Source organism: Platichthys flesus, chromosome 3, assembly GCF_949316205.1.
Source record: "Platichthys flesus chromosome 3, fPlaFle2.1, whole genome shotgun sequence".
NCBI classification, from domain to species: domain Eukaryota; kingdom Metazoa; phylum Chordata; class Actinopteri; order Pleuronectiformes; family Pleuronectidae; genus Platichthys; species Platichthys flesus.
The window spans coordinates 16,352,631-16,496,809 of NC_084947.1; the positions used below are offsets into that span (position 1 = coordinate 16,352,631).

General features: G+C 42.5%; 7 protein-coding genes and 1 long non-coding RNA gene across 8 annotated transcripts in view; 4 read left to right on the top strand and 4 right to left on the bottom strand.

The window, feature by feature from the left end:
• Window positions 1-232: 232 nt before the first annotated feature.
• smn1 (survival of motor neuron 1, telomeric) lies at window positions 233-4,447 on the bottom strand. Its single transcript, XM_062383449.1, has 8 exons — window positions 4,301-4,447; window positions 3,805-3,876; window positions 3,593-3,712; window positions 2,730-2,921; window positions 1,873-2,049; window positions 1,324-1,398; window positions 1,018-1,125; window positions 233-436 (listed from the first exon to the last, which is right to left on the bottom strand). Exons 1-8 carry the CDS (start codon window positions 4,346-4,348, stop codon window positions 380-382), a joined length of 849 nt encoding a protein of 282 aa, XP_062239433.1. The 5' UTR covers window positions 4,349-4,447; the 3' UTR covers window positions 233-379.
• A 10-nt stretch (window positions 4,448-4,457) lies between these two features.
• Window positions 4,458-9,493, top strand: hspb11 (heat shock protein, alpha-crystallin-related, b11). Its single transcript, XM_062383460.1, has 5 exons — window positions 4,458-4,699; window positions 4,807-4,913; window positions 7,409-7,477; window positions 7,570-7,613; window positions 7,708-9,493. The coding sequence occupies exons 1-5, from the start codon at window positions 4,608-4,610 to the stop codon at window positions 7,798-7,800; spliced, it is 405 nt and encodes a 134-aa protein (XP_062239444.1). The 5' UTR covers window positions 4,458-4,607; the 3' UTR covers window positions 7,801-9,493.
• Window positions 9,494-11,403: 1,910 nt separating this feature from the next.
• Window positions 11,404-26,564, bottom strand: lzts1 (leucine zipper, putative tumor suppressor 1). The gene is made up of 9 exons (XM_062380353.1): window positions 26,374-26,564; window positions 17,471-17,817; window positions 17,252-17,380; window positions 15,233-15,389; window positions 14,748-15,139; window positions 14,446-14,619; window positions 13,912-14,043; window positions 13,428-13,622; window positions 11,404-12,705 (listed from the first exon to the last, which is right to left on the bottom strand). The coding sequence occupies exons 2-9, from the start codon at window positions 17,699-17,701 to the stop codon at window positions 12,166-12,168; spliced, it is 1,950 nt and encodes a 649-aa protein (XP_062236337.1). The 5' UTR covers window positions 17,702-17,817; window positions 26,374-26,564; the 3' UTR covers window positions 11,404-12,165.
• Window positions 26,565-49,660: 23,096 nt separating this feature from the next.
• On the bottom strand, window positions 49,661-103,039 carry LOC133947867 (GDNF family receptor alpha-2-like). Its single transcript, XM_062382214.1, has 8 exons — window positions 102,224-103,039; window positions 100,680-101,036; window positions 88,597-88,683; window positions 76,566-76,944; window positions 63,888-64,000; window positions 62,714-62,854; window positions 58,046-58,188; window positions 49,661-51,192 (listed from the first exon to the last, which is right to left on the bottom strand). The coding sequence occupies exons 1-8, from the start codon at window positions 102,273-102,275 to the stop codon at window positions 51,046-51,048; spliced, it is 1,419 nt and encodes a 472-aa protein (XP_062238198.1). The 5' UTR covers window positions 102,276-103,039; the 3' UTR covers window positions 49,661-51,045.
• Window positions 103,040-106,259: 3,220 nt separating this feature from the next.
• bco2l (beta-carotene 15, 15-dioxygenase 2, like) lies at window positions 106,260-116,174 on the bottom strand. Its single transcript, XM_062382215.1, has 12 exons — window positions 116,085-116,174; window positions 114,434-114,611; window positions 113,343-113,554; window positions 112,189-112,304; window positions 111,961-112,063; window positions 111,705-111,845; window positions 109,827-109,987; window positions 109,310-109,480; window positions 108,283-108,420; window positions 107,292-107,474; window positions 107,004-107,114; window positions 106,260-106,792 (listed from the first exon to the last, which is right to left on the bottom strand). Exons 1-12 carry the CDS (start codon window positions 116,140-116,142, stop codon window positions 106,676-106,678), a joined length of 1,689 nt encoding a protein of 562 aa, XP_062238199.1. The 5' UTR covers window positions 116,143-116,174; the 3' UTR covers window positions 106,260-106,675.
• A 7,366-nt stretch (window positions 116,175-123,540) lies between these two features.
• ela3l (elastase 3 like) lies at window positions 123,541-126,587 on the top strand. The gene is made up of 8 exons (XM_062382217.1): window positions 123,541-123,652; window positions 123,826-123,914; window positions 124,129-124,226; window positions 124,466-124,594; window positions 125,134-125,270; window positions 125,652-125,797; window positions 126,089-126,241; window positions 126,353-126,587. Exons 1-8 carry the CDS (start codon window positions 123,613-123,615, stop codon window positions 126,368-126,370), a joined length of 810 nt encoding a protein of 269 aa, XP_062238201.1. The 5' UTR covers window positions 123,541-123,612; the 3' UTR covers window positions 126,371-126,587.
• A 7,020-nt stretch (window positions 126,588-133,607) lies between these two features.
• On the top strand, window positions 133,608-135,010 carry LOC133950615 (uncharacterized). The gene is made up of 2 exons (XR_009920398.1): window positions 133,608-133,735; window positions 133,895-135,010. It is a non-coding gene; the product is annotated as an uncharacterized LOC133950615 (long non-coding RNA).
• Window positions 135,011-142,946: 7,936 nt separating this feature from the next.
• The window catches only part of fam219ab (family with sequence similarity 219 member Ab), an 8,227-nt gene continuing 6,994 nt past the window's right edge, over window positions 142,947-144,179 (top strand). The window contains exon 1 of the mRNA XM_062382220.1: window positions 142,947-143,225. Within this exon, the coding sequence (XP_062238204.1) occupies window positions 143,148-143,225 (78 nt within the window). The 5' untranslated portion in view covers window positions 142,947-143,147. The remainder of the gene's footprint in view (window positions 143,226-144,179) is intronic.

A 144,179-nucleotide genomic window follows, 5' to 3' on the forward strand; every position in this document is an offset into this window, starting at 1 on the left:
TATAACATGAATATATTATACTAGTCTGACTTCTGCTGGACAACACTTGCCATTACAACAACGCACAGTTTTGGGGGCACACACATTTGCATAAAGAACCTAAATCAAATTATAAAAAAATAAATTGTATTACACTCATCTACTGTACAAGAAGTTTTCATTTCACAACATTGTGTGTAAGCAGAAGAATTCACAGTTAAAAGTGAAAAAAAATCAACAAGCCAGCTACCAATGCTGCTCTGATAGCTTTTATTTGATCTATTTACAAAGAATACAAAACTCTGGTCCTTGAACTGTGATGACCAATATTTTCACAGCAAGTACACTTAACTCATAAAGTTTCCTTTTGACACAAGAATGAAATCTTGACTCGATCATTTCATTTGTGGTGCAGTTTTGTCCAGTTGGCAGCTTCTTTGCGACCTTGTTTCAAACCCTGTGAAAAGAAAGAGTCGGAATATAAAGTTAAGAGAGCTCCACTTTTAGAACAGAAGGACTCCCACCTATTATGAACCTTTGATAAGTAGAATTACTGTCTCTCACTTGAATACGTCTGCCAACCAGTCAAGTAGCAACCTACATAAATGTCTCATGTCGTGAAGACCTTGAAGTTATTTAATAAAGAGAATATTCAATGTATTTTGTCATGATAAGTGTTATTCTTGGGTTTTAGCCAAAAATGTGAGTCGTGACCTCCCAGTGACTTCGATCTTTACCTTTGATCACTAAATTCTTATCAGTTGATCACTCAGTACAAATGAAGTGTATCCAAATGGAAAAATGTCCCCCATTGCTCTCCAGAGATATTACGTTAAAAAAAGTAAGACATATGTAAGTACTGAGAACAAAAAAAATCTTAAATCCTGGAGCTTCAGCGGTCACTGGTGGCGTGGACAAAAAGAGCTATGAAGCATCTCAAGATGCTCTTCACTGCATGATGCAAGAGAATGAGCCTGTTAATACAATTGTTACCTCGTTTATAGCCCATAATAAGCCAGTTAGCCTCTGAGCACGTACCAGGTAGTATCCTGTGTGATATCCACTCATGTACCAGGAGATGAGCACGCTGCCCAAGGCCTCATCATCCACCATGTCGGGGCTCATAGGTGGAGGTGGGGGGATCATCTGAGACACATAGAGCAGAGGGAGTGTGATCAGAATGTAAAGACGGGATGCTGATGATATTTTTTGTCAATCACTAACATAAACAGTTTGTTTCTCCATTTACCTACTGGATTAAAAAAAAAACACAACCTAACCCTCAGATAAAACAGTATCTGCTGTAGCTTCTGCATTTATATGCAAGACACATTGCCAACTCACTGGTGGACCAAACGGCATCATGGGAGGCCAGGGAGGTGGTACAGGTCCTTGACCACCAGATCGCCTGGTTCCCTTCTACAGTACACAAAGGACAAAAAGGGATTGAAAACAATGCACAGTAATAAAAGATCATTTTACATTTTAATTACGTTAATTACGTCAAGTGCAACTGCAAGAAGGCATTGAATTCCTACACTCAAGAATTCCTACACTCTTTTTAAAAGACATGTATCATTCTTCTTTTAGTGACTTTAGGTATATAGAGTAACATCAACATAGAGAGAAACATAAATTACAGCAAACATCAAATAAAAGTTTTTGCAATCCAATCCAATGCACTTCTGTTAAATGCCAACTCGGGGCAGACTTTGTTTATATTCCATTTTCATTGCTCACATGGTAAACATTTTATTGTTCACATTTCATTTTACCATGAGTTCAGAGCCAACCTCCTCACTAAAATAAAAATGTGAACGACAACAGTCTATTATCAGTTCACTTTACTCTCTGAACGATAACAGAAGAAAAAGGTTCAGACTTGTTTCTTACCTGTCTGAAAGCATGCATGGGGGGTGGACCTGGAGGAAACCCGGGGAAGCCAGGAGCCCACATGGGAGGAGGTTCTTTGGGGGCCTTTGACTTCTGGGCTTTACTGTGTGACTGTTGTTTGTGTTGGGTTTGTGTGGAGGACTCACTTCCCTCTGTTGATGATTCCGCCTCATTAACCTGAATTGCACAGTAAACACCGCTGTTACCATGATCTGACATTTTCTTTTTTTATACTCTGGAATTGAATTTCTGAAATACATATTAAAGGGATTTTGGAAGCAGTGAAACCAGGTACAGTTAAATACTGAGGTGAATTAATTTACAGTCCAGAAAAGATGAAAGCGTTATGCAAATTACTACATAAGTTTTGCAATGCTTGTGAGATAGCAATTAATTTGTTCATCTTCATTGGATTTATCTCACTGACCTCATGTCAGTAGATTTCTGCAGATAAAACTTTTGGCCGTAAATTGGCACAGTAAATCAAGGATTAAGACTCCTTCCCATTTTAGTCACAAAATGTTAATATTGTGTTGTGTTAATTGGAAGAGTGAAAGACAAACTTGTGGGAACTGTACTCATCACTCCCTCAGTGATGAGTACAGTGTAAAGCAGGTGATCTATTTTCAAATTAAATTATATGTGTAAAAGGGGTGAAAATAAAAAATGTTCTGTTAGGAAGGAAGCTGATTTCTTATGATTGTGAACAAAATCTGACTTTTACAAAAATATATTTCAGTTAAGCTATCAGATGTTGTTGTTGTTTGGACACGATCTCGGATCCTTTACATTTGGAATAATACAAATACTGGTGTAATAACAAATCAAATCAATAAAACATATTTTTGCTGCTTTACCTTGACATCTGTTTCCTCATCAACCTCTGAGATCTCTGCTAGCAGGTCTTCAAGTTTCTGTTCCTCCTGGTTGCCGTATTCTGTATAAACAACCGTACAGGTGGCACTCTTCTCGTCTATAGAGGAGATTGTGGCTGCATAGAGCTGACCATCCTCTGACCAGTAAGCACAGCACGAGTCCCCGACCTGCCACTGAGACACAACATAGATGTCAATTAAGGTCGAGGTGCAGGCTGTCACCTGGTCTGAAGTAAACTGAATTCAGAAGAACATGTGTTGTAAGCATGGACACTTAACAGTCTTGTGTTGAAATGTACTGTACACTTTTATATAATGATGATATAAATGCTGTCATAGAGACCCATCAAAACCGTCAATACATAACTAACTTTTAAACTTCCTACTTGAACAACTATCATTATTTTTTAGATTCAGATGATATTACCAAAACTAGTGTATGAATGTACAAATGTATATTTGTGTATTTTACAATTTACACAGAACTGTGAGGTGTGTGAGGACATTTTGCTGGAGCCAAATAGGGGTGCAATAATTCTCTTGGACATCTTTTAAGATTCGTTCAGCTATGAAAATTGACGTACATTTAGGAAAGATCGCTGTGACTCTTAATCCAATCTGTGGAAATAAACGTTTCCCCCAGATCATGCACTTAGGGGATTTACTGAGGAATCAGAGTCCAGCATTAGAGCACAAATCTATAAAAATTGTTAATTTGAGACATTTGGCAAAGATCATGGCAAATTACAATTCCGAAAAAGTTGTCCTTTCTCTTCCTTAAGAGATACTGTAGTTGTGACAACATGTTTAAGAGAAACATTCAAATCAGTCAAAATTGTACATACTTCTTTTTCTGGCGGTGCGTTGGTCCTTTTCCTGCTCTGGTTCTTTTTGTTGTTTTTGCGTTTCTTCCCTGGTTGGTCTTTCTTTGACGCTTGTGGCTCATCTTCACCTTTCAGGGCAGTCTGGCAAAGAAAGCAGCGGCACCAGAACCATGCAGTTAGTGAGAGACACAAACATTTTACACAAATATAACAATGCACAACATAAATCTTACCTTGAAGGATGCTACTGCCTTGTCATACGCCTTAATGAGTGCTGTGTCATCCCAGATGTCAGAGTCATCACTCTGGAACAGAGAACCAGACATTTAGAGCCTCAACTAACAAACATGTCCTATTCAGCGGAAAATAAAAAAAGATCAGCTGTAAACGATTGTGGGACGAGTTTGTATTCCATCTGGACATATTAGACGTGTTGCCCATTGCATCCTGTCCATTGTGGGAAAGGATGCTACAGCTGTGAAAGTGCAACATCTGTGTGCAGCTAAACCTGAATTCCCAATATGTTTGCATCGGACATTATATCAAAACATCTCCGATAAAGAAACACGACAGGCAGACTTCTGATTTAACCCTTTTTCTTCTTTGTTACCAAACTTAGCCCAACTCAGTTTGTAGCCTAGCCTGTTAGCTTCCGCCTCTACAACGGCTGGAAAGGCTGCATACGTGCCGTTCTCTCGGGCCTGCTCGTGTGTGTGTGTTGGGACGAACCTGAGCAGATCCGCGGGTAAACAACGGGTCCTCGCAGCCATTCGCCATGGGAAGGTGCGCTGAGCTCGCTGCTAATTGCTAATTGCTAAAGAAGTAACAGACAACGTGCGTCGCAACCTGTGACGCGCTACAGTAGTGATGACGTATATACCTTGCGACGCACCGGTTGGCCTGGTAACGACGGTAGCTAGTTGTGTCCACTACTTGTCAACACGCAGTGAGTCGTGGTCTCTTGTTGAAATCACTGATATTAACTTCTAACTACGAGCCCCGGAGATCCCAGTGTTCACCGAGCGACCCGCGGAAGATGACCGACTCCTCTCTGAGTTCTCTGGGGGCAAAAGTCGTTGTTACTTCGTCCAGCGATGAGAACCATCCTCCAGAAAACATCATCGACGGGTGAGTGTGGCGTCTTGTGTTCGAGTTGAAGTCTGGTGTTCAACGCCCCTTTACCTGCATGGATGATGTCAACAGCTGACGGTGTTTTGCTCGTCTCTTCCACCCAGAAACACTCAGACGTTTTGGATGTCCACCGGGTTGTTTCCACAGGAGTTTATCATCCGCTTCCCCGAGCCCACGAGCATTTCCGCTGTGACGGTGGACAGCCACAACGGTGTGTATACGTGTTGTTCATTCATCAAACTGGGACAGTCAAATAGGTTGAGATATTAGGAAAGAACTGCTCTATTGTGCCTTGATGTCCTCCATCACACACTGCGATCAGACGAATGAACTACAATGACAGCAGAGTGAACACATCACCCAACCGGGCTTTTATAAAACTACATTTGAATTCACTTTTCCCAGATTTTTAGTTGGATCTGCACCGAATTGCACAGACACAGAAATGTTTGTCCCCTAAACATGCCATTTTTCTTTCATCAAGATCGTCAAAAAAATATTCTCTAACAAATCAGTGAAAATGTTGCAGAAGTCACATAGTTAGAGGACTTTTTGAAAAGTTACTTGACCCACACCAGTATCTACATCAACATTTAATGGGTTGTTTCCAGACCAGTACTGCATCCTTCCACTGAGTTCCATGGTTATCGGCCCAGTAGTGTCTGCGTAGTCCTGTTAACTATCTAACAGTTAGCAGACATAGAAACACAATCTCCTTGCTTTCCTGAATTTGTCCAATTTGTGATAAGTTAGTTTTGAGAGAAGACCTAATATGTATGATATCCACAAATTGTTTATGGGGACCTGTGGAGCCAAATATACCTTTTTATATAAGAATTAAATAATTATTAACATGAGATTTGGTGTCTGTATGAAGAAGAGCTTCAGGATTGTGGTTAAATAGATAAATGAAATCTAAAGACTAAATCATTTACTGGTATCACAGAAAAAACCTCTTTCTGAAGCATATCAATTTGATCACATGACTAAAACATGTGTATAAATCTACTTTTGTGTATTTTACATTCACAATATAGATTTGAGTCTTCTGGAGGCAAATAGGTATTAAATCATTTTATAGTTTATATTGGTCTATAGCATTAGAAATACATTTCAAGATACCAGTACTAATCCAATCCGCAGAACTAAATTCTACCCCCGGATCATGCTCAGGGAATCATTAGCAGATGAATCAGAGTACAGCAGTAGAGCATACATCTAAGAAATTATATATTTCCCGGGTTTGGCAGAGTTCATGGATTTTTACATTTCCAACAGTCTCAAGTTTCCCCCTTTCATCCTTAAAAGAGACTTTATAAGAAATGACAGACAGAGATATATAACAGAAGTTTAAGTGGAATGATAAACTTATCTATGATTTGCTCAAACAACCTTGAAGAGGCACGGTGCTGCAAAATCTATACGACCCCAGAAAATTAATCCTGTTGGTAAAATATCCGGATTCAGTGCCAGGGTAAACTGAACAGAAGACGGCATATACATTTTTTTTCTGACATCAGTCCAAATCATTTGTGTGTAACAAAGATGCAATGAGAAGTTAACTGATCTATATTGATGAGTTGACAGATTTAAGCCTTTTAAGATTCAAGACTAATCCATAAAGTATCCTGCATGTTCATGAATCATGAAAGATTTGACCAATATTGTAGTTGTAGATCAGGTAGGGGTTAACTTCCCAGTTTCTTCAGCTGTGTGAGTTTAGAGAAGCTGACTCTCTGATGTTTGTTGTTCCAAATATAATTAGAGATATTAGAGTTCAGAGTTTAAAAAGTGCTAGAGTCAAAACAATAATTGTGTATTCATCCACTCAGGATTAATCCTAATGGCCTTGGCAGAGAGGTTAATAAATAATAACAATAAAGGTGACACAGAGGGCACCCCTGTCTGCGTACTAGACACACTGGAGAACCATCAGACCTCAGGCCATTTCCGTTGACAAGGACTATCGAATCTGAGGAAGGAACTTTAATCTCCTTAATAGACTTGAACCCAAACCAAGTTTTCATAACACAGAGAACCAAAAAAGAGCATTTCACAAAGACAAAAGGCCTATAAATGATCAATACCAGGTCTTTATGAGTGTTACATTACATGTCATTTAGCTGACGCCTTTATCCAAAGCAACTTACATTTTTAGAACACTCATCATTTTATGAGGGGCCATCTAGGGGTTCAGTATCTTGCCAAGGACACTTAGGCATGCAGATGGGATAGAGTGGGATTTGAACCGGCAACCTTCTTGTTGCAGAGCACCCGCTCTATCCCCTAGGCCACGCTCTCCCGCCTTGGTCTTGGTTTCAAGACCAAGGCGAATACTACGTTTTCTTAGACTCAAGAAAGTTTCTTTTGGGTCAGTGTAACTTGTAATCAGAAGTAAGAAGGCCTCAATTTTTGTAGTATGACATGCTGAGATCACAGAAACTGTATGAAAAGTTAAGGATGTATCAATGTGATTACATGTTATACTGAAGAGGGCTTAAACGCCTGCACCAAATTCCATGGAATTCAATCCAACAAAGACTCCTTGAAGTCATGCTGCTAGCATTTACTACGTTTTACCACATTGTCGAAAGGAGTTTGTTGATAGGCCTTATGTCCAGACCAAGATGTTCTCAGTTTAGCATATTTTCCTCACGAAATCTCAAATTCAGGGTTAGTCAAATATGTCCTCTTTTTCTTTTGCAGTCAAGCAGCTAAGGATTGAAAAGAACACTTCACCAAATGCTTCTCAGTTTGAGTTTGTCACAGAGAAAGGTAAGTGGGAACACCCGTCTGCAATTTTGTTTTTTTGTTTAAATACCCAAAAATTGGCAGAATTTTACATTGACAATCTGATTGTTTTGTAGACTTTGAACATACGGAAGGGCATCTTCAGTCGAACACTCTTTCAGTAAGTAGAAATTAGATATTTATTGTTGTGTAAAACATATGAATCTATATAATAAGCAGGTAAAACATCAGCTTGTCGATATTTTGTCTTTCAGCTGGATGGAAGCAGCGCCATCCACCTTCGTTTTATCATCACAACAGGATATGATTACTTTGTTTCAGTTCACAGAGTCACTGTACAAATTTGACACACATGGTTATTGTGAATTAAAGCAGATATTTTTTTTTAATATATGTAGATGTGGCTTTATGGCGTTTTTGTGATTGTTGTAAATGTCAAGTGACCTCATCATATGCTCGGTCTGTTCTAATAAGCGACAAACACACTGACATCTCCTCCCCCGTGGCTGTCGGTGTTGGTGGTAACTGGAGACCTGATAAGAATATCCCATGAATATGTGAGGAGCATTGATTTGAAAAAAAAAAAAATCAATGAATGTATGTCCAAACAAAATTTATTTTATTGTCCTGAACTTATCAGTGAAGCCGCAATTGCAGACAAAGCATATGGTTTGGAGCCCTGGTGCATTTTAAAATCTGGCCTTTAATTCAGAAATTATCATCACCCATTTAATGTTATGGATTCACTTATGGGGCTTTTATTTTTATTCCACATTCAACTGCTCCTGCTAATTTCACAAGCTGATAGTTGGCAGAGCTTTAGAATGAAAGAGTTGGATTGTGATGAATGGCAAAATGACTTACAAAGGAAGGTTTCTCTGTGTGAGAAATAGAGTTAATTAACTAGTTTAGAGCCGTGGGGGCTTAAATTGGCATTGGTGCAGCCCCCCCGCCCACCTCCCCAATGAGCAGAATTTGACATCCCTATAGAAATGGGGGGGGGGGGGGCACGGGCAAGGCAGCTGGGGGGTTGGGGCAACCAGATGGTCTCCCAGCCAACCAGCGAGTCCATACAGACTGCGGGCCTATTCACAACAAAGTACTCCAACCACCTCCTGTACTTATACAATCCACACACACTCTCACACGTACGCACACTCAACACACAAGCATTGACTCCTATCTACCTTCAGTGCCATTTCAACTTGTCAATAGCACGGGGTTCAGCAGTGTGCCAGGACCCTCTGGGACTCCCTCCCCAATTACTTTGCTGACTGCGGAGGACCTTTGGGATTTTCCGAGGCTGTGCTCGCTGCACACTGGTCTGCATGCAAGCCTCTGAATAAACCAATAAAAATATGAAATACATGCCTGAATAACTAGCCCCCTGATGTTTTAGAGCAACTAATTGCTTAGGGGTATATGGTCGGGATATAGCACATATGAGTGTGTAATGAGTAATGAGGGCAAGGTAGAAACTGATACACTGCTATTGACTCATCTATTATTTACTGGTATGGAATATTTATTATAATGTTGAGGTGAAGTGCGAGCCAGAAAATGAAGTGCAAACTCCTATTTCACAGGACTATTGTTTATTTCTGCCGTGGTTCAAATAGTGAATTTATTACATGTGTTTGCTATAAATTTATGTGGCCAGAGATCCTGTTTTGTTTTGTGTTTTTGCACAAGGTCTGCAAATGGGCCTCTCTAATGAATGCGGGCCCCTTTGTGTGTGACTGTCAGCCGATCAGGAGAATCACAGCAGGATATGAGTGCATTATTATCGTGTCACTGTGGGGCAGGGCTAAATTATCAGCCAGCGTCTTCCTACTGCTGCCTGACTGCTGTCCAATCACACGGAGACATCTGCTGGACTACGGCTCTGTGTGTCCAGCTGAGTTGACAAAAAAAGAGATAGTACATCATAACCTTCCCAAAAAACCTTTTCGTCTTCATGACTTTATTGACAATGGTAGATTCAAAAAAACGATAGTCGTGTTGTTTCAAGCACAGGGACACATTGTTAGCACACTTTGTTTATTGTATAAGTGTCGGTGATCTGTCTGATTTGGTTATAAGAACCCCCCCCCCCCCCCCCTCCAAGCCAACACAACCACCCACCCAGCTCCGCTATTTTCTTTCATGTCAAACCGGCGACTTTGAATTTCTTGTTATCTCTTCTGTTTGGTCCTTCTTTCATGTCAGCCACAAAGCCCCACGCGTGAACAATGGGCCTTAATTTGATTTCATTTTTGATTCTGTCCAATCAGCCCGGTTATGACAGGAGGCGAGCTGGAAAGAGGTGCGGCGCGCGGAAGGAAACACTATCAAAAGGCTGAAATTAGATGATTAGACAGAGAAGAAAACAATCTTCTCATTATTTAAGTCCAAGAGGGATTGAGAATGATAATGAGGGGCTGACAAGAGAGAGCAGTTGAAGACAGCTTTGAGTGTGTAAGAACACCCATATTTATCTGAGTCAAAATCCAGCAATCACCTGTATAATTTTGTAATAAATAACAATAACAAGACAAACCTCTTTTCTGTCAATCTAATATCTCCGAGAATTTATGGCTGCAGTGTATTGTCTATCATGGTGCATTTTACTCAATCAAAGAGATTCACCTATGCATGAAATGATTTAAAGTTCAGTTTTAGTAATCACAAGAAGGAAACATGATGCAGATTAATGTTGTAATATATTTTTGTTTATCTTAGCATATAAACCTGCTCACTTCTTTGTCTTCTTTTGGCAAAAAGCCTCCCTGAAAAGGTGTTTTTGCTGAGGTAAATATAATTAACTTTTTTATATAAACAGAATAAAAACACAGTCATTGAGCTAAAGTGCTGGAAGGAAACGATAACTGTTTGCTGCTGTTATGATCAGATATGAGTTTTCACTCTGATATCGTTCTTGGTATATATTGCCAGCTCCATCTCTGCAAACAGACTTATTCGCCGCGGGGTCTTTTCCCCAACTTTATCCAGGTTTGATTTTATTTACCGAAAACCAGAGAAAACTTTTACCAGGGCCATACCTGCAGTATTAACCGGCCTTGTGCTTCTTCCCTGTTTGACCCCCTTTCTGTTGCTAAGGCTGCGAGTATGGGCTGTGAAACACTTACCAGTCACTTGATTTTGAGTGCCACAGCTTAGAGCACCTCACCTCAGAGCTCCACTTAGTCTGTCTGCACCCAGATCTCTCCTGACCCGCTGTCGTAAATGTAATGGAGGCTGAGCATCCTCGAGCAGCCTCGTTACTCAGATTGCCACACACCCTAACCCAGTGTTTGCATATACTGTACATGTGCTTCTGCCTCAAAGTCTATGTGAGCCCCTGGGTATTGAGTGGGTGGATGGTGGTTCAACTTTTGCTTTGCGGAAAGTGTAATTGCTCCAAAATTGTGGAGCCAAATGGCCGTGGCCAGTGTGAGAAAAGACTGTTTGTCTCTAAGTGGGGGCAGTGCCAGCGGACTCTCAGGAAGTTGGATGAACAATGGCGGGAGAGATACAGACATTATCGGGAGATCACTTATTTTCCTGTTGTTCATCTCATCAATAATTGCTTTCATTTCATACTATCAGACCTCCTGTACTCTCTCTTCCTCTTAACACAATGGATCTCAAAAGTGGCATCTTTCTTTGGTATCTGCCAGACGTGTTCTCTAGTATGTTCTGTATTGTGCCTATTTCCTTTTCAGACACTAACATGGCATTTTAATAGTGAACTTAACCTTCCATTCTCTGCAGAGCTCAGACATATATACAGTAGTTTACTTGAACAAAGGTCTCACTGTCCACTGAGCCAAGGTTTTAATCCCTATATTTTTAATGGTAAAATGATTTGAGTTGCTTTGGTTAATTAGATAACAACTGTCTTCCTGAACCACAATTATCTCATTTCAGAAGTTAATCTTAAAATAAATAAATAAATATTTCATGAACACATGATCAGTGGAGTCAAATTTATGTTACATCCGACTAGATACTCGAAGTGGGGAATTTACAGAACTGAATTGAAAACAACATACAACTAGTTTAATAAAATATATTTATCCCACTAATGCATTTTTGTAATTAAACCTATATGATATTCACTGATGGATTGAATTTAAGGGTGAAAACACATGACAACCCAACATGTATTTGTAGTGGGAAACCATTTTGACACTTGATCACATGAGAAGACCTGTGTATTTGTTTAGTTAAAGACTGGTTTAAAGCTCATTTCCATGCACAACCCTCTTCAGGCGCACACAATAAAATAAACAGACAGGGCCATGTCAATTAGGTTCAAACCTAGACACACAATAGATGATAAATAACTATCATTTTCTGTCAGACATGTTGACAACCTTTATCATGTTTTATATGCGACCAATTGACATAAGTCACTGAACAGATGACTCAGCTGTTTTCTAAATGAGAACAAATGTGCGTGATTTGAATGATGAGGGATTTTTTTAGTCAACATAGAAAAAAAAAATAGAAAATTCTCATTTGAACAATAAATAACTTAGCATTTACTTTTAAACAAGGAGTAACACAGTCATCACAAAGTATATCACAAGAATGTGCCCTGGACTCAAACAAACTAGATTATGTATATTCTATTAAATAACCATAGTAAAAGACTCGTTAGCAGTGAGCTCCAGTTATTGTGACATAAATATCTGAGGTGAAAAAAACAGTGTTAGTGAGTGCTCACATCAAATCTCTGTGGCAATAACGTCTTCGTATGTTTGTAACCCTGAGCTGTAGATGTCCATTCCAAGCTCCGTCCGGCTCTCCAGTTCAGTGGTCAGCTCCTTCAGGATCCTCTCCAGGTCCTGGTTCTTCCTGTGCATCTGCAGGTAGTTGATCTGGAGCTGCTTCTGGTACTTGATGACTCTGTCCTTCTCCTTGTTCCACGTCTTCCTCTCCTGCTCAAAGGTGTTTGCCAGCCTTTCCTGAGCGTCCTGCTCCTCCCTAAGCTGCCGCTTCAGTTGCCCCACTTCTGTCTGGAGTGACTCTGTTGAGGCATCTTCTCTGTTCTCCTCACCCCCGCCCCGGGTGGGGGAGTCGGAGCCTTTGATTAGTTTTTCCTGAGTCTGGGCATTGGCCTCAAGGTCCAGACTGTGTCGCAGCCTCTCCTCTTTGGCCACAACCAGATCCTGTTTCATTTCCTGAATGTCTTTCTCGAGTTTGCCCACTTTCTCCCTCAGCAGATCAGCCTCGTTCTTCTTGCGTTGGAGTTCATTTTGGCAAACCTGAATGAAAACAATGGAAAATATTCATACATGGGCAGAAATTCGGACGATTATGCTGACGATATAACAACTCAACTATGTGAGGCATCAAATTATCTTTTTTTAATAAAGCTAGGGTGGCTAATCCTGGAAAAGCTAGCAAGAGCAGGCCTCAATGGAAAAAATGGAACCGTTACATCCCAGGCCACGAAACACATTAACGTGTTCTGTCTGACAACTACTATAAACCAACTTTATCGTGACTCCCTCTATTACTTCTGGCTTTTATCGCTGCTAAGCGGGGGAAGCCTCTCAGGCTGAAGACTCTCGCCATGCGCAGTGAGAGCACAGGCGGGATGTGCACAGACAGGCAGGTCAGTTATTGACAGACAGGTTCACCAGCCAATGATTTTGTTTGTTACAGGCCTGCAAAAGCCCAGAGACTGGCTTTCTGTATCGTTTCCAATAAAACAATTTTATTTATTGATGGCAATGGGGGTGTGAAGGGGTTTTCAAAAACAACTAACCAACCCTTATATCTTTAAGACGTTTGCAGTGGTGTGAGACTTTTACACCCCACTGTCTGTCTGCTAAAACTTGAAAGCATCTGAAGCTGATTTATATACTAGCAGTTACCATTCCTTCTATTCATCATATGAAGCAACGTGTTGGAATTTTATTAAAACATCCTGATTTAAACTCCATGATGCAATGTATCGCCACTGAATCATCGGCACACTAACCTCGGCCTCTATAGTGCGGGAGTGCAGTTTGTCTTCATGGTCTTTATTCTGTTTCTCAAGCATCTCCATCTTCACTGCGTTCTCCTTCAGCGACGCCCTGAGGCTGACTATCTCGTTTAGCCTGGTGTTGACGTCCGCTTGGCTGTCTCTGAGCTGCAGCTTCAACAGGGAGATCTCTCCTGTCTTCTGGCAAACCTACATTTGATCACAGACAATTTTATATACATGTTAATATGGGTGAAGAGAGCTGTGGTAATAGCAAAGCAAGGTATTTTTTTCTGTAATGGAAATTTAAGTAGTTCCCCTGATTTAAAAAGGCATTGATGCCTGATTCTTTAGTGATGGATTTGTGTTTTCTCTTAAACATGATACAAAATGTTGGATTTTTCCTCTGGTGATGGACGAGCATCACTCAAGGTTTGAGCACTAGATTGCTTTGTAAGCTGCCAGGTTTAAAATCCAACAGATATCGCTGATGACTCACCTCCCACTGAGATTCCTCGAGTGTCGGCGCCAACTGTGTGCTCTCGGCCTCGTAAGACCTCAGCCTGAGCTTGATGAGATCCTTCTCCCGGGTCAACTTTGAAACGTCGTCCTGGAGCCTCTCCTTCTCTGCCTGTAAAAGAGTTCATTCCTCATTTCACAAGATTTTGCAAGTGCGCAAGGTCTGCTAATGATGATAGATTCAATCCGAATATGATTCTTTAGCCGCTTTCAGACATGAAAACTGATGTTCGGACATTATCCTGTAATATTGTGGAGGAGCTGTACATGATTCCACACACTTTGTGCAATTGTCTGATTTCTAAAGTGTCAGTACATCCAGCCCCATATGCTGATGTTGTTTGCATGCGACAGACGCAAAATTGGAAGAATACAATGCCATACAGGGAGAAGGTATCTATACAGGTATCTAAAAATGGCTATAGATTAATTCACTGATTTCCTGGAAAGGGTAAAAGGTAACAACCAGACGAGACGTACAGGGCACTGGTAATAAACGGCATATTGGACTGACCTGGAGCTGGCTGACCTGCAGCTGGAGCGCTTGCTGGGTTTTTGCTGCCATTTGCGACACTTGTCGTAACTTTGTGGAGCATCGCTGCTTCAGCCCCTCCATCTCCTCGGAACAGTACCTCTGTCTCTCATCAAAGAGCTGGCAGGTGTCTGCTTCCTTCTCCTCAAAACTCCCCTGTTGTAAGGTGAACAGATCCGAATTGAAAAAAAAACAACTCAGACATTTGCACTGTCTAACAACTGATGAGGCCATGATCTTGATTAAAAGCACAGTTTTGTTGTTGTTGTGTGACAGCTTGATACCTGTAGGTCCTGCAGTTCAGTCTCTCTCTCCAGCAGCCTTTGTTCCAAACGTTCAATCAGCGACTCATCTGTAGTAATGGGGGATCGAATCCCCCCCGATGTTTCAGAGAGAGGGCTTGACTTATCTGTGGAAAATGGGGAACCAGCATCCCCATTAGCCTTAGTTGCGAAGCCATCAGTGTTTAAAAGAGTCTTATGGCTAGGGTCAAGGTTAGTGTTATTCCCCTTGACCCATGAAGGCAAACTGGGTTGTGCTGCCTTGCCGACACTATTTAAAGGAGCTGAGCTGCGATCACTGTGACTGACAGGGCCTGTGGAAGCATTTAGGCTGCCGCTGGTGCTGTGGGTGGGGAGGCTGGACATAGAGTTACGTCCGGAGTCTGACAGAGTCCCTGAAAGAAGAAAAGACGATATCAGACTTTGCCATTTCACCTGAATAATAACATTTTTAGACATCAATTTACCAAAATGAAATATATAAAGACCTGAAAAGGTGTTGTGTCTAAAGTCTGAACTCCTTGGTTTCTCCAGAGGACAAAGGATGCGGTCCAGGCTGCTGTGGCCTGTCTCTGTGGAGGATACACTCTTGGGAGGCACAGGCTTGAAGGCAGTGGAACGGACCAATGACTTCTCAGCAGTGGTCTGAGTATTGAAATGACACACAGTCAGGGGTGCTCTTCCCTATTTCTGTTTTTATATTCAGTGGCTTGTCTTAGCGGAAAGGACAGAAATACAAAATACCAAGTCCTCTTGTAATGCTATGGAAAAAACAAAGAGGTGTGGATGAATCACATCTAGAAAGTTGAAATATCGTAATGACTGGCTTTCACTGAGATAAATATTGTCACATGCTGGAAGTCTGTACAAATGAAAGGGGTAGGATTTTTTCACTGTAATTTCTTTTCATATTAGAAATAGAACCAGTGATGCATGCAGAATTGCTTCACTACAAGCTGGCAGTATTAAAAGCTACACAGCAGTAGTTGCAAGTAAAATTCACCAGACTGTCATAAAAGAGAAAACTCATTTCGAAGATGAACTTATACTCCACATGCCCCATCTGTGCTGTCCAAGAACGTCACGAGCAGTACCAAACCTCCCCTCCTCTCTGTCCTCCCCTCTGCATCCCACATCTCTCCCCCATGTGCTGTCTGAGGGAAGATAAATAGCCTTTCTGTGGGATATTAATAATATGAGCTACTGCTGAAGTGTAAGAGGTAAAGCGTGTGAGCTCAGCATTCCTCCTCACTGACTTCATGACTGGGATAACTTTCCTCATTTTTCTCTCTTTCTATGCCTCAAACTCTCTTTGGCCCCTCGATCTCTCTCTTTTTTCCTTTATCCTATCCTCTCTCTCTCCTCCGCTGCTCCTCCTTTCCCTCCCAATGCCCCGGAGGAATAAAGGCCTATTGAAGAAGTCTCTATTTGCTTTCTTATTCTTGGCACAGGAATGACTTCTCTAAGAAGACCAAGGGATGCTTGGGTCATTAATCTGGGCGGAGGTGATTAATAAACTGAGACGGGCTCAATGCTGGTTATATGGGATGGCTGCTACCTATTAAACCACCTGCTGCGGTTTTATCCTCAACTATAAGGTTTTCAAAGTTGGCGACAGTTTTGCTACTAATAGCTGCAGCTTATCTTAGATTGGCATATTACAGGTCTTCACAGCTAGCATGGTTTGAACCAAAGGTAAAAAAGCATTCATATTCAGCACCTCTAAGGCAGACTAATTTACACCATGTATATTGTTTTTTCATTCCGTGCATTAAAACTAAGCGTAAAATTGAAAATGTTCCACGTTACAGGCAGCGTTATGTGTTGATCTATTCTTGTGCTGGGAGCGGTAACATCCTGGAGTCTCAAATGATTGGCTGGCAACTGCTCCAAGCCAAGGACCAAACGATGCATAATCCCTTGTAAAATTGTTTGTTTTTTTAAGCTTATGGTATAAACAAATGATAAATTGCATTTTAATTAGTGAACTTACAAGTTGCTTGTAGGTGTATTTTGCTGGTTCCCACTGTTTCCAGGCTTTATGCCAAGCTAAACTAAACAGCTTTGGGCTCTGGCTACATATTTAACATACAGTTAGGAGTTTGCCAGGCATCTTCTCATCTAACTTATTGCAACAAAGCAAATGTAGTTATTTCGGGGCGGCCGGGGCTCAGGAGAGAGGGTCACCCACTATAAACAGAAGGTTGATAGCACAATTCCTCCAGACTGCTCTTGATCGTTCCTTGGGCAAGTTACTGAACCTCAAATTGCCCCTGACTGCTGTGACGATAGTGAATGAATGATGACAGAATTTAGAATACGGGGAGCCTCGTACGAATGTGTACGTGAATGGGTTAATGTAAATGGGTACGTTGAAGTGGTAAAATCACTCTTTAAATAAAGTACCATATTTCCCAAGAAAGTAAAACAGTTTTAAATCTATTTTAAAAGTGTTTTAGATACATTAACATTTATATGACAGCAGTAAACTGGACATTTTTTCTCACCGCCTCATTCATTTTCCTCGACATGAGCAGCAGCTTTGGTTGCAGTCGCCCGTCTGACTCCCCATCTCTGTTCCCTTTGTCCTCCATCAATCCTCCTCTGTGATTGGCTGACCTCGTTTTATTGCTCACCTTTTGTGAAACAGGATAAACATTATACCTAAGAGCCGGGGCAAATATATGCTGTTATATTCACGTCACCTTAAAAGCACGTGAGCTCACCTTGATGTAAAAGAAATCTTCACTCCGTCCTGAGCGGGAGTGGGTGAGGCCTTTGGAGGAATGAGCTGCGGACGAGGAGCCCTGAGTGAAACCACAGTTCAGTAAGCCGTCAAGGCTGCAGCCGCCACTCTTTCTGTGATGGTTGTTTCCCTTTCTGATCCTGTACTCCGACGCCTGGCAGTGTGTCGTGTTGAGGCTATTGCCGTTGATCAGGCTGCTGACGCTCCCCATGGTCCTGCAGGCATAGGTGAGCGGATGGTGAGGCTGAAGTCCAGGTGGCGAAGTTACACAGAAGCGAGGAGAAGACACAACTCATGACACCGGAGAGGCAGCGTCAGAGGTATCGTCTGCAGAACAAGAAATAGATAATACACAAACATCGGTGTTGATCCTTAAACATGTGTTTTTTCTTTCATGAAAGGACAAAGTCACCTAACACCTTCCTCTGGTGCTCATCAGCTTCCCGGTGTTGTTTAATTGTATTGCTCCCTGTTCAGTCCAGACATGCAGCGCTGAAGCAGGTGTGTTCACATTTGCAAAGTGAAAAGAGTCCATCTTGGCGCCCTGCCTGGCTTTGTGTGTCTAGATTTATGGCTCGGCCGTTGAATTTGACAAATAACCCTTTGGGTGCCCTTCCTCTAAACAAACTGGCAATTAGGCTATTTACTGCCTGCTCAACACTTGGCTGGAGCTGCCATCAGAACAGCACTGCAATCATTTTGCATTTGATATTCCATTTGAGCATTGCATTGACAGACCACAGAGCAGTATTCAGAGTGTTAAAAGTGTAATTGGCTCTAGTTGTGAAAGAGGATTGGAAGAGGGAACAGAGAAAAACATTTCGTAGAGGTACTGGCGATGCGATCCATCCTCTTTGTAAAGACAAGCAGACCCCAGATGTTGCTTGTCGTGATCTCTAACCCACAGGGGAAAACTCAGAGCAAAAGGCTACTGGCTGATCAGGCTCGAGGGCTCCCCTAACCACCTGGTCCCCAGTCTTCAACCATTTTATAATAGCCGCAGCAACAAAGCTTTAAGCCTAATGGGCCCACTTTAAGTCACATATTAGTCCACATTGCATTTGGTCCCAGGCTAATCCATACTTGTGTGTCTGTATACACATAGCTGTCAGTGTCATTTTCTAGAGGTGTTTGATGAGCATGATTGAAGGGGAAATTGCGGAATGAGCGCTGATCAAGGCTGTCACTTTTCATCACCCCCAAAACATTGATAGGCGTGATGAGACGTGCAGAGAAAAGATGTTTCACCATGAGGGGAATCACAGACAGACAGCTAGTGAGACAAGGAATTAGGACACTTTGAGTGATGGTTATACAGCGGAAGAAACAGCTAATAGTTTCAGTTTTTTTGAGGCGGAACATGGGAGGGAAAGCTTCTGACGATGAAAGAATCACAGAGTCATTGTTAATTAATCTGCCTGCACAGCTTCACTGCTGATCTGCTGTTTTGTTCAGGAGGAAATAAAAAAAAAAAAAATCCTACAAAGTGCACATCAAAACGTGTTGAGTTAATGAATGTTATGTGATGTTAAATTTGTACCTTCACAAGTACAAAGCAAAGCCTCCCCCTGTGTCACTGACGCAAACCGCCCCTGACATGACTGTGACTGCCTCGCTCTCCTCGCTGTGCCTGCGTGTCTGCCCCTAAATCTAAACCCTGCTCCTCACTATCACTCTCAGATATTAGCATCCACCACAGACATGGGACCGGAGTAATGAAACAATAGATCTTTACTTACTGCCCGGTCCCACTAAAGCATCCGTCTCTAGCGAGGCCCCTGCAGAGTCATCTATCCAGTCGTGGAGAAAGCAAAAATCCAGATATGTGCGCACGTGTGTGTGTGCATGGCCTTGAATGAACCAGCAGCAAATGCAGAGCACACACTATCAGCACAGCCAGGAGGGTTAGCTGTCTGTTCTCTGGTAGAGGGGGTGGGTCTTCCCTGCTTTTCTGGATGGCCTGTACACAGCTCTGCATTATAACCGACATGTAAATTCAGCCGTGCATGTGTGTGTGTGTGTTTTGGGGCCTCCCACTATCCCCCCCAGGCCCCCCCAGGGGAACCAGTGTCCAACATGTGCTTCTATAGAACCGGCGTGTGCCGCTCAAGTGATTAACTCCCGGCCTTCACAAAAGATCTTTTACACCCCCCTCCTCTCCCTACTATCACCCACCGACACCCCCCCCCCCCCCCCCGTTTGTCCATCGACTAACTGTGTAATAACCATTCATCCTCAACCCTCCCTTCTTCCATCAGTCCCTCCCTCCATCCATCCGTCCTACTCGGTGCCCTGCACCCACCCTGAACAAACAACACTCCATCCGAAGGAGGAAAAAAAAAGGCGCTTGCCCTCTCTCTTTCGCTCTTTGTCTGTTGAAGTGTGCTGCTCTTTGTTTGGACTCTTGTGTCCCAGTTGATGAATTCTCCCACAAACAGCCCAGGAACGTATTTGAGTGTAAAATAAATGACTAGTCCTCACAATGAGAGGACTGGAGAGCTTCAGTTTTACAGTGATTTACCTCTGTGCTTCTTGATGGCGTTTGTTCAGACTCACACACACTCTTCCACACACCTTTAAATGTCCACACAAACAACACACACATCCAGTCTTATTGCTGGGGTACAAGTCTCTCCAAGGCAGTGGAGCGTGCAGCATCCCACAGAGTACACAATGGTGACAAAACACCTTGTTGATGAAATACAATCACACACCACGACAGGAAAATATACAAGGTTGTGTGTTCCAAATGAGCAAACAACAAAAGAAGATATGGGGGCCCCTAAGCTGTGCTGCCAACAATGTAAGTGTAAATCTTTCACCCAATTTTTGTCACAAGTAAACGTATATTTTCATCTAAAGTGAAGAGAAATGCGAGGAGGAAAGAATACTGCCTACAGATAGAACACGACCGGTTTCATGGATCAAACACAAATCAAAAATGAGATATATCTGTTAAAACTAATAACCATGAGAAGCAGAGAATGACCCTATGATGTGATCGTTCAACAACTGCAGACAGAAAAGGTTTCACCAGATTACATCATCGTGTCTGAAACTTTTTTTTTTTCCATCAAGGGTTTTCACTGACCCACTTATCAAATAAGACGGCATCTGTGCAGTTTAATCTTTTTTTGGAGCAGAACCGTTCACTCCTCCTTTCAGCCATTGTTCCCTCGATTAGTCCTTTTCACAGCCCCCAGCGTGTTTGTCTGAACAATGATCCTGTGATTTCACTTTTATGTCCCCACTCACCTGCTAATAAAAAAAGCGGCCTATTTCTGCTTGTATTTGATTCACGTCTGATAATAATTTGATTGCTCCATCGTGGCAAATTTTTAATATGCGGTTCAAATGGTCTGACCTCATGACGTTTGGGTGGACAGCATGATTTAAGACCTTTGGTGAGTGGGGACGGGACAGGACGGGACGGGACGGGGGGGGACATAATCTTATATCTGATTGGCTCCATGTTTTTTAGAGTCCATGCAGAGTGTGTGTGTGTGCGTGTGTGTGTCTGCGTGCACGCAGGGGGCAAGGCGTGTGTGTGTGTGTGTGTGTGGTGATGGTGGAGGGGTGTGTGTGCTTTGTGTCAGGCAGGTCAGATGGATCTCAGGAGTTAAAGACGAGACACCACACCAAAACACACACGCTTACAAACCGCCACACTTACTCATTGACGCTCACACACACACACGTCAGAGCATAGCCAATCCATTAGCACAGCCAGTGGAAGGCAGCAGCGCGCTATAAAGACCCCAGGATTTATACCTGTCTCACAATGACCATGAAACTGTCTTGTGTTCCCACTGTATCTCCGCACTGCCACGGTGCCAGATGGCATCACTTTTAATTCTCACTGTCTATATGGTAATTTCCAGCAGATGTATGTGTAATCCATCTAGTTCAGTGTGTCTGTTTTTTTAGGTCAGTCTTGGACAGCTTATGGTTCTTTGTTCTTGTGTAAACACAGTTTATATCTTTTTCTATGACACTTTGTTATTTGAAGCCCCAACTTGTTTAAATTATTACGGTGTTCATAATCTAGTTGTAAAAAAGTATTTCTGGCTTATTCAGTAAAAGGTCTTTAAAAAAACCTAGTATGCCTTAAACCCAAACAATCTTTCATCGTTTTAAGTCTTTCCCCTATTATTCTAAAGTTTGTGAAGTTATTGTTTAATTATGGTGAAATACTTAGACTTTAGAAATCCAACAAACTACTGAAGAGCAACTTTTTACACAAACAGAACTTCCAAACTGACATTACATGATTCCACCTCCCTCATGCTGGCTCATCACATAACATGGCTCAATATGTGAATCAACATATATTGAGATACGCAGCGTGTTTACGGCATCACAGGCAGTACGTGTTACCTCAGCAATGGAGGTTATATTTCGTCTGTGTTTGTTTCTCAGTCTGATAGTTAGCAGGATTATGCACAAACTACTGAGCAGAGTACCATGGAAGTTGGTGGAGGGATTCAGTGAGGATTGTTGTTAGGGTTTGAGAATAACTGATTCAAGATCAAATTATAAATCAGGAGCCGGGTTAATTTAAGTATGGTTTCTTGAGGGGACCGTCGTGGCACTATTGAATGCCATCCTACAGTGAATCCATTTCTGGTTGTAGTCGCTCCAGTGTGTCCCAATGGTTTAATACATAATGATATTTCACTGCACTCTGTGCCAGGACTACAGCCAAACCAAAATGTAATCAAAATTTAAATTAATTGTCAAATATTCAGAATTATACCTTTAATTTGAAAGACACATCCATTTATCTCAATCCTCATTATACTGTTCCATCCTTTCAATGCAAAACGTTGAAAATCTTGCTCACAGTGTGATGTAACTTGTTAGATAACTCCCATCGGTCAATGGTTCAACACTGTTTCACGATGTAAAGAAGTAGGAATTTCCCATTATCCCAGAGATTACTCAGAGAAAATGAAATTCACAAATTAAAGGGAGACTAAGAGGAAACGGCGCATATGCAATCGGCTATATTCTCAGAAAATGATGAGCTGATCTGAATTATTGAGAGGTAGAGCTTCCTCTGTTATCCTCTGTGGCCAGTCACACACACACACACACACACACACACACACACACATGCACGCTTCCTCGTCTCATGTCTTACTCACCCTCTGGCTGAGTTGGGATGAGTAATGTGGCCTCCAGCAGAACATCAACAGGGAGTGAGGTGCAGGGTATAGAGATAGCCATCTATCATTGACTCTCAGTGCCAACACACGTGGGCACACACACACACACATAGATACACACACAAACACACACACACACAACGGCATCCAATAGCAGCTAATTGGGTAATCCTTTTAGTGCATTGTAAAGGAGATTGAGCATGAATGGTGCTTCAATGCTGAGGAGCAGAATACCAGACACTCATTACTGCCTCAGAGTAAGGAGACGGACTACCAGGCACAGAGCGAGAGGCACGAGCAGAAAGAGAAAGACACAGATATGGAAAGACAACATCTGAGTGTGTGTGTGTGTGAAAGAGAGATTTATATTCTGTGCAGCCAACACTGCATTATACATTGATAACTGCATTGTCCAGCAAACAATCAATGTCTCCTCTGTTCTGAGTTAGAAGAGGATGGTGTGGATGAGGAGAGAAGTTTAAGAACTGTAAGTTTCCTTAAAAAACATCTAATTCTCATTCATTTGAACTCAAAGTCTTTTACTGGCAGCCATGAGGCACCATATTTGACTAAAGGCCAGCTTCTAGCTTAAGGACCCCCTGCTGAAGTAAGATTGCACATCAGATGCTATTATGTGCATCCAAATGAGACATTAGGTCAACCAAACAATCAACCTCCTCGGGTTTCAGGAGATAAGGAGGTTGTCTGCGCTGCTCGCCGGGTTCGCGCCGCTGACCAAGCTACCACTCTGGTAGCAAATACATTAGCATAACCTTGGCAGTCGGAGTATAGAGGAAAATGTCATTTTAATGGAGTCTAAATGGGGGCCTTTAGTACTGTAACAAGGATGGGAATTGATGCTGGCGAATTTAGGGAGTTCTGATTGAGTCCTAGAATTAAAAAGCCGAAATTTCACTTTATATTTCTTTGTTGAGCTGCATCCACCCCCACAAGATTGATTATTGCCTGGCCATATGTCGCAGCACTTTTCTGTGATATACTTCAAACTCATGCAGAGCCCTGGAATCTGCCCAACAGTGGTTTTATAGAATTGAATGGGTTTGAAACAGCAGCTCGCCAACTTGCTGCATCGGCATAAAATATTTACTTCTGAGGCTTTTATGCCACTCTAAGAAAAGCAAGTACACACTGTAACAAGTGAAAGTATTTTTAGCCGTTTTTGAAGGACTTCCATTCCATTAAACAGGAATATTTAGCTTTTCCATTAACGGTGGCTTGTTTTGAGCAGGATTGGTCGTTTATGCATGATATGGCAGCTTCATAAATATGAAATATAAAGACCAGTTATGGTTTGTACACGTTTGAGCTCTCAGCAAGAAAGACACTCGTGTTGCCATGGTGTACAAGTTATATTGATAAACATTGGATGGCTGTTACTGCTGTTATATTACTATATAATACTAAACGGATTACCATGACATTTTGTGGAGGGAGAATCCAGAAAATCTTGTTGTTGATCCAGGATTTTTTTTCGTTTTTCTTTCTCAGAGAATACTTCATGGTTAAAATTAAGGTTATGGATCATGATTAAGAATAAAATCAGGCATGTTTGAGGGACTAATAGCCTCTGCCAATGGGTGCAGCTTGTCTGAATCTGTTCTTCTGATTGTAATTCTAGAAGGGAAGATCCAAGATTAGTTTTTCCAGTTCATTAAAATTGCGAGAAAGGGAAATTAAGTTGATTCCTAAAAACAATTATCGAGGAATCTTGAAGGGAAAAAGTTGACATATTTAGGGGGCTGGTAACGATGAGTGTGTGCAATTGATTTAAAGTGACTAAACAGAGGCTCCACTGAGAACAATTCTAGTTTTGTAGTGGTATTAGGATGCTGGATCATACAACTGCATTCTTAACACACACAAAAGATACACAGTTTGAACTTGGTAATCGCAGTGAATCATGCGTATTACATAAACACAACAAAACCCGGGTATTTCTCTAATAGTCCCACAGTCACTGCAGCGTCTCGTTCTGCCAAGTCTGTCTCATACTATTCTTGTTTGATACAGTATCACAGTGGGATGACATGCAGAGGTAGGTGGAGAAGAATGAGGCCTCTCCTGGCACCAGGGCCCATTGACCCTGCCAACTGACGACTCAGTGATAAGCTTGTCATTCAGGAGCATAACCATCCTCCCATCATCCTAATCTGCTGTAGCTGTGAGCGTGCATGTGTGGATGTGTGCGTGTGTGTGTGTGTGTGAATGGTGTAATGTGGGAGTAAGAGAAGGCACAATGAGATCATTTTCGGGGATCTATATCATCCTGAAAGCAGCTGGAAATATGTGCTGCAGGCGATACCTGCGCTCAGCTCCAAAATAAAAGCGCTCTCACTTTTCTAATGCAGGGAAACTTAACATGTCCCTTTCATAGCTTGAGGTGTCAAAACCAACAAAAGTCAGATATTCACCATCTGCGCACATCTGTTGTGCTGATTGTCACCACGTTTGAGGGTAATTCTGTTCTAAAGAGCTTTATGGCAATCGTGATGGAAAAGTTGAAACACCGTCATGAGCTTGAGACTCACAGAGATGTGGAGATGCTGCACTTCTCTGACTCGGAGCCTTCACTCACGAAAGGATGCTGTATTTGGGTATCTGGGACAGTTATTTAAAGCAGCGTCTTCTTTAGCGGGTCATGACAGCTCTAATGGTTTGTCACAGATATGAAATTGAGCTGCCTTCATTCCCTTAACAAATAGCTATATGAAACCATACAAAAAGTCAAAATATTTACATCAGCAAAAGAGATTCTTCACTTCACATAAGGAAACAAGCAACACTTCTGCGACAAGACGAAGAAGCGTCTTTGCTCTTTTTATCCTCCCCACCCTCGTCTCTTGATTCTGTCTCTGTCCTGGGTTTTCCCTCTGTTCAATCAGGTACAACACGCAATCCTGAACATGTCTGAGCAGGTGCCCTATCCCTACCAATTCACCTGGTCCCCAGCACAATGCCCAGTACTTCATGTCTGAACACGTGTGGTACTGTGCACAGGTGTGACAGTGCTGACACTGGGAGGTTGTGCAAAGGGCAAACTGTTCCACATGCAAATGTTTTCCTTGAGTTTGCAACAATTATGCACCAGAATAATTAAGAACTGCTGTTTCCAGCTACTTAAGAAAACCACAGGGTGGGACGTATCTGGATGGACAGATTTAACTCACGCTTAAAAATACCAATAACGACTGTCTCTGTGCCATTCATTCGCTCCAAATTGCTGTGTACAGTGCAACACTTAAACGGAGCCTCGTGCTGTGCCCTGTTATTTCTCCAGTTTTAAAAACAATGGTTTGTCCAGGCAAGGCTGTGCTCAAAGTAAAGAACAGTGTCGGTGGTTTCCTGCGAAGAAAAGAAAAGTTGAAAGCAGACGTTTCCTCTAAAGCTGCCTCCAAACCCAGAGGCAAATTCATCTTGTCTTTTTAAAGTGGTGAAGCACTTGGGCTGCTCCCTTGCAGAGAGACTTTGGTTCACTCAGAACAGGGGGGACGAACATTACTTGGGACAAACACGCGCACTGAACAAATCTGCATGTACACTGGAATCAGTGGGGATCGCAAGTGCCACTCAGCCTCACTGCTGCTTGAAGTTGCAGGACACTGAGGTCTGGCCGAGCCTGTGCCATCATTTGTCCCCTGTCACATCCACTCAAACAGAATTAACCTTCCTCCGAGCCCGGCTGGAGGTGACTTACCTCCATTATGGTCTGCCTGCCCCCACAATCACAGCCACTGCCTCTGCTGCTCTGTCTCCCAAAAGCTGTGTGGATCACTGTAGACAAACCAATTCCAGCCGGATACTTCTAGCAACTACATCTGTTGGGAGAAAGAGACATGTCTGCTTGTGTTTGCCTGAAGTCCTCTGCGGGTGTCCACTTCCTCCTTAAGCACCTGGCGCGGTGCAATGATTCCGTCCCATCTCCCACACACTGAACACTGTCACATTCCTCCATAAGCATGCTCTCTCTCTCTCTCTCTCTCTCTCTCCCTCTTTCTCTCTCCACCCTCTCTCCCTCTCTTTACAGTGTATCCTAGTTGCCTCTCTCCTGAACTCCCTCCCACTCTCTCCTTCACTCTGAACATCCAACACTCCCTCCCTCCCTCCCTCGCCTTGTCCACCTCTTTGTGCACTTCTTTTAAGTTTAAGTATTCTCCCTCTTTCTCTCTCTCCTTGTTCTCTGCATCCGTCTCTCTCCCCTGTCTCCTCTCCTTCCACTTTACCTCTCTCTTTTCCCTCTTTTAATGGCCTTTTCCCAAGCAGCTCTGCCATCCATCTTAAGTCACTTCACTTCCTCTGCACATGCCTACACGCTGCACATCATCCGTGCCCACACTTCTGATCGGTGTGCAGCCCACATGTATGCATGTTTAAGATTAGATAACTTTATTGATCTCACGCCAGGGAAAACCACCAGCAGCAGGTAGGTCAGGATTATAGACATAGAACAGGCAATAAAATAGAAAGATACAGACAAAGTATGGACATACAGTAATATACACATTTCACTCCTGAAGGAAATATAATTTGCACACAAATGTACTTCAGTTAAGTACTTGAGTACAAATCTGCAAGTAAGCCAGTAAGTGGCTCCTGGTTTGACCACTCATCCATGCTGTTACCCATCATGCTGTGCTGCTATAGATTTAACCTGCTTCACCGCTCTGACTGACTCCACTTGCTCTCTCACACAGGGGTAGATATACGTGTGTATGTATTTTTTTGCTTTTTCTATGTAACAGATGAGTTGAATAAAATGGAACTGGTTTGAAGCCCACATTGCAAATCCTGGCAGAATACCCATTTGTCATGCTTGCACATCCTCTCGTCTCTCCGCCGCTGCTCCTGTTTCGTCTCGCCTTGTCCATCATTTCCTCTGCACCTGCCTGCCTGTTTTCTTGTCTTCTTGTTCTTCTTATCTTCCTCTCCCTTCCCGCTTTCACAGTCTACACCCCACGTTCTCATTCTTAATCTTTCACCCCGAAAAAACTCTGCTGCAACGGCTGCATGACAATTAGAAGTATAAAAACTTCCTGCCTCACTCATAATTAATAAAATACAATAAAGTTTTCTGGCTGCAAAGAAATATGTATAATATCCCTCTTTGCTGTCTGGGCATGTCTGCCGGAGATGTAATGACTGATGCACAGACTTTCTTCAGGGTTCCCGGTGTGCCAATTTGTCTTGAAATGATAGTCTCCTACTTTATTCTGGATAATGATATGTAATCAGCAGCCAGGAACGCAGTGAGGGACATAGCCTTTACTCTCAGTGGGGGCCAGATATGCCGGTGTGTGACTGTGTATTTGATAAGGGCTCGTGATCTTTAACCAAGGTGTAGAATGATCTGATTTCAATACACAGTGTCATTTCCCCCGTCTTCACGTGACTCAGTGTTATGGATGAACACATGTTGTTTATCTGTGTGTGTCAAATATTGTCACAACAAAGCAGTGTCATTTTGGGCTTTTTCTTCAAATGCCCCCTATTTGACTGGTGTGTGTGTGAGAGAGAGAGAGAGAGAGAGAGAGAGAGAGAGAGAGAGAGAGAGAGAGAGAGAGAGATAGGGAGAGAGAGAGGACCATTTTAAGCACGGAGGTTCCTTCATCACTTCTTCAAAGGCCTGTTGGAGGGTTGAGATTTGCTTTTAAGGGTTGGGGTTAGGTTTTGGTTATTGTTGGGTTTAGGGTGCATTTAGTTGTAATTGTCAAGGCAATGGATAAGGTTTTGGTCAGGCTGTCCAAAATGAATGCAAGTCAATGCAAAGTCCCAATAAGGACGGCTGGTATGTGTGTGTGTGTGTGTGTTTGTGTACATAATTTTATCATGATCTAAAATCCTGTTATTTACTCTAAATATTTCAACGATAGAGTGCACTGTTGTTTAAAATAGTTATTGATTATTCATGTAACTTTGCACCCTTCGTGCATTCGAGCATTAGAGTGTGTGTGTGTGTGTTTTAGTGTTTGTTTGTGTAAGTGTGTGTTTTGGTGTGTGTGTGTGTGTTTTGGTGTTTACACTCAATGTCATATACATCTTTTTGTAGTTCTCTAAAGATTACTTTACACCAAAACAATTAAGCGATGTTGTGTTTCCGCCAAAATGAAGGAACTGACGTGATTACTCATGTGAGTTTTTTGAAATGTTTGATGATTTCTCCAGTTGAAGGAGCAGCTCAGGCTGTTCGACTGGGAACGGACTGCAGCCATTGATTAGATTGTATGTCAAATTTACTCTTCCAGAACGTGCCTCCTTTATTTTGGCCCCGTCTCCGTGCTTATCCTCACTCACCCCAACAGACACACACACAGACACACACACACACACACACACACACACACACAAATATATGCATGGAGGTGGATCAATACTTTTGTTTAATAAAGAAGATCCAGCATAATGTTGTTGACCCAGCTGCCCCAAGAAACTGACCTCAGTCAATGGAGGGTGGTCAGATGCTTGACACAGCTGACACAACACACACACACACACACACACTCACACAAAAACATCTCTATGTTTGTGGTCATAACCTAAAAAAACACATTATTAGAGTCACATATTCACACATATATTATTATACATTTGAAGGATTTTGGTGAACCAGTGCTTTAAGAAACACACACACACACACATCCACACACACACTCAAACACCGGGCTGATCCCAAAATCCAATTTCTTATGTAAGCCCGGTACGTGTTTGCACATATGCCTTTTTGGCAAACCAATGGATGTAGGCAGCAGAACATGAATCCATATTACAGTGGAGATGAAATAAACTCAAGTCTCAACGGTATCCCACGTCGAACAAACATGAGCACTGGCTGGATGATTTAACAACCATAATTTTAAATCGTAGGCAGCTACAAACATTGAAAAGCTTTTTTTATTCTCTGTTGGACGAAAACATGGGTCTCAAATTAAATGTGCTGTTTTGCAAGAAGTAAAACAACAACTTTTCTTTATTAATATCAGTTTGTTTTTTTTCAACTCATACCAAATGAGATCAAAGAAAATAAACACTTTCAAATGATTACTGGAACTAGAGCAAAGCGCCAAGTTTCTAAAGTGGTCCTACATGCTTAAATAATTTTTTCAGGTTTCATTTCAGGGTCTGAATAGGTTGGTGGCTTTAAAACAGGCTACAAATTGACAAAATTATCCCAGAATGTATTTATAGGATTGTAAATTTGGAACCTTCATCTTTGCTTTAGAGCTTTAACAGGACCATTATTTCTTAAGAATAATTTTTATGAGGAAATATTTCCGCAAGGGATTAAAATACACAAAATAAAATCTGACTCCTTTGTGGGAAGTCTTCATAATGGTAATTGGCGGTAATAAATGAAAGCCAAACATGTTCACCACAGGCAAATGCGACTCTTTTGGGTCATAAACAGGTAGCAGTGACATTGACGCTCCGGTTTAATTACCTCAAACTACTCCCCAGTGCTTCCTCTATCTCTCTAATAGCTTTTCCACGGCTGTCTGAAATAGTTTGTGAGCACTACACAAGGCCCTCCATCATTTAAACTGTCTGTGTGGGGACCAGTCACCCCTCCAAAGCGTGAATCACTCAACATCTTTGAAAAAAAAAAAAGTTTGCATTAGTCTAGTGTAGGTGCCGCTGCACTAACAAGCAGATTGGCCTTCGGTAATCCTCAGACCTTGGTCTTCTTCTTTCTTTCTGAAGTCTTCTCCCCCCCCCATCCCTGTCTCCTGTCAAGGCTGACAGCTCCACTGTGAATCAACATGTTCACCTGGGCCCGAGCAGAAGGCCAGATTGAGATAATATTGACAGAAGTCGTTGCCAGACACAGATGAATGATGTCAACCAGGAAAAGATCGAGGTGGAGAGAAAAATGGACAAGGAATGTAAGTGGGGAGGGGAGGAATAAAAGAGAGATGGAATTTGAGCAAGAGAAGAAGAGAAAGAGGCCAACGGCAGGTCTGGGTGCACAGAAGTAGGGCTTGAGCTAGGGCTTTATTGATTCTGTTGGCTTTGTGTGTCACTGCCTCAGAGGACACAGTTGGCCCATGATGTATGGCTGCTTCATCCTCCGCTGCTGCAACAAGGGCCACGAGTCCGCGAGTCAGGGATCCAGGTGCCCCAGGGACCTTGTGCGTCGCCGCTGGTGTAGCCTGGGCTGTGGCGCCCTTCCTGCCCCGTGTACACAGCAACTCCGCAGAGAGCCGGTGTGAACCGCCGAGAGATCAAGAGAGACACTCACCTGCTTGTTGACCTGTGAGAACATGGCTTCGCACTGCTCATGATAAATCTCCAGCGCTCACTTTGTGACATGCGACAACATAAACTTGTCATCTTTAAATAACATCCTCCTGTGCACAATTTGTCCTGGCGGTGTCAAGAGATGGAGTGAGGTTATGCACACACACACACATACACACACACACACACACACACGAACACATACACAGATGCTCCCACTTCAAAGCAGCGATGGCTGTCTCTCTCTGCAAAGGCAATTTGCTCTTCCCAAAATCTCTCTCACCGGCAGCATATAAATAAGCCTGGCACGGAGCGGTCCGAGCGCACAGTAACAGTCTGTCAGGTTGGATGAGGACAATGGAGTTGTCTTGTCCGTCCCACACACCTGATGAGCGGCACACATTGGGAGTGTAGTTCACGTCGCAGCACCCACATACTGAGGTTGTCACGAAAACACTGGCACAAGCGCACCGGGAGGTTATTAGTATTGATTTAATGTACCTCGCTCAACTCCACTAAGCCACAGTTTGATGAGTCTTTAATTCATCAACACACTGTCCTTGTTGAAGGTGTTGGGGCTGGGAGCCGGGGCCAAAGCATTCTCTTCAAAGACAATGAGGGATTGGCTGATGTCGGTTAAAAAAAGGAGATGGACTAAACATGAACAGATCTGCTCATTGATACACATCTCTCCCCCCCCCTCGTTGAAACATGTGGACCCGAAATGTTAACCGTAGCGCCTGCGGCTCACTGAATCTTTGTCTGGAGCTGCACCAGCTGCTGCTTCACCCTGAGTTTACCTTTCAGAGTAGATCTGCGCATAATCCTATTAAGTCGATGGGTAGGGAGGAACTGTTGCTGATGTTTTAATTTTTTTTTGGTGCAGGGGCGTAGACGCGCAGGGTGACTGCATCCTTATGCAGCACAGATGGATCACTGCTCGAGTCACCCTGATCCATGACATTTGCCCCCTGCACCCCGGGTGCTGCATACGTCAATATACATTTCTCTGCGTCATTAACACTCTCAGGGGCTTATGACAGTTGGCTGCTTTGAATCGTCTGCTAATAGGGATTATGTGGGTTATGTTTTGCAGTGAGGTGCGTGGTCAGGTAGCATGAGCAGAGAAGTAGCACACACCAAACACCTCCTCACTCTGAAATCTATTTTTAATAGAGCACGATCAGGTGGTGTTAGCTCGAGACGGCAGACGCACTGGTCTCTGTGTTGTCTTCTAAAGACAGACGGTGCATGTAAATTGTGGTAATAGCGTAAACATAGCTGACTTTGTGACCTAGTGCCAGCTCTCACCAAGTACCTCAGTCCAATCATGACAATAGTGGTCTTTAAACCAGTAGTTACCGCTCTAAAAAAGGGCATTCCATTGTAAAATCGCCGTCACTATCATATAATTAAGTCTCAGAGAGCACCAGCACAGCACTAAACAAATGTGTTAATCCTTGCTGCACTAATTAAAAAACTGGCCCTTCTGCATTAATGCACTTACACAATTCCTGCTGTAGAAATAATACCAGGTTATGATTGCTCTTTATCCAGACTGGGATTTATACTCATGATTCATACTGTGCAACACACAGCTCATGAGGTGTTTCCATCAAGTGTCAGTAGCTAAGGTGTGTTGAACTTTACGAACAGGCTTCTTGGTGTTTTAAAGAAAAGAGTGAAATATCTGGAGATACTGCGAATCTCTTCAGCTGAGTGCAGAGAAGTTGCTTATCAGCTTCACAAGGGGGCACTGTTGCCATTTACTTCATGAAACCAGGACTCGTGCATTATTTGCCATTTTCTCTTCCTTTTAGATGATATCATACATGAAATTAAATTATGTTATTCCTTATAAGCAGGAGAAGATTATTAACAACAATTTCCAGTTTCTCTCTCTGGTAAAATTAGCTGAATACTGATACAGGGGGGCAGGTCCCTCCATTGTGGTTGTAGCACACAGGGTCCCTGTTAATTTCCTAGCTCAGTGGCGAGGCAGTCATTATCTAAGGATGGGCATCTACAATGGATAATTATCCTGGGAAAAGGATTTCAAACTGTGGAGAAAATACTGCTTTCAGCTAGGGGGCCTGAATACACAAAAACACTGGCTCGCAGTTAGTCACTGCCATTACGTCCTTCTAGCTGCCTTCTTCTCCAGACGCCCAGTTGTGATTTGGACCAACCCCTGACAAAACCATTTTTAAAATCACTCCCGTTTCACTACCTCCCCCCCTCCACATAATTCTAAATTCATTTCTGTTTTAAATCTCATTTCCAAATGAGCTTGCTGGCTGGAGAGACCAGATAATAGAGTGTGTAATTTGAGTGGACCGCTCGGCAGAGGAGGAGAGTGGACACAAACACAAATACAGACGAGCCAGCCAGCCCAGGTGCATGTCCACAAGCAGGGCGGCAAAAGTTAAGAAAGTAAAAGTTGAAGCTGTGCTGGAGTGTGACGTCTTTCTCTCTTTGTGGAGATGATATCAGCAATTACTTTCCTTTGTTTCAAAAGTAGCTTTGTGTGTGCGCGTGTGAGTGAGTGTGTGTTTGTGTGTGTGTGTGTTGTGTTAAATTGTCTCTTCCTTTAGTGTGAAAGCATGCTTATGCCCAACATCAAACAGTCCATTTATCAGCAAAGGCGCTCTCACTTTCGTGCAGTGAATTCTGATGCATATGAAGGCTACTCGACCCTGATAAGAATCCCCTTCTGATGTCAGTCATTTTATCTCAAGACAAAAGATGAATCACTCCAACATAATGTCATATCAATGCTATCTCGCCCTCTCACGTGCAGATCAATACGGCCGTCGATTGCTTTGCATTTGACGGGGACTCCATTGTAATGGTTGGAGTGGTTTACTGTGGAAAGTTTTCCACAGAGCGTGGATCAGAGGCAGTTTGACCCCGCAGTGCCTGAGATGTTCGGTTGTCTTTAATGCCTTGTGAATTTGAATAAAAGGCCTTTTTTTCATTCTAGTGTGGATCTCAAACAAGTCCTGCAGAGATGGAATCCACACCCAGCTGCTCTCTGTGTTAGACCCAAATAAACTCGTAGCAACATTAATAATGACCGGGAGTAGCTTCACACAGCAACTGTTCTCTCAGTGGAGATTGACCCCAGTGGGCATGTGAGGAGAGAATCAGATCTCGAAATATATACCCTAACCTAATATGGTTATCTCTTACAAGCAGATAACAGATAAATAAAAATAACAGGAATTCTCTCTGGAACGGGAGTAAGCGAATGACAACACAAGCCCTGATTTGTTTCTGGTAGGCTGGTTTGGCTCAATGTAATTGGCCATACGGTCGGCAGAACACAGGTGATTTACAGATAAGTGGGTCTGCATGGGGCCTGGCCGGAGCTAATGCTCAGCCACTCACATCAGCAGTCGGCCTCCTTTTTTTGTTTCAACTCATTAGACCTGAATGCTGCAGGGGGGGGGGACAGGGCTCGGAACCACAGAGCTGCAGTTGTTCAAGACAGCCTCGCGAGTTCTACGTCTTTAATATGTAAAATGAAAAACAGAATTAAACTTCAGAGTGGACTCGACTCTGCAAACTCCTTGTTATTGTAACTTGCAGGAGTGAGAGCCGGGGGAGTGAGAAATGAGAAGAGGCAGTGAGTAAGAATAAATATCATACTAAATTCCAGGCTCTGTCACGGTAAACCTGCCACTGTCACTTGAATACTGACGTTTATTTTTTTTAGATGTTGGGATTTTCCCTCCTCTTTACCTCCTCACAGTTTCAATCCCTTTCCCGAAGAGGCGTCATTATTCCCGTGTCAGTCGACTGTCGGCCAACGTCCCAGTTGGCTTGACGATCAAAGTGAAGATACCCGCAAGAAAGGTAATTCCACCCAAGAGTTTTGCGACATATAGTTAGTATCATAAAATATTTCAGTCTTTATGACAGAGTTGTCATTCTCAATACCTTTGTTGTGCTTTCACTATGCAATATATTTGAAAGTACCTGTATTTCTAAAGGCTTTTAACTGAATCATATAGATCAGGAGAAGAGTATCGCGGATGCAATGGCCTTGAATGATGCGGGTGTATTACAATGTGAAAATAACCGGGAGTTAAACAGAAAAAGTCGGGCCTAAAAAGAGTCTCTCTCTTTAACGTCAACGACGGGCAGAGCAGCACTTGTGTTGACAGGAAGCATTTGGAGGAACGAGGAGGAATCATCGGCTTTGTGTACGTCCATTATCGTCTTATTGTCTTTCCCCATTAGCTGCACGCATCAACAAGCAGACATGTTCTCTTTCAGAGTACTTGACCCCCTCAATTAATCACCCTCCTCTCCTCCGCTACTTACTTTTTCCATGAAATGTTTACCCTCCTCTTCTCCGTTCAGCTCTAAGTCTCTCTGCAAACGTATCTTTCCATCTCACGGAGTCTCCACCGATGTCTCCATTGAAGACAAGAGGATCACGATCCGATTTCTTGGACAAGACCTCACTAATCGGACGTCATTATGAATACAGCATCTCAGTGGTGCTGTCTTCACTTAAAGGAATAGTTCAGTGTTTCAGGAAATACACTTATTGGATTTCTGAGAGGTATTTGGAAAGAACAATACCACTCTCTCTCTCTCTCCCTCTCTCTCTCTCTCGCTCTCTCTCTCTCTCTCTCTCTCTCTCTCTGCCCATTAAATATGAAGCTGCAACCAGTGAGACGGCAGCGAGAGCTTACAAGACTGAAACTGGGTGGAAACAGTTTGCCTGGCTCTGTGCGATGGTCATTAAATTGTTCACCAGCACTTCTAAAGGTCACTAATCAACACGTCACATCTTTATTACCCATAGGTCTTTTTTGTGCTAAGATAGCTGACCAGCTGTATCTAGGAAAGGGTTTCATTAGGTTTCAACAAGTTTCTTTTAAAGATAGACTAAACTTAATGAAAATCTAAGTAACGGAAATGTGAAAGAATATTACTTACACTTCCTCCAAAATTGAAGATATGATGAGGTGGCAGAGAAGAGAATAACTATCAAAAATTAATTTAATCTCGCAAACTACATGCAGAGGCAATAGATAACCATAGTCTTTAAGGTGAACATCCTTAGCACAACCATTCCATAAACGTCTTGGTCAGAAATTATCTAATATTGGAATTATTGTTCTGGAACAATAATTAAAAAATTGTGTGATGTAATCAGCGTTAAATGAAAAGTGACATAATTAATACTGCTTAACCGATGCTCATCTAATGTCAGCTGGGAGTGGCTCCGGCCCGTGACCCTGGATGGATGGATATTAGGTAGGACAGATAAGTAGCATAATCTCCTATCTTACTCTCTTCCCCCAAGATGGTGAAATATCATTTTTACAGTCTATTGGATTATTGTTATCATATTTCATGACTGAGAATTCCACCAGTTTGCACCTAAATCCTAAATGTAAGGATGGTTTTCAATAAGGATATCTCCTTAGTTAAGAATGCAGCATTTCTCTGTAGGAGTAATCTCGAGTTGTGATGTATGTCCATCTTCATAAACTTTACATTCAGTTGTAGCATCAAAGTGCAGCTCTTCATACACACGTGCCAGTGCTGTGTCAGTATTCACACAGAAACTGCTGTATGGTGGGAAAAAGAGAACACGGAAAACTGACTTGGTGAAAAAGAAAATCTCCAGCCTAGTTTGTGATTTCTCACTTTTCCCTCTGCTCCCCCTCTTCATATCTCTCCCCCTTTCGCTCCCCCTCTCCTGTGCTCGCACTCAAGCACACACATGCACCAAACACACACATCCACACTGGCCTCCCCCTCCTCATTACTATCTGTAAGACATCACCTCCCGTCCGCCCCCCCCTTCCACTTTTCCTCCCTTTCCCCAATCTCTTGTTATTCTCACTGCCTGCATATCTGCCTCTACCTCTCCTTACTGCACCCCCCCCCCCCTTCCCACCCTCTCCCTTACTCTCTGTTGCAGCCCTGCTTGATGTGCGCTTGTAAGAGGATGTGTTTTGACCTGACATTGGGTTTGTTCGGCACGTCTGTCCGCTGCCTGCTGGAAGCCCTGTGGGGTCCGCTGGGGTAGGGGTTTGTTGGTTGTGGAGCACGGTTCTCCAGCCAATACGCTCATTCAGAATACAAGCCTGGAACTCACCTCTGAAGGGAGGGGGGGAGAGACAGGGACAGGGGTGAGGTGAGGCAGAGGGGGGGGGGGGGTTCAACACCACCTCTTCTTCCCTCCATTCATTCATCCACCTTCAGGTCCTCTCTTTCTCCCCGGCCCTCCCTCCCCTCCTCTCTCTCTCTCTCTCTCTCTCTCTCTCTCTCTCTCTCTCTCTCTCTCTCTGCCTCAATGCATACATAAAGTACACAGACTCAGAGCAGTACAACGGCCCTGGGCAAAGACCTAAAAATACAAGCTTCAACACATCCTTAGGTGAGGCTACACACACACACGCATGCACACACACACACACACACACTAACACACACGCACACACACACACAGATATCACACTGAGATTCCCAGAGCTGCTCTCTACCGTTGCACCGAGTCCTGTGTGATGTTCACCTTCCCCCAGACTTTTAAGTAAATCTGTTCACACTTTTTTGTAGATTATCATCTGAACTCTACTTTTAGTAAGTTCAGACATTAAGGTTTTTTTTTTTTTTCCCCTTTTTTTCTCCATATTTAAACACTGCATCGCTATTTGGAATTTCTGAATGTATTAGTTGCTGATATAGACAAATGAATTGTTCATTATAACAATGTTTTTTTTAACAATGTTCTGACGTCATCTCAGTCATGATGAGATGTCCCCCAGCTAGTCCACACAGACACATTTCCCCCCAGCTTCTGGTTGTGCAACACAGTTAAATATTTATAATTCATTAATATTATTTGGAGTTGGATATGGCATGACTGTTGACATCGAGAAATAAATAAGACTGCCGCCACAGTTGCGGCAGATTTACTGGAGCAGCTAAATATGCCGTTTTACTGTAATTGATGAAGCACTGCTGCACAGTATTTCATGTGCTGAGTAATTTTCTAATTGGTCGAAGTTGTTGTGCAGCCCTGCAGCACACTCAGCGAGGGAAAGAGGAAAGAATGCAATGAATTGTGAGCCTCCTCGAGATATGCAGCATGAACTGTGTCTCAGAATTTCGAACGAAAATCATTATTTCCTGAATACTTGGTTACTGATGCATGCTGTCAGACTGCTCTCCGTGCCCTTCCTCGATTTATAACCGTGATGTTTTACTGAGGTTGGCCTTCACATTCCTTCCCTAGTGGCCGAGTTTCATAGAGCAATCTTGCTGGAATATGTACAGTCTGTGTAAACATGATTACAAGCCTGGAAGACACTCGCATCAGGTTATATCCAATGTTTGCAAGTCCATAGAGAGAATGTACAAAGAAGCTCCTATATTGGCCCCTTCAACACAGAGGTATGGATTGAATACATTTCCATAACTAATTTCCATACCTTACGGTGTCTTGTATAAATTCAGTCCGATGTTTGAAGTTGTGAGATTAAATGAAGAATATGTAGACATTTCATACAATGGAAGAAAAAAAATCACCAAAGGGGTGTTGACGATATATTGAACAGAATTTCATGAGGATTGATTGTCGAAAGATTCCTCCCTCCCACCTCATTTGAGAAAGGTAATCATGTAATCAAACGCTGAAAAGAGCAGATTGAAAAGGCCGAATGCAATCGAAAGAAGTCATCGGTGGCGGTGCTTTATTTCAACCGCAGGATGTCTCTTGATGGGTCATCTGCATCTAAATTCAATATTCCACCAGTAAGAGGAAAAAAAAACAAAGGCTTATTTTTTTAAAGTGCTCCCGAAATCCCCCAAAATCCACCCACACGGGCAGCAGGAATAATGAATCTTTCACCATGTGTACGTCTTAAACATGTAAACGCGCTGGGCCGAGAGGTGCAAGAGTAATGAGAGGCAGTCTAAACAGTCTGTCATCATCGATGCCTTTAGAGTGGTTCCTTTACCCGGGCCCTAGCAGAGTATATTGGTAGCATTATAGCATAGCTGCCCTCAATTTATCAATAAAAGAACCAATGTGTCACTCCAGCAAACACACAGCCGGCATTTGCATTCAAGATAACCAGACCTGTCATGTGAATTTTATACTCTGTCTCCTCGCTCTGTTTGTGCTGTCCCTCTTTCTCGCTCCCTTGCCTTTCGTTTTGGGAAATTCGGATGAAAGCTTCTTCCGTGGCTCTTCATGGACAGTCCGCTGCAATATTTAGATTTCATTCCAGGGCTGATAAATAAATGGATTGCTTTGCATTATACTGCCCCTATTCTTTTGTGTTAAATTATGTGATTGGAACACTTTAACCAATAACTTACTGATGCATTAATATTGATACAAGATAAGAACCTCCTGATTTACTGTTGAAGATATTTAAGATACATGATTACTTGTATTGATTAAAATGTGCTATTAGTTGCACGTTTTTGTCATTACTACAGAGTCAATGTAAGCATCACTGTATATAAAGACAAAAGGACAACTCCCCAAAAGTGAAGCCAAAGCGCTTTGATCGCCCCCTGGTGGCTGGCTGCAGTTCAGGTCATAAACCCCACATCCTTCATGTTAGCGGATGGGACATGGACCAAACTAGAAGTCATGTCAAATACATTTTCTCAAAGATGATTTCGGTCATTTTAGGTTTCACGTCTCTGGTAAGTCTGGTTTCAATCAGTTATTCAATGCTATAGAAATGGGCTGAAACAATATACCACACCATCCATTCATTTTCGAATTTTTTTAATTACCCCTTTTCCCTGCTCTCCTCTCATGAAACCATCCGGAGAATGGTTTTCCACTCCTGTGTTTCCTCGAAAGGAGCACATGTCCATCGTGTTCTCATTGTGCTCTTCTACCTTTTGCAAGACTGACTGAACAAAAACGTGCCCCCTGATTTGATTCCCTTCATTCTCCCTCTGATGAGGAGAAGCAGTAATAAATCCCAGTGAACACACACTGTTGACAGACCAACCCAGAGAGAGTAAACAACAGCTTACAGTGGCCAGCAGCAGTATAATCCCTGAACGCAGCACTCCATACAGCGCTGTTTATTATGTGTGTGTGTGTGTGTGTGTATATATATATATATATATATATATATATATATGTATGTGCCCTCCACAGGACGACGATGGCTGTGCAATAAAAAGCCAGACTACAGCTGTGAGAGAGACAGAGATCCCATCGCCAAATCCAATAAGAGGAGTAGAATTTCATTACAGATGTTCAGCCTGGATATGACGGCTCCATCAATAACCGCCCCACATGTGAGAGGCAGAGGACTGAGCATGACGCAGTCAAAGTCGTGCAGCCATGGCAGAATCTATAACGGATTGTTTCACAGTTCCACTGGCTTGAGTCCTCTTCTCCCTCCTTCACGCCTTCCCCTCCGACGCCTCTTTGTTCTTGCTGATGCCTCTCTTTTATTCTGTCCGTCCCCCTTCTCTTTCTTTCACCTTCAGTTTTTTTTTCCCATCTTGACAATAGAAATGTCCAGTCTATCTTCAATGGAGCAAGGAATTACACGTCAAGTGGTCTGGTTCAATACCGCTGTCCACTCTCCTCCACCAGACAATGAAGATGTTTGCTTGAGGAAAAAAATATATAGCCCTTGTTTTGATTTTCAATTACACTCCCTCTCTCTGAGTCTCCATGCATCTCTCCTCTTCACTGAAACAATTTTCCCTTCTCAAATTGGGCGTCATAAGTACCACCATTCCTTATGTAGAAACTACAGGAACAGCTAACAGTAAATTAGAAGAACAACAACATTTAATGGAAAAAGAATGCCAGGTTTAGAAAAAATCTATATGCATGTGTTCTCGTTTCCTGTGTGTCACCATAAAGAAGATAAATCCCTTATGAGCTCTTTACTTAATACAACTCTCATTTCGCTCGCTTCTTAATAATACAAATCTGTTCAAATAACACTCATCTACTTGAGCTCATGTGTGCAAAAGTAAAACCCACTTCGTAGAACAAGGAGGCGACTGGCAGGGTCTGGCAGGAAGACTTGTCGTGCCAATTGAAAGTTTTTTGTTTCAGATGAAATAATAGAAAAGTCTGAAGAATTCATTCAATTCCATTATTTTCAAATGAATCACACATTTGCTCTTTCACAGTGAAATATTTGAAGGATACCAGCTTTTTCTTTCAGAGGAAAAGATGTAGTTTCAAAAGCCCTGCTGAACACCTGAAGATGGCTAGTGACCCTCAAATCCAGACTGCACGAAGCAGCTCTTTTCATCAGATCATACTATTCACATCGTTAATGACCTTAAACTACAGGCACAAATTATTAGACACTACTCAGAATATTTCTCAGGACAGACATGCACAGGGTTTTATTTCACATACACAGGTTTTTTGTCATGCTTGTTATTATTTAATGTTAAGATAGAAAGATAGAACTGTTTCATCATGTTAGAAAACCAATAGTGAATTAGAGAAATTGTGCTTTGGTTGCATGAGTGCAGGGTATTAAACTGCCATCTGTTTTTATTTAAGAAATAAAATACATTTGATGGAAACACATTCCAAAAGTTGAAAATGCATCATGAATTTTCTTATAGTCAAGATTTAGTATTTAAAAAAACACCTCTACTAGCAGCTAGAATCACAAAGTGAAAATGATAAGAGCATCTAATGTTTCCTGATTAAGTCTCAGCGGATTAGTTTTTTATATTTCATTTGTGGTATCAGGTATCATGATTCCTTTTTTTTTCCTCACAGGTTTTCCATCTATCTTTCCATTATCTATACCGCTTATCCTTTGAGGGTCTCAGGGGGGCTGGAGCCAATCCCAGTTGACATTGAGCGAGAGGTGGGGAACACTCTGAACCTTTTGCCAGTGAATCGCAGAGCCAACCAATAGAGACAAACAACCTTTTCCACTCATTACAGTAAATTTAGAGTCTCCAATTAACCCAACCCCAGTCTGCATGTCTTCGGACTGTGGACAATGGGGAACCGTCTTGCAGTGAGGCGACAATGCTAACCACTGTAACACTGTGGTGCCATAAATGGTTCTTTTGTTGTCCAACCTATAAACACAGTGCATACTCTGCATAACTAGTCGAATTTAAGTGAGAACCCCCCACCACCATGATAAACAGACATTTAGACGTTCTAGTCTTCAAGCAAACCTCTACAATTACATTGTGGCAGAAAGCTTGTGGCATGGGACCTCGGCTGGGTGTCTTTGCGGGTTCCTGTACATTGAAGAATTCAGGGGGGGGGGCATTCTGAGGACCCCCATCCCACCAGGCTACTGTGACACTCCTGGTTTGGACCCAACACTTCAGTTTCGCATCCATCTTTTGTTTGTCATCTCTGATTTAATGTCTTCCTCACAACAGGTGGGCACTGAGGTCCATTCAGAGGAAGCCGGACTCTCTGCTATATTGCATTTGTCTTTGCCATTAATAACATATTGCAGATCGATCAACCAGAAAGGATTTCTCCCAATATAGTAAAATATTTACACCTTCAGTGGAACAAATGGAAGCCCAGAGAAAATAATCTGTCTGACTACTGGTGACAAAAAACATCTGCCGGCATTTTGGTGGCATTGTGGTAATATTTAATCCCGCAAGGATTTGCAGTATAGAACATAGGACTGTGAATAGTACATTACTCTGAATTTATTTCTCTGCTGCGCTGTCTTCTCTCTCACCCCCCCCCCCCTCCCCCCACGATTTATGTTATTACATTCATTGTGCATTACAATGCTGAGGATACATGCTGTGGATGGGAATTTTCTGTCCGGGTGTCAAAAGAACTATCATTTGCAGCTCATATCGCAGCGCTTTTGAGAACCATTAGAGCATGCCATACATATTTATCAGGAATCAGCACGTCCAGGCTGCGTATATCAAATTTGATAAACAGGAGTTTATATCAAACATCTTGTGCAGTCAAGCATGAAAAAGTTGTTTTCAAGCACATCTGTATCTCCCACCAAATATTGTGCTGGCAGATCTTCTTTTCCCTCCCTGCGTCATGACATAAGCCACATTTACGACTCATTACAAGCTTTTACATCAGTTCCTGTGCTAATCTTCAAACAAAGGCCGTGATACATACTGTGAACTCCAACTGTAGCAGCTGTATCAGATTATCTGCAAAAAAAACTCACTGGCACCTTACCTCACACAGAATGAAGTATCTAATTGCATCAGCTAGAAACTTCTGTGGAGAAGAGAAGAAGGGAGACCCAGAAAAAACAGGTGGGTGAACACAGAAAGGAACGATGGGATGGCAATGGGAGCCGTCAGTGATTGGAGCATCCCTATCCCCAGTAAACCTTTCTTCTCTCTCCTCCATGTGTGCGGTGTTGATAAGAGACATCATCCCACTGACTCATTAATCAACTGTGAAATGTACAGCTACCTGCCGCTTTCTCATTCCCGTGCCCCCAAAAACCCCTATTCTACCTTCCTCCTCCGCTTCTCCTCTTCTGCTCGTCTGTTAAGAGGAGACACAAACTGGACTCGCAAAAATAAATTAGCTTTCCAAGCGAATTTCGAGATGTTACACTGCGTCCCAATCGTATCCATATGCATACAACCTTGTGTAGACATGCATCCCCGAAACGTAAACGAGGGTAAACACACACTGTTTTTACACACTGGTACGCAAGGACTCTGGGACAAAATCAGCAGCCGCAACTTAGCAATTGGTTGTGCACTCTAAAATTGTGCAGCAGGGCACTTCATATTCTACAAACACTGACACCTGTTCTTTGCCTTGATATCTTGGTAGCTTAAATCATGCTCATGGCGACAGATAAACATATCATTTTGGCTTTACATCTAACAACCAAAGCCAGCTGCCACAGTTCACTTCTTTTCACCTATGAAAGCACTTTTTTCGGACTCTTTTCCAGCTGTCCCACATCTGCGCTCCTGCTCCGATAATATCTGCCACAAAAATTCCTGTTAGTGTCCAAATTGTGCTGTGTGGGTCTCCTGCATATACATTTTCTGAAGCTGTGTAAGAAATGCTGATGGACTGTCTTTTTCACCCACAACTCAGAACCACTCCAGAGAGGGGGTTGTGGAGAGAGGGGAGGTTTGAATTTTGATAAGTTTATTTGAATTTCCTACATGTCAAAACCCTTAATTTATCTGCCAGTTGTGATCGCCTCTATGGGAGGCTGACTGTACTGTATAATCACCCACTGTGCGTCATCAATTTTTCTGAGAAGTAAGCAACAAACTGACCAAATCACAGCTTGATTAATAGGCAGGGAGGTATAGACATTATTGTTCTAGTGGCAGCTGCATAAACAAGAAGACCAGAGAGCTTTTTTGCTGTAAATTATCCGATTGAGCGAGTTGTAAAACATGTGCAGCAGTCCTGAAGTTCACTTTCATGTTACATTTATAAAACACAATATACAGCTAACAGGCAAATGCAGTTATTTATATTTATGGCATGCTGTGCAGGCATGAAGTACCCCATTCCATTCCACGAATGAGAGCCAAAAAACAAACCTTTTATGTTGTCAAATGGGTTGAACATAAAGTGTCAGTCTCATAGAATGTAACCCAAAAACATCACCAGATTCTTGTTATCATCCTGGTACAAATGCAGAAGTCTGTTTGCACTCTACTCAGCTGTAAATTATTCAGGCTCAATGTAAAATACATGTGTAGGTGTTAGTGAGTGCTGGTAAAATAAAACCGGACAACCACATGTTGGTAAGATAAATACATGTACATGTACATACAAACACTTATTTACTATTAACTATATATACATATATATATATATAAGTAAGTACATGTATGTTGATTATAGGAAGAAAAAAAAATGTCATGCTACAAAATCAGTTTCTCTGATGGATAAATAATCGTGTGCATTATGTTGCTGGGTTGTGCGATGTGGTCTGGCCTATATAACGGCTGTAGTGCACTGGGCAACATTGAGACTGTTCATGCTAAAGAAGTGTAACATTTGTACAAGATAAGAGAAAACTCTTGGTTTCTGATTGTCAGACACAAAGTCGGACATTTACTGTGAATGTTGTTTAAGATGGATTATTACTTTGGTTTATTTAAAGGTGCTCCTTGTAGAAAGGTTTTGTTATTGTTACATCATAGTGATGCAAGGATTGCAGTTATACCTGTGGTCTCACGTTTATCTAAGGGTCGGTGGTTGGGGTCGTAAAAATGAGCATTTACGATAAATAGTGGATTTGTTTCGGGGGGGGGGGATAGGCATCATACATCATTAATGTGTAAAATATTATTACATTCTCTAAAATGTAAACGAGAAACAAAAATAATATTGTGCATTCCTGCAACAGGCACTGCAGCCGGGCGCATCATCAAGGCCTGATGGAGTCAAACCTTTTGTGCAAAAGCACACCAAAGCACACCATGCAAAGTGCAGTTAAATGTCCAGTGTGAAGGGATCGGTGTGTATTTGGTAGTTTGACAGGATGTGTCTGGTGCATCTGAAAGCTCTTTCTCCCTCCTCTCTCTCTCTCTGAGACTCACGCAGTAAGCCCTCACCAAAATGACACTAATTATAATAACTTTATTTTAAGCACTTTTCAATAAAAGCAACAAAGTGCTTTACTACCAACAATATGAAATACAAAACCAGAAGAACTACATAAATAAAGAAACAGATAATAAAAGTCATAGACCTTATGATAAAAGCTTTTTTACAGAGATGTGTCTTAAGAAGAGAAATGAAATAGGTAACCAATTCTACTATAATCTCTTCTGGCAGATTGTTCCAAATTGTAGGGGCCATCACGGTAAAGGCCCATCTCATTTGGCTTTCAGCCGAGATTTGGAATGGCTAGAAACGCCTCAACAGAGGATGTCAGACGCCTGGCTCGTCAGGAGATACAAGGTCTTAAAAAAGGATGGGGCCAGCCCACGCCTGGCTTTAAAAGTAATTCAAATAATTATAAAATCAATACTAAAATAAAAAGGCAGCCAGTGTTGGGATGTCAAAAAAGGGGGGATATGGTTATATTTTTCTGTGTTAAAATACAAGCATAATGCTGGAATAAATGTAGATGGTGCACAGAGTTGCAATATTTGATTGGTCATTGGAACCGATTGTAATGCAGAGTTGTATGCCATCAGTGTAGCAGTGAAAATGGATAGTGTGTTTGTGGAGGATGTTGCCAAGGGGGAGCATATGGATGGAAAATAGAATTGGATCTAGGATTGGATCTAGCATTGGCATGTGAGGGATTCCTGCCCACTTCTCCAGTCGTTATCGGGTATGTGGCAGTCTACAGTGTGGAAAGCAGCGCTGAGATCCAAAAGAACAAGGATGGAGGATTGACCAGCATCTTCATTCAACAGAGGAGTGGTTCAACTAGAGAACATTTTAATTTCTACAGGGACGACACCAGAAATCAAGGAGCTATTTATAATTGCTAGAATGATGGCAAAGTCTCCTTCTGTAGTCTGGTTGGAACGTCGATGGCTTCATGTGCTTAACCATATCATTGAGAGTCAGTGGTGAAATGAGCTAAGGGGTAGCATGTAAACGGGTCTAGGGTCAGGGGCAGCCAGTATATGGGGTTGGCTGCTGGCAGTCATGGATCTGATTTTCTCCATCTTTACTGTGAAGAATATTAAAACACTTCACGGTGGCCAGGTGATGCATGCAAATAAATATACATCATGTGATTGAGTGAAACGTTTCATCATCCAAGAATGTTCTTCAGTTCACTTCACCAGGTCATTTTTTATACAGATTTATATCTCGCAGACTTTGGCTATAAATGATGTCTACGACTCACGATGACAGCATTCATATGAGAGATGTTTTGTCTTCCTTTTTTTATAGTGAGAGTAAGTAGATATATGTTGTTTATCTTAATATACAGTCTGTAGTTAGTTTCTAAAGATGTTTATTTACCAGTGGATACGAAATTTTGCGAAACAATTCTACATTTAACTCAAAGAGGTGTCTCCAGCTGTCAAAAGCTGGGCTAACCTATTTTGATTGGCATGCTAACAGCTAACCCCAAGTCATCCGCTCTACGAATTACCATTTTGTGGGCATCCAGTCACAGTCCAACATGACAGGTTGAAGTAACTCTGCGTGCTCAGATCTTGTCTTGCGAACATGTGTAGCTGAAGTACTTGCTTAGCAAATATTACTACCACCATCTCCCAGTCCCAGCAAGAAATCAGTGGCAACAAAAATACGATGTTTCCTACAAAGCAATAGCAAAAGATTGCATAGAACCGTCAAATTGAACCGTTTTGCAAACCACAACGTTTTTCAGTTTGCCTCATTTAAACACCCCTGTCTCTAAAACACGTATCCATGTGTTGACAGTAATTTACAACAGATTGCAGCTTTCCAGAGGCACATTATAATTCAAAAGAACTGCAGCATTGCCAGGGACAGTACCCGATAGAAAGGAGAGATGCTTATGATATGTGGGTTGTTGACTTACTTCTGACAGCGGGCACAAATTGCTGCTGTGTTCTGTATAATTTAATCTTTTAAAATGCTTTGTTAGTTTGAAATGTTGACTGATTTTACAACTGCCGTTATTTGTTATGAGACCTGTGAGAAAACCCTAAAATGGAACAGCCTGTATATAGTCACTCTATCTTTTGACAAACAAAACAATAACAAGTCAGAGCAAGAAAAACGATCAAACACCTGCAGTGTTCAAACGTGTTGAATGTGAAGCTGACAAGGAAAAATTACATTTGTATAGAGGTGTGACACTCTGTTGTTCTCAGAGGCCCAGAGCTGTAAACTCACCAGTTTAGGAAATCATTGTAATTTCTCTCTGCCCTGAACACTCTGTATACGATTCAACCACAGTTAGCAATAACAGCGTGAGCAGGGTTTCATTTTACATCTCTCCCCGTTGACGGCTTGTAAACCTTTTTCAAAATCATCTGGTAACATAAAGCTGTTGGGTTCAGTAGCATGCATTTATGTGGCGCAACACTAAACTTGATGTGCCGCCTGAAGACAAACATTTCAGTGGAAATACTGATTGAGAGCTAACAGGCAGCATTCAGTTCATTCAAGTCAAAAGATGACGCATACACGTACAGAAACGCGTCTTTTATCCACAAAACTGCCAAATAAAATGTTCATGTTTATATTTATTAAAAAAGAGACAATGTTTCATGGGGGAAATATTATTGTGTATAAATACAGTGATTTACTGTCTATCATTCAGTCCGTCTCTTTATAAGCATACAGTGCAAATTATATGAGAACATTTTGAAAATTACAGATCGTTTGGTAGGGTAAAAATAATTAGGCAGCAACACTTTGCAGGAATACGAGTCACAAATTATTCTCAGGGTTTCTTGATTGTCGAGCACAAACGTCAAACCAATTCACTGGAGAATTAAGCTTTTGGTGAGACTCTCAACGGAAATATCTAAATTTATCACTGATGTTGTTTTATGATGAAGAGAACAGGAGAAGCGAAACGCAGGAGCCAAGCTTAGGTGAAATAATCAAAAATGTCCTTTAATGCAGAAAATGTCTATACACAGGTGAGGATGGTGCTAAAATCAGAAGTCCAACAACTCAACTTGCAGAGAAGCACTAGGACACAGGAGAAGTCAGAAAAGTACAAGTCTCAGGAACCGGACAAACTGAACCACAGAGACTTATATATAGTTTTTAAATCCCATGTTTGGCAGCGAAATGCAAACAACCACCAAGAGACAGGAAATGAACGCCTGAGCGGGACAGGAGGCTGAGCCACACACTGGCAGTGAACAGCAACCGGTGACCGGTCTGACTGTGTCTGGCAAGAGGTGGAATTGTCGTTGTGGACCTAAGGAACAGGGAGAGCAAAAATTAGCAATGGAAAGTATTTAGAAGAAACTAGAGAAATTAGAGAAGTTGGCCTTGACATGTGTAAGACTACTGCATTGTTGACTTAACGATCCTGCAAAGTCCGGACAAACGAGCCGGGTATCTGTCCTGCAGAGGTTTGAGCCGTTGATTAGCTGATCGATTAGAAGTCAGCAGGTGAAGCAGCGGGAGGAGGTCAAGTGTCCAAGCCCTACATACACACACACACAATCACACACAAACACACACACAATCACACACACACACACACACACAGGGACAATCTAGGAACAAAATGAAAACCCAAGGTGGGAAAAACAACCGGGAAACTCAAGGAGAGGGATAGGATAAGGGACCAGTCACATGATCAAACTTTAATTTACCTCTTTTACCAAGTTAGTTCAATTTTATAAGAATGCTACATTTTTGGGAAAATATAGAAAACATTCTTTGTCTATGTTTATATCTCAAATGCAATGATATTAAGTTTTAATATATATCATGTTATGGCAAACATACTGTAGTATTTGAGTAGTTGTTTCCACAGCAAAAACATTTATGAGATTTGTTTTGTTAGCTTTAAAAATAAATACAAATAAAGCCGTTGCAAATGAGTTCTTATAAATACGCTGAACAGAAGAATTTGTTTGTTCAATGAATGGTGGTGTAATTTCTCATTACTGTTGGGAAATATTTCAAAACGCTGCTTCAGGCATATGGTTTGGTTCTTAAAGCCAAGCATAATGTTTATGCAAGACTTCCTTTTGGGCAATTCTTGCAAAATTTCACAGTGATTATAGTGTTGCAGCTGGCCTTCTTTAATAAGATAAATCTCTTTTTTACACTTTATATTTTTTAATGAAGAATTAAAGCATGTAAACGTGCAATTAACCTAGATTTAAAGAAATAAAATGCATTTATTTTGACAGTTTATTAGTGTATTTGAATAAAATAAAAAAAAAAGGATACACATTCAAACACTCTAGTGGTTGTCCTCGCTCTCAAAAACCTTGAAATTAAACAATGCATCATAACCTGTGCTCTCTGAGGGGGAGTACGAACCCCCACACTGGCAATTTGAGCTGCCCCTTATGAGCCCCTTTCCTCCCGCATGTAAACACAGACTCGCACACAGCGCAGTAATTGTGCATTCGCACTCAGTGAACACAGTGTGATACTCAGACAAAAGGTTATGGCTTTCCAAGCAGTTTGAGCTCATTTAATCTCGTCCCTGTATACGTACATTCTTTGTGATCGAAGCTCTATAGACAAATATAAACGCAGATAATGAAGGTCTTCAGTTAGAATTAATACTCAATACAGAGCCATCTTAGCATACAGTAATGTCCACTCAAGGTACTGTTGATATCATTAGGCTGAATGAAAGGAAATCCTTTTATATACATAAAGACAGAAATATACACATGTGCAGGTGTACGTATGACGAACACCCACAGTCATCAACAACAACAATCTCAAATGACCAAAGAACCATTAACTGTTAACGTCGGCATCCTCAGTTCCTTTTTCGCCTGAAAAAGCGTCTCCCAAATGAAAGAGCTGTACGGTAGATTGATTATGGTCACAGATACTATACCAACACTTAGAAACACTGAGTAGGCTTTACAATTTAGAGTTTACACTGGTGTTGAACAGACAGAATGTAATCATCCCCCATCCCTGCCCCGAAATTTCTGGTCTGTTCATCCAGGAGAAGATTAAGTCGAGAACCAATTCAGGACAAAAGAAAGTGTGACTGATAGCAGGAATATGTCTCTCTTTCTCTCTCTTTTTCGCTCTCACTCTACCCCATTTACTCCATGCTCATTCCTTTTTCGCAACAATTTCTTTTCTGTCAGTGCTGTCTTCTTTTAATTATGTTGTTCCTTCCCTTGCTCCTTCCTTAGGTGGGAAAAGTACAGAAGTCTTTGATGTGATCAGCTTCCAGTCCTCCAGGTTTTGGTGCCTCGGTCAGAGCGAGGGTCGTTCTCAGAGAGCGGCCTCTGTGGACTCTGCTACCAAGGGGCTTTTTTCAAAGCCATGTACTCTATCAAAATTGTGGTTCGCCTTAACAACACACCAAATGAACAACAAATTCACAGTCCTAAAACTTCAACAGTCACCTCTCTCCTCCTTTTTTGTTTTTCTCTCGTTCATAAATGCCATGTATGTCAACTTCCCCCGTGATTCAGTCTTCTTAATATCAGTCTCAGAAATAACACCTCCTGCTTTTGGGATCAGCTTGTGGGTGGATGACCTCTTTTTTTTTTTCTCCTCGCACTTCTATAAGGCATGCTGGGCCAGGACCAGAGCCAACGCCAGGCCGGGGAGCACAGCCCAGGCGTTGGCACAGACGGAGGTGGCGTGATCCTCTAGCAGGCCCTGGGTCTTGCTCAGGCTCGGGTCTTGCTCAGGCCACCGTCCAGGATACTGGGCAAGATAGAGGGACACACAGAGGGAGAGATATGAGCAAAGGTTAGTCATGACTCAGACACTCATGCTGCTTTTCCTGTTCTGGCATGTGGCGAGAGAGAGGAGGATATGGCAGGAAGGTGAGGCAGGACAGGGTCATAGCTGAGGAGACAGGGAAAAAAAAAAAGTGGGATATACATGTATCCATGACATACCCTGTTTGGCATGAGCATGAAGTGTTTGATCCACCAAATGTTTTGACATGTGAAGTGTATTTCAAGGGCCCTGCTGTTTGGTATGCTCTCTGCCTCTTAAACAACTTGGCAACAGAGGAACGGCTTCTTGGAGGATTTTTTCCCGTTTTTTTTTTAAACTCTTTTAGGTTACGCCAGACAGTCTTTAAACAGTTTTAAAGCTTATATTACAGCAAAAAACCCACTGTGAAGTCAAACACACATTACAGACGCCAGAAGCTGCTGTTGTTTTCTTTCAATATTTACTCACCAACAGGCAAAAGCATAGTTACGACTCCGACTGATAATTCCAGAAATCTCTTTCTCTACATCTGTTAGTCTGTTTCTTGATTTTCCCGCTCATTTGATCCCCTACTGTGAAGGGGTCTGGGTTTTACAGTTGTAACATCTTCAATAACTATCATGATGGGCTCACAACTATAGTCTGTGTATTAAGAGAGACAACATGACTGCTCCTAAAAAGTGAATCCAAAGTGTCTGGATGGCCTCCTGCTGGCTGCCTGCAGTACAGGATATAATGCCCCACCTCCACCCTGTTAATGGACTAACCAAACTAAACAGTGAATGATCACATCACATAAAGTTTGTTCAAGTGTTCATTTGTGGATGAAATGTCACGACTAACAGCCGAGACCAGGTCATGCCTGGTCGAGTGTGGATCAGCTGCTGCAATTACATCTGACTCCAAATGCACAACGTGGCAGTTTTTGTGTATGAGATATTTTGCCGTCATTTCTGGATAGTGGCAGGAAATTGAGATGCGTTGTGCATCTTTATGTCAAGTTTATGGTCACAAACAATTTACGTCACACTCTGTGTCGTGTTAATCATCTATCGCCCCCATCAGACTATATTTCACATAACAATGGGACACACCGAACGGCACTTTTTGAACAAGCATTTATTATAGAGTAATTAAGCTTACATTAAATGTATTGTGAGTAATATGTTCCTCTGATCAAGTTCAAGCTTGGCGTGTGTCGCTAAGGACCAGAGTAACTGTTACACTTGTGGTTGTTTAGACTTTAACCTTAACCCTCAATCCAACTGATGATTCCACATCTGTCTGTCTGTCTTTCGGTCTACCCGATGGACAATTGCTGCATCATCAATGATATCACAGAAAGTGCAATTTAAAATAAATAGTGGAGATATTGCTATGGTTGGTAGTTTGAGAAACTCTCTTCCACAATACTTTACGATCGACTCTGCCCTTTCTTGGCTCTTCAGAACTACCTTGACGTCAACTGGATGAGCTGTTTTCGAGAAACTAAAAGGAGAGCCAGATGCACACACAGACAGATGGACAACACACCAGTGCAGTGAACAGATACATAAAGAAAGAACAGGGGCAGAGAATAGAAATAACCAAAGATGTCAGACAAGGAAAAAACCTTGAAAAAGTAAGAAATGCTACATTAGTTACCTGGAAGAACAAATAAGATGTGAGATAAAGAACAGCAAGAGAAGCCTCTGCATTCTAAATAAATCTGAGAGGAGAATCCAGATAGATATGTGAGAGGAATTACAGAATTAGATGCACAGCTCCATGAACAGAAAGAGGACAACAATTGGAGGAAGAAGCCCTGCATGCTGGATGAGGCTGACAAAGACACTGCAGAGTTTGATTCTCCCTCAAAGGCTGAAGAACAAGGGCAAATATCCTAAATCCCAGGCTTCCCATCATGCCCAGCTGGAGGTACACAGAGCAAAGACCAACAAGATCAAAACTGCCCTGAAATAGGGTGGAAGACCTGCTGGAGACTAAGCACCTCCCCATGCAGCAGGAGAAATCCAGATCCTCTTGTCTTGCTCAAGTGGACAATGAGAGAGTTGAGAAAAATAACCTGATCTGAGAGAAGAAGAAAAAAAAAACTGCGATGCTAAGTGAACGTCTCCAGTTGAGGCAGCTGAAATCCTGCCTGCTGGATGAACTGGAGAAATCCAGAGCCTCCACTGTGGCTCAGCATAACAAGCTAAAACAAAAGAACAACGACCTCAGAGCAGCACCAAGGTAAGCTGAAGAAAAGCAAGATAAAGACTGTCTCCAATGGAAGCAGGAGAAAAACCTCCCACCAGGAGGAAATAGCGAAGTCCAGAGTCCCTTCTGGCTCAAGTGGCCAATGAGAAAGGATCCTCGTGGATGAACATAAGAAAAAGACGCTACAGGAGAGTCCAACTGAAAGAGGGACAAGTCTCTCCAGGAAAACTCGGCAGGAAATGGAGCAGGAGAGGAACAAGACAGAGACCTGTATAAGGGCCAAAGTGAAGGAGACTGCTAAAAAGAAAAAGTAAAAGAACACTTGGTCAACCATATTACTGAAACTGGTGCCCACTCCTATCACAGCCCCTCATCTTATGGATATGTGGTTATTTCACCTCATAATTTGAGTCAGGCGTTTCAGGGCCACAGCCAAGTTATCTTATAGGGTTAGAGGTTGGGTGAGACTAAACTGGCTTGGAAAAGAGTGATCTGGTTCTGCAAAGACCAACTTAAACATCTTAAGCTACACAAAAATTGGACAGGTTTTTTTCTGTGTGGAGTTTTGCATGTTCTCCCCACGTCTAAGTAGGTTTTTATGGCCACTATGACATAATTTCATATCGTCCAAAAACATGCAGAGTGGGGGTATTTATTTACCCTCAATAGGATAAGCTGTTTAGATAATGGATGGATGGATAAAAAGCATGCAACGCCCACCACCATTGCTGGTGCAGGGCTGACAGCAGTGCACGTCAAATGTATTAGCCAGAGTCAGAATTTGCAGCCATAAAGCTCCAGACATTAGGGGTCTGTTGCATACAAACCTTGGTAAGTGAGGTTAGATTTTGTTAGATTGTAAAGTCTTAATTAGTAAAAAAGTGTTGGCCAAACAAAACTATCCACAACGTTTCAATTTGTCTTCTTTATGTTTATTCTCAGTCCAGATATTAAACCCAATGCCCTTCAGAGTTCCTAGTTATATCCACACTAAAGTTCTCAGACTCATTATGCACCCACATACAGTTTTTTGCATGTTGAATATTTTTTTGTATACCATTTGCCTCCAAGTTAAAATAGTCTTGCCTGATTTACAGAGGCCCCATTTCCAGCTTCCATCAACACACACAGAGGCACAGAGAACATGGAACATTTCCTCCTCCTCCACCATCATCACCTCAACTTATTTTCACCAATGCCACCTCTGCAGAGATTGCACTTTAGTCAATTTTGCTGTACATAGAAAAAAAAAGTATCTACTCAGATGTTATCTGCCAACACCTCATCTTCCAGCCAAGCAAGGAAACACATAAAGGAGAAAATAAATAATGTAACAAGAAAATTGTGCTGAACTATATTAACAAGACATATTTTACCTATAGGAGAGAAGCGAAAAAAAGAAATAGAGTGAGGTGGAGAAAGAAGGGGTGTCTAAAATACCCCCTGTTATCGCAGTACCTGTGCTTGTGTAACAACACGCTGGATTGCAAAGAAATGGTTAAGTGACAGTTGCCAAAATCAGGGAAAACAACTACGGGTAGCTTGACAATGTCCAAACACATCCGCGACTAAAAGCCAATTAATTAGCAAGGGCAGTGATGTGTGGCAGCAGCCTGTTGACATGAGTCCAGATCTCTGACTGCAGCCAATATCCACACACACACTTAGACTGGTGAAGGTACACATGCACAAAAACAAGTGGCTAAAAGCACAAACATGCACCGTTGACTGAATACAGAAAATGTCAAAACAGGCATTTATTCAGGCATTTATTCAGGCTTTAACTCATGCACAGAAAGAAAGAGAGGATGGAAAACATCCACCATTATTCGTCTGAACTGTTTATAAGAGTATATCACATTAGTCAATGAGCTTCCTCAGGTAACTACACATGTAGAGAGCATGTGTTTTCATTATCGATCAGCAATGTCAAATAGACAGTGCGCTACGGCTGAATTTCCCAAGGCTATACTCATCCAATAGCCCAGAGTTGCGCAGTTACAGTCCACAGTCAATTCGATGAAATTGAGCCGAAAATCAACACATGACAGTGTAGCATGAGAACACAGAGACCACCGGCTCCTCAATGGATAGGAGGTTAGAGGGGGGGTTGTACAGATCCCTTCGCAAACACAACTCCAGATGAAACAAAAAGAGATTTGAACTATTTTGTGTCAAGTGAGGGCATTCAAATTTAAATCATGCTTACTACCATGAGACACGTATAGTATCAGTGTATTGAGAATGTATTTTTTCCCCACATACAGTAAAGCAGGATTTGTGATGGTGACTCCATTGAGTTACAATGTTTGAATAATCAAGCTGCAGCCCATATGTTTATTTACTGAGGACGGGCTAAAGCAAACAACCACTGACAGTGACATTTTGAATAATTATGCATTTTAATTGGCTGAAAATACTCTATAGCCTGTTAGACATCAGCAGTGGGACTAATGTGACTACGCTTATTCATAGATTCTCCTTTATTCAGTCCTCTCTGAATATGTTTTTACATCTATCCATCCATCCATCTATTGCAGAGTTCTAATCATAGGTTTGGAAGGAAGGCCAACACATTAATTATCCAGTTGCCTAACTGCCTAGAAACATCAATCCATCCATCCATCTATCCATTATCTATACCTTATCCTTTGAGGGTTGCAGGGGGAGCTGGAGCCAATACCAGTTGACATTGGGCGAGAGGCGGGGTGCCCGTACTTATGCTCAATTTGGAGTCTCAAATCAACCTTACCCTAATCTACATGTTGTAGGACTTTGGGAGTAAACCCAAAACCATCTATCCTTCCATGCATCACATACTTACCCAGGCTTTTTGTACACATCTTTCAGTGTATGTGTGTGGTGTGAGTGTGTGTGCGTGTGTGTGCTACGACGACGGCCGCCTTGAGATTTACCGCCCCAGACAGTCAATCTTCTGCCAGGAGGACTCATACCATAACAACACTCCCCCAATTTATCTGCCATGGAAATTTGACAAGTTTTAATTGCCAGGCATAGTTGTCTGAGAACGTAGGGCCGCCCAAAATGTCCCTACCAGCTCCCTCTCTAATTATAAACTTCCTGCTTGAGTAATCACACGTCTTATTGTTTCCTAATTACCATTTTTACAATAAATTAAACACCACGCTGCAGTGAGACAGGCGCGGAGCGGTGCATCAATACCGACACACACACACACACACACTTGGAAAAAGCACTTCCACCGTCCATTTCCTTCCCTGCTATCCGCTCTCTCTCCCTCTGTCTCTCCCTCCAATACCTTTCCGCGACATACACACTGCAATTGTTATCACTGATGTCTGTTCATTAATTATCTTCTTTGCAACATTTTTAAGATTTTAATTTGCTGTCTACACAACAATAAGGGCCTCTGCATCAAGGACAACACTGCATGAGTTCGGTGCAGAGCGACCATTTAATGGCTGTGCAAGCCCCTGGAGTTACTCAAAATAGATGACTCAATGGAAGTCACTCCTTCAGTACAGAAATCTACTAACATAAACATTTCACGCTGCTTGGAGTTTGTGTATATCAGCTATAGTCACTGGAAATTTACGTTAACAATGCCATCAACATTAGCCGAGGCGGTGGCAGCAGCAGTTAAAGATTTTACAAAGTACACTTTCATACTACAGTGTCTAATTCAGCCAAGCTTGGATACTGGGTCTCCTGCAAAGGTGAAAAATATCATCAGTCTTACAGCAGAAGGCTGCACGGCACATCTAAAATACATCTGTAAAACAGTACAATATTTCACTGTGAAAAGTAATCCCACTCAACAGCTAGACAAAAGGAAAATAAATAAAGAAGAACCCCTCCTTGGCCCAAAATGCCGTGTGAAATATTTCTGTCCTGTTCAAGAGAGACAGAGACAGGTAGTCTTTGTGACGGACAATATACGCTTCTGTGTTTTTCACCTTTTATATGAAGAGAAAATGAACATGCATTGTTGCAGCACAGCAAAGAGTGGTGTGTTTTTTTCCTGATCCAGGCGGTGAACCCAGTTATGGCAGAGTTGACTGCAGTCTTCAGAGTAGACAGCATTCAGCAGAGAACAGGCCCTGGGCCAGTATTTTAGAACCTCTAATCCAGATTAAACCCCCCACCCCCATTCCTTTCAATGCGTCATTGTGTGCGAGAGAAATATACTATTTCAACCAAATGTCATCATCTTGGGTGTAGCATGAACTCTCTTATCATAAAGTGTATGTTCTGATGTGCCAATTGCTTTAACAATCACAGAGATTGAATGAGATGTGAATATGAATGGCGCAGAGAGTTGAGCGTTATGGTTTTGCCACTGTACAAAATCCTCCTGTCACGGCAGGAGAGTGGAGGAGTGTTTTTGTGGTCCGTCTTGTAATGGGTCAATTTGAACAAATCCATGCAAAGAACTTGATGGAAACTTCTGAAAATGTAGGAGGCGTATCTGTGCCACCGCAAATCATATCGGTTAAAATTTTAAACAGTGGGTCGACCTATAAAATGACAGAATTCAGGATTTAGCACCCTTAATTCAAAAAGCCTCCCTGATTGTCGAGCGGGGAGGAAATAATGAATCTGTGTTACACTTTGCATATAAATTGCAATGCAACAACCAGTGCAAACCTATTACCTTTGAGATGGCAACGAATGGAGGTTCTGAGGTGCCCGTTGACCAGTCCCTTCCCGTCTTCGTCACCGCCGAGGGGCCTGGGACAGGCGCACTTTTGTTCTGCATGTTATCTATCCCGTAACCATAGGCCTGGATGGCACTTCCTGCAGGGACAGAGATATAAAGTCATTTGTTTTTCAACTTGCCATCCCAGCGAAAAAGCCAGCAAACAGACAGACAGCTCTAAGTCAACTTCTTGGTCTCCTGCCCAATCTTTGGCAACAAGGGAATGAGGGAGGGCGGAGAGGGATTGAGGAATGAAGTAGAAAAAGAAGAGGAAGGAGAGGAACTTTTTTTTTTTGTTGCTTTGTCAGTAAGCCTGAGAGTCGTTCGTCAAACTAATCAAAAACAGCAATCAAATGCCTACTTGTGAAATCTGTCACTGCAGCTCAAGCTTTAAGGAACTGGTGCGGTGCCATTCTAAACCGGTTTGTTTTGAATGGGATGTTCTCTTGCCCCATATTAATGCTCTGGAGCTCGTTCACAATTGTTCCTTGTCAGTAGTTCTCCTCAAACGGTTCTACAATATACATTCACATACACCGTGCTGGGCTTAGTGTGCAGAGCTTTTCATAAACAGTCTATGGTGCAGAGTGAAGTTAGAAAAATGACCTGGTTTATCTGCAGAGAAAAATTGATGGTCAGTGTTTTTCATAAAAAATAGAACAGAATCTGCTTTTTTACTGTTCGTGTGTGGCTTGAATATAAGATGAAAGATGGACTCAACTGCTGTTATTTTTTCATACATGGCAATCATCACAATATTCAGACCCAAGTTCACAACTTTTCTAAATAAAAGCAGTACAGCAACTAAATAAACATTGTGCCTTTACTTTGAAGACAAATTGAGATATGCACTCCACACACAGACAGACGTTTGTGAAAATTAGTAAGAGAATGTCTAACATGTTTATTATTATCTTCTATAAGTTAATCTTGCGGTCACACATTTACTGAATACACAAGACTTTGTTCCATGGCCCAGTTAAAAAAAATCATGTTGCAACAATTGATGTCAAATTGCAACAGGCTGACCGAACAGTGGCAAAATATATGCTCTTGAGATGATGAACCCCAATTTGTTTGCCGGCAGTTGGACACTTATGTGGAATCTCTTATGAGTAGCAAATCAATCAGCTCAAACAGAGGAGAGTGCTGGTGTGTGCGCCTGCAGATGTAGTGTATACGCATGCGTGTCATTTTGTGTGTCGAGGTGCATGTGTGAGTCTCTGCAAAAATGTGATAAATCCCTGTTCAGTCAGCTTTTCAGCTGGATATGGTAAAACAGGGGCTGAGCACCTTTTCACTGCTCATCCGTTTAAAACATGAGGCTTGTTTCTCTTTGTTCAGCCGGAGAGAAGGCAAGGCATGTAATTGCTTGGCAACCACCTCCATTATAAGGTCAGCATGCAGAGATTACTTTGAATAGATTTATGTTACTGATGAAATTCAAAACATTCCCAAACAAAGGACAAATAGCATTTTCCTACCACCACACAAAGAACAGATAGGATAGTTATGGAATACACATGTAAAAATGGGATGGACGGGCACACACACACACACACACGCACACACACACACACACACACACACACACACACACACACACACACACACACACACACACACACACACACACACACACACACACACACACACACACACACACACACACACACACACACACACACACACACACACTTTAGTAATCCCAATGCATGGCCACATAGCTTTCACATCTCTGTCCACCTACACAGTGTTGTAAGGCATACTATACAGCGAATCACACACACACACTTGCACACTTTGCACACACAAAAGAACCCTTCGGGTTTCGCATTCTACTCAGCAACACTGGCGTTTCGGCTGCTGCTGGAGAATGAAAGCACAGAGAGTGGTGAAGAGCTGGTGAAGTAGTGCTGAGACATGGGAAGTTATACATCTGTTTATCAGCGTTGGCTATGGCTAGCTCTCCCTCTACAGATGCTGTAAGATGGGGGAATAAAGTCATAAATCAAAGCAGTTGGCTCGAGGGCCTCCACAAAGAATGTTTTACTGTGCCCAAATGTTCCGCTGGGTGATTAAGCTCATTGCCAATGGCAATTCATTTTTTTAATGACTCTGGGTAAGTTTTTTCATTTAACCCGTGGGCATAGCCTGCATTGCCCTACCTGAAGGGGCAGATGGAATAAGAGATAGGGGAGGAAAGAACAAGATGAGGAGAGATAGGGAGGGGAAGGAATCGAGGAATCAAGCATCAGACTATGTTTGGATTATAAGTATGAGTAATATCTTCTGGATTCCTCACATATTTTAATCAACCATCTATTCTAAATGTATTTTTTCTTTTACGACAATTGAATTTGTAAGTTAACATGAGAACATGAACAACATGGTTTTTATTTCAGTGTGTGATTTGGTTTGTGGATTAATGGAAAAAGATGCGGGATATGGGGAGCTGAAGGGTAATTTGCCACTCACACACAGACACACACACACACACACACTCACACACGTATATATACATTCAAATCCTTTCTTTTACATAAACAGTTCAACAAACACATATTTTCCCACACACACACACACGCACGCACATGCACACACACACACACACACACACACACACACACACACACACACACACACACACACATAAACTGTTCGCACATGTATATATACAGTATAACACACACTATATATTCAGTATATACATATATAGGATACGTATAAGTGTATGTATCTACATACACATGTATATTTACTGTATTCTCTCTGTTGTGTCGAAGTTTATTGCTTGACTGCAGAGAGGAGATGCAGCATTTTGTGTTATTTTTCAAGACGCCTCCTCAGCTCCCAGCCTCATCCCTCATCCCGCACACTCAGCTAAAACGGTACCCCAGCAATCTATTGAAATGGTCTGAAAGCATTATCCACACAATGGAACATGTTAAAGGCAATGGTGTCTTGTAGCGCTGATGACACTGCTCGCTCCGGCGTAGCAAGGAAGGAGCTGTCCGTATTTTTACTCCACAGTGAAAGAAACAAATCACAGGGATGTTTGAGGTAAGCGCTCTGTCATTCTGCACTCCGCACATTAGGCATTAGATGTACAGATGTTATGTATTTTAGCTTAACCTATTATTTCATTTGTGCAAGATCTGTTCCTTTTCATAAAACTCTTCTCCAGAAAGGAATAAGCCCTTAAACGCTCTCGGATTGAATGTGAAAATGACATGCAAATGGTTTCTTTTGTATTAAAGTCTGGGCAGATCTTGCCCGGAGGAGGGATGAGGACTGATGAGAAATAACTCCTTTCTGAAGAACTAAGAACATTTAATTTCAACTTAATCACTGGGCAAAGGGGTGTCCGTGGATAAGCTGAAACTGTGAAGCAGAGAAATCCATCCATCCGTCCATCCTTCAACCCACTCATCCATCTATCGTCCATTCATCCATCCCTTGCCCATCCATCCATCCATCCTTCAACCCACATATCCATCTATCGTCCATTCATCCATAAATATTTTTCTCTTAATCCCTGCAGCTTTATTTCCTCCTTCGTAATAACCCACTCAAGTAAATTATAAATTATTTCACGTTCAATTTAAATGAAATGAATAAATTAAAAGTTCATTTTTTTTGAAAATGTAATACCAGGGGCCAGTCTCCTGGTTCTGTCCCACTTAGATGCCATCTTCTTATCCACAGCCTAAGCTGTTAAAATAGCAAATACACTTGCGCCCATGGGCTTGTCGGCCTGACAATGAGATTTGGTCAGGCACATTGTTGGCACGTTGCTATCTAGCAGAAGGCGATTGTGTGATTGACCAACAAAAACCCTTCTCTGAAGTCAGTGGCACAGTAGTTTATCAAGACAGGATTATGCACCTTCATATGCGGTTGCACAATGCGCATACATTCCGCCTCCTCTCACGCCTGCTTCACCTCAGGGAGCTTTGGCGGAATCATGCTGTTACGCTAGATGGTCTGCTTGAGCTCTTTCTCTCTGCGGACGGGTAGAACTGTTTCTTCTGCAGAGCTGTGCTTTTTCTTCTGGACTGACATGTCCACGATCATACCAGCAATACACCAATGTGCAAACACACCTGGCTTTCAAAAGGAATGTCACACTGATTACTTTATTGCCTGGTACACGCCACAACGCCACATGACCACATGACCACATGATTAATTAAGAGACCTTTTGAACGATCTGCCTGCCGCAGCCCTCTTTTTTCTGCCGCTGAATTGAGTGGATTAGGACGAATCCCAGTTGCAACTTGCACCGTGCACTTGGATCAAAGAGCCTTTGGAGGTCTAAAGTAGCTGGTAATGCCCACCTCTGCACCTCCACTCATTATTTTCCACATTCAGTCTCCACCATCACATCCACATCCATCTCATGGGGGAGCTCCAAAACATTTCAAAACAGAATCTGACATGAAACTATTAAAGTTGCATTAGATCGATGCTCATGGCTCAGTCTACTCTTACATGGCAGCAAGAGTAACTACCGCATCACACACTCGTGCTCTTATCAATATTGCATGACTGCTGGAGCCCTATCAGTTACAAAACACATTTGCAATGCATGCAGAGTATGCGTGTGTCGAGATGGCTCACTTAGGCATGTGTTTTCCGTGAAGTAGCGCAGGAAGTCCATACAGTCCTCCTCATGGTTTCCGCTGCCCCTACAGGTGCACCACGGGGATATGGTCCAGTTGGAGAAGCTGCTGTCGACATAGTTAGGAGTCATTTCGGTCCCTATGCATCCACACACACCCACACACGATCACACACACAATCACACAGAGAGAGAGAGAGAGAGAGAGAGACATTAGGACAAACAGTTATGGGTCACTAATGGACAATAATGGACTACATCCATTGCAAATAGTATATAAAATGCACAACAAGACGTTAGTCATAGGAATTAGTTTGTGCTGTTTGAATTTATAGGAAGGTGGTGAAGCATTCTGTTATGCTTAATTTTAGATGTAAAGAGGCCATTATATTATGAATATTTTCAAAGTGGGTGCTTTGGGAAGTGTGTGTGTGTGTGTGTGTGTGTGTGTACAGTTTGAATATAGCCCTGCTGTACTAAAACATTTTACTTTTTCCGTGTTGATGCTTTCAGGTGGAGTCAGGGGTGTTAGATGCACTTTATGTAACATTTTCCAGAGAAATCCGGGAAACACTATTACATATTATCACTTCATACTGCACAATTTATGACACATGGTGGGGAGCCACTGACCGATACTGAAATATGGACACTTCAGCAACCACTGTACTTATTTTTTATTTCATCCACATTTGCATTTCGAAAACACTGCAAACTGCTGCCGCAACATGACCGCGGTGCTGTTATCGAACATTTGGCCGGGATTGAAAAATATGCACGAGCTGGTCTGTGCACATTGTTTGAGCAAACAGATGGTCATCAAGTGTTTTAATTAAGTAAACACGCTCTCTGTGCCTCTACTGCCTAATTACTTCTAGTAGTGAACTGATGTCCAGTGCACTGGGGGGAACTATCAGGCCAGGAGGGAAGAAGATGGAGTCGCAGGGCGCCGCCTGCCCGTCATGATAAAAATGAAGGTACAACAGGCTGCTGTCACACCGTCTCTCGCTCCCTGTAACCATCACTCTTTAGCTCAACGTGTATCTGAAGTTTTAGAAAATCACTGTGACATGTGGGGATAAGAGAGTGCGTCTGTTTGTCTCCTGCCACTTCACTCCTTTCCATCCCCCCACTCCATCACAGTGTCACCCCCACACCCGCTGCTGCACTGACCGATGAGCCTCGCGTAGGAGGCCAAGCAGGCCTGGTGGTTGTCTTGGTTGGGACAGGTGCTCCCTGAGTGCGCCGGCGTCCAGCAGTTCACCAGGTAATCAGCCAGCCGAGACCTGCAACAGCAAACACCAGAGGACAGCACAGACAGAGGATGAGAGGCGGGGTCGTAAACTCAAAGCGCATGACAGATGATCACGTACATATTCCACATATTCAAAGCGCCAGATCTAATTTTTTGGCACGCTGTTCAACCGGGCGCAGCTGCCAATTGGGACTAGCATCAAACTGGGACAGTATATGCAACATCTGTTTCAGGGACGTTACAACAGGTGTCCTAAATAGCAACCAGGTCTCACTCACGTCTCCCGATGTTGACTATTTTCACAGCATGCGACATAAAACCCACAGGAAAGGCATTTATGTAAGGATGAGCATAATATCATGTGTCTCCTCTGCATATCCCAGACATCTTGACTGTCACCCAAACACACTTTCCCCCCATGAAGCCAGGGAGCTGATAAAGATAGTATGCTTTTGTTTTCGGTGTGTGTTTGTGATAAGAGCTTTAAGTCTGCGGAGGCCCCCAGGGTGGCATCGCTAATCCACTTAAGTAGGTTTATTGGGAGTAGCGTGTGCAAAGTTGGTCTGTCTGTACTGTTCACATCACAGCTGCCCACTAAGTGAATCACAATCCATTGCACATTTCTCCCTCTCTTCTCCTTCCTTCAGTGGCTCCCTTTCTCCATCTCCCTTCGTCATGACTCATTCTCTCTGACCTGGTCTGACCAATTTTTTCAGTCTTAAGTTCAAAGGTACTCAAACGCACCTCGGGCAGCAGTGTCCTTTTGGAACACAAACAAGCATGCCGGACACACACAAACTCATATGTGCGCTCACACATACAGACACACACACACACATGACTGAATGTGTCCTCTTGCGGTTGTCCACTTGGTTCCTAACTTTGGGCAACTTGTGCTACCTGATAAACAGCAGTTTGAGTTTGAGTTGACTCAGTGATGACAGCTGCTCTGATGGCCCGCTCCTCTTGTCTCAGTCGCTCAAAGAGTCATTTGTTTCACTGTCTTTTTTACAAAGTGACGTGAGGGTGAATTTCAATAGCAATACATCATTATCTGATTAATTGTGACACTACCATAAATAATTGAAGCGCCATCCAGATGCCAGCCAGAGTGCGAGGATTTACTTAAGCCAGTGATGTCAGGAGGCCACGGCCTGTATCCTGGGATATTTTAATATTTGGGAGAAATACCATCATGTACAATAGATAGTTTTTAGTATCAAAACTGCGAAAGTAGATAATGAGAATGTTGGTATTCTGGACAGAGTATAATTAAGCTTCCGATCTCCATTTGTGAGCTAAGAAATCTATCTTGTCTGTAGATTAATGTAATACACAGGAGAATGGTATCAATCTTCTCTTGTAATTATCAATGTGAAAGTGAATACAGACATTTTTTCAAAGATGTCCTTTAAAGCATTATGTCAACCACATTTATGTTATGTCTTTCACTTTCTAGAATACGGTGATTTTTATCGTCCAATAAAATATGTATACTCCCCAATCAGGAGGTTATGTTTTGTCTGTGTTGAGTTTTTTTGTGGTTACAAACTCATTTTTTCAACATTGTGAGATTGGGCGTTCTGCAACATTTTCCTTGATTTATCAGGATAATTCATAGATCTTAATGAAGGGAACTGATAAAACTATGAGTGTGTGCAATGAGGTGCAGATCCAAATAAAAATCTGGAATTTCAATTAAGTTTCATAAGGTGACTGTTGGTCCTTGGCCGAGGTGTGCGCTCTGCTGAGTGCCATTGTGGTATATTCTGATTTCTTCCATGACACAAACTGCAGTTCACAAAGGGAAAAACAATATCTTTACCTGTTGAAGGCAATTTTCAGATAAGTCATTTTCTAGTGTCTAGAACTGGATGTGATAACTATCTAATTTTAAAACACCACACAGACGAGGCATCTGTAAATATGTTTTTGAACCAATAAAAACAAATTGTAGTCAGTACTTGAGACTGAAAAGATATTCATAGTGACTTCTTGTCTGTTTATCTCGACACCTAAGTGAGAAAGTTTGTTGGATACATCTACAGCATTGCATTAATGCACTAACTAAGATATTCATAATTATAAAAGTGCTGACAGCTGCACAGAGCTGACACAATAGCCTAAATAGGTGGAATGTTGTTGTCACATAAATTTAAATAGTGCCTTGTCTTTAAATATGCATTGCAGCTGTGTTGCTTATTATATGTTCGACAGAGGTGATGCTTGAGCTCTTATTCATCACTTTGTGCCTAATTGGATTAGATGAGATGCATAGTAATGACACTGAGCCCATATCTGCATGACTCTATTGCTTTCAACCACTTTGTCTCTCAGGAAACTCAGAGAGGAGGGTGCATGAAACATATCGAGTCATGCTAGAAGTCTATCAGAGACAGAGTGTTGTTGGGATGAGTTGGCCACCGAAACTGTTCTGCTGCATCCTGACTCTGTGAATAAGAAGGCAAGCAGAATCAGCTCAGGGGTAATGTGGTGTGATGGGGTAACAATCTCCTGTCGGTCCGTCTCTCTCTTTCCCCATGGTGGCCAGTGTAGTGTGATGAGCTTGGGCCTCCAGCAGCAAACCCCACTCAGACTCACTTCATTACTCCAACTCCATCTCCATCCGCCCTCCTATCAAATCACCCGGAGAGACTCTCGACGTGACACGCTGCTAACACATCGAAAGCCTCGCTTCAGAAAACGGGACATAAGCTTGCTCCAGCTGATAGAGCGAGTACACAAGTACGCAAACACATGCACACTCAAATATCAATAAAGGGCCTGATGTTAATTCACAAAAGAAAAACACACACACACACTGTCCTCCTCACTCACAGCACGCACTCATGCACCTTCAGTGTGTTCACAGAGAAAGAAGGCACTTGTGCTAACATTCACAGATGATACAAAAAAGATACAGCAGACAGGGTGGAGAGAGCAACTCTATTGCACCTATACAAAGCAACCTTTAGAGACACATTTTCCATTTTTCTATCTTCTTAGGGCCAAAGGCTCCTTTACTTTGGTGCTGACAAAGAATCTGAGCTTTAGAGTTCTGCGTGAAAGGCAAAGACCACAGAACATTTTTAAGAAACCGAACAAGAACGGTGTTTTCTTTTTTCAGACAATGACGGCTTAAAAACAGTAATTTAAAGTTTAGAGAGGTGTCCTGAGTGTTCAGACAATGGTGCTCCAAAACCAGGATGCAGCACATTTCATGGCGTCCAAGGGCTTTCCATTATACCTCGACGAAGCGCCACTCGCTGCTGAAATTACAGGCTGTCTAGCTCAACAGAGTTTTATGGTCATTTCAGCCACTCAGCCCCCAGGGAAGTGGCACGGAAGCCCCCACAGAGGTAGACTTCTTTCATCCAACCTGACACTTTAAACACAGTGATTTGGCTGAGCGCTGAGTGCCTGTCCATCCAGCTTGGCAGTAATAGAAAACTAATGGCTTTTTATATGGATTCTTATTCCTATCACTTGATGCCCATGACAAACAATGTGACTCAAATCAGATGAGTGTCAGTCTTGGAAACCATTTCCTTATGAAGGAGGAGAGGCAGCAGGGGGGAAAAAATGGTTATCAGACTCCCGAGTCCTCTAAGAGCTTCCTCTCTACATTAAAACTGCGGTCTATTGAGAGTCCTATCTGGTTTAGTGACTTCCCCTCTGTGCTCCGTCTACAAATATGACTTCTACGCATGATAATTTCTGTTTAATGTGAAATTATGGCTCTTCTCTCTTATCACTTGCATCAGTCTTCCATTTAGAAAGGCTTTAGAAAACCATATATCTCGTTCATCTGCAGAAAGCATTACAATAAGCATGACACAAAAGCTGCCGACATAATGGAAGTTACATGAAGCAAATGAGGAAAACAAAAGATGTTTCCCTCCGCTCTGCCCCGCAACGCTTTTACTCCTCGCGCCTTCCTTTTGTATGTCTGTTGTGTTAGGGTCTGACCTTATCTCTCCTCGTCTGTCCTCTCCTCTTCTCTGTCCTCTTCTGTCCTCTCCCCTGTCCCCTCCTATTACTGTCCTCCTGTCACTCTCGTACAAACTGATTTTCATTGCAGCCTCAAGTGTTGATTTGCAAACTCATGGTGAGGGAATTTGACCCTGGTTGGATCAATAGGACTCGACAGTCTTGTGTGTCCTTTTTGTCATTAGGTGTTGACTTTGGCTGCCACAGCAAACAATGTGCCTTGGCAAAGCTGATATTTTACCATTACTCTCTTTTGTCTCTGCATTGTGCAGCACGGCTCATTACATCATGACAAGTTTTATGAAAAGCCCAATAACAGCGCTGACCTTGTCAGTGGAGCGCTATGAATATATTCTAATAAAAGGTTATAACGTCTGCCAAGGAAATGTTTTTCTTCCGACTAAAATACACCTTTTTATTTTCTCACAAATTGTTCAGCTATGATGGCAATCTGCTCTGCCTTCCCATCGAAATTTCTGCTCTTGACCCTGAGACGTGTCTGTGTTGCCCCCTTAGTTGGAGGTGATTGCGCATTTAACCCTCAGCTATTTTCTCCTCACTGTCCCTTGACTGTGGCCTGCCTCTTTGGCAGCACCGTACTCATTGGGATTCCCAGTCAATACTGTAAAAGGGCAATGTGGACAGATGGCATTCAGTCAAAACACAAGGCAGTTTAGCTTTGCTGTCACATGACACAACCTTTCGCCCGCTTACTCAGCAGAGAATTGAAACCGGGACCAAAAAAATGTCAGCTGACAGATTCTCCCCTGCATTATTTAGAAGAAAATCCAAAGTTACAAGTATAGGGTCAAAACCCTGAATGTATCTGGAACGTGGAGGGTCAGTGGATGAAATTGCGGATGGAGCCGAAAAATATTTAGGACCCACAATAAGCCGATTCTCATATTCATGAAGTGATTGAGTTGTATTTACATTCTGCCAGGTGTCGGATTCAGTCCTTTATCTGTTTGTACATCGGCTCACTCAGACATTACATGGACTTTTTACATGGGAGCTGGCGGGCTATAATCCCTTTATAGTCCAGTTCATCTGATTAGGACATTTGTGCTCACTAATAAAGCTCCACAGGGTAACATCGCAGAGTAGTACTGGTGGCTGTTTACTGAGGTTTGTCCAAAAAGTTGCTAGATTTGTTTTTCTTTTTGAAAATAACTCACTAAAGGGGTCTTAAAAGTCAATAAATCTTGCCACCTCCTGAGGAAAGGTTAGTTCTCGCCAGTTCCTTTAGAAAAAGCAATGACCAATGGGGAAACGCCGAAAACTTGGTCAGTCACTCCAGTCTCCATTGAATGAACTTTTATACTCACATATAAAAATGCCGAAGCAAAAAAATCTCTGGTGCGTTCAGGTGGGGGGTGGCAAAGCAGGAGGCACCACGTCATCGAAATTCTGCTAGAAATGTTAACAGCACGCTACGCAGCTCAGTACATGACATATCACCAAAGGCTCTTTGTCGGCATCTCCCACGTTTGTCATGCAGCTTTTAAATCCTGAGATGTTTGTATTTTTTTGCATCAGTTTTTTCATCTGTCTGCATGTCAGAACCATCATCAACATGCCCACTCACTTTCGATGAATCCTCCAGAGGATCTCCTGCTATTTCTTCACATGGGCTCATTCAGACATTTTCATTCTGAGTTTTTATTAGGCATTTGCGTTCTCACATAGCGCCTCTCTCATGAAACTATCCAGAGTTTGGTTCATGTCTGAAAGCAGCTTCAGTCACAAACATCTGGGGACGGAGCTCTGGATTCTGGTTGGTCCAACTCAAAAAACAATCAACAACCTGAACTCGCAATTTAATCTAATCTGCCCACATTTTGTTTAATTTTGAAACACTTACTTATAGATGACTGCACTGTTCCCGGTTTGGTGACCAGAAAATTGGCTCGTAATCCATTGTTTCTCTTACTCATTGCTTTTGTTTCTGTCTGCACCACCCACTGCAGATGTCTTACATACACCCCCTACTGAATGTTATGTCACTGGGATGAATGCTAAATCAAGTGTGCCGCGCACATAACCCAGTACTGTCTGTTTGGTAATGGCTGAGTAGATTATTCAAGGTTATCTGAACTCCCTAAATACTCTGAGCAAGGCAAACAGCCGTCCCCCAGACAAAGTGTACACGTCAAACAAATGGATGAACGGTCCCTGAATAAATGACAGAGTTAGCAGCAGGCTGCAAAACAGTTATTACCAGTAATTATATAGCTATTAGTCCTATACCAAACTGTTCTGCGGGGAAGCTTTAAAGGAAGGCACATGCTGCAGCTTTCACTTTGACTCCTTAAGTACAAAGAGTAGTTCAGAGTGAGAATGATGAAGAGTGAACGGACAAGTCCTAACTGACACATTCGAAACCACACATCGACCATTCTTTAGATATGTCTGAAGCCGTATTGATAATGTGTGTATTAATAATAGATTCAGTACCATTGGAGGAAAGGATGGGGCCGAGTCGGTAATGACTGCAGCTTTCCGCTGTACCATGTTCCCTTAGAGATTACAGTTAGGAAAGTAAATGGGCATACACTAATCCATGCCTTGGAATTAAATGCACAACTCTTTAGTTTCAGTTGCTCTCAAAACTTCTCTTCCCATCTCACTTGCTCTTCTCTCACCCCATTTGCAAAAGTATGCCCAGTGAGCCACGCACATCTCCAACAAAGCCAACGCACGTAACATATGTGCGAGGAAAAGGTCAGGGACTGACACATGCTTTGCTTGCAAAACCAGAGATTAACGCGCCCAGAGAAGACACTTCAGTTTGATGGCTTGTATGAAAAGCAGGGAGACAGAAACAGAACCTTTAGTAGTCGTAACTGTTTTATGTGTGTGGGACTTTATGCTTCCGTCATGTAAGGGCCATTTTGGTAACACAAGATGATCATTCATTTGATCAGGCCTTGCTTCATCTGCAGGCTGTTGTCAGATTTATTCCTCTGCAGTAGGTGATTCAGCTGCATTTTCCAGTCGTCAGATCACATGTGATACACTTAATTTTTACCAGGCGGGTTGGTCACCAACACATAACCCACATATCCAGCTCGGTTGGTGATGACACCCTTGCAGTCGAGAATTGTATGCATGTTTTGTGAATGAGCACAGCGAAAGAGATACGTCTACCTGCAAGCCTGCCGAAGATGGGGTAAAATCTTTATGGATGTTTTACCAGCCGCCAAACTGGGTAGGATTTCTCCCGGTGCTGCTGATGGTCAGGCTGACAGACAGTCAGTGTGTTGATGACGAGAGACAAAGAGAGTTTGCCTCCTGTTCTTTTCAATGTCATTCGGGTTCCAACATTCAAATCTAAACAGCGGCTCCTGTGATTTAGTTAGCAGCATTATGGATGCAAACCTGTACATAAAAAATTCTCTAAATGCACACGCTGCACTCTTTGTCTCATAGGGAATGGAGGTTATTGATGATGGCATGGCGAAATTGACAGGTTATTAAGCGGGACAAATTTTTGGTCATTTCAGTTTTAAGAAGATGGCATCGCCCATTATCCCCCTCTATTGGTTTTTGATCTGCAATTTTACTGTTACAGTTACTTCTCACTCCTCTCATCTTAGAGAAAGATAAAATATGTAAATTGTATGCAGCATGAAATAACAAACAGGAAAATGTAAGGAAAATCTAATTAATACACATAAAAGTTGTGACATTTGCTTCTGATTGTTGACACCTCGTTCACATATACATATTTAATATAGGAGGTTGAATTTCCATTGTTACATACACATTATTATTACATCTTATTTTCTATTCACACTAAACATATTGAGCAATATATTTCTGAAGCAGCTTTTTTACCTTATCTAAGTCTGTGTTGCTCATTAAAGTTGCAGCTTGCCACAGAGAACTGACCATATGTGTGAACAGGTGGTTAGGGAGGAATTAGAGACCAAGGAATACATTAAGAGGCCTCATGTTCGCAGGACCGCGAAATTGCAAGTGTGCATGTGAGAGTGAAAATGAAAGTGAGAAAAACTGATGACAAAAGTGAAATATCATCCGGATTTCTATAAGCTTTGTCTGAGAGGCCACAGGGTGATGCCATCTGGGCACTTATTCTACTTATACTGTCCCCCCTTAGTGAAGGTTTGATTTCTCAGGTCCAAGAGAGTCGACTTTTGATTTAGGGCAGTGTGTATGTGTGTGTGTGTGTGTGTGTGTGTGTGTGTGTGTGTGTGTGTGTGTTTGTGTGTGTGTGTGTGTGTGTGTGTGTGTGAAGTGTGTGTGTGAAGTGTGGATCTGCTGAGAAAGAGTGCAGTACTCTGAGTTTTCTGTAAGCAAAGGCAGCCTGGTAGGCTACATCTCCTTAACTGGGTCAGGTTAAACCTGTACATTGATCGATTGTCTCTTAGCACCCAACTTTGAAAACCAGTGGCCAAAGAACTCAATCAAAAAGCACCCAGTGAGCCCAGAGACCAGGAGATATAAATCAAAGATACAAATGCTGCATTGATCCCACGGACAATCAATACAGTACATGTTTATTACTCAATGCTCTCTGGGTTCAGCTGCATGGGGCTTGTGCTGCACAAAACTGACATGGAGATGTATAGGGATTTTCTCTGCTTGCATGTTTATACATGGACACACACCTACTCAAACTATACCAACACAAAAATGGCAGATCTAAATATAGCCTATTGTCACAGTTTGGACTCAGCAGTCCCTAATGAATAGATGTTGGATCCATTGAAAAGATGGTGAGAACAGAGGAGTGGAGAAGCAGAGAGGATGATGAGAGGAGATGACAGGCAGAGGGAGGGAGGAGAGGGAGACGAGTGGAGACAAGAGGAAGAGGAGGAGATTAGAGGAGAGGATAGGAAGTGTATAGGAGAGGAGAGGAGAGGAGAGGAGAGGAGAGGAGAGGAGAGGAGGGGAGAGGAGAGGAGAGGAGAGGAGAGGAGAGGAGAGGAGAAGAAATGATGACATACAGAAAGAACAATATAATAACTGCAGCAGAAGAACTACCAGGTGTAAGGAAGAAGAGTTGCTCCATTTAACACTTGTTTTCTTTCCAACCACAGTCCCTAGATCTCCAGAGTATGTCAACAATTACCTGCACGCAGACTAAAAAGATAATGAAATCTTGCAGTGCAATATGCCACCTAAGCCCAAGCCAAAATTATATATTTGAAATCCTTTCAAATATTTATTTTTTCTTTGATTGTGCTCTCGACTATACACAGTCTCTAAAGCTGAATCCACAGCCAATCTGGCATCCTGCGTGCTCACAGTGTCTGTCCGAAAAGTAAATTCAAGGCAGTTTTACATTGAAAAGCAACAAACTGCTGGCCTTTTGAAGTTTGAAATAAATAAGAAATAGGTGACTGGACATTTAAATCTGTTGTGACTAGGCCGTGTTTGGAGCCCTGACCCGTTATTCATCGGAATGTGTTGCAGGGAGGGAGGCTTGTGTTTGAGATGGCCAGCAGAGTCTGCTGATCCATAACTGTGTGACCGAACCACTGACCTCCAACCTGCTGCAGTAGCTTTACGGCCCACATCGATTGTGTGACCATCCCTCGCTCCCCTCCCTCTCGGTCCATGTCTCATTATCTCTCCCTCCTTCTCTTCCTCTTCCTCTTCCTCTCTCTCTCTCTCTCTCCCGTCCCATGTGTTGAAATTAAAAGGGGTTCATACAAGCTGGGTATTCCCTGTTGGAGTAAGAGTCAGTCAAGCATCCCCAGGGCACTGAGACCTGCTTTTATCAATGCATCTCGGAGAACAGAGCCAGGGAAAGTTTCCCCTGGTGTTGAACTTGAGCGGTGCTGTGACTTGCGTGTTTAAAAAGTTAGGGGAGGGCTCTTTCTCGAGCTGTTCAATTGTGTTTATCACCGAGGTTGCACAAAACAAAACCCTAATCTGTGGACTTTGTCTCCATTAGCATGACAAATGAGCTTTAAATTCAATTTGCTTTTGTAACACACTGAAGGTCCAGAGTAAATTAAGAGAACAAGGGTGCTGGTTACTGCGATATCTCATAAATTATCCAATCAAATGAATTGGACAATCAGTGTTTCTTCCAGGGCCAGATAGAGGACAAGAAGGAATATGTCACATGGTGATGGCGGTGATTGCAGACACCTCTGGGCAGAATAACATCACCTGTCAGAGAGCAGCCTCAGTCCAGCACTGACTTTAATTAAGTTGTAGCGGCATTCGCTTGCATGGTGGCACTTATTCACCGGGGGCGAGTGCAGCGATGAAACACCGGGTTATTACAGTCACGTTCACGCTCGTTGTGGTTGTGTGTAGAGCGATTGTGTGTTTGCACGTGTGACTGCTTAATGGTTTCTGGCCTGTTGTTGCCCTGGCCAGCGAGTGTCCGTACTGTACAAGTGCATGCGCTCATCGAGCTGTTGACCTCAATGGGGCATTACAGAGCCACAGATAATGAGCTTCAACGTTCTATTTCATCAGGAGGAGCACAGCAGACACCTGAGGGTCTAAAGGTCAAAGAAAGCAGCTCAGCCTGAAAACAGATTACACAGTGCAGGCAAGCAGGTAATTATCAAGACAACCATAAATCGGAGGAGAGGCAATAGTTTCCCTACTTTAGCAGCGAAGTGGTTGGATTTAGGGTCGGTAGAGAGGAATTGGGTTTTCACCATTATGCTCAGCCTCAGAAGCTGCTCACCTCCATGGAAACAGGAGGAATGGGATGTACCACTGAAATACCAGTCACAGGGAAGTGGTGTGCTTAGCCTGATTTGAACTGGTGTCAATCATGCTACCTCCAACAGAAAAATTGGGTAATTAAAATAAAGCAAGTGAAACAAAATTATACAAAATGTTTTCACACTTACATGAATCCTTTGTCTGGCTATTAATCACATTGTGAAACCAGTGGCGATTCTAGAAAATTTTACATGGGGTGGCAGAAGGGTGGCAAGTTAAATTCAAGGGTGGCAAATCACACACACAAAGTCAAGTCAAGTATTTTTATTGTTGGAAACACACATGCCTGGTGTCTATATGTATTTATTTATACCAATCGCTAATGAAAACAGTTAACATATTTATAATTCGAAATTCCTCCCAGCCTTTATACCACATACACAATAGGGTCTATAGCATATAACCGAGTCATCCTCTCACATTTTAATGCAGCTGTATAGCGAGCTAGCTACTAGTCCTATCGACTTTTGCAAGCTAGCAATTAAATAAACGATGAAATTACAACGGAATTGTCTATCACATATGACCACCCATCACATTTTCTTGATTCAAGTTTCAGCTGTACTGTACCCTTTTTCATCACTGCAAGCGTAAAGTTGGCTTGTCTCCAGTTCTTTGGCTTTCAAACCGTTTCTGTCTTCATTTGAATGAAGCGGCAGATGCGCACGGTGAGAAGAGAGCAAATAGGATTCATGGACTCAACCATTTTACAGGGGAGGGGGGACATAAAGATTTTAGTTCTTAAACTTAAACAAGTTACCAATGAGATCAACAGCTTCAGTAGCAAAAAATATAATACCATTCAATAAATGTATATTGGAGACACTTCTAACAACCTGGGTGGCAAGTGGGGTGGCAAGCATTTTTTGGGGGGTGGCAGCTGCCACCCCTTGCCACCCCGGTAGTTTCGCCACTGTGTGAAACACATTATTAATATCAGTGCACGAGAACTGAGTCAAAGAATTGTATTGGTTTGTCTTGTCTGCCACAGCAACAGCCGCTAAATGATTTAAACCCACAAACTCTGTCCTGTCTCTGATTGTCACTGACTTGTATCAGCTGCCTAATCATCTGTTACACTGGGAAATGGAAAAAGTAGCCAAAAGTTTACCCTGCTGATAAGTCTCACATCATGAGTATTATTTTTAGCAGACAGCTTCCGAGGGTCTAACACTTGGTCGAACACCATTAGGCTCATAAATGAGCTTTTAAATGCTTAGAATTAATTCAAATGTCTCACATTTGTGTGCCGTTAGACTAATGAACGCAGTGCCTTTCTCCCCAGACTGCTTGGATGTGTTTTCTATCGAGAACCAGACGCAGCACGGTTCCAGGGGTAAAAAGATCCTGACAGCTGATCGGCCTGACACCGCAACTGCTGTGTTTCACCTGCTCTGGGCGGCACTCACACAAAGAAACATGTCACGGCTGGGTAGGTGTGAATTGAATCTGGCCGCTCGAATCCAATAGAGGCCCGATGCAGCCAGTGATCCACTAATGTTTTGTTCAGCTTAATTGAGCGTTGTCCGTTCAACTTAGCCTCACATCTTCATCCTGTGTCTAATAGCAGCAGCTTCCCTGAAACTCTAATTACTTTGCTGGCAAAGTTACAGCAGAGAAATAAAAACTTTTGGATGCCATGGGAGCAGCGCGATTTCCATCAAAACAGGGACTCTCTATAATGCACTAATACAATTTTCTTTCTCTAATATTTCCAAGACTTTAAGATGATAATAAATCTTCAGGTGTGGCTTGGCGTCGGCACAAAACTCTGTTGATCAAACCGACAAAACTGACATGAACAAACATAAAATGAATGTTTGCCCCACCGCTCCTCACACACAGCACACTTTCTCTTTCTCTGCACTTAACACCCTCTACCTCACCTGCAGAGGGAGTCCTGGCGGCAGACCCTGCGTAGCTCCAGGCAGTTGGGCTTCTCCTTGTCTTTGTAGGAGCAATCGGGCACGATGGTCTGCCTGCGTCGCTCAGCGCAGCCCACGGTCTGGCAGGGGCAGAAGAGCAGACGGTGGCTGAACTCGGCTGGCACGCGGTCCAGGAACATCCTCAGCGCTTTGTGGCAGCGCTTCTTGCTGCAGGTTTCGCCCTTGTTGGGGTCCTCCTTGCTGCAGGTCGCGATGTAGGAGGAGCGTTGCTTCTTGCAGCTGTTGTTGAGGTTGCAGGCCTTGGCCGCATCCAGGCAGTGGTTGCAGTTTCTTTCTGCGTCGGGACAGTGGAAACCTTTCGGTGCCACTGTGAGCATGCCTGACGTTGGATACAGAGAAGACAACTCAGTAACTTCAGTGAAATACGAGGGATAAGGGTTAGGTATCACTATGCACTTGAAATAGTCCGGTGGATTTCAGAGTCAGTGTTTAAGCAAACACAACCTGGATCAATTACATGACAGGGATAAAAAATCTTTTCAATGACGCTCAACATCACCAACCTTATGAAGCTTACAGTGGGCTCAGCTGCAGTGTGATCAACAAATAGAAAATAAATCCCTGTGCCTCGTCTGCCGTCTTGGGAATTCATTGCAAATGTTAAACATGAACAATGAAGGAGACTTTTCAATATCTTTTGTGCTTTTGTGTTTTCTCCGACCAACAGTGAGCCACTGGAGAGATGCCTGCAGCTAGTTCAAATCCACTCTAACTGAATTATTGATTCAGTCCGTTTCCGAGCATGAGTTAAATATGAATGAATTAGGCCGTGATTCCAAATTGGATGTTAATGCATGATTCATTTCCAGGTGATATTATGATGTGATTATCATAATATTAGTACATTTACAAGTTGTCATCCAATGTGTTCAATTTTACATAGATAAAATACACATTAGATTTAATCTAAGGTTTTTGTGATTTGACTTTCAATGAACTAAACAAGATATTTTGATTAGTCTAATGGACATAACGTACAGTACTGCAGGGAAATGCTGATGAGACAGCACATTGATGTGAATACTGGACAGTGGAAAACAACACTAAATACTGTATCATCTGCCCAAAACATGTTAAGCCGACGGATTTAACAAGAGTCCACGCTGTACTTCAAGTACAAGATTAAGTTGTCACATTTCTTTTGTGTGTAATCACAAACTGAGACAATGCAATTATCCCTTAGGCTGCACATCATGTTTGTGGAAATCTGATTGTGTGTTTTGTTGTCCTAAGATACTGCATGTAGCAGCAGCAGGAAAAAAAAACTTGCCCCTTTTCCAGAGATGTGTCGGCAATAAAGCAGGATCATGTTCAGTTGTGGTACTCCTCTCTTGTATTCAGGCTATATTAGCGAAGTTAACCTCCCTACCCTCCCTAGATAATGATATTTCAGAGGTCGTAGCGGCATGGTGACACGCTGCGAGATTCATCTCTTATTCAACGGAACCAATCTCACTCAGTGTCTATCAGACAGCCTGAAACAAGAAAGGACGATTTATTTTAAGGGGTTGAGGGTCCGCTAGAGATGCTGTACTGTTTCCAAATGGTGCATTGCCTCTTATCAATCGTAGAAATGGCCACACTTGAAACACATAGCAACAGAGGGGGACAATAACAAGCAAACTCCCCAAATCAATGATTTTGTGGTTTGAGATCACGCCGGATAAAACGAAACTCACTGCCACTGAACAATGGCAGAAGCAGAGCATCAAGAATTCATCATAGAGGGAAGAGAGCACACTTAATCAAGCTCTCCAGAAGGCTTTCGTTAAGCTATATCAAGGTTAAATGTAGCAGGCGCTCTGATAAACCAGCAGGGTGTTGAGAGACACGTCGAACAGATGTAGGTGCACCATTACCCCTGTTTATTCAAACTTTAAGAAAATTTAATGAACTTGCAACTTTTATAAGATGATTGTTTTATCAAATGAAACGGGAGGGTACAAACAGTCCATAACAGATGGGAGCGTTGGATCCTCAGTCCCGTTAATGTTAGTAAGTGAAAATGTACGCGACAGTAACAGACGACAAACCTTACAGACAATTAGCCAACTTTGTCAAGTACAGGAGCAGCTTGGTTGATCTGTGATTACAGCAAAGATCAAAAAGAGAGTAGTGACTTTGGGACTGGGCATGAAGAGGCCGCTGCAGGGCCAAAGTTTAAAATGAAGTGGGCCAAGCTTGGCTGCAACTGGCCCGAAAGAAGGGGCGGTGTAGTCCAGCTGGAGGAGAGGTTAGCAGGGCGGTTGTCCAGTAGTTCAGGCTACATTACATTGATGGATTGCAGTTCCTAAATCTCCCCTGGCCATCTGCAGGCTCTAATATGGGCCACTGGGGGGTCCAGGATGGAAAGAAAATAGGAGAAGGATGAGCTACTAAGATTTATCCGAGCAAGCGGGGCTGAAGCCGTTTTTTTTTAGGCTGCAGCGGAGGATGGGTTTTTACTACTTCTGATTGGGGAGCTGAGATTGAATTTGGTGCTCAACCCAAAAAGATGTCCTGGGGCGTACATAAGACACAAAGCCCGCGTGATGGCTCCGACGTGCTTGCACACGAGCGGGATGATAGCGAGAGCATGGAGGAGAGGAGGGAGGAAGCAAAGAGGTGGAGATGGGTGGAGAAATGTGCAGCACTGCATTACAGAGTTCTAATTGATTTTCCAAGTGCATTACAATGGAGGTTTTCAGCAAACATATTCCGCTATAATGCCAGGAGAGAGGGGTTGATAAGCTAATGATATTAGACGTATAAAAATGGATAAGGCTTTAAGAGGGGCGCGGAGACTAGTTGATTGCAGTGGCTGATCATGGCAGATAGAGAGACGGCATGAGAGGACACAGACTAACAGATTGAACAGACACTTACAGGGACATGCTGGAGAGCTTTCAATTAATCCAGACTAATTCAGGAAAGATGTGCGGCTCTTGCTTCGGAATAATTAAGCCAGCCCATCAGCAACGCAATCAACAGCTCTCGGCTTCACAATCGTCTGCACATATCTATTAACTTACCTGGCTGGCTGTTGTACCAATGAGCAAGTGAGGTATCGACCGACTGAATGACAGATAGACGAGTGGGTGCATTGATTGATTAATGGATTCTATAAACACGGAATAATCAGTGTCGTTACGTGCATGAAAAATCACAAATCATGCTCTTTTTTCTCTGGTGGCCCCAGAATAAATGTTGTGCAGGCGTTTTTTTTCTGTGTGCAACGTGACTTTCCATTAAGTTAATCAAGTCACCCAACAAATAAATTCACATCGGAGAATTAAATCGTCTCATGTTGTTTACTCACAACTGCCTGCGTGTGCACAGTTAAAAGTGGTCTCATAACATTTAGCTGATGTTCACAACAGTTGAAGCACTGTCGTTGCTTTCAGTGATCCTGCCGCTTGACTGTAAATAGGCTTTTAATAGGGCTCTCTGCTTTATGGCCGCCATAAATTAGACCCCACTGATAGCAATGTAGTGGATGTAACCATCTATTCTTTCCGCACTCATAGCACGCACGGGGGGAAGACAGAGGGACGGAAGGAAATGAAGAGAAAGAAGCGAGAGGGAAGCAGAAGGGGTATGATGTGAGATAGGAGACGCCTATAGTGAGACAGATGGAGAGAAACAGAGAGTTTCCTAAGACCTGTGTTCTCGTGAGAGAAAACACAGCAATAATGGAGAGGAATAATAAAAAGAGAAAGGGAGAGCTGAGGGAAGTGGACAAAGCACGTATGAATGAGGGGAAGCGGATAAAACGTTCACGTACACCGTATCTCGATTTTGATGCTCTTTTTTCCCAAAGAGTAAGGGATCCTATACTTCCCCTGTAATTGCTCTCCGTCAGCCTAATTTGAATTCTGCATTTCATATATCATCCCATACTCGTGGGACTTGTCGCTGCAGAGGGGAGTTCAGTCCAGGTTAGGAAGAGGTTCTTGGCTGCCGGTATGTTCTCAGTAATTAGGAAAGGTGCCAGAGTTTGGATTTAATACGGCCCTGGGTTAGTGTGCGAGAGCTTGTTAGGGAAGTCTTTAGTCTGGACCCTGAGGAGCATGTCAAGCATTCCCGTGTCAAAGGGCTCATCAGTCATTAGCTCTGTACTCTGTGTCGCAGCAAGGCCTCCAGAGGCGAAGAGGGGAGTGCTCAGGATCTACAGCATCCTCTCCCCGAGCCTGACTGAGTAAGTCAGATGTAGGCCTCTTCAGAGAGGAGGACCGGCACAGTTCACAAGGTCCTCTGTTCTCGGGGATCAGCGGAATTTTGGAATAATAGCTGGCATGCAGATGAGAGAGAACAAAGGGGAGATTGATATGACGAGAGATGACTAAATATTTGTATGTGAGAGTAAGGGTGGGTAAAGCCCTGTGAGAAAGACTAACCCTTATATTGCTGTGAACACATGCCTTAGCTGTTTGTGAGCATCCGCCCTTCAAGTTGTGATTCCTCGGGTGAAATTCAAAACCTGAGCATCTGCAGTTTTCCCCCTCGTGCACCCTGTCCATCTCCTTCAGCCATCACAGGCAATAATGCACAACATATTGAGATATAATCTATCTGAACTTACAAAACGTATTAATAACTAAATTCCTTCCAATCCATTGTCCTCCGGAACACTCCGGAACTCCGGAATACCTCACTCAGTTCCAAGGATACGATTTGTTGGAGGAAGAGAGCAGGGCAGTGAGGTCCTCCTCCACTGACCATAAGTGGTCAGTTGGAGCAAGCTGGAGACTGGTGTTGTAGACCATTGACTTATGGTCCCATCACAAATTGTCTACACCACCACCCTAAGACCTGACCTGTTGCTCTGGTCCAACACCCTATGTGTCGTCTTATTCCAAGAATTGACGGGAATCTTGGAAGGATGATGTTGATGACGTGAATTAGAGAAAGAGGCGTCAGTAACCGGAGATCTGAGGCAGAACAACGCGGCTGTTAAGCAAGGTTCTTTATTGCAACATCAACCATCATGTTGTTCAAAGAGAGAGGATTACACGAACAAGCCCTGTGCTCGACCATAAAAGAAACATCACAAACTGCAGAATGCTGCAGCCAATGGCTCTGGACCAGGAGGAGGACCCCAGCTGGGCCCAAGGATGTTAGGGACACACAACCAGGTCTGATCAGCCTGGTGGGCCTGCCTTAGCAGAGGTGGTCTTGTATTCTAAAGGGCAAGATCACCCGATGTCACTGAGGTACACAACTGAAAATGTCCCTCACAATGGATGGTGATCTGCTGGTGGTTGTCAACTTATTGTCAAAGTAGTGCGGGCTGTAGTGATATTCATTGTCCTCTCTTCTAAAATAACCTGCCCCCCTGATCATGACCAGCATGCAAGAAGCTGACCATACTAACAACCTGATACAAGAACAGTTACTCACTGCTGTATAATTCAAACTTGTTTGAAAAATGCTGACTATCACAAATAGAGGCTGTTAAGTGAGCTGCAAACAACCGCTCTCATTACTGACCCACAGAAAGACAATCTATGGCACGACTAAACTGATCAGAAAATTCACACTGAATAATGAAGCACTTAAACAAAGTAAGACAAATACACGCAGGCACAATCACTGACATATCCACAAAAACAATATTGTGCAAACGAGCAAACCAATAGATACAGCCAGGCTCCAAATAAGCAAAGAAAACTACTGTATGCATTCAAAGATAAAAGGTGGTGTTTGCCTAAGTAATAGTAATTATTATGAGGACAGTGTGAAAATGTCAAACTGTTCAGCAGCATGCTGAGCACGGCTCTTGCACTGGTCCTTTCCCCCCAGCGGAGGAAAGAGCTTTCTGGATTTAATTGGATGGTGGCACAATGAGCTGAGAGGTGAGCGGCTTAGTGCGGAGAGTTAGAAGGTCTAACTAAGAAACGTTACACTTAATTCCTGCAGGGAGCCCTGAATGAGGGACTCTATACGCTGCCCTCTGCTCCTAATAAGTTAATTAGCTCAGCGCTGGGTCAGGAGAACAGAATACATTTCACGTGGAACATATTAACAATTGCAGTCAGGCATATCTTTTCACGCCCGCCCTTGTACGTCAGCCGTCTGGGCTTTGATAAGGGTTTAGGTGCAATGTGAAGGTTGGATTCTCGCCCACATTCTTCATACATGATGTCTTATTGATTTGAACAGAGGGCTATTGACTCGTACAGCCGCTCAGTCCTGAGACGGAGAAGATAATGGTGATGCATTGTAACTGCAGCTCCACGAACACAGCCAGAATGCTCCGAGGTCCTGCACGCAGGTTAAGAATACTTCTTTTACTCGTGAATTGTTGGTTTGCACAGTCAAATTGCACTCTGAGGAGTATGGATGGGCTTTTCCTCCATTTTCAGATATGTTCCTGGACCCAATGATTCATTAACTGATTAACTGAGGAAATAATGAGCAGGTTAATGTAATAATTGCAGCCTTGAAGCTTTGTGCCCGCATCAAACAAACTTGCACCACATCAAGCAGCAAAGGTGATTAATTTTTTAAAATCTAACCAAACTTGGTGGAGCAGGGAGGTGCCTGTCATCGCAGGGTGTGGGACTGTAAACAAGACAAATGTGCCCTCCTGCAGCACCCTACCACACTTCATCTTTTGTTTGATTTTGTTAGAGTCCCACTAGTGTTTGCTCCAAATTGATTAGAACAGGGAAGCTATGCATTATTGCGTATTGTGCTCAGCTTTTACAGCAACTAAAGGGGTTCTGTGTAGAGAGCTGATCGTCAACAGATTTCCTCTGGGAAATACTCACTCAGCACAATTCGGCACGGTTTGATGATTAAGATTCTTCCAATGACAAAAAAAATAGAAATTACCTGCATGTGTTTTTCGTTTCACAAGCCTAAATGTTCCCCTTGTACCTGAGCTTAACGCCGTTAACGTTACAATTTGACTAAAGGGAGATGGTGCTAGTTGTATAAGTTTTTACTTTGGCCCAGATATTTTACACATGGACAAACAGGAGCAGGCTAATATACATAATTGTAACTTTCTTTTCGATAAGACTAGTGCCGTGCCTGTTATAAGCCTGCCTGTTTGGAATGGGCTGTTTGTACTGTGTTGATGCTGGTTGCAAGTGAAAACCGACTGCAGGACTAGGAGTAGATACCTTACTGCTATTTATTTATTTATGTTAAGTTGATTCAGCCATAATGCACTGGACTGGACCTATTGAAAAACCAAGAATATGCATCAGCAGGATTGTAAAAAGAACGGTGCTGTGCTGCTCATGTTTTTAAACAATTCTGACATTGTGGATTTAGTGTTGCTAAACAGCCATGTGAATTTCGATTAATGCATCTTTTATTTTGCTGCAAAAGTGTTTTTCATTCCGACGGTGTAACAGCTCAGATACTGATTATAATGGACTCAGTCTCTGAGAGGTTTATTTTTGTGGTTATTATTAAATCGTTCAACCTCCATTCACTTCTTGGTTGTTTTTCATAGACATAGGATCTCTTCCATTTCCAGTCAGCTGTCAGTGCTAACCTGTTCACATGTTTACCCTGTGTAACCTCTGCTCTCTCTCCTCTGTCATCTCCATCATCTATCTGATAACCATACTCTCTGCCCTGACACTGACAGGGTGACATGGTAATAGCCTGTTACAGGTTACAGGACCGAACAGCACACAGCGATTATCTGACTTCTGCATGGGTATCAGGAAATGTAATTGCAATTGTGTGTTGCTGTGAAGGGGTAGGGTCGACCCATTTCTCCATGTGATGTAGGGGTTCTGGCCAGCTAGCCCTTCAAGCACCTCTTCAACCGTCGAGTCTGCAGGACCCCCCTAAAAACCAAGGGGTAGACAGAAATTCCTGAATGCTTTACGAATGGACGGAGCAAATCAACACAGAATGTACTGCGGGTAAAATGCTCATAAAAAATGTTTTAATCCAGGGGATATGTTATTTTTATCGGGTAGCAAATGAAAACTTACCTGAATCGCTGTTACAAGCGTTCCAAGAAAATCGCTATTCATCCGTCAAAAATCAATAGATCGATCTGTCTCTGTCCTGCAGTTGTCAGATGTGTAACTGCTGTTAATATAATAATGTTGGTTTATACTGTGATTGTAATAACTGCTTGTTGGCTGCTGATTACGTAGCGAGTGGTGCTCCAATTCCTATGGGAGGATTTTCTAACCCTGTCCCTTGTGTCTCTGTTTGGGACAATCCTCGCAAAGGGCACTTCATATCTAAGGGTTAGGGCCAAGGGACAGGAATTTGGCCAGGGATCTGTGTACAGGCACAAAGAGGAAAACCTGTAAACATATGTAACTCAGTGCTCAAACATCTCACACTGTGTTACATTGGACGATTGAACCTGTTTTTACTCCTGTATCTGATTGGACGCTGAAAAATCAAATCACAAAGCAGAGTCCAATCACAGGGCAGGTGGTTGCGTTACCTTCATCTCTGCTGCAGGCCCTAAAAGCTTCCAGAGATTTTGAAGATGAACAACAGCGTGGGCTCTCCTACGATCAAGGTGGATTTGCATACATATAAAACACATTAAATGTTAACAAAATTATATTATCCATTGCATCATTACATATAATGAAGCCCAAATACATTGCAAAAGAGCCTGTTCCATCTTCGGTCTTCAAAATCATTTTATGAAAACCAGAACATCCTGCTGGCTTCTTCAACTTCCTGCTTTCCAATTAAATATTAATAAGACCATGTTGCTTTTGTGCCTCTGCAGGTGGTCTCCCCAGCACAAAACAAACTAACCCACCATCACCCTTCAGTGGTGAGAGGTGTGGCACGCGGAAGAAAAGGAACAGGGGGCTCAGGAGAGAGCCACCCCACTGCCATCACAGCAGAGAAATTGCTGAGGAAAAAGGGGCTGAGGAAAAAGGACACTGTAGTCAGCTCCCGATGCAACGGTGCTGAGCACTGAGGTGATGAAACACTGCTGATGCAGGTTCACAGCGTCAGCCGAGCCAGGGCGAGAAGAGCTGAACTCCTCCCGGTGTTTCTGACGAAGCTTCCTTAGCCTTACTGTCATCAGTGTTGCAGAAGAAAAGAGGAGGAAGAGAAGATATGCTATTGCCCTTTATTTAAGGGCAATCCCAGGGGGGGTTAAATCTGCTCATTTTCTGTTTGTGCGTATCTGTGTGGAGTGCATGCAAATTTTCAGTCTGAAGTTCTGCCAGCACTGTGCGGCTAAAACTACCCATTAGAGAGGCCTGTTTGAGATAGTTTTGCAGGTATCACTTGGGACAAGGCGGAAACAAAGACTCCATATGCTCTGTTTCATTTCGACTTCAGAGTGCTTATAGAGGAATAGAGTTCTTTTTTTCAGTTCTATCACAACTGCTGTCCCTTATCTTCCTCCCAGACAAAAACTTTTAAAAATAGGAGAGATTATTTTTCAATTTCCTACCTTTGCTCTTGGAGAGTATACATTCCCCTGTCCTCATCAACCGACCAGATATCATATACTCCCCGGGTCTCTATACAGTTTTTACTTTTATAGACGTGATTATGAATACTTTTAAATGGTTAAGTAAATGAAGTGAGAAGTGTTTCCATGAAACAACTGCGTAATTACTTATCTGTTTGCCTGCGGTTTCCTCTCGGCGCCACAATCAATTACTCAGACCTCAGAAATGATAAATAATGAGGAAAGCTCGCGGCTAAACAGATTTCAGAGTGCAAATTCAATATTTCACCTTGAAGAGACTGGAGGAAACAGTTGAGGAAAAATTGATACAATAATGACTCCCCTGTTATATCTTAATATGTAGGTGCACTGTGCTGCTCTGATTGTTTAAGCACGACTCAAGTACTCGTACACTGGTAGGCTGAACGTGAGCATCTGTAATTTTGATAATAATTACTTTTTTAGCTTTGATTATAATTACTTGATTAAAACTACATAATTACATCTCAAAATAAGTAAAGAGATGTCAATAACATTTTGGAAACTGTGGTCACCAGAGGGGAGCTTTTGTCCAATAAATGGCTTTGCTTATAACTACCTACACAAAGGAGGTCATGTTGTCTGCGTTAGTCTGTTAATTAGCAGGATAATGCAAAAAAAACTGATTATCACAGAGCACAGTGGAAGAAGGTGGTATGGGTCAGAGAAGAACCCCAAAATGTTGTGCCGATCTGATAGGGGGGCAAATGCAGGATCTTTTTTTTTCTTACTTTATTTAACAATGTAAGGTCTTTAATTTGGTGTTTTTCAACGTTTCCATTAATTAAAAAATGTATTAATAAAAAATAGACATGTTTAGGGGATTTAAATTCATGAGTGTTTGAAATTTGGTGCATATCTTCAAAAAATCGGGATGTGGTGAATTTTAAATGTGATTTCATCCCAGCCCGTCCACTCCGCTCTCATCTGCCAATCGGCTTGCTGCTCCCTCACTGGGAGCTAACCACTCAACATAATCACGACTCTTTACTGTTCTGGCTCCTCAATGGCGGAGCGAGTTCCCGGATGACATGAGGACAGCAGAAAGTCGACACCTCTTCTGCCGCAGACTAAAGACACATCTCTTCTGACTATGCCTTGAATAAAAAATTTAAATAAACGATATATATACTTACTGAGTAGCACTTATATGGCACCTACACATGGCACTGGCTTTCTTGAAGAAAATTGTTCCTGTTGTTCTGAGTTTGTTCCCTCATGGATGAATGCACTTATTGTAAGTCGCTTGGATAAAAGCACCAGCTGAATGTAATGTCATGTAATGTAATGTAATGTAATAAGGGGACTGTTGGAGAGATGTGCTCTACTGTGTGACATTCTAGTTTTCTTGTGAATAGTTGCATGTTCTTGAAGCTCTGTTGATATTAACTGCCATAACTGTTGATCTGTACAAGTCAACTCTGAGTGATTTGTAATACCTTAATTCATTTGGCAGAATAGCAACGTGATAAATGGCCACAACTCAGTGATCATGAGCCTCCAACACTTGAAAGTTTATCTTTGCACAAAGCCCCAATAAGATATAATCATAAATCAGCTTAATCGCCTACTTCAAATATTTTGGTGCAGATCACAAATCCAGATGCAACTTGTAAACATTCTCTATCTTTAAAACAACAACTTTTTGCGGATTGGGAAGCCCTGGCAGACGGATGCGCTCCATGTCCGAACCTGCACTTTAAATGACAAAATTGCAGATTGCCATCATCACTCAAATAATTCCAAAGTAATCAAAGCCTGCACACTATCGTATTTATTCTGGTACCCTCTTCTCCTTTCAACATGTCAAACAAGCGCATTTTCAAAAACAAGTGATACACTGCTGATTTCAAGCCAAGGGGATTATGTAAAAAGAGTGTCTTCCTTGAACCTCGCAGTGTTAAGACAAAACAAGATACATCAGCCAAGAGAGAAGGAAAATGTGCAGTCTTCAGTGTTGGTGGATTGCTTTGGGCTGAAAAGAGCAAAAAAAAGTGGTAGAGAACGTTCTGTGGAAATTTCTGTTTCGGCAGGATGAAAGAAAACTATTGAATCTTCAGGTGACTGTAGCCTGTGGCTCAGGCAATGGACGAGCGTCATCCCTGTGTCCAATCACACCTTTTGTAGGATTTGCTTCTCTGGACCGCATTAAACATTGTAGCTGTGGCCTATAATAAGATCTGCATTGATTAGTGATACGATGATGGTAATAACCAGTAAATGAAGGAGCGGCCTATAGCTCCCCTGCTGAGTGCTAGGCTGTGTGATTAGTAAACCGAAGAGGAAATCAAACTGAAAGCAAAATCAATACGTCGGGATAAAAAATGTGATTTAATACACTAAGACTGAATATGTTTTACCTCGCAAGCCCACAGCGACCATTATACGTAGCGGGCCACCGAGATCAACACTTCAGACAAATGCATTGTTTTTATTTTCATCCCAAAGGAACCTTCTTTTAATGTAAGATGAATATTTGCATCATTCTTCCCCTCGTATGATAAACTCCCTTGTTTTGAGTGAAGAGCAAACCGGCCATACCTGATGAGATGGAGGCCAAGCGGAATGCGTCGGGGTGTCGGTTTGCTGCCACAGGTTCATACGGAGACGAGTCTTCCGTGTCTCCACCTGAAACAGAGAGAGTGATAGGAAATGATTTATTGTCACTCGGCAAATACAGAAAGGAAATTCAGTCCATGATGGGTTTATCAAGGCGCGGTGGTTAGCACTGTCGCCTCGAGGCACGGCGGTTTCCAATTGGAAACCCAGCTTGTGTGTGCATGTTTTTGACGTGTCTTGTGTGGGTTTTCTCCCATAGTCCAAAGACATTCAGAGTGTGGATTTGTCTCTGTATGTCGGCCCTGACGTCCTCTCCAGGGTGTACCCCGCCTCTCGCTGTCAGCTGGGATTGGATCCCGCTCCCCCCAGACACCATCAAAGTGTAAGCGGAATAGATAATGGACAGATGGATTCTTTTTTTGGCCTTGAATTTTCAAAACGTAAACATTGAGCATTTTATCTTTCACTCGATTTAAAGCTGAATGGGTGTCTTGGAAATATATGTCGTTTTATCTTGTATGTAGGTAATTTCACAGTATTAGGTAAAAGCTTACCAACTAATGTGAGAGCGGTGGGGTTTTTCTTGTGGAAAACTTCATGTTCGACACCGTCACATCATTTACTTTTGGAGCGAGTGTTTGTTCCGCCTGCGGTTTGATTTGGGGGAACAGTTGACGGACTAAAACATGCACACTGCATCTTCCCTGCACACATTGTGTTGCCAGAGCAGTTTGAAAGAAAGAAATATATAAAAAAAAAAAATCAAATTAGCACTCAACTGACTGAGTCCCCCCCCCATGTGCCTGCTTCTCTGTAGGCCCCTAATCCTGCATTTAAAATTCATAGCCATTCTGTGTGATTGAGACAAACCCTCCAGTGTGTAATAGCTTCACATTCTGATCCCAACAGAAACAACAGGGAGGGTGTTGTGAGGAAGGAGGTTGGAGGCCCGCTCCCATAAATGAGAAAATCTGAAACCTGTTGGCATAAAACGGCGCCGCCTGGACAACCAATCAGTAGATCCAATCGATAGATACACTACGTTTTGTTTATCAACACGCTGCTGGGATTCTTTGGCAAAGATTATGCAATCTGATAAAACGCTGTCTTCATGCTGCGGTGATAATAGGATGGGATGTTTTTGTGTTTGTGTGTGTCTGTGTGTGTGCCTCTGTTCACTGGCACGTGCAGTACAGTGCTGTTCATGTCTCCTTGGGACATATCATCAAACAAGAGTCACAAATCAGAAATAAAAAGACACTATAACATTGGATATGTAAAGATAGTTAACTACAGGTAGAATGCGAGTTACACAAGTTGAATTAATTCATTAAAGCTAGTCCAAAGCAAAGCGTATATATCTATATGTTCACTGGCACACGGTGAAAAGGCATGACTAAACTCAGACAGGGAATTACTGGAGGGAGCCTCTCATCGTAATTTGTCCACTGAATAAATAAAACCGCTTCAGATTTGTGACCATGTGCCGAGTCAATACTTCATGTGTACTTCTGCATCTGCAATCACTATCAATATTGACATCTATAACAAGACGGAGCAGCTCGACCGGCCATTCTCTGAGCACATATAGCTATTGACATCTTCCGTGGTCGGGGATTGTAAGTGTGTTTGAGATGGGAAAAAGAGAGGCACAGAGGGAGAAAAAGAAAATAACTGACAATGAAAACCGAGAGAAGAGGAGCGAGAAGCGAGTCGACGGAGAAAATGACCTCAATCCTCCAAGTTACGAGTGCGAGCAATTTTCTAGTTTGTCTTTTTCTTGTTTGCATGTTGAAGGATTTGCAGGCACATGTTTTGCAGGCACATGTTTCCTTCGAATCGCCCACATCTCTATTTACGTTCTTTAAGGTCCTGTCGAGAGAAAGGTTCCTGGACTCGAGATCTCCCAGTATATCTAATTACCACAATCACCTTCTAAAAGCTTTAAGAGAGGGTTCAACAGTACCACTTACTCAGCAAACAATCACCTTTACCTTCCTCCCATGTCTTTATTGAGCAGCAACCTCCGCTTTAGTGTATTTTTAAAAACGAGTGCAGTGCCGGCTATAAACCTGCTGGGGCCATGGTAATGGTGGTTGTTTCTTAGTTTATCTGCAACGTTGTGTGTCCATGATCAACAGGATTGATCAGATGATTCTATGTCTTTCATAAAATGAAACTGAATTCGCTTAATCACTCTGCATTTTTTTCATACATTGCACGTCGACTGTTTCAGAGGTCTGTTGAGTAACCGACGCAATCTTCACACCCAAATTCACATCTCTTCAAAATAAAAGCTCTGTAACTCAGCAACAAAATGAATGTTGTGCTTTTACTTTTAGACAAATGCTAAACAGGAAGGGATCATATGATGGAGATCGGCACCAATGACACCCCTGGTTGTTTGTGTCAATCGACTGAGAAAACATGCTCAACTTGCTTCACAGATGGACTCTTAAGCCCCGCTCCCACTGACTCCAATGCACTGTTTGCTTGTCTTTTAATATGGAAAACATTGCGTTGCCAAACCGCACTAAATTCGACACTGCTCTTCCCTGGGTCCTTATCAATACCCAAGTCAAGTGTGAAGCTGATAAACTGAACGGTTCTCCAGATGCACTGAACACTGAATAAAGGATGCTTAAGGCACAACAACTTGTTATTAGGTTTCCCGCTATAATGGTCAGTGTAGCGAAGCCTCTCTGTAAAATCAGCCGGGAATCAAGCAGGGATGAGGCACATTCAATTTCATAGGTCCGTACCGTACAGCGTGCACTATGGTCACCCGATAAAACTATACTGTTTAACTCCGACAGAAGCTGTGGTTGATGAATTATTTTAAAGCTTACTTGCATGGATGTTACAAGCTGTGTGGTAAAATTATGTAAAATTAAAAAAGAGCCACTGCAATCCCACCCACCTAAGGGAGGTAAAACAAAACAACAACAAACACACAGCAGGGGCCCTTGTTGTACTTTAAGAAAAAAAACCTGATCTTTGACAGTCACCCCAAACCCAATTATGCATCCATCAAGTAATAGAAAATTCTTCCCAGCTGTTTTATTGATAAGATGTTTTTAGCTGCAGGGCAACAACTTATCGCTGTAATTAAGCCTTCGTTTGACTTCATTTGCTCTGACAGTGTGGAGCATGACCGGCACGGCTCAGACTGACAATCAGGCCTCTCCCCTGGTTCAAGCATGAGAAGAATAATGCTTTTAAGTGGATTCGCAGTCCTCTCCTTTGCCACGAGGGGTTTTATGAAGTCGTTAGTTGCCATCACTCATCCTTTTCATATCCATTATCAATGAGCTAAACTCCTGAGGTGATGGAAACTGTCCTATGGATTTTTGTTAGGGACATTCTTGGCAAACCGTTTATGGCTGGAAGCAAAGTCAATTTTAATAACTGTCATTCACCTCGTTGTGTTTTTTAAAGGTGCCCTGTGCTGATTGTGCTCGTGTTTAATATTGATTTTGTATAGCTCCCTCTTCTTTGCTGTAGGCCAGGCTGGAAGAAGACCAAATACCCCTGTTATATATTACTTATTTTTCAAATAACATCAATTTATTACAATACTAATTCTGTTTTATATTAATTACACACAAAGAGAGCTTAGCACAGCCTGAGCAGCCTGGGGCTCAGCCGGAGGTCCTCCGCAGAGCCCCGCTGTTTGTTGCATGAACTCGGCGCCAGACAAAAGGTGAATGAGCCTCTGCAGCTCAGATGAGCAGAAGTACGTGTCACTGGAAACTGAATTTTGATCATTTATGTTCGAATTGAACAATTGACTAAAGAAATTAATTTGAATACCATAATTTGAAATTTAATTCATTTTTCTGGAAATTAATTCTGATACACATATGATATTATGAAAATAGAATTAATTTCCTTTGAAACTGTATTTGATTCTCTCTATCCTTCTCTGTGTATACTTCCACATTCAGTTGTTCCAGTTTCAGTTTACAGACACGTACATCATTGAGGAAGAGCAATCAGACCTGGCTCTGATTGGATAATCCCTTCCATTTAATCTGAAATACAAAAGCATCACTAGACCTTTAACTAAATTAATCAGTAATCTGTAATTGTTATTATACTAACAATGTTATTATGTTTAATTATTAATGATTTGTTATATATTACTGATAATATAATTAATTGTTAAGTAGTTTCAAACTTTCTCTGCCTTACAAACCTGCCTCTACAATGAAACGAGAAACGAGAAATTAGTTTATGTTAAAGTTCTCATCCCACTTCTTTCTTTCTTATATTTGGCTTCTTTTGATTATTAATTGCTTGACATTTAAATTGCCTTCTACTTTGTTTTCAAAAGTGCTCGATGAATTAAGCTTATTAATATCATTATTCTTGCCGTCTTGCGGTGCTGTGCTGCTTAATCACATTTAACCTAACAACATTAATGCTGCAGGTGCCTTGTGTTAATGGAGAAATAGATCTTAATATTGTTTGTAAAACATTTTTCAGCAACATGACTTAATAATAAAAACTATTACCTGTTGCAAAGCCAACCAAGCACCAATAACAGCATTCGTGCTCAAAAGAATTTAAGGATTATCATCTAACTTGTCTTATAACATTGATTTATAATTCCTTGGCTTTAACATGAGAATATTATCTAAAATATAAGTTAAACCAATGACTCATACTTAATTTTTCATTTTCCATTTTCCAGTATCACAGTTGTAACAATACCAAAAATGCGTCTCTCTCGGAATTTTGCTTAACAGAAAACAAGTCAAAGCATAGTTAAAGATTCTGCTTTTGAAGTGATATTGACATTTTAAACTCAATTTCAAACCATACAATAGAATATTGGATTAGCCCGGAATAATATTTGAAGTCACAATTCCAATCCAGTCTGGGCAAACACAGCAGAGAAAATGAGTACTGAAGTTTCCTGCCTTCCCTTTGGCGATGTTCGAATGTAATGGTAATATAGTTACACACTCGCCAGCCTTAAATCAGCATTTTAATACCTGGTGTCAGGTACTAAATGTTGAATACAGTGTAAATCTTGGAAAACTTTCAGTAAAAACTGCTATCATCTTTATGGCATCGCAGCATATTGGGGGAGAGCATTAAAACAGGCAGCAGCAGCACAAACCAATATGTCGGCCTTTCTTCACCATCTTCCTTTTCAGGTGGGCACGGATGAATGGAAAACCTCATAAAGTCACAGCTTACACATCCAATATTTAGCAACTTAATTATTTACTGTAAACATGATTAGTGATGCGTTGTAAATAATCTAAATGTGCTTTGAATTCCTTCATATGGACGGAAGGGGACGTGGCCGTCTTATTTCAACAAGCAGCGATTTTCAATTAATGATTCAGAGAGCCAATGGGGGGGGGGGGGGGGGGGGGGGATGATGGTCGCCATTCTGTGGAGACAGCCGCCACGGCCTGGCAGTTGGACTCCTGCGATGCACTTTCACTCAGCATCGCTGTGAACCTTTCTGCCAGGGGTGAGTCTTAATGCCCACATCATGACAGTATTCACTGAGCAGAATGGCCCGTCACTCTCTCCCCACCTCTGATAGAGAACCTGAGAACTCACTCGACTATAAAAGGCCAATCTAAACTTGCATCGCCGCTACCTGCTCCCCCCCCCCCCCCCCCCACCACCCCCCGTTTCACTGACACATTCCATACGGGCTGCGCGGTGAAAGGGAGTCATCTCGGGCAGTTCCCCTTACAGTATAGAAAATCATTAGACAGATTTACGAGGACAAACAGCTCCCGTTTTGTCGTCATATTTCCACATTTTGGGATGAGGGATGAAAGGGGAGAAAGAGGGATGAAGAGGACGAAAGAGCTGAGAGACCTTATTGATCCCGTCCAGGAGCTATTGGCAGGTCCCTTCCTCTGGTGATGAAGTAGCCACCTACCGAGCGGCGGCCCCGGGTCTCCAGCGCAGGGAGGGAGAGAGAGCAGGGAGGACGCATTCAGCATGCATGAGCCTGCCTCCCACCTCCCCTGACATGCAGGGCAGGCAGGAAAAATATTCTGCTTATGACAGTGGATGGCTAAGGTAATGACCAGTGACTGCTACTATTGCTCATAGTAATGATGGTTTCACCCAGGAATACTGTGTACCTTGGTACCCCCCCCTCCCCCCTCCCTCCACCTCGCTGAATTCTCTCCCCGAGACTCTCTCTTTCTCCCTCTCGCTCTTTCAATCTTTGGTTTCCCTGTGTCTCTCTTAAATTCTCTACCCCCTTCATCATTTGTCCACCGGCCTGTCCCCACCTCCCGTCTCCTCTCAATTTCCCCTCTCCGCGGCCCAAGTGTCTTCATGATGTGCGCGGCAATCTTACTCACTGTCTGATATATGTGTAACGTTCCATATAGGGCCAACTTGTGGCATTAGCATGAAGCAGTATTGAGAGGGTGACCTTTGAAATGCCGACATTCGTGAAAATGGAGTAAATAAACCATTCCACCAAGTATTCTGGCATTCCCCTACATCGTTATGTCTCCTTTCACAATAAGCTGGTGTGGTCCACTGGTGGAGCTCGCCTTCTTCCTTCTCACCACATTGAAAGTTGTCTCGGGTAATTAAACGGCTCTGAAAGGTCCTCACAAAAGATCTTCGATTCCTACGTTGCGACCGGGGGCTGCGGTTTCAGAGCTGGGGACATGAAATAATGTATGTGGTAGGTGTGGAAGTTATCGTTTAAATTGCCAATTCTGCTGCGAACCTGCTGGCTATAGCCCCATGATGCCCGGGCCCAATTGTGAGAGAGCCGTACAGCAGCCAACGTCTCTTTCTTAGTAATTAGTTCTTTTATAGATTCAAACTGCTTGACGTTATTGCCTCACACTGACACAGGCCTATTCAGATACCACCCATTATCCATCAAGAACGGCTGAACTGATGCATTAAATTCAGCTGCCATTTTCTGTAAGAAAAACATAATTCACAGGTCACCATTAGTAGCATCACTGATAGCTGACAGGCCTGGAGGCAAGCTGCAACGTTAAACGGTAAAAGGAGAGAATTTGACCCTGCATCATGTACCTTCAGGGTGAGAGGCAGATTCACACTTAATAAAAATAATGTGTTTTGAAATTTAAAAGGCTTCGGAGACGAAGCGGCCACCACCTGCAGAAATGTGTGAAAATGCTCTTTAGCTGATATTTCGAGAAGCCACATCGAGCAACACTTTATGACGCCGCTGAGTCATGTTGTGGTCACACTGAAGCGCTGCGCTGTATCAAGCGTGGCCCTCAGCAGCAGGACACGGGTCCAGCACTGATGTAGTCGACACTGCACCTCTCAGAGATTCAAGGGCCTCTCCGTCAGAGCATCTTATGGGGTTTCTGGTCCGACTTGGCTAAAGGTTGAACGATTAAGTTTTCGGTCTCCAGATGGATTCCACAGTTTATTTTCTAATAGCAGTGACATTTCAAGTTATGAAGTCCGAAGGAGCAGTGAACTTCCACGAGAGTGGTGCATGTAGGAGAGTTTAGCCCAGAGGTTAGAAGCCAATACATGATCGTTATTTACAGTTTGACTCTGAAGTTCAAAGCAATACAAATTGACACCAGTCGTCGACATCACAACACCCACACTGTGTACACCTCAGACAACTGATGGTGCTTGGTTGTTGTGTTGCAGCATTGATCTACACACGTCGTTTGTCCTTCATCATTTTGACACATTGTTTGATGTCCAAATGTTCCTAATGATGTTAAATTGTTTTACAAACACTATTTTTTTAAATAGAAACATTTAAAAATGTCATTTTAAAAAGTTGCATCCTTTTCTGTTGCTAAATGAAATGAAACTTAATAAAGAATAACTTAAGGAGGAAAAACTTTTTCATTAACTGAGATTTTTTGTTTTTACCTCAGAACAATGCTTTGTTTTTAGCTTGTTTTTTGTTTGGTTGTAGGTGTTGGCAAGATTATGCAAAAACTGCTCAATGGATTTCCACAAAACTGTTGGTTGTGGACCAAGAAAAAACTCACAAACTTTTGGGGCAGGTCCAGGAGATATTTCATTTCATTTTTATTTTCTTTAGCTTTGCGATTCAGGATTTATTTTTTTATTATTATGTATTTCATGGTTTTGTTGCCGACCAGAATAAAAATCCAGATTTAGTGAATTTATATGTGTTTTTATAATGGACTGCCTTGGTATGTTCTATAGTCTAATGACTAAGTAGGCCATTCACCTGATGTTAAATACGATAAAAGTGGATCTGAGTTATATCAATTATTTTAGGATATATTAAAGTTATCCATTTCAAACCTGATAAACAGTCTCAAATCACAAATTACATAAATAAAAGGTCATAATAACTATGTGGCTTTCTTCAATTGTGTTACCTTGTTATTGTAATAAAAAAGCAGCAAAGTATTTGAAGATGCCAAGGTCACTTTGAATTGATATTATTCACATCAATGAAAGCATTTAAAACAAAAATTCACCTGGTGAATACTTCTGATGTATCGTCATTTAGTTGACAAAGTCTTTTATATCTAAAGAATAAAGACCTTTAAGATTAAATGTGCAATGATTTTCACATTTAAAAAGAAATTAAGTTTCAAGTGCAAATGTCTCAGGCTTTGTGTGATGTCCTGGAAGTGTCCCACGCTTCAACTCACACTTTAAATAATGTGTTTTCTGATTATTAAAAGTCTCATTTGACACTTATTAACTCAGAGCCTGAATACATTTGTATTATGCATATTTCCCTTTATATCTTATTCGGTTTATAAGCAACGTCCTGCCCATGACACAATCTGAGTGGGGACACAGAGTAAGTGAGTGGAGCTGTGTGACGGAGGTTAGCACGCAGATATCGTAGAAGTTGCAATAAACAACACAAGGTTACAAACAAGTAATTTGTTGGCCCAACACAGTGAGTCGACCTGAAGCAACAAAAGACACAACCAGCAGAAACCAGAAACTGTAAATGAGACGATACGCAACACATCCCCATGAATGGTCTCTCACATCTCTTTGAGTAAGTGAAATTACTTGTGTAAAAAGTGTACAAATACAAAGTAAGTAAAATACTATATTTTCAAAAAGGGGGACGGGATTATTACATTATGATAATAATAATAATATCTGATAAACATATTAATGTAAATTAAAGAGCATATTTAGGTTACCAGGCATTTTTGTATTGGTATTTTAATGCGTGTACCCAGTTTGAATCTCAGCGCACACTGAAAATGTCACCTTTTATTAAAAGCTGTTTTGGGGAGCTGTTAGATCAGCAGTACGAACACAGGATGCGTATTCAGCCATCTCTCATCGATACAAATGGGGGGGGGGGGGGGGGACGGACAAGTGAACAGGAACACCTGGACACCACAGCAGGTGTCCATAGATTTTATGTAAATGGAGTAGATTTTATTCCACATTTTTACACCAGCACTTAAATTTGGAATATAAACATATCAGTTCCAAATATTGGTTAACAGTCGCATTAAATGAAACAAACACATCAGTCGAGCCCTGGTCCCGTCTTCTGTCCAAACAGTTTTGTAAAAGCAACTGATTCTTGCCAATTTTGACTCTGGTTTGTTTCGACAGATGTGTTTGTATGAATGGACTTTTTATATGATAAGCTGTGAGATTGCAAGAACCCTCTTTCCCAGTGTGGAAGATGCCCTAGTTTCCTCCAATGTGTCACTGCAATGCACATTCATGAGTTTTGGGGTCAGAGCATCTGAGGAAGCACTGAATACATGGGTGTGTTTGCTCTGCAGTTGATTTCATATATACACTGCGGAATTTCTTACTCCACCTTCAAAGATTATAACATTTACTCAACCTCAGCCAGAACATTAACTTATAAAATATGTGAATACACCAAACTAACTAAGATATTGTAATAACCTTGCCTGAGGCAGTGGAGTATCAGTGTGTGGTTAGTGCAGGGCTGGTCTGGGAGCAGGGCATTGTTTCAATCCCACCTCTGATCGGCATCAGCTTTCTCCTCACAGACGCGGCGGTTTAGCCCTCGAGCTTGCCGGCCAACTCCCTGCCCCTGGCCAACATGGGTCACAGGAAACATACCAAGTTCGACCCGGGGTAAAATTTCCCTCTTGGCTTTATATTGGTCTTAGGTTGCAGCGATATGTGCAAAGTGACTGAATATGTTTGTCTTCAGCCATCAGGCCCACAGCACCCCCTCCCCACACATATAGGAATCACAAAGTCCACAGGCTTGCATCAGTTTTCATATTTCTCCATCGCACACACCTGCGTCCTTCATCTATCCTCATTAACGTCAGTAAAATGAATCTCTCAAAGTTACGTTTACAACTTAACAACTACATAGAGACCTTCCTGTTTTGTCAACAAATGATTTTCAAAGTGGTTTAGCACCGTTTCGAGAGGGTCTGCTGGGAGTCAGCCCCCTGTGTTTGTTTCCCGAGATGGATGTTGTACATAGATTGTTTCCAGTTAACAAAAGCCTGCTTAACTGCACAATGGATCGTGATCAGATTAAAGCTGCACTGTAAGAGCTTTTCGTTTGTGTTAAAGTGGGTTTTATCTCCGAGGGTGACCGAGCCAAATACGGGACACTGCTGAGATGCATTCTTTGCAAAGTAACACAAGCTCTGTGAAGGGCACACTGCAGGCACCGGAGGTCTCCGTCCTTAATGGCCAGACAACAAACACGACGAATCCAAATAAAGAAAACACAGAGAGTGATGCGGCGATGTGAGAAGGAAAGGTGAGGGAGAGGCTTAGACGGAGAACAGACGGATCATTACAAAGGAAGAAAGTCAGTAAAGGAGAGGAAGACAGGAGGGGAGACGCCAGGCCTGCGGAGCATCCATGTCATTACATTTCCCTTGAACTCATGTCAGGGACCCTCTGCTGCCATCAGTCTGATGAAGCGTAGCTGGTGCTATGAGCAGTCGGCCCGGCAAATCACTTCATGGATCACAACACAAAAGCCCAGAACGCTCAGAGCTCAGAGACTTTGCAACGCTCCCACCACCGCCCCACGTGTCAAAACCGCTGAGTACATTATGTCCTCCATGTTTACACGGCGTGACACCGGAGTCACGGAGGGTTTGGCCGGCATTGAGAAATGTCGCTCTGGGGTTAAGGTCCCTCTTTTAACCTGATCTCAAAGAGCGCGGCATCTCCGAGAGCTCTGATCCAGTAAGATATGTCTTAACACGAAACACTGTGTTGCTTTTCACCCTTAAGGATGCGAACAAAAGTAATGACGGTCCAGCCGGCCGCTTTATGCTTCCTGAAGGTAGCGCCGTGTAAAACCAACGTTACAACAAGAGTGCTATTTTATGTCCTGTGTAAGTGGACACATAAAGGGCACTGAGCTATACGATTATAACCTAATTACATGGTAATATGGAACACTTTAGGTGAAAACTAATAAGTCTACCATAACAGGTCTACCTAGTGTAATCCCATTATAGCTCCATTACCTTCAAGAAGCTGAGCAAAGTGGGAAAGCATATATTTTTCATCAGGGGCTTCTGGGCATCACTATAAGAAGGCATCAGGGAATAAGCCCTCACCAGTGGGTGTTGTGCGCGTGTCTTTCTCGTCTATGCTCCGTATGTGCTCTGGTACTTGAGATTAGAGGAGTCCTTTAGAATAGATTTCTATAACGTGGCAGATTGAGCCATTAATATCAACGGAGGTATTTTGCACTTGTACAGCCACATAACATTTCCTGCATCAGTGAACACGCCTCTCGTCGCACACGTCATGTTGTACGTGACCATGAGGCTCAGGTAGGGCTCTGCATGCATACGCAGTTATAACACAGTGAACGTGACGTGAGCCGAATTCACAAAAAGGGAACGCACTTTAATGGAAACGACACCAAAGACCTGCAGCCTTCACAATCAGCTGTCTGGTAAAAGAAAAGAAAAAAAGAGTTGAATAAGCAGCTGCTAATTTCATATGACTACAGAAAAGAAGAAATCCTGTCACTTGAAAGAGGTGTCGTTATAAAACAGGCCCTGGCATTTCCACACAGCTCATTGTGATGTGAATTTTGTGAGGTACACAGAATCGCAAAGTCCTCCTACCTTCGGTGAGTCCCATGTGGATGGTCCAGTAGTTCTGCAGACACTGCAGCTCCTTCTTCATGCCCCTTTTGCAGCGGCAGTCGTACAGAGGACTGACCAGCAGCACTTCCAAGGCGGCCTGGCACTCCCTGTTGTTGTCCAGCATGGCTTCCTTCTCCTTGCCCACGAGGCACTGGCGCATCACCCGATAGCGGGAGCTGCAGTACGGGTTCTGGTTGCACTTGTCACTGGCCTGGATGCAGTCCACCCATTCTGGCTGAGCGCCGGGCCCAGAGCCGGGACCTGCAGACCCTGGAGCACTGGTGCCCAGGGACACGGACAGAGCTGAGGGGCCTTCCCAGGAACTCGCCGCCTCGTCTAGGATGAGACAGGGAGAGAAAAGCGGGGGTGACAAGAGAAAAGAGGGCTCAGAATCTGGAAATGAATGTGAGAGGGATTTTGGGTGATTCACTGAAACATATCCTATATCATGAACTTGATTTCATTCATGAAACAGGTTGGATGAGGGGCCTTTAAATACGTCCGATGGCCTGTGCATGCCCGAGCATCTCTGACATTCAGTTACATTCTTGCAGATGCCAATTAGTCTTAGACACGTCAACGTGGGGTCTTGTTATATCTTGTCTATGTTATATTCAGTGACTGACCTGTGTCTACCTGCTCACTTTAAAGCTTCTGGATCCGATTACACTGCACCTTGCACATTGGTATGAGAAGGATTCAGTCATTATCCAAAGACCCTTAATTCACACCGAGCAGACAGGGATCCACAGAGCACAGTCACAGGTGCTGGTGTTTGACATGAGTCAAGATTCAAAACGCACCTTCGCACAAAAAAAAACACTGAAGTACAGAGAGTTCTGGTGGAATGACAAGAGAGACCCCTCGTGGTGATGTTTAGCATTGAGCTCGGAAGGAGAGGAAGCGATACTGCATCAGTATTTGACAGCAACGAGTGAGGGAAGAGTGACATGAAGTTAACAGCGGATTTATTTTATCAGTCAGGTGATTTATAATGGGAGGGCTGGCGTTCGTGAAGGAGGAAATTGATCCTGATAATCGCGATGATGGTGGTAATGGTGATAATGGCGATGACGATTTTTCTTATATTCAATCACAAGTGTCTAAATTAAAATTTCAAAGATATTTTCCATTTATTTAAAACTGTTTTATGCTGTTATAATAATAAAAAAGACTGTTTCTGTTATGTAAACTGTGACTGTTTAACAGATCCAGCAGAAGTGATCACACAGACCAAGTTCAGTGTGCAGCTATGGGTGACAATTAGTCATAATCTAATTAAACCATCCGAGGATAACATGAACACCCATCAGCATTTTTCTGCGCGTAGAAGCCTCTTCTTTTCTTTTTTTTTCTAAACGACACACGGAATAACCTTGTGTCCTGAAACAACTCCAGCTTGACATGTGCAAACACACCACAAAAATGCTCCCTGGGAATAATTACTGCTGTTAGAATTGAGATCTATGAGCCACAGAATTGCACGCGGTTGTATGAGCGACGTGTTAATTCTCACTTCTCACCTAAGAGCAGCAGGGAGATGCAGACGCACATCCACACAGGGACAGACTTCATATCGGCAGCAAAGAGGAGTTGGGCTCCAAATATGGGAGACAAATATTCCCACCGTGTGAGCAGGTTAATTCCACTCTTCAGCTCCTTCACCCGAATGTAGGATTAAATGGGAGGAGGGGGGGAGACAGTATCCTCGTGCAACTTCAAATTAAAGACCTCCAGAAAAGGTTAGAAATCCTCGCCTCCTCCAATAATAATAATCCACAATTCTTTTTTTTCCTCTTTTTTAGTAACACGACGCACACAAAATCCTGCTGGTTGTGAGGCGTGGGGTGGATGGGATCTATCAATCTACAGCCAATCAATCCATGAGAGCAGCTTCTCGGGGTCCGTCTGCGCTCCGGTCATTACGCCAAACTACTGAGACTTGATCTCTCCGCATCATCTGCGCGCTCCGGCTGCCCTGTGGAGATGATCTGTGCGTAAAACATCCCTCGAACTGGCGCGAAACGGTGTCTCAGCGACGCAGGAATCTGGAGGAACTCATCTGGAAGTGCAAACAAACCCACGGACTCTTCGCTCTGGCTCCCCTCCGCCAACTACACTGGCGCCCTCAAAGACGGAGAAAGAAGAAGCGCGGTGCGCTCTTTCTGGGAGGGAGTGAACGCTTCTTACGCACTGACTGCAATCGTGTCGAGGCATCGCAGCACTTTATAAAGAGGAGTTCGTGGGAGCCAGCAGAGGGCGCTGCTGCAAGTGGGGGCTTCTCATTGGAGAGCCATGGCTCTATGATAAATGCTGCTGTATAGAGATTACCTCCACAGTCGTGTCATTTTCCTGCTGGGAGCCAGGGAGGGAACCTGTGGTGCTGAGGAATGAAATTGTGGTGACCTTTATTTCCTCCTTCCATTGCTATGTAGGCCTTCACGTGAAAGCCTAGACAACTGCTGTGCTTCATGTTGAACATATCCTCCACACACCATCACTCCCTCTTTCATAAGGTGGACTCAGAATGCACGTGTAGGAACGAGCATGCCACAAACGCAACACAGCAGGAGAAGAAATAATAAGTGTGTTGGCTACTTGCACTCGCCGCATGAATATCCAGCAAATAGTGGATCCTCTCATCAAGTATTTTTGAAAGGCCCCTGGCCCAATTAATTTTTGGCCGACTTCATTCCAACAACCCATAGAAATGTGTTTTTTAAAGGGGCAGGGTTCAAAGGTGGCCTCAACAATGATGAGGAAAATGTCATCGTTCATTTCAGCGATATCCCAGCGCCTCACACCACATCTGTTTCCGCTGATTGAAAGAAAGATTAAAAAAAAGAAAAAGAAATGGACACAATGTCTCACATTATATTTGCGTTTTCAGGAAACCGGCCCACAACCCACAGAATCTGCCATCTTTCAAAGTGGCTTCACATTAAACAAAATGACTTTGTTGTGCATCGCTGCTTAAAAAGGGCCCGGAATGTCATAAATCTTCACATATCTTGAAAACAAAGTCTCTATTTAGAGGCTGTGACAGTGACAAACTGCGAGTCCACTGGCTCATAATGATGTTTGACTGTCAGCCCAGGCTTCCATCCAAGAGGGAGAAGCGATCGCTCTTATAATGGCAAAATCAGCCTCATTCTGCCTATATTGGCCCGGGCTTATTCTCCTCTCCCCCCAGAGTTTGAAGCCTCTGTCATTATAAGGACACGGAAATGCATCATCCTCCGCAAATGTATTTGTCCGGCATTAATGCGGCGGTGGCAGATACATCCCAGTCTTTATATACAAGTGCGTATTCCGACGCAGAATTACATCCTTTTGCCTTTTCAAGCAATCATTTTCAATACCAGACTAATTTCCTCTTTTATTTTAGGACATAACAATGAAGGTGTTAAGGGATTCAAAGTAATCATTCACTGAAGAGCTGTTGCATTAACTGTATGTGTTTTACAACCACCTGAGCAGCAGGCTCAGGAGGAAGGAATTTGTAATAACACCAGAAGGAATTAAATCAAGACAGAAACAGAAGCTTCAAATTCAGATAATAAAGCAGCTAAATTTGCATTGTGATTTTTTTTTTCTATCTCTAATAGCGCATTGTGGGTAAATCCTCTCCTGGCATTAGTTTAGCTTGAGCCCGGCTGTGTGGTCCACGGTGGGAGTTTATTCTTGTTGACATTGCACGATTCACCCCCTCCAAGGGTCTTTTAATTGCTCCATTCTGACTTCATGAAGCATTTGCAGTGTTTTGCATGTACAATTAAGAGAGAGGCCCACAGAGAGCCGAACGCACGTGCACGGGTCCCCGCTCACACACTGCTCACATAAATCAACATATACTTATGTGCACAGGGGAGGGGGAAGCGCTCGCGGACACACTCATGCAGATGCACATAATCTGTATGTCAGATAACTGTGCTCCCACAAGATGGCTCAAGACCGTGAAGATAGGGAGTGACAAATCTGGGTATGGGAGACATTGTTCCCACTATTGAGGGAAATCAGCGCTTGCCTCTTAGAAGTGTGTCTAATATGGTGAATATAGATGATATCATTAGGAATTCATGGGATATGAAATAATGATACAACAGTCAAAGTTAAGACTCGGCACAATAACTTGTTCTTATTAAGCCAGCAGGGGGGTTGGAAAGTGAGCTCATGCTTACTCTCAGGTGTCGAATAAGAGCGGAGACTGTCTGAAACTGTCACCTTGAAAGCAGGGGCAGACAAACCCGCATACAAATGCTGTGACGCACAAGTTTATTTGTGTTACAGTGTATACAGATAGATTCCTGCAGCTACTGTGTTTGGCCATCAGTCAAACTCGTCTCAGGTGAATGCAGGAATACGAGTCACAAGAGTGGGAACTATCTGAGGAGGCACCTTGATCCTAATGCTTCCAGGAGCACTTTGGATTTAAAAGGGAGCAGGCCAACACTGATAAGCCTCTGCTCTGCAAACATACAATTTATCACGAGATTGTTCTTCAGGGCAAAGGTCGCTGTATCTTTTTCTGCTGGTCATGCCCGTTCGAGAATGTGCTAATGAACTTGCACATACAATATTCGCATGCACACACGAAACCACACACAATCACAGAGAGGTTAAGCGTGACTGATTAGATTAGGAATTATGGGCTAATTAATGTGTATCTTGGGAGACCTGTGCAGCATGCTTAATAAGACACACAGCCTCGGATGAGCAGAGAACATGACAAAAACACAAGTGTTGCTAATTCCCGGTATAAGATGAAAGTAAACTGTACACTAGGATAGCTCCATTACCTCCTTGTTAATTCAGTTCAGCGTAATAAGAGGAGCTAATGATAAAACCCCGGCCTGCGTCTCATAAATTATTGAAGGCTGGGAGTCTGCGAAACATCTGCAAAACTTTCCCTCACTGTAACTCTTGTTTAAAAGTCACATTTTAAACATTGAAGAGGGGCAAGGAAGTATATGGATCATAATATATTGGAAACCTCAGAGCTGTAGTGTGTGTTTCAGGGGCAGGGGTCAGAATCATGATTAAAATCCAATGTGAGAAGGAAATCAGCCGATTAAAAAAGCATTGATGAAGTCAATTGTGGAGGCGATGGGGCGACAAGTGAAGCTGGAGGCTACTACGCATTCTGGGTGAGGCCCGTGTGTCATATTCAGCACTGCTCTGTTTAAGCTCACACTTTAAACACAATGAAACAAGTTGTTCCCTTTCACAGAGCAGCGCCGATGTGTCATTAATTATGCGTCCACTTTGTTTTGGGTTGTTTTGAGCGGATTCACACAAAAAAAAAAACACAACACCACATTTCTGATGTGACCTCTGCCAGACTTGCTGGTGGCTATCGACCAGCAGATCCATTTGTTTTCCAGGCATTACAGACGTTGTCCATTTCTATCACATTACTTTGACAGAAATTGAATTTCCTCTGATGCATTTTTATGTATCCTAAGTGCTGCTCTGTCCTCGCTGGGAGTATAGCGTTTCCAGCGGCGTGATGATGCAAAAACACTTTGGGTTTAAAGAGGAAAGAAAGAGAGAAATGGGTTTCATTTTAATGTGTGTATTGATTTTTCATGTTTCTCTAAATGTTTTCCACATTAAGCACTGGTCCTTTGAAGCACCATTTGGGTCTCTGGCCGTCGTCTAAAGGCTGTTCCAAAATCGTACATGTAAGATGACTGTAGATGCCATGCTGGACTTTCTGGCTTGTTAGTCTCCAGAAGATTGCCAACTGTAATGGCAGCACAGTGAGGATCATGCAGCTCGTCCTATCAGGAAGGCACAAACAAATAGCATGAATCTGCAGTTTTTTTCCTTCCCAGCTCTTTTCTGCTTTTTACAGTTCAGGGGGTTTTTACAGGCAGTGGCTTCGACAGAGATATTTTCTTTTCTGTGGATAAGGTGGTCGGTCACTGCCTCAGTTTCAGCAATTTGCCCCAGAGTTGCAAACAGTATCTTATCTAGCCCAACTCGTTAAACACGCCATGGGTCCCGTATGGGATGTTGACCGGGACCTCGGCTCTGCCCAGCTCGGTGAAAGTCTTGGCATCAAGGACGAGGAGGAAACTGCTTTTCTCCTGGAAACAGAGAAGATTAAAAAATGTTATGTCAAGAAAAAAGGTCCCGGACCACCTTCCTCACAATAATGATGGTGAAAGTACTGAACCATTTGTCTCCGTGTCAGATACAATATAATGTCAGTATTAGAGTAATGTTGTCAACGCTGGAGTTAATAACGTATTCTGCTTCTCTTCTAGGTTGTTGTTGTTGTTGTTGTTGTTAACTTACTTCTCTGGGTGTGATGATAACTGACATAACCACTCCATCATCTTCCTCAGTTGCGTTGGGCGAAGCCACAAAGACAGGCTCAGACGGGAACAAGCCGGGATGACGCCACACCTAGACAGGAAAGATTACATAGACATCTCCATTTTTACTTTGATCTGTTTCGTGTTAGGAAAGCGACTTCCAACCTATTGCCCCCACTCAGTGATGGAGAAAACAGCAGTAGAAATAACTTTGATGTGATAATACTCTACTCAGATAACAATAAGAAGTCTTTGAGCGATAGCGAACCTTAAGCTCCTTGGTGTGGACATCCATCTTGAGCAGGGAGTCGCTGAAGACGTGCCCGAAGCCGCAGGAGTAGAAGTAGCGGTAGGGTCGGCCGTTGTAGCGGTCGTAGTTGATCTGAGGGAACTCGAGGCCGCCGTACTTCAGCAGCTGGTCATCGTAAAGGTCTTCGTGGGTCATGAAGATCTGGAGGGTCACGTGAAAAATCTGGATTTTACTTTTCCATTCAACTTATATATTTTAGCCTCATAAGCTGTTGGATGGCAGTTGTTCAGCCACATTGTGGACTGTCACTCAGTCCTTTGTATCTATGTTGGCCGAGACATGAATACAGGAGCCACAACACAACTGCAAAAGACACACAACGGAAGCCAGCCACAATGGAATTGAGCGGTCAATGACAATGAAACTACAGCGGCCAGGTGAGCCGACATTTGTAAAAACCCGGACAAGCCACCTGCCACTTTAGATTTGAAGCTTGTATTTAAGGTGTTTCGACACATGTGCTTGGAGCGCCAGAGGAGAAGCAACAACCTTGTACCGTGAGACCTTAAATGACCATGCGCCGCATTTTAGGCGGCAGCTAACGTTATCAGGTTATCAGGAATGAAGGTTCACTGGAAAGAAAGTTTCCCCCAGTAAGTAACTCTACTCATCTCATTACCAACCTCCATTGTCACTCACTTCCATTTTTTTTATCCCTTTTAGTGGCTTTAGTAGCTGTGACATGGCTGTAGTCATGTCGTCAATTTGCCCTTTCAAGTCGTGTTTCCATGGGCTTGTGTGAGACACCTTGGCCAAGTCATGAAATAAGAATCTGGCAGGAAGAACCTTCAGTGTCTCATCATGCTGGATAATTGCAGTGTGCGGAGTAAAACTTCATTCATAATGATTACAGGCCTCATTCATTTCATGATTCCAGGAACACCAGATCAAGTAATGCACAGTTAAACATGATTCATCATATCTACTGTATGTACATGTTGAATCCCACCTCTCCTGGTTTCGTCTTCTTCGCTGTGGCCTTATAGTTATGCAGAGTGACAAGGTTTTGGTCCAGAGGAGTTTTTTCCTCCACGTTCAGCGGCAGGATGTATCTCCTCGGAAGGTTTCTGCACAGCGAGTTGTAAAACTGCCAAAAGAAATCAGAGAGCCATGAAAAATTTGCGAGCGTGGCTCCCTTGCTGAACCTCAGGATATAAAATACTGACACAAAATCATGTTTTAACACAGCGGTAATATTGTTTGGAGGCTTTTTTGTGTTATTTGGGGATATCTGTGCTTTGATTGAAGTAATGCACTGCAGCATGATGGAAATCACAGAGACTTCAAAAGCTTGTTGCATCACAAACTTACCAGTTTAATGGTTTATGACAATTGGTTTATCTCTGCGTAAGAGACGGACTTTAATAAAAATATATAAATGACGACAGTGAGATGGAGATGACCTGTTGGAGAAAACTGTGTGTGTCTTGACCATTGTGGTCCCAAGATCACAACTCACTACAAATTAAGAAAACACCTGCAAATAGACACAACACATGCAAATATGGGAAGTCATTAATTTGTGTGAGTATTTTGTAGTGTTGTGAGCATTTGGGTTGTGTACTTGGATGTCTTGTTTTGTGAGTATTTAGTTATGTTGTGAGTATTAAGTTGTGTTCTGAGTATTTGGTTGTATTGTTTCATGAGTATTTAGTTGTTTTTTTTGAAAGTATTATGTTGTGGGTATTTGCATAGTTATGTTTTGGGTATTTGTCTGTGTTGTGAATATTTTGTTGTGTTGTGTGTTTGGTTGCGTTATAAGTATTAACTTGTGCTGTGAGTATTTGGGTGTGTTGTGAGTATTTGTTTTCTTGTGGTGAATATTTGGCTGTGGTATAAGTATATGGTTGTGTTGTGAGCACTTGGTTGTATTGCTTTGGGAGTGTTTTCTCCATTTGCACGAGTTGTGTCTATTTGCACGTGAGTTCTCAGGGCCACCATCATTTACACATAATTCTCAGTCACACTGCGTTTACCTTGTCCATCTCCTCTCCTGATTTGTTGCGGAGGTTCTCCAGTGTGAAGTCTCCAATGACGTCACCATCGTCCCCACAGCACATGTCCATAACCAAGAAGCCGTTGTCCTCATAAGCATTGATCTGATGCAGTGTGAACATGGGGGCTGCAAAGTACCTCACTTCACTCTCCTGTTGGAACAGTCCGAACACAGAATCACAACATATTAGCGAAATAATAAGAAGGGATACAGATGCTTTTGGAAACACAAGGAGGAACTGTTGTGGTTGTAGGTAACATTTGAGGATCATGACACGGCTGTTGTACTTTCACATATTGAAAGGAAGTTATTTGATGCTTAATTGGTATTATGTGTAATAAGATGAGAAAATTGAGAAAAGAATATACGGCATTAGAGTTTATCAAAACAATTAATAAAAAAAACTTTACCATGCATGAATAGATTAGCTCACAACTTGTTGGATGTGTGCGTTTCCTAAATGTACATAACTGTGCAGTCAAGTTGTATTAACCCACCACGCCAGTGTGTCTGTCGACCAGGTGGAAGACAGTGTTATACTGAGGCTCCCAGATCATGATTTTATGAAAGCTCTTCCCCTGGATTCTGTACAGCATGAACTTCAGCAGGTCTAACTTGATCGGCTGCTCGATGAACACGATGTAGTTCTCCGACATGACTGGAGAAGGAGAAAATGAAAGAGAAGAAGCCAGCATTACAAATTACACTCGGCTGACAACCCTTGCTCAGCATGTTTTCATCACATTTCATCATACATCATCCATCACTCTCGGACTCCTTATATCTCCTGCGTCATGGTGGGATACAACATTTAGATATGATGGGTGTGTAAGTCGTTTGTGCAGCACTGAGTCTGTGCTGCCCTGTACAACTCTACAATGTTGCATCACTTGTGAGATTTCTTGGTGCCCGACAGTCTGGCAGTGCAAGGGTGGTCTGCAGGAAATGTAGACCAAGATGTAATCAGGGCACTGGTGCAGTGGAAAATAAACAAAATGGAGCAACGTGGCATTGGATCAGGCAGAGTGATGAAGTCATGCTCCCATTAGCTGCATCGCTTTACTGTTTGTAATGGGTCTTAAAAAGTAAACAATTCACATTAAAGGAGGATTTTTAGGAAAGTTAATTTAATGCTACCTCTGTTGCGCTTATGATTCAGGATATTTTTAGGAGAAATATCATACTTTGGGACGTCTCTGTGTGTCGTAGGTCTTTCTCTGCAATACTGAGTTTAACCTGTCGTTATAACATTACAAACAGTACCAACGTGGAACTGATAACTGCTGAAAAACACCCCGGCAGAATTCATCTCGGTGCACTCAGCTAGGCTTTGAGAAAGACGATGGATACAGACCAGTGTGTGCCTGTAGTTTGAGAGATAACGTTGTGTTTCGAGGGGTTATTCTCTACTTGGCTACTTTAACTAAGCTTCAATTATGAGAACGTAAATTCAAATGAGGAATTATTCCTTCATGTCTATTGTACTTGATATAGGTCCTACAGTTCATTTATTATGCTCTTGAAAAGTCCCAAAATTAAGATTAAGATTAAGATGTATTTATTAGTCCCAAACACATGCACAGACATGCAAAGGCACACTCATGCAGGTAGGGAAATTTAACCTCTGCTTTTGACCCATCTGGTGCAGGACACACAGAGCAGTGAGCGACCATGTACGGCACTCGGGGAGCAGATGTTGGGGGAGTAAGGTGCCTTGCTCAGGGGCACTAGAAAGGGTAGGGAGCCTCTTTTTTGACAGATCAATCCAGGTTCGTCTTTTGTTGTCTCTCCGTGGAGTCCAACCAGAGACGAACCAGAGACCTTCTCTGCCCATAGTCCAAGTTTCTGCCACTAGACCACTGCGTCTCCCTAGGCAATTGATCAATTGACTTGATGTAACCGGCTGAGACCCTGAGCAGAGCTTTTTGGGCCAAATCAATCTTTATTACCTGCTACATCTGCTTCAAGCATCGCTGACTGAATATTAGACATATGATTTATAACACTTTATGATTTATGATCATTAAAACCCAATTGCACAAATAATTTGTATGTCCGTAACAGTGTGAGTGTGAGTAAGTGTCTGTGAGTCAGCGGCAGAGAGAGATAGTGAGAGCTGAACTGAAAGACAAAGGAACTGTGATTGACAAAGAGAAGCAGGACAAGACTAGAATTCAAATGAGTAATTAATAAGAGCATGGGAAAAAAAAAAAGAAGAAGCACTGTGATGCTCTCTTTCAGTGAAGTAGACTCATCCTGCCAGGGCAGACCATACAAATTCTCGGATTTCATTAATTCCACTTTAGTATACATCCAGCATACAGACTACTTAAATAAGGTGTGGCCTGTTTGTTATGCTGCAGAGTGTATCTCACCAAAGCTATGATAATAGGAAGGTTTCCTGGGTTCAGAGGCTCGGATGGAGCAGATCACTTTGGCTCCGCTCAGGTCCGCAGAGTCCTCCGATGCTACCTTGTTGTCAGGAGGAGGCACACGGATGATGTTGTAGAAGAAACCTGGACAGTAAATATTGAACAGTATTTGTGAGGTTGGATAACATAAGGATGTGGACATACATATACAAGACTTATAGCTCTGTGGTTAGTAGCAAGTAAAAAGTGAGAGGGTTACCGCTTTTGCCGTAGGAGTTGCCCATGTTGTACGTGGCCCCATCTTGGTCATAGTGTGGATGAGCTGTAGCTGAGTTGACGGCAATGTATTGAGTCCAGTCCACCTTAAATGCACAGCATCATCAGCTTTGTCGTCCAACCAGTCAGTCATCTTCCTCGTCTTTACCCAATGGCTCTTCGTCAGCATGAGAATTCAAAAGAGACTTTTGTATTTGATGCACGGACTGACCTTCTCCTTTGTCTCCAGACTCTGTGGATCTACTCGCCGCATGTAGTTGGTTTCTGTGCTGACATAATAGTCTCCCTTGTACTTGACAAAGTTCACGCTGGCGTTGTCTGTGGCTTCTGTTCACACATCCAGACATTCGGGAAGATATGAAATATGGCACTTTAGCAAAGTTCATAGTTCGCAAAGCAGTCATCAGTGAATTATACTTTTTAAATCAATATCTTACTCCATTTTTTTCAAATTGCACTTCATCTCGCACGCATACACACACAGACACGTGTCTCCATCACTTTAGAGGACATTACATTGACTAACATTGCTTTTCTTGAGACTTACTCTAACCTTCATTTTAGTTAGTATTTGCCTACCCCTAACCCTTTACCTTAACTAAACTTAGCCCGACTTAAAGGTTCAGTGTGTAGAATTTAGTGATATCTAGTGGTGAAGCTACATGTTGAAGCTGAATACCTCTCACCTCACCCTCCCCTTTCGAAACATGAAGGAGAACCTTGGAAGCCTTCAGTTGTCATAAAAACACAAAGGGTGATTAGTTTGTTCAGTCTGCGCTACTGTTAAAAATAACATGGGGGCCTATGTAGAGAGGACCTGCTCCGGATGTAAATATAAAGTATGTGAATATAAAGGGAGAATTCTAGGGTAAAGAAAACAACAATGTGTAAAATTTAGATGAAACACACAAGTGCAAACATCTCTAGGATTATATTTAACTTATGCCAATAGATCCCTTTTGCCTAAATGTTCACACTGAACCTTGAAACTTTTCCTAAATGTTAAGATCAACTCAAACTTTTCCTAACCTAAACTTAACATTATCCTAATCAAATCCTATATTAACCTGTACCATACCTTAACATAGCTTAACTTAGAAACACGTCTTTACCATGAAATGTAATGATTTGATGTAATGGGTACTTGCTTTTTGTCCCCATAAGAAAGGCAATTCCCCACAACAACTTGATCTCACACATACAAACACACACACACAAATATATTGTTCCTTTTACCTTGGAAGGAAACACATTATAATGAAACATCAGCTTTCATTAGGCTACAGCAGCGATACGCAATGCAGCTATTCAAGGACAGTACTAAAACAAAACGCAATATGCAATATGTAAAGAAGACAGACATACTGGGAATCTGAAAGCGTGAAAAGAAGCGAGCGAAGATGTTCTTGCAGGGATCAGGCATCGCCATAGTGCCGAACTCTGACACCACAATGCGGTTCTTCTCTGAGTTTTTGACATATGAGTCACTTTGCAGGAAGCGGCTGCTGTATGTGACACTGCCCTCGCAGATGTGGAATCGGTGCATCATGGCCATGCCGTCAAACCAGTGGGTGTATCTAAGAGGAAAAACAAAAATAACTGAAATTCCCTAAAGGGTATTTTTGTAAGACAAAATTGAGAGAACGATGGGAGCAGCGTGAGACACAGAAATACTTATGAGGGAATCAATTCTTTGTTAAACACAGTGAGGGAAAAAATCTTAACATCATAATAATCTGGAGAAAAATAATTTGTCATGGTTGATGGTTTAAAAGCTTGCGTGGCTCAATCACTGACAGCTTAAACCACCTAAATATGAACACGGCCTCTGCAGATAATTCACGTTCTCCCAACTGTAAAATCTTGAATACTTTGGTTATGGCCGTTTAAAGATACAGATTAAGATCACAGGTCAAAGTGGTGGCATTTACTCTGCTGACTGTTATTGTCACGTCCACCAAGTAGGTCATGTTTTCCCCTGTTTGTTTACACATCAGGATTCTTTTCACTTTCTCAGAAAATAATAAATTGATATTAATGAAAGGAAGCAGACATGTTTAGAGGACTGTTGTACATAGGTATGTGTGCAATATGGTGCAACTCTAAATGATCTAGTGAATTTAAATGTGTTGTCATTAGGGGACCGTTGGTGTCCACTCGTTGCCATTAGTTTCTTCTGTTAATTACCTGTGGGTTAAAGCACAAGAATGATGATGTTCAAGGTTAGTTTTTTTCTTATAATTTCTATTCTTATTGTCTTGTTTCCGGTTTGTATATTTGTATTGTTTGAACATATGTGTTTAAGTCAACAGCAAGTTTCAGCCCTGTTCTTCTGTGTTGTACTTCCTCTATTAACAGATCAGGTTTTACCTTTCTGTAAACTATCATGCCAGTAAAGCTCAGTGACCCAATCTACCTTTAACTTTATTTAACTTTTAATGGTGTTCCTCAAATACCTGTCTTTCCCAAATTCAAACTTCCCAGGACCATTTCTCAAGAAGCTCCCGTTGATCCACGTTGGAATAGTTCCCTTGATGGTGGTGGGGATGGGATCGGGAGTTTCTTCCACGGAACGCACGAGAGGAGCCACGCTCTCCAGCCCGTTGGCCTGCGGGCATCGCTGCCTGCTGGATGCTGAGGAGAGAAAATGGTGAAAACAAGTGTATCAGCAGCTGAACTTTGGCCCTTGGACTCCACACCTTCCCTATACTTTCCCACCATTTCTCTGGATCTCCCTTCGTTATGTGTATCTATGGGTGTGTGTGTGTGTTTGTGTGTGGGAACCATTGAGACCTCTTTAACTTTGAATGAGTGTGAGCAAGGATGCGATTTCCTTTTCTCTAAATCTTCTAAATGCAGACTTATTATAGTGTTTTAGACAAATTGTGAATCATAATTTCACACCTTCTGCTATGGCCCGTCACACCTCCGTCTTTGTGTTGTCAGCCATTAACGCTGACACAATCAAACTTCACAAGTGATAAACAGCATGCCCCCTGTTTTAATGTGAAGTTATGGCTCTCGGGGGTCATGCACTATGAATGACACCTGCACCACCTTCTGTCTTATCTCTTATCCAATAACCAGCTCTCTTTCATTACCTCATATGTCACACATAATGGAGACTGTAAAATATATATGAGCTCTACGTGATTAGCAGAAGCAAATCAGCCCAGTGCCCCATGCTAAGCTCAAGTTACTACATTAGAGTTTTTCTGACTGCGTAAACTGTTATTGCAACCAATCAGCGGAGCCAGAATTTTGTTCATTCCCACGACTCGAGTACAACAGACAATACAAACCAGAATGTGCAATCGAGAGATAACCGCAACCGGCTTTAAAAATCTCTTACAATGTTGACTTTGTGAGTTTTGATTCCGATTACTGCAGCATTACAAATGAAGCCTGAATGTAGGCTGTCAATTATTTTTGCTGGGGTGGGGGTTCATGTAGTTATCTTGACAAAATTGAGTCTCGTGAAAACCAAACAGAGACAATGATGAGCCCCAAACTGCTGTGGATAATAGCTTCAGGTATTGCTTTTTGTCTTTTTCCTTTTGAAAATATTAACTCGTTTTGTTTGTGTCACCAACAGCATGTCAGTGTGCATGAAAATGATCTCCGTAGATTAGCTGTTATATTTCTTCAAATTTTCTAATGCGTGTTCTTTTCATTTTTCCTGTGCAGGGACCTGACAGCCACTTCTTTGCATTAACAGCGGAGATTGACTGAACGCTGCTAATGAGATATTGTGATTATTCTTACACGAGCTCAGGTTCAACAAGAGACCTTGAAGCAGGAACAATAGAAAATGCCAACATGTCGTATTGCACGTGCAGCTCAGATTGTGAACTGCAACAAACCCTATTGTGACTGAAAAAAAGCTGAAGAGACCACACTAAGCGAAACACGCTAGTGCGTACACCTTTCTGTGTGGAACAACCGGATGCTAATGAATAGTCACGTCCCCCAAAACACAAACATGCTACACTAAGGTTGGATTTTTTTTTTCTTCTACAAATTGAAATGTTGATTCAAACAATCATGCCCTTTTCCAAAAGTCAATAATAATTTCAAATAAAAAATCTGAAAGTGGTGTGTACTCACTGCTGTGTGTCTGGGGCTCGGTGGTGTTGGACATGGTTCGTCGTTCTGCGGATTCCATCAGACAACAGCTGAGGATTTATACAAGCCCGGAAGAAAACCTTTGAACCTTTGGACCCTCGCCAGGTTGAGGAAGTTACGTCACACACTAAACACGATGGTGCCTTGTTGACTATGACTCAATCCCATACAATTCCAAACGACTGCACCACCAACGGTCATTAAACTCTTCAAGGCACTGGAGGTCAGTCCAACCTTTGCCCAAAATGTCATTGCTTATTGGGCCATCTTACACGTTTTGTGCAGCAAGACTGATAATACCTTGGATCTAGAAGATAGCTTGCTTGTGTAGTTAAAGTTTATTACACAGAAGTCTTCACAGGTCAGGACGGACTCTAGAAATCCGGAGACATTCACACGCCAATAGTGAAGCCCGCTTTGCAGGCGTCAAACATACATTATATATAGGAGTTGCCTACGCCCATGGCAACATCCCACATCCCATGGTTGAGAGGTGCATGACTGCATGTATCTGAGCACATAACATGTAAATGTAAGGATGAATTCATAACAACATGCCTCGTGCTTAGTAGAAGAAAACCCATTTTCTACACTCATCCATTAAGGGGTCAAAGATCATACCCTAGGGGAAAGAACTAACAAGAAATGCATAGAAGAACTACTGAGAGTCTAAAGATGGCGGCGGCATGCTTAAACATGTGATTCTGGTTCATACTAAGGTTAAAAGTAGCAGAACATACTACACTATCTAGTCATATTTGTTTTACTTTCTCTTTTTGACATTGTTGACATTTAGAGACAATTAAGGCTTTTGATGCACTATGTAGATAAAGGGAGGAGAGAACAATCATCATACCCATTTCTTCAAATAATGTGGCCCATTATCAACACTGATATTTACTGATCCAAAGTCAAATTTATCTTATAGATATCCAAGCTGCTAGAGTTGATGAATCTATGAAATAAGATCACAGCACATAAACAGTATTATCTATTGTTAACAACTATTTATTCGCTGCACAGTCACAAAAATATAAACACATCTGAAGCAAATATTCACCGAAAGAAAAAGAGTAAGAGCATAATCCTCCAAATCTTCCAACCCTGAAGAGTTCTGGGCTTTGAATTTGGCCTTTATACAAAATATCTTTAAAAATGTAACCTTGCCAATGTTTGGTATCTTCTTTTCAGCACAACACTAGATAATACATTTCTCGCTATCAACATATTGGACCCAAAAATACACAAGACACATGTTTTATCATGCCAGCGTGATTCCAGACTGAAGAATGAGAGATAATTCATAACATTTCATCCAAATCATGTTTTATCAACCGTTCTTTCAAAACAACTAAATTATATGGTGCTTGTCCTCTTTTTCAGACTAATGTCAGTTGCATATCAGGTGAGGGGCTAAGTTGTGGATGGTCTACTGGGGTAGGATTGAGGGGGAATTACATGAAGCATGAGGATGCAGGGCTGTTGCTATCTGCAGTGGAGGAGGGAGAAAGGTCTGGAAAGAGAGAAGCAAATAGAACAAGGGGGGCAAGTTGTTGGCCGTGGCCCCAGCACCTCATGCATGTCTGTGTAGTGGGGCGAAGTGTCTTGGGGTCACTTCTCCCTGGTCTGTTACAGAGTAAGAGGCTTTCTCAGGTCCTGTGGATTATGATGTACGGTACGTTAGCTCTCAGAGGCAATAGCACTAACCTTTAACCGGAAACAAAATAATTCATCTTATATTTCTGTTCCTTTATATTTCCCCATTTTTTGCTTTTAGGTTATGACACCCTCTGCTTCCATCTCCTTGATCATAAAGCCATGGTACAAAACTAAATAAGGAGAGGAAAATAATGTTTGTGTTAGGTACCTAGCCCTGGGACACCACAACCCACACATTAACTTGTTCATATTCTCCAAAAAACTGGGTTTACAGAGTGAAAAATATCATTAATTGATTAGCTCAGGCAATGGCTAACTCCCGTACCTGTGTGGCAGCATTTTCAGGGGACAGGCTTTCATTTTCCATTTGCAAGCATATGTGCTGCATTGTCTTTGCCACTGTCCCTGTGGACACATAACATTTAAAAACCATGAGAATGACATAGGAGATCAATTTGATGCGTTGTGCTTCGAGTCAAGCAACCTTAGTAATAAAGTGATGTTGTAATTTATTTATCTTTTAACATCATACAGTGTAAGATCTTGTTTTAGACAGAAAAAAGTACAGGTTACAAAAGGTATGCATCCTTGATCTAAAGTATTGGACAGAGTAGAAGGATGGAGAACTTACACCATGTTTTAAGCCTAAAAGTATGTTACCGAAAGTAATGATGCTAGCGGAAGTGGTGATACGGTGTTTGTGGTGTACATGGTGTAAATGACACACTTTCAAGTCGAATGTCGGGGCTTGTGGACACTTGAATGCAGAAATGCAGTGGATAGGGCAAAGGGACAGGTGCTGGTTTAAACCAGGGAGCATGGCTACCAAGGCACGGCCAATTTAGTTGTTTTCCTATGTGGCTTCAGTCGGACTTTAAGATATTTCCTTTCTGCTACCATTCTTGGTGTTCATTCCACTCATTGAGATAGATGCAAGACAATGACGAAAAGCCAAACTGATCACGGAAACACCAGAAGATGTCAAAAAACATTTGTTGGCAGTTGTTGGCAGCAGATCAAATTGAAGCTAGCTTAGCAATCTAAAGGAACTGTTAGGCCTTAGCCCAGGTACAGCGTTCTTCTAGGTATGTAGTTTGTTGATGGGACAAATACAGGTCAATATAGTTAGCTAAAAGCCCAAAGAAAAGCCATGTCTAAGGATAGTCAGGAAACAACTCACTTAATGGTACATGAAGGATTCTTTGTTCAAGGTTATTGGTCTAGGTAATCCCATGAAAGGGGTCAAAAGTCCTTACTCTTTTTGACATTACAGCCTGATATTATTTTGCTGCAAGATACACAGCGCGATGGTCAGTCAGTTTGTGTACTGGCTGTGCAGAGCTTATCAAGTTAATTTTGTAGCTGAAGCTTAAAAATCTCATTTATCCAGAGCACAACTTTAGTCTAATTCCACCCCGGTAACTGTGGTGATCATTAACTTTGGAATTTCAATTCCAAATTTAGACCGTATAAAAAGGATTTAATTGCTGGAGACATGGAAATCTTCTTCCACTGACTCTCAACTGTATTTTAAATATGATAATATTTGGAGACTATAAGTTGTTTTTATTGTTTCCCTAGTACAAAAGTTTAACTAATGTGTCTTGATTCTAAACTCATCAGGAAACTTATCATCACATTCTGGTTTCAGATCATAGTCCAATCTCACTGGACTTTTCAACTTGCTGATTTAGATAACAGAGGACAAAGGGGTTGGTGTTTTGACGCAGCATTTCTGAAAGATGAGGCTTTTTATAAGCAGATGGAGGAACACATCTCCTTCTTTCTCACATCAAATGATAGGGACAATGTGAACAATTCCATCTTTTGGGAAAGCCTGAACGCCTGAAGGGAGTAAGGAGATTGCACAAAACATCCTTCACATCGGCTAAGGAACAAAGCACAGGAAGAAGCCCTGAAAGATGTAGAGACTAAGCATTGAGAGCAAACAAGCTAATTGCCATTGCCGTATGATGCACATCACTGTTTGCAAAGCGTGGCTTTCAAACAGATTTCTTAATGTCAGCAAAGACAAATTCATTAAGTACATTTCTCCAGTATCTACTTAGGAAATAAGTTCATTCAATCCCCACACACAGTGGCCCCAGTTTTAAAGGCTCAAAGTATGCATAGTCCTTTTTCATCAATGTAGTCTTTGTTGCTATTGCTACATACTATATATGTAAACAAATTACCTTTAGTTGTACAAGTAGACTGTGCTCGTTTGCAGAATTTATCTAATCTCACTAGTTGTTTCCTGGCTCCTGCAGTTAGTGGCATTTAATCATCTTGTACCCTTCACACTTATTTGCTAAATAAAAAATACATGAAATGTCGATATTTTTCATACTTTCAAACTGAAAAATCATCATTTGGGATAAGTGATCAAAAATAACTTTTAAAATATATGATTAAAAAGAGTTATTTCTTAAAAGACACTTAGTGTTCACTGACAGGCCGATACCCTGTCAATGAGTCAAATTCAGATGCAGCATTTCTTTCAGGTTCAGGCCCCGAAGTCTGAAACAGATGTGGCAGCTCTAAAACCAGAATAACTATGAGAAGCTCCTCACAGATTTGTCTATTAATGTGAGACATGTGTCAATGCAGATGAACAATACTCAAAAGGCAGAACATCAATATGTAAAAATAGGCAGTCAAATAAACTAAAGTCGAAACACGTTATGTCAAGGATTCATGAAAATGACAAGAAAGAAGAAAGAGTAGACAAAAAGAACATGGATGCCGGTCACTATCTGTTGATTTAAAAATGTAAAGTGAGGTTGTATTATGAACATTCTAATTAGAGTAAGATGGATACAAAACAAAGAAACCTCCATAACAACATATCACATTCATTTAGTAATTTCCAAATTGGTTAATTCACAGTTTATTTGGTGGTTACAGAAACACTTTTAATTATTGGCAAATGATTATGCCAGGCACAAACTACAGATGAGATAACATGTACAAGCTGTAATCACTTTTACACACACTGCATGTGTGAGAACAGGCTGCACACGATGGCTGCACCTAGTGCGACTCACTCCTGCTTAACATGAGAGAAATAAAAACCTGACAAGTACATACAAGACCTGTAGAAAGACCAGTTGGGTCATGATCCGCCAATCAAATATAATTAAATCAGTAGTTCACAGCCTGGGAGCTTCTGAGGCATGACAAACCAAGCACGTTGAGAAACAACGAATTTAAAACGCGTAAACAAAGACATAAAAATGACATAAACACATGCACTAAGAATTGAAAAGCGAAGGCGGGGGATGCCGTCTGTTAACATCAGTAGGACCGATAATGATAAAAGCAAATCAGCAGCCGACAGCTGATGTTTGGATTTACTTCAGCCCCGTGGCTCAAAACATATCGCCTGAAGCAAATCAGGCAGCCACTGGAAAATACAGCAGTATATTCTTAAAGGGAAAAAAGGAAAAAAGCTAAACAACATGGACGTCAGCGGGCTCAGGATGGGCTGAACGTCTCACTGTCACTACACACCAAAAGATCCAGCCCACTGTGCTCGGGAACACCACATACCAGTAGTGGTAGCGTGGGATACGAAGAGGTATGCACCCAACAGCACAAACCTGCCACGGTAATATTGACACATTATTGCAAAATCTTTCTCCTCTGCTCAACATGGGGAATGGCCATGGCCGGCAAAGTGTTTACTGCCTGAAAGTGATGTAAACCAACAATAAACCTCACACACGGTGTCATTCAGAGTTCAGCAACTGCTCAGATAGGGAAACACAGGCTGAAGTGTATCGTTACAGACGTCTGGGGGGGGTCTGTAACAGCCATGATAATATTGCTCTAATCATTGCTCAGCCATGATAATATTAAGCCTAATTTCAGAACATAACAAACTGCATTTGACTGCATATAAACATATCACAGCTGTAGGGAATAGGGAGCAGATTTTGGTGACCAGGTCATAAAACCTGAGTGTCAGGTCAGGCTGAGAACATTCTCCTAATGTAGTCTAACCTTATTTTCCTGTTTAATGTACCCATCCCAGTATCTTGTGTCATCTGCCCATTATGAAATTAACGAATTCAAGAGTTGTAATCAGAAAATTGGGAGAGGGGAGCATCTGGACACTGCCCTGTAATAAGCTTAACAACGTTTTACAGATTTGAAGAGTAATTTTAATTAGCTTTCCATTAATTGAATATCACAGCTTAAGAGAAGCTTACACGTGCACAGCAGTGCGTTCAGACGCACACACAAACCCACAGGCTGGATGTGTCTGTAGCTTGTGTTGTTGTTGTTGATGCCTCTCTTGTGCAAGTTTTTTCTTTAGTCTGTAATCTACAGATGTGTAGATCTTTCCAAACTTCGATCACAACAGTGGATTTAGCTGTTTTAAGTTGTAAAGTATCGTCTGAGGTGTACGACCGACTTCGTGCTATTATTTTTTAAATGTCAACAGCTTGTCTGAACTCGTTTTTTAAACGCTCCAGCCGAGTAAGATTGAGGATTGATTTCCTAAATAGATCAATTTACAAAGTCTAGAAGTGTTTTCTTGCAGCACAGATACAGAAAATAGCAATGAATTTGTGTCTTTTTTTTAAAGAATATAACTTGGTTTGGTGACTAAACAGATAAATTGTCCCATCTAGTGGTGAGCAGGGAAATTAAACGAGTCGTGAGCCAATAGTCCAGTTTGTTTATCTGAAATAGAACCATGATAATGTTATTTTTATAGCTGAAATCCCTTTGTATTACAGAACAGTTCAGAGATACAGCTCGTAAAACAGCGTGGGAATCTGGCCTCAATGACGTAATCTTTTCAAAACGGAGTTCTCTCATTAAAAACAAACATATTGTGCTCAAGCAACGACTATTCCTCGCCACCTACTCTGCTGACTACACACTTATTGCAAGTTTTCCACACCTTTATTTTGTTGAATTTTACCCAAGCTGCCTCTGACCGATTTATGTCTGCGTGCTGAGTCACCTCACGCCTGCACACTCTGACATTTTCATACCTCAGGAGTTGTGTGCGTGCCCTCCAAGTCTCATAACTTATTAAACTTCTGCCCGTTCAGGTGGTTATTACCAACCTCATGATACATGGGTCAGTGTTTAGAGCGGTGCATTTGATTTCATGTTGTCCAATGCTTCACATAGAAAAGTACTGAGACTGTTTAAATATGAAACATATTGAGTGACATCGATCATACATCTGGTCACAGAAAACCTCCCACTCTCCCAGCGCTGCAGAATTCACAGCACATTTTCACTGTGTACGTTGTAAGATGCCAAAAAGAGGATGGTGTTCCTGTCAATATAATCTGCACCGATGACACCATCTGTTTCTCATTGTCCCAGTTATTCATCATCATATCCCTCTTAGTTTGATTTTGGTTTTATATTAAGGAGTGAACAGGTCAGTGCCAGTAATCCAGATGTTGGCTTCCCATGCTGTTATGCAAGCTGTTAATCCCAGGTTTCAGGGAAGAGACTGTCATGAAGAGGAGTAAAGGTAAGTTCAAATGCAGCACATGTATGAATTGCCTTCGGCATTCTGCATAAAAACAAACATGCTCTGTTTGTTTACACCTGAGAGATGTTAAACACACATGTGCAAAACATGGAAGTGGGGCATGCATTGTCCTGGCACATGGAGTTCATGGGAAATGTCCCCGAAAATGCACCTGTTTGATTCCAGTACTTACCCCCGTCCCCATTGGTCCATTTCCATCCACTGGAAACCATGATTAAACCAATAGTAGAGTGTTTTCCTCCATTTGGAGCGGGCGTTGCCTGTGGTGGAAAGTTTAAAAGGGGTTGTGTGTCCTGCTGTCCCTCAGCGGACGCGTCAATCAACATGATCCCCATTGTGCTGGCCTCTGTGCTCTTTGCTAGCGGTAAGAACATCTGGCATTCTCCAAGTCTGTGTGCAATTGTTTCTGCGTGTTCTCAAATTTGTGTGAGTGGGTGTGCGTGCACATATCTCAGCACACAGGGAGCATGAAATAATCATTGTTCTCGTTCTCCTCTCTCATGTCCCACACATGTCCACCGTCTCGTCCTCATGCAGCCCTTGGGTGCGGCACCCCAACCATTGAGCCTATGAATTCCCGTGTGGTCAATGGAGTCGATGCCAAGCCCCACAGCTGGCCCTGGCAGGTAAGCTAATATACAAACACATCTGTCAATGGCCTCTCTTTTCATAAATTTACTGGTAAGCCTGAAGGGTCCAGCATCTGGTTATTGTATGTTAGACCCAGTGGTTATTAAAATCTATAAATATTTAAATGGAGGTTTATAAATTAAATCAGTCAATGATGAAACATCTCTGCGCCACATACCTGCCTCTAACTGTGTTCTCTGTCATCTCCAGATCTCGCTGCAGTATGAGAGGGATGGTGAATGGAGGCACACTTGTGGTGGATCTCTGATTGCTGCCAACTGGGTCATGACTGCTGCACACTGCATCAAGTACGAGCAGCAGAGGGACACACAAACACACTGATTACATATCACATGCAGACTTATCCCATTGTGACTGTATTGCTCTTATTCTGTGCTACAACTCTAACCTTAGTTTCTGAATTCTTCATTATCCTTGACAAAATGAGGGTTAGAAAAGTCCCACTCGACAAAAAACATTTGAAGTCATCAAATCATTCATCTTCAGTCCGTTTTAACTTGGGCCTCAACACTCTGCTCTCCTGCAGCACCAAGCTCTCCTACAGGGTGTTTGTGGGCAAACACAACCTGGTCGAGGAGGAGCCTGGCTCCCAGGCCATCCTGCCCGAGAAGATGATCGTCCATGAGAAATGGAACTCCATCTTCGTGGCCTTCGGGTAAGACAAGCACCCGGCGTGTACAGCACAGAGAGCACGGCTGGGTCTCCTGCCGTAACACACAGTCCATCATAATCTCACACGGCCTGTGTCGAGGTGACAAAGTACACTGAGGCTACGACTTGATTCATTCACTTCGCTCCAGCTCCTGCTTGTGACACAAGTTCTCCACCATCTTCATTCATCTCAAATTCTTCTACAACATAAATAAAGACAAGTGTTTTTTTGTTTAAATGCTACGACATTTTTCACCTTTAAATAGGCAGTTGGATAACTTTCGATCCGACAGTGGAAACCTAGAGAGATAAGACGTTCCTTTATGTTGATTTAATTCTATGTGCTGATATGGATGCATAAGTACAGGTTGCCCTCATGCATTTGCTTTGTATGAACTGTATTAATTCCCAAGGCTTTTACTTTTGCTTTACTGTTTATCATTTGTGTTTTACATTTATGTGTCTGCCTCAATATACCTCAGAGTTAAAGGTTGAACGAATGAATAAATAAATTAATTTTCTTTCTGTTTGTCTTTCTTTCAGAAACGACATTGCTCTGATCAAGCTGTCAGAGCCTGTGACTTTGAGTAACCAGGTGCAGCTGGCATGTATCCCTGCCGCTGCCGCTCTCCTCTCCAACCTGTACCCCTGCTACATCACCGGATGGGGCAGGCTGTACAGTAAGTCCTTGTTTGCGGAGGGCTGTTGCTGTGTTTATGTTTCCTGTCATTGCATTTTCTCTCAGCTTAACATCTCGGAAATGTCTTTATACTATTGTCCTCAAGAGTTTTATACTTGTGTGCCAGCGTAATGTTTTTGGATTTACAACCAGCGTGAGTGTCTGTGTGATCGGAGTCACCCAGGGAAACCTGCAAAGTTTGGGATGGAAATCACATTCATGTCATTTTCGCACAAAACTTTTTTCCCCGGGAAGGTGTTGGGGGGGGGGGGGGGGGGTTACTTCTAAATTGAAAATTTTGGGCTCTGGGAAATGCTATAAAGCCGATTTGACAGACGGGTAGTGTATGTGGATGGTAATAGACTCTGCCTGTGTGTTTTAGCTGGAGGCCCCATCGCTGATAAGCTGCAGCAGGCTCTGATGCCTGTGGCTGATCATGCCACCTGCTCCAAGCCTGACTGGTGGGGTGTTGCTGTCAGGACCAGCATGGTGTGTGCCGGCGGGGATGGAGTCGTGGGTGGATGCAACGTAAGCTCGTTTTTCATTTGTTTTAATGTGAATGAGCAAAGGATAATGAAGTTCAATTTTTTTTTTTTTTTTTTAAATTGAATGGCAATATAACCCTCAATGATGCCACTCAAGAAAATGTGTATATAAAAAGGCAGTGAGTGTGTTCCAATGAAGATGGGAGGGGGATTTTTCCTTCTGTTCCAATTATACTTGAGCAAACATTGCTTCTCAGTGTTGCACCTACCAGTCTTCAAGTACCTCGACCAAATGAATAAAACAGAAGCTCTCCTCCCCTCTCTCCGTGTCCAGGGAGACTCTGGCGGCCCCCTTAACTGCAAGAACAGCCAGGGAGCCTGGGAGGTCCACGGCATTGCCAGCTTCGTCTCCGGCCTTGGCTGCAACTACGTGAAGAAACCCACTGTCTTCACCCGCGTCTCTGCCTTCAACGACTGGATCGACAAGGTGAAAACAAATACACACACACAAATAGAATTAAGCACTGTTCTGAATGAAAAATTCCCATTGTGTCAATGCCGTTCCCCTCAAAGAATGACTCAATCTTTTTCTTCTCAGGTTATGATGAACAACTAAAGAAGACGAAGTCTCAATAAAAATAAGACCAAGAAAACTATTTGTATTGTGTAACTCAAATCCCTCCAGATCATGGCAAACCCACATGTGATTAACTACATCCAGATGCACAGTAACCGAACAATGGTCCTTTTTTGTTTTATTTAAATCACATGACAAACCCCCACTCTGCCCTCATCTTAGGAGGTTTTCTGGAAATAAATACAATGTAAACAAATGTCCAGCAGGTGTCCTCATACACTCATGATCGGGGATTGGTTGTGACAGCTCTCGGGGGGGGGGGGGGGGGGGGGGGGGGGGGGAGGGACACAGTGCAAACTCCAGCGAATAGATGTGATTCACTGCAAATAGCCCACATAAAACAAGCAGGCGATTCAGTTGCATAGAGGATGATTAGAGTGAATCGAGTGTGCGTGCGTGCGCGTGTGCTTCTTGACATAGAGTATGAATCTAATATTCCTGCTTGAAACTGTTCTAGTTTGTCTTCATGTCCTCTCAACAAAGACCCATATTTATCATCTTGGGCTTCTCTTTCCTCATGATATCAGCGGCAACGGCCAGAATAGCAAAGTTAAGATGAACACTTCGGTCAGATTTTAATTTTTTTTTGATGAGGATCAGAGAGTGGAGAGGGAAAAAAATGAAGAGAGGAATTAAATTGGCTCCGACCTCCTTCTTTTACGTCTCGTTCTTTACTCTTTTGCCTGTCTCACATTTGCAAGTCTCACACACAGATAACTTTTGACAGGGGAATTGAGGTGTGTGAGGGTCTTCTGATCAGACATGACACATCCTGCAGAAGAAAATAATGACCGTGTGTGTGTCTGTGTGTGTGCATACACACAGTATATTAAGAGGCAGGGAGTTTCACTGTGTCTGCACGTCAATATTTGAATGCAGTTCTCTGATATGATGAATCACACATCTGAAGAAGATTCCTCTGGAGAATCCGCCTGTGATCAGTGATAACCCTCCTTTCTAAGCTCTCATGCTGCTCTCGGACTAATTCAGTCTGATTGTGGCATAAAGTGAGGGGATCCATGAGTATTGACTGTCTGCTTTGAAATGCATCTGTAAAAATAAACCAACACAGCACTTCAGCTTTGTTTCCACGCACTGCATGGATAATTTGACACTGGAAAAAGTCTCATTGAGTGCAGTAATTCATCGGAATTTAATTTAAACATAACTAGATTAAATCTAATGTGGCTGGATGTGTCTTGATATCAGCCCAACTGTCTGACACGAATAAAACAATGTTCTACCTGGTAGAGAAATCATTATATTGATCAAATGCTTATATTTCTAATGATAGGACCAATGCAATAAATTAAATTATTGCATTACAAAGACTTGTTCATTAAAAATAGGGTGATATATATAAAAAAAATGTTTTCTCAAGTTTTGTTAAATTTGTACATGAGTTTTACTTCATTTATCAAGTAACTGATACCTTTAACACGTTATTGACTCTCGCACGTCATTGCACATCACTACAAACACATCTAACCTAAAGGATGCATTTCTTCACTCATTGCTACCATGTGCTCTGGTGTACAGGCAGCACTTTGATGAAACTGATGCTCTCTGGATCTAATCCACTGCAAAAACTTTTGTCTGGAGCTGTTGGTGAGGGTGAGAGCGAGGCCCTGAAAGAATGCTTTGTCTCTGCCTGAACCCTGTGGGTCAGGGTACACCCCGCTCCCATCACACGCTCACATACACATACACAAAGAGAGGGAGACAGAGAGCGAGAGAGAGCTCAGACTCCCCCCATGGACCCTCTTCCTGTTGCGCTGCATACCAATGAGGAAAAAAAAGGAGGGCAACAAGTGCAAAGTTGTGCAGCTGCTATTCAGCTCTGTGGAACTTGTTTCAAGAGGAGTAAGCAGGAGAGAAAGTGCTTGTAATTCAGTGCAGCTTCAAGACCAAAATACACCTAAATATTGGGTTGGCTTTAAGTCTTTCTGCATTTGAATTTAAAATAACTCAACTGCTGCATTTATTTTTTTTTAACATTTTACTCTAAAAAAATGTTTTCACATGCACAGGGGACATGGGGATGATACACCAATCAATATTTGTATATATTCAACTTGCATCGTTTTGCTAATCAACCACATCGTTGACATATAACTACATTTGACATATGATTTATAATTTTTATTTGAATGGAAGAAGTCAGATGTTGCAACAGACCCGAACATTACATTACATAACATGTCATTTAGCTGACGCTTTTATCCAAAGCGACTTACATTTTTAGAACACTCAGCATTTATGAGGGGGCATTTTAGGGGTTCAGTATCTTGCCAAGGACACTTATGCGTGCAGATGGGATAGAGTGGGATTCGAACCGGCAACCTTCTTGTTGCTCTATCCCCTAGGCCACGCTCTCCCGAACCCTGAGAAAGTTGTGGTGAACTGCTAATAATGTCCTGATTTAACTTTTTTTGTCTCAATAAGCACAGTAAACTGAAAGTATGTAAGGTTTTACAGTATAATATATTCTTTAAGTAATACTTAGCAGATAACAGCTATTGGGGTTTGTTTAAACATAAAGCATGGGCCTACATTGAGTCATGCAGATGTTACAGACATTATTCAATATTTATATTTCAGTTTGAGAATGGTACAGCTTTTACAACAGTTGTTAAAAGGTTAATATTTTTACTTACTTATTTGTAAGTAACTGCAGCTCAGCTTGGGGGCAAGTTGTTGCAACTGTATCAGCCATGTCAAAACAGTGTGTGCTATAGCTGGACAAACTGAGAAGTAAACAAAGCATTGATTCAAACTAAGTTTTGATGAATTCATATAAAAGGGCGGGGCAGTATGATGACCTCTCATTTAAAACATGCTGATCTGGTAACAGTCAAATTAATATTAATAATATATATTCAGTCACAGATTTAGACAACGATCAAAAGTTGTGGGCAATATGGAGTTAAACAGTTAGCAAAATACAGTCAGTACAGTTTGCAGCTTGCAACTTTATCTGAAGCTGACACATGAACTGACAGAGGAGCACGTGACAAACAGTAGGATCACTGCACCGAGAGTAAGTGGAAACGCTCACACTCACCAGGTCGGCAATGCTCAGGGGTATGAATCAGCTACGCCCCCTATATGGAGGCGCATCGCATTTTGATTGGTCCAAATGGTTCCAGGAGATGTGGCGACGTTACACCTGAGGTTGCCATTATTTACATGCCCGGTAGAGGTCGCTGAACGTCTAAACGTGACTACCTACCTCATCCTCACTGAACTCAGTGTGTAATAATAATATTAACACTTAACAATAACATTAACTTTATTTGAATAGCACTTATCTAAACAAGGTTACAAAGTGCTTGACGAAATCTATTGCAGAAATAAATGTGTTTACAAAGTGCTTTACACAAATAAAAAAATAAATGTGTTTACAAAGTGCTTTACAGACACAGATAAAAAAATAAATGCAGTGCAATAACAATTTTAAAGATGGGCAAATTAAGGAGTGGTTGTTTAAAGTAGACAGAAAGTGCCTCCTTAGCTGAATCCCTAATATTCCCCAAGGAATAAAAAAAGATCACATTCCTATCAGCAGTTATCAGTGAACCCTACAGTGTATAGTATGGATCCTTGCTTTCATTGTCTTCTTCCTCGTGTCTTTCTTTCCCAGGCTGATTAATACCTTGCTGGTCCGCACTTCGGACTGTTGAGGCTCTTGCATGTGAACTTTAGTGCTGCGTAAAATAAAAGTCCTAACTAATGGATCTTCACAGAGCTGAGAGGAAAAGCCCTTAATGGGATGGTCCAATAAGAGAGTCTTTGTATAGCTCAGTGGTCACAGACTGGGGTGCGGAAAGGGAGGGACTGGTGTGGAGGGTGGGTGGGGGAAGGAGTGTAGCACTGACCGGGGAATGGGGATGATGAGCAGCCGTCACTGACAGCAGCTTCTCCCCTGCGCCTGGCTGCAGACACCGGGAGTCCTCCAGCCTCTGACCGCCCGTGGGTGCTGCTGAGCCGCCTTTGGATTGGAGTCTTTTGACCTACTTCCAGGGTGAAGTTCCCGCCTCGCTAACGGTTTGTTGAAGCTGCTGGAGAGAAGTGCTCGCGTGGATCTGGACGCGTTACGCAGCTGAGGCGCAGAGGATCCAGACGCATGGACACGAAGAAGAACCAGGTAGAGTGATGATTATAAGATGTTTATTTACTTTGTCTATAAGTTTAAAAAGTAAACCTACCCTATCCATCTCTGTGTATCAGGCGTATAGTTTGGAATAGGACTACATTTACATGCCGAACGATATATGGCCAAAAGTATACATCAAGATTAAAGTTTTCACATCATTCAATATCGATAATATTCACGACGAATGCCACATTGTCATTTACAGTTTAAAGTGAATGTTGTGTTTTTAAACTCATCTTTATGAGCAGAGGATGAGAAACACGTGCTCTACAGCAAAACATTTATCAAATCTGATCAATATTAAACGCAATGCTTAATGCAAAACCAATATATAGTGTCAAACCTTTGTTAGATTTCTATTGTTTGCACTCAGCCCTTTTAATCCTGCGACTCGTGCTGAAGTTGTGGTTGGACAGTCAAATGAGCTGTACAGGAAGGAAGGCAGTTGCACAGGCTGTGTCAAAGGGGCTTTTCTGACAGTGCACTGGAAGGTGATGCATTATGCACCAGTCTTCGCCTGTTTTCCATGCGGTCACCCACTGAAGGCTCTGTGAGACGTGTGTGGCTGCACTCTCATGCAGTGCCCAAAGCCCCAGCCCTGTGAAAGAGAGCGCTTTCTGGTACATGGCAGTATTTGCATACAAACAAACATTAGATTGTTTCCATGTGTACACAAAAGGCCTTTATGTGGGTCAAAGACACCATTCATGAAATCACACAAATGCAAGATTCATTTTCATGCTGCATTTAAGTGATGCATCCAGATTCAGAACTTAAGTATAATAATAATAATAATAATAAACTTTATTTAAATAGCACTTTTTCAGTGCACAGTTACAAAGTGCTTCACATCGAGCAAGACAACAAATGAATTCAACCAACAGTTAAAAAACTGAACTAAACAAAACATACCAGATCACGTGTAGTTCAACTATATCACATTACGACCACAGTTATTGCGTAAGAGATACACTGCACTTATCTGCAGTCACACACAGACAGTCAATGTGTGTATCACTGTGTGTTTCAGTTTGTGTTGTGTGCGTGGTCGGTCATGTGCTGGTCTGACCTTTGAACCCCTGAATCTACCAAAACTCACTCATTTAAACATGAGATTTCTTCAACTGAATTCACACACACAACAAATACACACATTACAAATGCGTTACTTGTCGATAGCAGTGACGCCTTGTAAACTTTGCCACACATGAAAAGTTATTTTCTTTACTTCTGATGACCCACAAACCTTCTCCATAAAGACCTCTACAAACCGTTATCCTCATTTACCCTGTGTTTGAATTTTGAATCCATTTATTTCCCTCTAGTGTGGTCACAATTGAAACGTAGTTAGCACAGTGTTCAGAGGAAATGCCTTCATATCGCAAATGAGAACAAATTATTCTTGTTGTTAATAAGACATGAACCACAATCATCTACTTTGATGAGTATACGTTATGAAAATGTCTCATAATTGCCGATAATCAAAAGCTAGTGTGACGGTGTGTGTTTTCTTGTTATATGCACCACTGATTGTGTGAAATTTATATGAGCACCCAAACAGTCCTCTTTTCCACTACATTGCTCACACTCATTGGATTTCCGTCACTCTCCAGCGCAACCACTCACACACACGCATGCATTCTCTTCCCTCTATCACATCTCTCTGTGATTTAATAGCTCACACATTCCTCACTTTTGCTCTAATTGAAATTGTAAACTGGATACGCTACATTTCATAACGTGATTTCCGCAAAAAAAAAAAAAACTCTTCAGCGTGGTCTGGAAATATTCAGCAAATCTGTGAGGGCAGTTTTATTGACAGTAATCCCAGTTAGCGATTATGAGGATAATTTTTCCCCACAGTGACGCCAGAGGCTTCCTGAGACGGACCCATCTGGTCCATCACGAGTTGGAGAGCACATCAAATGCATCACTGTCATCCTCTCTGACTCCAAGCTATCCATCTTTATTTTGCTTGGTCATAAAATGCCTATAAAGGGGAAGGATAACTTTGAAATGAGTTCTAAACGGCAGGTTTGGACTGTGGCAGTATATCCCTCAGTCGGAGAGAGGGAGGGAATATTTGGTTTCATTAGAAATGCATTAGAGTGAAGGGAGAGGGGCATAGAAGTGAAGAGATGAGCTGAAGTTTTTATCTGTTATACTCTGAGAGGGAAAATATTCACACTCTATCTCATGCTTGAACTGACTCTCTCACCCTCCTTCTCTCTCCCTCTCAGTCTCTGTCAGTCTCTCTCGCTCGCACACACCAGTACACCTCAGCGACCCATTTAACACCAGCCACAAAACTGTCAACTATATTCCCACATGTTCCTCCTAAAAAGGCTTTACAGCTGAAATTCATTCAAAAATAATTCAGCGAGGAAAAAGTGCTCGCTTGCACCTTCTTTATCAGTTTAATAACTTCATCGCTCTCTGCCAGTGTAAAGGAACCAGGAAGAAGAAAAAAGACGCTTCGACACGCGACATCAGCCAAAAGCCACTTTCTCCTCCTGTAACACTCTGATATCATCCGCAAATTATTAACAAAGTCCCGACAATGGATTTTTCTTTGCATCAGTCTGACATGTCTCTTGTGCATTATTATCACTTTATTAAAGTCCTATAAAATGCTCTGTATTTCACACTTAAATAGTATTTGAGAATAAAATGCACTGGCAGAGGAGCTTGGACAGGCAGCACACAGGTTCCTCCATATTTGGCCTCAGCAGGGATAAGGCCATCTTGGCCTGGTGACTACCTCGTCAGAGGGAAAGTAATCTTGACTGAACTGACCTCATCGGAGGACTCAGCAGGCCCACGTGACAGGCAGGTTAAGCATGGCCAAGTATGACAAACTGTGTGTACGGGGTGTGTGAGCGTGTGCCTGGAAATTCAATGTTGAAGTGAAATTTCATTTTCTTTCAGAGAGAAATTGTGCATCCAGCGTGGAGCCAGTTGCAGAGCCTCTGAAGTGGCCACAGTGAGGCAGCTGTCCAGTCGACCATGGATCACGATGTAAGGATGGGCCTGTCCGTGTGGACCATCGTGGCCATTGTTTGCAACTCGGTGGTGGGCGTCCTCATCCTCATACTCTTCGTCATCCTCTACAAGGCCTGCAAGGTGCCTGCACACCCGGACAAAATGCCGGTTTTCACAGCAATGCCGCAGCCGAGGAAGGAGCAGAGGTACATGCTGACTGCAGCCTGATCATGGAGATGAATAAGAAAAAAAGCTTTGTGGACCTGCCAAATGTTGAGCGGCAGAATGTGACCATGTCTTCAAACACTTGTCCTTATTTGTGCTTTCTTTTGTCTCACACGATGCTCATATCGCTCCACCATCAGCCCCGTCCAATCTGTGAATGTCAGAGGAGCTCAGGCTAAGCTAACTGTGGGAAGAGTTGTGGCAAGACCAATAGCAACAACAAGCACGTCCAATCCTCTTATCTCCGCTGGGCGTCTCTGGGACTGTCCATCTGTCAGTCTCTTTGTTTTGCTCCACACAGACAGACTATGATCTCTTCCTCTGCTCCTTACTTTTTCATCCCGTCAAGTGAGACGGCTGAAAGGATGTGGAGGAGAAAGAGGAAAAAAAACCAGCTGAATTGGAATGGAAGCGTTAGGGGCGACAGGGTCGACTGAGTCACAATGAGGTGTCAGACGAGGCAACGTGTACCTGTGTAGCTTAAGAGCATCCTGTTTTTTGCCTGAGCGATGCAGGGAGGAGAGAGATGCTGCCGGAGGAAGTGTGGGTGTGATAAAGGGCAGATATTTGGTGGGATGATAAAGTGCAGGGGAAGAACCACTTTGATGTGTTGTTTACAGAAACGGAAGCTCGCGGCCACTATTTGACAGTCTTCCTTTTTGACGTGTCTGCTTCCACCGATTCCACCGACTCCCACAGGATTAAAAGTAGCAGTGTAAATGTTCCTTGTGTGTCCCGGTGTGCCTCTCTTTCAGTCTGTGAACTACTCCAGAGACAAAATAGTGTATTTATTGAAAGCTTCCCCCAGAAATGACTGGAAACACACAGTCAAACAGGTACAGGTGAAAATTGTATTCGAGTAAGGCATCTGGTAACTGTGGGATATCAAGATTGTTTGAAGGGTTTAAAAGAGATGATATGAGCCAGACTGACAAAACAGTCAGTCAATCATTACCTCATCTCCACATCATGGGAATGAAAACTGCAGCATATGTGTTTTTGTATTGTAAACATATTTTATTGTGAAAGGGCTTTAAAAACGTTTCTTAATTTGCTTGTTTGTTTTTTCAGATGAAATCTAATCTCAGGTATTAGTTTATTTTCGCCCAATGAAATAAGAACATGTTGATTTTATTTTCCTTGTAGCACTTTGTGCTCTGCTTCATTTGATGCGACATTTCTGAGAAATGCACTGGGGTCAGAACTGTGGATTTGATTGATTGATTGATCTGTCAAAATAAAATCCATTGATGAAAGGAGTTTCATAATTTATCGATATGTGAAGTCCCAGTTTGATTATACATCTGTTTTTATATACTAATCATCAAACTAAGCAAGAACTTTGAAAGCATCATTCTTGAATCTGGCAAACTACAGTGGTGGCTTTTCTATATATTTATATTTATTGTTTGAATACTCAATCAAAAAACAATAAGTTTAATAACTTACCTCAATGACATTCCTGTGTTTATTGCTATAATGCATTACCCCAGTTTATTCTTTACTAATACAACCAAAATGATTTGCTCATTGTTATACCCAACTCTTTGGTGATGATGTGAATTAACATGCTTCAATATTCTCTAAACAAAAGAGCATGAATATAAATAACACTTGGCATCAGCCTCCTGCACTGAAGTAATCAATGTGGAACATATTGACCCCAACTGTGACCCACATCCTGTTGTAGTCAACTCTGACTGTCTAATCTTGATCTGCCAAACACCATCCAAAGGGGTAACTATAGGGGGGTGAACTGCTGCTGATATTTTCTTTGAGTGACAGGCAGCATCTTAATTATAGACTTTAATTGATTTGACACACTTTACCACACATAAAGACAGAACGGCACTGCTACTGTTTTACATTTGGTACTTGTGCCTGAGCATTTCCATTTCATGCTATATTTCTAATCCGCTATATTATATATAGTATATATACTATACGATAGAGATTTTGCCATAAAGGTACAAGATTATCATATATCATATCATATAAAATAAATAGCAGAAATTATGCAGAAATTAAACCGCCAGGAAGAAAAAAAGAGCATTTCCACTTTGTGCAGCTACAACATGAAAAAACATGCAACACTAATAAGAAGGAGTCGTTCTTCCACAGTGCAAACTACTCTTTTGTTAATATTATTATTATAAGTAGTAGTAGTAGTAGTAGTAGTAGTAGTAAATGTAGTTGTAGTTGTGGTAGTTATAGGAGTACTATTGTTGCTATTATTATTAAATAGTGCTGCTATCATTAATAACATCATTATATTTATAAATATGACTAGTATTATTTTTAATATACCAACCTGACTGACAGAGCTTACATATTTTTCACCATCTCTTCTCTCCCCCTAGCTATCACCAGACACTTTCACTCACTGTTTATGTTATTTGTTTATAGTGGTGATAATAGAGCTGCACAGCCAGTGAGTGTATGTGTGACAGCAGCAGTGCATAAGACATGTATGCATGCATGTAAAAAAGAGGTTTGTAGAACATGTACGAGGCAGATGGTTTGGGCCTTGTTGAGTTATGGGCTTTTGAGATGAAACTGCTTGTCAGAAAGGCTCTACAGCTGTCTAGTGTTTATATGCTTCCCTTCTATTTATCTGCCTGCCAGTTCCTCTCTCGCCCTTCATCTCTTTGGCTGTCTTCCTCTTATTTGGTTCTCTGTTCCCACCGAGCCACACCAGTGCCAGAGCCAGAGCCTGTGCTGGATGTGAAGGTCAGTATGCTCTGATGCAAATAGTTAATGAAGCACTGCACTGATATCACAAACAAAAACAACAATCCTCTATTCAAGACATGCAGTTGAATGAGTTTATTAATTGATCCATCTGGTCACACGTCGCCTTTCTTGCTCAACACTCTCCTATCGATCCCTCCGCCTCAGCGGAGAGTGCAGTCGTTTTTTTGGATGATGTTTACTGTGACTTCCTCCAATTGAGATTAGACACGGTTCATGAGTTGTTCCATCCCTCCACCCCAGCGTATGCAGCAAAACAATTTCCCCGGTCGTTCAATGGTAGCTGAGATGGAACAGGGTCACTGTACTCAATATGGTGTTACATAATGATCAGTACCAATATTAAAGACAGAGAAATTACTAATGAACATATGAAAGGCCAGTAATCTGCAGCTCCATCTGCACCATTGGAAAGGTTGCGTAACCCACATAAAGCCCAACTGAGTGATGTTGTTGTTTGTGTGTGTTTGTCTGAGTGTGTGTGAGTGTGGGGGATCAAATGTTAATCTTTGTTTTGCCCACTACATGTATCGAGTGTGGGCATAATAATCTATAATCTATAAACACAACTTTCATTTTGAGGCTGTGATTAAATATGAATTCATGCAGTATAGGGACAGTGTCTTTCCTTGATATAAAATGTGCAGGGATGGGACATGTGTTTGTGTGTGCGTGTGTGTGTGTGTGTTGTGTGTGTGTGTTTAGCCACATCAATGTCCTTGTATATGAAAGATTAATGACAACATTTATAATCACCCTTAATCAGATCTTCATGCCAGGACCCCTATAGAGTCAAAAACATCATCACAATTACACACACCAAGACACACGATCATTAGATCCATTTTGACAACAGTGCAGCTCGGATTCTGAAATCATTGGGTATAATCTAGTTGGTATGAATGTTTATTCTGCCATCATAGCGGTCTAATTATAGCATGAAACAAGCTGAAATGATAGTTATGGGAAAAACATCAGTGAACAGTGCATGGCAGAAAGACAAATGATGTCTGTGAGTGATGTAAAGGAATAGGCGAGTATGAGAAATAGAAGAAATTTAAATTCTTTCATCCATAATATCTCTCTTTTCTTTCTTTTTTTTTTAGCAATCTAATGGCTCTTAAAAAAGCATCAATGTCTCACATTTTCCCAACTTAGATAAGTTGACCTCCACATAAGCAGCTGTAGTCTTATCTATCGCACGTGCATGACCAGAAGTATGGACCTCACACTGTTTTAAATACTGAAACTCGATAACCTACTTGACCCTTCACACACTTCAATGTCATTCATCCTCCCTCCACCCTGTGTTACTCCTCTTGTGTAGAATCAGACTGCCACCTGCTGGATCATTGTCTCCATGTGCAGCAGCCTCCTGTTCGAGCCGCCTGGTGCTGGCTGCAGCAAAGGCCCACTGCTGCCACATGTCCTCTCCATTATTGTGCAGCAGAGCGTGCTATTGCCGCTCTCTGCTGGAATGTCCAGGTAGGGACAATGTGCAGTCAGACGTGTCAATGACAAGTCATACAGCTGCGGATGTGTTTCTGGCAGGGTGACATTTACCAGGGGTAATTTTCTTTTATGTAAAAATAAGCAAATTATGCTAATTTTGTTATTTTAATTCAGTGTCTGTTAAAAGTTGTATGATGTGAGCGACACTCCATTGTTTTTGCCAAAAGGTCATCTGACAGCTGTACAGCCGGTGGAAGAATGAAGGTTTAATTGGTTTTATAATTAATTTATAGATTCATTCAATGGGTAATAGATATAATTGTTTTGTGGGGTGGAGAAAGATTAAGGGTTCGAGTTAAGTTTATATTGTTGGTTTTTGTTGACAGAGGCAAATCAACAATGCTACATTTTAGTAAAATGTACTTCAAAAGTCGAAAGTAAAAGTACTTTTAGTTCTTTTAGCAGTGTTCCTGCCATCAGAATTATTTTATGAAGTACAATATATGAGTTACAGGGCTATTACTGTTGCATGAATGTACAAGAAGCATTTTGTTGTAGCAGAGTAAACATATTAATAAGCACAAAATAAAATACTCACTAAATTTACATTCAATACAAGTTTGTAAAGATTGTATTACTGAGTTATATATTTTATTTAGTTTTAACTTATTTATTTGTCTAACTTATTTTTCAATGTATTACAAGAGTCTCTTGAGTTTGTTATACCACAGGTTCTGCATTTAAAATGACACTATGAGTAATGCTGTATAAGGTTTAATTTTACTCACTCACTCATCGTCATCCGCTTATCCGGGGTCGGGTCGCGGGGGGAGCAGCTCAAGCAGGGGGCCCCAGACTTCCCTTTCCCGGGCCACATTGACCAGCTCTGACGGGGGGAACCCGAGGCGTTCCCAGGCCAGTGTTGAGATATAATCTCTCCACCTAGTCCTGGGTCTTCCCCAAGGTCTCCTCCCCACTGGACGTGCCTGAAAAACCTCCCAAGGGAGGCGCCCAGTGGGCATCCTTACCAGATGCCCGAACCACCTCAGCTGACTCCTTTCTAAGTAAAGGAGCAGCGGCTCTAATCCGAGTTCCTCACGGATGACTGAGCTTCTCACCCTATCCCTAAGGGAGACGCCAGCCACCCTTCTGAGAAAACTCATCTCGGCCGCTTGTACCCGCGATCTCGTCCTTTCGGTCATCACCCAGCCCTCATGACCATAGATGAGGATAGGAACGAAGATCGACCGGTAGATCGAGAGCTTTGCCTTGCGGCTCAGCTCTCTTTTCGTTACAACGGTGCGGTAAAGTGAACGCAATACCGCCCCCGCTGCTCCGATTCTCCGGCCAATCTCATGCTCCATAGTACCCTCACTCGCGAACAAGACCCCGAGGTACTTGAACTCCTTCACTTAGGCTAAGGACTCATTTCCTACTCGGAGTAAGCAATCCATTGGTTTCCTGCTAAGAGTCATGGCCTCAGATTTAGCGGTGCTGATCCTCATCCCAGCCGCTTCACACTCGGCCGCCAGCGGTATCCAGTGAGTGCTGAAGGTCACAAGCCGATGATCCAATGAGGACCACATCATCCGCAAAAAGCAGTGACGAGATCCTCAGACCACCGAACTGCAACCCCTCCCCACAACGACTACGCCTCGATATCCTGTCCATGTATATCACAAACAGGATTGGTGACAAGGCGCAGCCCTGGCGGAGACCAGCACCCACTGAGAACGAAACTGACTGGCTGCCGAGGACCCGAACACAGCTCTCGCTTTGGGAGTACAGAGATTGGATGGCCCTGAGGAGAGACCCCCTTACCCCATACTCCCGCAGCACCTCCCACAGTTTCTCCCGGGGGACTCGGTCATACGCCTTCTCCAGATCCACAAAACACAAGTGGACCGGATGGGCATACTCCCAGGCCCCCTCCAGGATCCTTGCGAGAGTGAAGAGCTGGTCCATAGTTCCACGTCCGGGGCGAAACCCTCCTTTCCAGCACCTTGGAGTAGACTTTACCAGGGAGGCTGAGAAGTGTGATACCCCGGTAATTGGTACACACTCTCTGGTCCCCATTTTTTAACAGGGGAACCACCACCCCGGTTTGCCACACCTTTGGCACTGTACCCGACTCCCACGCGATGTTGAATAGGCGTGTCAACCATGACAGCCCCTCAACACCCAGAGCCTTAAGCATTTCTGGCTGGATCTCATCAATCCCTGGGGCTTTGCCACTGCGGAGATGTTTGACTACCTCAGTGACCTCCACCAGGGAAATTGACGACGAAACACCATCAACCTCGAGCTCTGCCTCCAACATAGAGGGCGTTTTATTCGGATTCAGGAGTTCCTCAAAGTGTTCCTTCCAACGTCCGACGATGGAGTCCCATCCTTACTGTACACAGCTTGGATGGTTCCCCGTTTCCCCCTCCTGAGGTGCCGGATAGTCTTCCAGAAACACCTTGGTACCGACCGAAAGTCCTTCTCCATGGCCTCTCCGAACTTCTCCCACACCCGCTGCTTAGCCTCCGACACGGCAGCAGCTGCAGCCCTTCGGGCCTGTCGGTGCCCTGCAACCGAGTCCGGAGTCCTCCAGGATATCATATCCCGGAAGGCCTCCTTCTTCAATCGGACGGCTTCCCTGACCACCGGTGTCCACCACGGTGTCCGAGGGTTACCGCCCCTTGAGGAGCCTAAGACCCTGAGGCCACAGCTAGCCACCGCAGCGTCAGCAATGGAGGCTTTGAACACCGCCCACTCTGGCTCAATGCCCCCAACCTCCACAGGAATGCCAGAAAAACTCCGCCGGAGGTGTGAGTTGAAGATACCTAGGACGGGGGCCTCCTCCAGACGTTCCCAGTTCACCCGCACTACTCGTTTGGGCTTACCAGGTCTATCCGGAAATTTCCCCCATTCCCTGATCCAACTCACAACCAGATGGTGGTCGGTTGACAGTTCCGCCCCTCTCTTTACCCGAGTGTCCAAAACATGCGGCCTCAGATCAGATGACACAATCACAAAATCGATCATTGATCTTCGGCCTAGGGTACTCTGGTACCAGGTACACTTATGAGCACCCTTATGTTCGAACATGGTGTTTGTTATGGATAATCCATGACTAGCACAGAAGTCCAATAACAAACGACCGCTCGGGTTTAGATCAGGGAGGCCGTTCCTCCCCATCACGCCTCTCCAGGTGTCTCCATCGTTGCCCACGTGGGCGTTGAAGTCACCCAGCAGAACTACGGAGTCCCCTACTGGAGCCCCATACAGGACTCCATTCAGGGTCTCCAAGAAGGCCGAGTACTCTGAGCTGCTGTTTGGTGCATACGCACAAACAACAGTCAGAGTTTTCCCCCCTACAACCCTTAGGCGCAGGGAGGCGACCCTCTCGTCTACCGGGGTAAACTCCAACACCGCGGCGCTCAGCCGGCGATTTATGAGTATCCCCACACCCGCCCGGCGCCTCACGCCCTCGGCAACTCCGGAGAAGAATAGAGTCCAACCTTTATCCAGGAGAACGGTACCAGAGCTGAGACTGTGCGTGGAGGTAAGCCTCACCAGATCTAACTGATAGCGCTCCACCTCCCTCACAAGCTCCGGTTCCTTTCCCCACAGCGAGGTGACGTTCCACGTCCCCAGAGCCAGCTTCTGCCGCCCGGGTCTGGTCCGCCGAGACCCCTGACCTTCGCTGCCACCCATGTGGCTGCGCTTCCGACCCCAACGGGTCTTCCCACAGGTGGTGGGTCCATGGGATGAAGAGAGGGGGGGTGCCACGTAGTTTGTTCGGGCTATGCCCGACCGGGCTCCATGGCAAACCCGGCCACCAGGCGCTCGCCATCGAGCCCTCCGTCTGGGCCTAGCTCCAGACGGGGGCCCCGGGCTTCCTCCGGGCCGGGTCACATCTCCTCTCCTTCCGTTATTCATTGAGGTTTTTTGAACCATTCTTAGTCTGGCCCCTCACCTGAGACCACTCTGCCATGAGAGACCCTACCAAGATCACAAGGCTCCAGACAACACAGCCCTAAGGTTCATAGGGACACGCAAACCTCTCCACCACGATAAGGTGACGGTTCCAGGAGAGGATTTAATATTAAATGAATTATTACAATTTGAATTGAAATTCCATTGTGGAGGCTGTAGTGCTCATTGACTTTCTGACTGATGAGTTGTTGAACTGTCAGTTTCTGGTACTTCTGTATTTCTATAATGAGGAAATATTTTGTGTTTTCACATGACAAAAAAACTGACAAAAACATTCTATATTTCACATTTTAAAACGCTTAATAGTAGATTTCACTGAATCTATAGCAGCATAACCTCAGACTCTGAGTTATTTTGCAGACGTGAAGAGCAAAGGGAGAGTGAACAGTGAGAGAGGATGTGACTATATATACACATAATAATCATAGATGACAAAACAAATAAACAAGCAAAGAACATAACATTGAGCCATTGCCAGTTGCTGCTCCCCACTCACTTTTAAAAAGATTCCTGTTTGATCGCAAAAAGTCATCTGTGTGTAAAAGAGCACAAGTAAGCACTAGTTAGCTGTTCACACTGTAATTGGGGATTAACTCAATAATACTAATCAACTTAACTTAACTTATCTTAACCTAATAATCTTTTCTTATAACGTTAACTGAGCCGGCTTTATCTGCTTTGAATCCAGTCTAAGGACACCTCACCTTATTCACAGAAATGTTAAATAAAATAATTATATGCTAACCTAAGAAGATACTTTATTATTATTACTAGTTTTCTTAAATAATAAACAAGGTGAAACACCCACTGACTTAATTCATTCACTTCCCTGATTTTAGATATATACAGTAAATATAAACATCAGAACAAACTGCATCATGTAGTGATTCTAACATTAAGTGTTTACTCTGCTGGGACCTGGCTCCTCTTCAGAAGGCCCCTTACAGGTCCTCGGGCCTAAGCTTGGGATACCCCACCCGGAAGTGGGTGGTGGAGCCACCGTCACCCAGCTGGTCACACCACCGCCGACATACTGCTGCTGTTGGGATGAAGCTCGCCGTCGGAGAACCACAGGAACTGAAACAAATCTGAGATCACGTCACGATCCCGGCGAAACGATACTTACTGATATTAACACTCCAGAAGAAGAAGAAGAAGAAGAAGAGAAAGAAGAGAGGGAGGACGGAAAAGAGGAGTGTTTCCAACATGATGGAAGAAATAGACAGATTCCAAGTGCCGAGCGCCGTGCAGGAGGCAGAGATGCAGGCGGAGATGCAGCCGCTGGTAAGTCTCATTTGTCGGCTGTGTGTGATGGAGATGATCGATCAGTGATCAGGAAATTATTTCTAATATAAAATGACGTGATTTACTCCTGGATGCTTTGTGTATATAAGGACCAGTCGTGCGTATGCGATCTGCTCCCGGATGAAAACAATTCCATTACCTGCCACGCGTTATAATGTCTGATCAAGTCTTTCCTCAGACAGACAAAAAGTGTTAAAGATGACAGTGCGTGAGGTGGTTCATCTGCTCGTGCACCAGGGTTCTGTTGCTGTGTGTAAGTATCATCCGGTGAGCTGCGTAGTGAGCAGCATCCGTCATGTCTGAAAACATCCACATCCTCAGCATCCATGCTGCAACTTCCGCGGCCTTATCACGATCACTGAGCGGCTCCCAATCTCTGACGTGCTCGTATTTAACACAGAACCACCGTGTGTGTTGTGTGTGAAATGAATCAGTGAGAGTGAGATGGCCTGTGGGGGGGCCCTGATGACGGCAGCCTGCAGGGCGGCCTCTGCTGCCCGCAGCTGTAACCAGACTGAACCCACAACAGTCTGACCTGCTGTCGCCTCACACCTCCCATCATCCCCTGCGCTTCGTGTGACCACTGGTCTCCCCAACTTTGCCCAGTGGACTTGTATTTTATACAAGTGACTTCTGAGCTGGGATAAAAGGATAATAAATCAAGTTTAGCATCCACTTAAAATATGTTCAAATCATTTCACCATCTCAATTTCTACCTCAACAGTGGAAGGCAACATAAAACACCCAAATCTTGCTTTCTGAAAAATATCTGGGTTATAAATCCGCAAAAGTAAACCAATCAATCAATCAAATAATATGTTTATAGCCCATATTCACTTATCACAATTTGCCTTATTTGGCTGAATGAGATGCGACATCCTCCAACCACAAAAACTGACCTTAACTGGGGAAAATAAATCGAATGTACAAATG

Coding starts and splice junctions, on each gene's coding strand:
- hspb11 (XM_062383460.1), top strand. CDS start 4,608: ATGACCGACTCCTCTCTGAGTTCTCTGGGGGCAAAAGTCGTTGTTACT. Junction 4,914..7,408: donor GACGGTGGACAGCCACAACG/GTGTGTATACGT, acceptor TTTCTTTTGCAG/TCAAGCAGCTAAGGATTGAA. Junction 7,478..7,569: donor TGAGTTTGTCACAGAGAAAG/GTAAGTGGGAAC, acceptor ATTGTTTTGTAG/ACTTTGAACATACGGAAGGG.
- ela3l (XM_062382217.1), top strand. CDS start 123,613: ATGATCCCCATTGTGCTGGCCTCTGTGCTCTTTGCTAGCG. Junction 125,271..125,651: donor CGGATGGGGCAGGCTGTACA/GTAAGTCCTTGT, acceptor TGTGTGTTTTAG/CTGGAGGCCCCATCGCTGAT. Junction 125,798..126,088: donor GAGTCGTGGGTGGATGCAAC/GTAAGCTCGTTT, acceptor CTCCGTGTCCAG/GGAGACTCTGGCGGCCCCCT.
- LOC133947867 (XM_062382214.1), bottom strand. CDS start 102,275: ATGAAGTCTGTCCCTGTGTGGATGTGCGTCTGCATCTCCCTGCTGCTC. Junction 64,001..76,565: donor CGCCAGGACTCCCTCTGCAG/GTGAGGTAGAGG, acceptor TTGCTGTTGCAG/GTCTCGGCTGGCTGATTACC. Junction 58,189..62,713: donor CACGGAAAACACATGCCTAA/GTGAGCCATCTC, acceptor CTGTCCCTGCAG/GAAGTGCCATCCAGGCCTAT.
- smn1 (XM_062383449.1), bottom strand. CDS start 4,348: ATGGCGAATGGCTGCGAGGACCCGTTGTTTACCCGCGGATCTGCTCAG. Junction 3,877..4,300: donor TTACCCGCGGATCTGCTCAG/GTTCGTCCCAAC, acceptor TCTCTGTTCCAG/AGTGATGACTCTGACATCTG. Junction 437..1,017: donor ATCACACAGGATACTACCTG/GTACGTGCTCAG, acceptor TTCTTTTCACAG/GGTTTGAAACAAGGTCGCAA.
- bco2l (XM_062382215.1), bottom strand. CDS start 116,142: ATGGAATCCGCAGAACGACGAACCATGTCCAACACCACCGAGCCCCAG. Junction 112,305..113,342: donor TTCACGCTTTCAGATTCCCA/GTATGTCTGTCT, acceptor ATGTGTGAACAG/AAGCCACAGACAACGCCAGC. Junction 112,064..112,188: donor GTCTGGAGACAAAGGAGAAG/GTCAGTCCGTGC, acceptor TGTGCATTTAAG/GTGGACTGGACTCAATACAT.
- lzts1 (XM_062380353.1), bottom strand. CDS start 17,701: ATGGGGAGCGTCAGCAGCCTGATCAACGGCAATAGCCTCAACACGACA. Junction 15,390..17,251: donor CGAGGAAAATGAATGAGGCG/GTGAGAAAAAAT, acceptor TTCAATACTCAG/ACCACTGCTGAGAAGTCATT. Junction 14,620..14,747: donor CTGAACTGCAGGACCTACAG/GTATCAAGCTGT, acceptor ACCTTACAACAG/GGGAGTTTTGAGGAGAAGGA.